The sequence below is a fragment of the Mesoplodon mirus genome (genome assembly GCF_964341445.2).
Source record: "Mesoplodon mirus genome assembly, chromosome: 1".
Taxonomy (NCBI): Eukaryota; Metazoa; Chordata; class Mammalia; order Artiodactyla; family Ziphiidae; genus Mesoplodon; species Mesoplodon mirus.
This window is the reverse complement of record NC_138976.1, coordinates 42220505-42364683: the sequence shown is the minus strand read 5'-3', so window position 1 is coordinate 42364683 and position 144179 is coordinate 42220505.

Here is a 144179-nt window from a genome sequence, read left to right as displayed (position 1 = left end):
TCTCAAACCAGAGTTCCCTCTGCCTAGCTTCAGTCTCTCTCTTTTTTCACATTGTACCTATCTCTACAAAGAATAGCAATATAGCTAATAAAAGGGATGACAGAATTTAAAAAAAAACTTTCTTGCTTTTTTTCATATTACAAAAGAGATGTAAACTAATTGTAACAAATTTAAACAGTACAAAAAAAAGAAATGTTTTTTCTTGCTCACTCCATTTCCAGTCTCAGCAATAAATACTTTTTAACAGCTTTGGGTGTATCATTCTAGAACTTTTTGGAGTGCTTATGCAAATATCCACAAACAAATTACATTTTTTTTTCAAAAAATTGAATTAGCTATTATATTGTTCAGCAATCTACTTTTTTCAGCTATTTGACATAGACATATTAACACATCTAGGATGACCTCATTAAATTTAATAGATCCTTAGTTTGAAATGTTAGAAAATTTATTTTACCATTCTACTATTGATTTATTTAGTCATTTGCTATAATTTTATTAGCAAATACAATTTTTAAATTATAATATTTAGTTCTTTGCTATAATTTGCTATGGTTTTGCTATAGTGTTGGCAGAGAATATATTTGTACATACATCTTTATGTGTACATGATAGAGATATTTCTGTAGTATATGCTCCTAAAAGTGGAATCATGGAATTTAAGGGAGTGCACACTTAAGATTTTGATGAATATTGAAAAATTACCCTTCAGGAAGGTCATACCAATACTATATGAGGGTGCCCACTTCTTTACACCAGCACTACCATTGAGTAAAGTCCACCTTAAAATTTTTTGCTACAGTGATAGACATTGTAGTTTGCATTTCTTTAATTATTAAACATCTTTTTGTATTTTAGCCATTTGCATTTGTTCTTCTCTGAATTGCCTATTTATAATCTCCTCTCCACTATTATGCTATGTATCTTTTAATATTGATTTGTAGGGATTCTTTATAACTTAAATCTTTTTTTGTATATAAAATCTTTTTTCTTTTTCTTTTTTTTTTAGTTTGCAAATATTTTTTTCTAGTTGGTCACTTCCCTTTAAAATTTTGTTTATATTTATGTCTCACACCATACAGAAGTTTTAAATTTTTATGTAGTCATTCCTGTCCATCTTTTTTCATTAAAAAAGCTCTTTATGATTTGGAAGTTTAATATCATGTTTCATGAAATCCATGGAAGGGGCTCTGGCACCAGTCATGGCTGGGGGATCTTTAATAACTAATCCATGTAGTCAAGCATCTGATAATCTATGACATGCCAAGCACCGTGATGAATGCTGAGCAGGAAACAATCCCTCCCCTCAAAAAGCTTACAGTCTATTGTGGAACATGGACACTTAAAGCCATTTATAATCTAGAAGGTTCAGTGCTACATTAAGAATAAGTGTAGAGTGCTGCTGAGGGAAGACTTAGCAGGGCATTTAGCAAAGCCCTCTCTGGGGTGACAGGGATGGAGTTAATGGGGAAGAATTCCTAAATGAGCTACATTTTCAGTGGGGCCCAGAGGGGTGAACTGGAGCTAGAGGGAAAGATGTTGATGGCCTATTAGAGCGACTACATCAGCTGGGTCTCAATTTATCACTTTAGGAGACCCCAAGGCATTTCTGAGCCTTGGAATCCAACTCCTGGTGTTTCAGGAAGCCCCAGGTGAAGCCACACTCAGCTCTGTATTGACTTAGAGCCTCCCCAGTTACAGACTTGCTTGTTATTTACCTCCTATAGTCCCTGTTTCCTAATCTGTAAAATAGGATTAGATATGAATACCTCCCTCACATATTTGGGACAATTCAACTATATAACAAATGGAAAGCTCCTTGCACAGTACCTGCTGTACAACAGGTAAAACTTAATTTATCAGCAATAAAATTTTATTTCTCTATCTTCCCCTGAACTTCACCTAAAGTAAATTTTCTTCTGTTCATTTAAAGAACTCTTTGATAGATAAAGAAATAAGCCAGTGAATTTGTTTAAAAAGTGATCTCTAGCCTGTCACTGACGGGTTATGTTAAAAGAGCTTGTGAATTTTAAAAATTAGGGTTTTATCTTCCACAAATATGAGATATAGCTGGTGTTAAGTATCCCCACAAAAAAGACAAAGAAATAAAAATTTTCTTCTTTACATGAAGTCAGCTGCTCCTCTTTTCTTTATTTATTACCTCTTAAGCAGGACTCTGTTTCTGTTATTTGAGAAATGTATGCAAGTTACTGCAGAGGCTTTGACAGATCTCTCTCTCTTCCCACACCTTCCTCCCCAACCCCATCTCTCATGCATGTGTACACACTCTTGTGTGCAGGTGTACATTTGGCAATTGTGGCAGGATGACATATTGAAAAATTGATGTGCCTTGTTCTGTGTTTTGCCTTCCCCAATTTAAAGAAAATGGTGGGCTTTCTCTCTCTCTCTCTCTCTCTCCTCAGTTTTAGAGATTTTACAGAACTCTAAATAAATGCTACTGCTTGTGAGCAATCTCTTTTTGTGTTTTATGAGAAGTAAGGCTCATTGAAGATGCTTTCTGAAGTGTCTCAGAGAGGGAGGCAGGAGAGCAAGTGCCTTGGGAGCAGAACAGCAGGAGCAACAACGAGGGACAGTTTCTAAATCAGAAACATGGTCAGAGGCCAGCGGCTTTCTTAAGTGATGGTACCTGGGCCTACACGGTGAAATGTCCCAGCAAGACCTCAGGTGGAAAAAGCCTTTGAGACACCATTGGGGAGGGCAAGGACCCTAGCTGCAGAATCTCTCTTTGTAGATGATCTCTGTTACCCCTTGGAAAAGTAAAGTCTACCCACCCATAGGGAGGCCTCAGGGATCAGAACAGTGAGAAGACTGGCAAGGACCAAGGGGTCAGGACGTTCTGAAAACCAGTGTCCTGCAACAGATTCTATTTTCTGAAGATGGTCTGGACAATATCTTCCATCCCACCTCCTCTTCTCCAATGTGGCCCTGTCACCCCCATTAAAAGGAGGGGTCTTATTTCTCTCTTCTTGAATCTAACTTGGCCTAGAGATTTGCATGTAACCTGAAGAAATCTTGCATCTTCTGTTCTGGTCTTTTGCAAAGCTGGTTCTCTAGACACTCCTTACAGGGAAGCTCTGTCTCAGAATCTAGCCCAGGTACCAGACTTGCAGGTGAAGAAGCCTCCAGAGGATTCCAGCCCCCAGCCATACAAGTCTTCCCATCAGAATTCACAATCATTGTGGGGCAGAGACATGCCACTCTCTGGGCCCTGATTTACTTCCCATCGACAGAATTCATAAGCATAACAAAGAGGTTGTTTTTTTATGTCACTAAGTGTTATTTTATGCCACCAATTTAAAAAATTGCTTTATTGAGGTATAATTTATATACCATAAAATCACCTATTTAAAGAAAACAATTCAATGGGTTTTAGTAAATATTAAAATTTGTCACCACAGTCAATTTTAGGACAAGTCCATCACACAGAAAGTTCCATTGTGCTTTTTGAAGTCAATTTTCACTCCTAATTCCAACCCCAGGCAACTTCAGATCTGTTTTCTGATTCTGAAGTTCCTCCTTTTCTAGAAATTTCATATAAATGGAATCATATGAGTCTTTTGTGTCTTACATCATTATGTTTTAGGATAGTTTGTTATGTAGCAATAGATGACTAGAAAAATTCCCCTCCCTTTTTACCAGGTATTACATGAACTCTTTGGACCATTGTGCCTGGAGAAGGGGAAGGGCACCCTGATAAAGACTGAGATTGAATCCCCCTTTAGGCTCATTTAATAGATTTAAAAGAAATTGGCATGTGATGGTTTCTCTGAGCTGGTAGACTAACATTCATTCATAATATGATAACATCAAGATGCTGACTCATTTCTAGAGCAGTATCTAAGAGTTCCATATATTTCCAGGAAAGACAAATAGCCACAGAATATGATTAGCAGAATAGCTGTCCCTTTCCCCACCCCATGAGCTGCCTATACATGTAGAAAATGCAACAATTCTTTAACCACCATCTTTCTTGTGCCACCACAGATCTGTTGCTTCATTTCTCTATTTCAGGGTTGTACATGGAAATGAAAGTCACTGTACCAAGTGGGAAGCTATTGTGCTTCCATATTTTCAATGAATTCTAGACTTAAAATTCCTTAGTGGCCTGAGAACTTTATATTTTTATTCTTTGCCAACCTAAATATCAAGACGCCTGAAAGAAAGTATTGGGTAGGCAAATGAACTGCTACTGAGATGTTCCTTATTTATAGGACAGTGATGATAAACGTCAGGGAGATAAAATCTATGGGAAAAGGAGTGAAGGAAAATAGAGGTGAACTCAGAAAAGTATCCAAGAAACCTAGAGGCAAAGATAGGAAAGATCAACAGAAGACACTTATTCTGTCCTCACCTCTAGTTGGCATGCGTGGACTCTAGCATACACAAGTAAATGCACAGGTAAATGGAATTCTTTCCAAAACTTCCAGAGAGTGCACTCATGTCTTCCCTTGGTAACTCAATGCTATCTAAAAACAATAAAGAAAGAATATTATTGACAGGGGCTATGTTCTTTGTTTAATGGAACCCTCATTTCTCAAACTGGTTTGAGTCTAGGTAATATTTTTGTTGGTCTCTGTCAGGTGCTTTAGTGTTGCCTCATTGAAATTACAATTATTGTTGTTGTTGTTTTGTTTTTCTTTCATTCTAGGTCTCTGCAGAAGATGCCATTTGTGGAGTGAATTGCTACTGGGGAAGAGGACACCTAGATTCAGTTACAGAATAATGTGGATTGGATTATGATACATCAAGGAGCCCAGGACAGCCCCATAGACAGTGAAGGCAATTATGATTTATTGTAATATTAAGTGAGTTTCCAGCGCAGTAGAGGATTATCTATGTATTCCTCTCTTTTTGAAAGAGTCAACCCAAAAGGAGATCACAGATATTTGGAGGGTCTCTTCCCTAACTCTTTTCTTTGTTGTTGTTAAACTTTATTGAGGTAAAATTGATATACTAAATTGACACATATTTAATGTATACATTTTGATGAATTTGGACATATGTATATATCCATGATACCATCACTATGATCAAGGTACTAAATATACCCATCACCTCCAAAAATTTCCTTGCCTTTTTTGTGTGTGTGTGTGGTAAGAACACTTAACCTGAGATCTATCCTCTGAATATATTTTAAAGTGCACAATACCGTATTGTTCACTACAGGTACTATGCTGTACAGACCTCCAGAACTTATTCATCTTTCATAACTGAAACTTTATACCCACTGAGTAACAACTCCCCATCTCTTCCTTCCCCCCAGATGGCAACCATCATCTGTTCTCTGTGTTTATGAGTTTGACTATTTTAGATATCTTATAAAGTGAAATCATGCAGTATTTGTCTTTCTGTAACTAGTTTATTTCACTTAACATAATGTTCTCCAGGTTCATCCATTTTGTCACAAATGGTAGGAGTTCCTTCTTTTTAAAGGCTGAATAATATTTCACTGTGTGTGTATATATATGTATACACACACACACTCTCTATATATAGTCTATCTGTCTATCTATCTATCTATCTATCTATCTATCTATACTAGGCTGTCTTTACACATTTATCTGTTGATGGAAATTTGGGTTGTTTCTATATCTTGACTACTGTGAATAATGCTGCAATGAATATGCGGGTGCAGAGATCTCTTTGAGATCCTGACTTAAATTCTTTCAGATGTATACCCAGAAGTGGGATTGCTGGATCATATGGTAGTTTTACTTTTAATTTTTTTGAGGAATCTCCATACTGTTTTCCATAATGGGCTCAACATTCTACATTCTTGCCAACAGTGTATAAAATGTTCCAATTTCTCCACATTCTCACCAACATTAATTAATTAATTTATTAATGCCATCCTAACAGGTGTGAGTCAATATCTCATTGTGGTTTTAATCTGCATTTCCCTGAATATTAGTGATACCTTTTTATATACGTGGTGGAAATTTGTATGTCTTCTTAGGAGAAATGTCTATTCAAGTCTTTCATCCAATTTTGAATCAGGTTATTTATTTTTTTGCTATTGAGTTGTAGGAGATTCTTATATATTTTGGATATTAATCCCTAATCAGATAGATGGCTTACAAATATTTTCTCCCTTTTGTATGTTATCTTTTCAGTCTATTGATTATTTCCTTTGCTGTGCAGAAACTTCTTAGTCTAATGTAGTTCCACTTGTGTATTTTGGGTTTTGTTGCCATGCTTTTCGTGTCAAATCCAAGAAGTCATTGCCAAGACCAATGTCAGGAAGCTATCTCCCTATACTTTCTTTGAGAAGTCTTACCATTCCATGTCTTACATTTGAGTCTTTAATCTATTTTGAGTTGATTTTTGTGTATGGAGTAAGATATGGGTCTAATTTCATTCTTTTGCATGTGGATATTGTTTTCCCAGCATCATTTGTTGAAGAGCCTATCCCTTCTGTATTGTGTGCTCTTGACACACTTGTTGAAGATCAGTTGACCATATATGCATGGGTTTATTTTTAGGATCTCTATTCTATCGTATTTGTCTATGTGTCTGTATTTATGGCAGTATGATACTGTTTTATTTACTGTAGCCTTGTAATATATTTTGAAATTGGGAAGTGTGATGTCGCCAACTCTGTTCTTTCTCAAGATCACTTTGGCTATTTAGGGCCTTTTGTGATTCCCTATGATTTTTTTTCTATTACTGTAAAAAGTGTTATTGGAATTTTTTTTTTTTTTTTTTTTTTTTTTTTTTTGCAGTACACGGGCCTCTCACTGTTGTGGCCTCTCCCATTGTGAAGCACAGGCTCTGGACACGCAGGCTCAGTGGCCATGGCTCATGGGCCCAGCCGCTCCACGGCATGTGGGATCTTCCCAGACTGGGGCATGAACCCGTGTCCCCTGCATCTGCAGGCAGACTCTCAACCACTGTGCCACCAGGTAAGCCCACCATTAGAATTTTGAGAGGAATTGCACTGACTCTCTAGTTTGCTTTAGGTAGTATTCAGAGTTTAACAATAATAATTCTTTCAGTTCATGAACATGGAATGTGCTATGATCTGAATGTGTCTCTCTTCCTTCCTGCCCACTCTATTCATATATTGAAATCCTAGCCCCAAGGTGATGGTATTAGGAGGGAGGGTCCTTGGGAGGTGATTAGGTCATGAGAGTGGAACTCTCATGAATGGGATTGGTGCCCTTATATTTTATTATTATTATTCTTTTTTGGCCACTCTGTGAAGCTTGTGGTAAATTAGTTCCCTCACTAGGGATTGAACCTGGGCCATTGGCAGTGAGAGCACAGAGTCCTAACCACTGGACCACCAGGGAATTCCCAAGTGTCCTTATAAAAGAGGCCCTGGAGAGCTAGCTTGCTCCTTCTACCTTGTGAAGACACAGTGAGAAGTTGGCATTCTGCAGCCCATAAGAGAACCTTTGCCAAAACCTAACCACACTGGCACCCTGATCTTGGACTTCTAGCCTCCAGAACTGTGAGAAATAAATTTACGTTGTTTGTATGCTATCCAGTTTGTGGTATTTTGTTATAGTGGCCTGAAAGTACTAACATAGGATGTCTTTCCATTTATATGTGTCTGCTTTAATTTCTTTTATCAGTGTTCTATAGTTTTCAGTGTACAAAACTTTCACCTCCTGGGTTAAGTTTATTTTTAAATAGAAAAAAAGAGAGAAGTCTCAAATAAATACTGGAAATAAAAGAGGAGACATTACAACTGATGCCACAGAAATACAAAAGATCATAAAATAAAGTTATGAACATTTATATGCTAACAAATTGGATAACCTAAAAAAATGGATAAATTCCTAGAAACATACAACTTACCAAGACTGAATCATGAAGAAATAGAAAATGTGAACAGACCAGAGATTGCAATAGTAATAGAAAAAACAAAACAAAACAAAACTTCCAAAAAGAAAAGCTCAGGACCAGTCTTCACTGGTAAATTCTACTAAACATTTATAGAAGAATTAATGGCAAGCCTTCTCAAAATCTCCCAAGAAGTTGAAGAGGAAGGAAAACTTCAAAATTCATTCTACAAGACCAGCATTACCCTGATTCCAAAACCAGAAAAAGGCAGTACAAAAAATATATATATACATATATGGGCCAATATCCCTGATGAACATTGATGGAAAAATCCTCAACAAAATTCTAGTAAATGAAATTCAACAGCATACTAACAGCATATTAAGAAGATCATATACCATGATCAAATGCAATTTATCCCTGGGATGCAAGGATGGTTTAACATACACAAATCAGTAAATGTGGTAGGCCACATTAACAAAATAAATGATAAAAATTATATAATTATCTCAGTAGATGAAGAAAATGCATTTCACACAATTCAACACCGTTTTATAATAAAATGGTCAATAAATTAGGTATAGAAGGTGTGATATGGTGATTTATAATAAAAATATGTACAGCATGGTGACTATAGTTAATAATACTGTATTATATGTTTGAAAGTTGCTCAGAGAGTAGATCTTAAAAGTTTCCATCACACAAAAAATTTTTGTAATTATATGTGGTGATAGATGTTAACTAGACTTCTTGTGGTGATCACTTCACAATACATACATAGATCAAATCATTATGTTGTATACATGTGAAACCAATATATTGTTCTATGTCAAAAATTTTTTTGAATGGATTCTTACAAAATGCAGATCAGTAACATTTTAAAATATGGTTCTGTTGTTCCCCCATTTTAAAGAAGAAAAAAAAGAAATACATATTTGGTCTTTGTCCCTGTTTCTGGCATAGAACTCCTAAAACACTTGGAATTTCCTGTGATGAGAACAATAAGGTGAGTTTTGTTATGTTAATCAGGTGGCTTTTGGAAGGCACCAAAGGATGAGAACTGGTTGTCAGTGGAGCCAACCATGCAATAAGAAGGTCTGAACTTTCAAACTACCCCCCAACCCCAACTACCTCCACCTCCAGGGAGGGGAGAGGGGCTAGAGATTGAATCCAATCAACAAAGACCAATGACTTAATCAATTATGCCTATGTAATGAAGCCTCCATAAAAACTCCAGTGGATGGCCTTTGGGATCTGATGCTATCTCCAGGTAGATAGTATCAGAACTGAGTTAAATCATAGGAAACCCAGCTGGCATCTGATAACTGCTTGTTGGTGTGGGGGAAAGCCCCACACATTGTAATTGAGTGCAGAATGTTAGAAGGAATGTAACTTAACATAATAAAGACTGTATATGAGAAACCCCCAGCTATTGCCATGCTTGGCAATGAAAAACTAAAAGCTTTTCTTCTAAGATCAAGAGCAAGACAAGGGTGCCCACTCTTACCACTCCTATTCAACATAGTACTGGAAGTCCTAGCTAGAGCAGTTAGACAAGAAAAAGAAATAAAAGGCATTCAAATCAGAAAGAAAGAAGTAAAATTGTCTCTGTTTTTTTAGGACATGATCTTATATTTAGAAAACCCTAAAGACCCCACCAAAAACCTCTTAGAGCTAATAAAAGAATTTAACAAATGTACAGGATACAAAATCAACATACAAAAATCAGTTGTGTTTCTGTGCCCTAACAGAAAACTATCTGAAAAGGAAATTAATAAAACAATCCCATTAACAATAGTATCAAAAATAATAAAATAGAATAATCTTAAGTCTTGACTTTATTAACATGTTTATAAAGCACTAGAATGAAGTCTGCTTGCCACTTTTACACATTACTCTCAGCTAGTGTGGATCACATCAGAAATGCCCAGGAAGCTCCAGCATGACCCACTGAAGTGGACTAAAGCTCAAAACTAGGGAGGCATTGCTCGTCATATACATGTGTGACTCCTGGCTGGTGTTCACTCCAGGACAGTGACATCTCCCCCAGGAGTGGCCAACATCATGTCTGTCTTGAGTCTGGTCATAATCCTGTCATCTGTGTTCTGATTCTGTATGCCTCTGCCATGCATTTCCTGTACCTCACCACTTGAGCCATATATAACTGACATCAGAGCTGTCAATAATATTGGAGATATCAGTCTCTGCCTCAAATTGCACAAAGTTTAGTGTTTCAAAACACAGATATTTTCTGCTTTTAGGACCCACTATTATGTAACTAACATCTAGTCTAACTATTTCTCTTCTTATTTGTTATTGTATGAATTTATGCAATTCTGTTTATTCATTTTTGAGCCACTCCTCCAAATGAGAATGTTTTCTGCTTAGATATGACCTTAAAAAAGCCCTGGGAGAGGATGAAACTCAATTACCTAGTGTCAGGTTGAAACAGGAATAATGTAAACTAAATACTCTTAGAAATTTTCTCGTTATTCAAAAACTCTTCCCCCCCCCCACTCAGGTCATTTTTTGTAATTAACTCTCCTATAATTCGAGGGCATTTTGGTTGAAAAAATGAAGTTTAAAGTGATGTGATGGTACAACATATCCACTTTGCATGTCACTCTTGATTTTTTCCTCTCTCTACATACAGGACTCACTTAGGTTGCTGAGGTTAATTAGCAAACAAGAAAAGAAATGAAAAGGAAAGAGGAAGGCAGCAGCTCTTCTGACAATCATGGTAGTTTGGATTCATGTGCCCCAATTGCTAAGATTGCTGGAGATGAGCTAGGACACACGTGGTGGTGTCAGGTTGGACACCCTGAACATTGTCAGTTAACCTTTACTTAGGTGGTCTTAGGTGCCTTTGCCTTTTATTCTTTGGAATCATCTGTGTTCTTTGCTGTTGGATGAAATATTGTTTTGCACCTGAGCCAAATCCCATCAAGACTTCTTTAAAAATAATAAGTTGCAGTCATTTTCTTAAAAAAGGAAAAAGAAAGGGCTGATCAGTAAAAATGATATGGAGGGGAAAATTGGCACACACATGTCAAGTGATTTAAGCCCCTTAGCAAATAAGGGCTTCCTCCTTCAGGCACAGACCTTGCATAGTATATTTAATTGGGAGTTTGGCAGGCAATCCAAGCCAGAAAGAGCCCTGTGGGAGAGGTGTGTGTGAGAAGAAGGTGTGAGGGGCAGGCTGAATCCCTGAGCAGTCTGGATCGCTAAGGTCTGCAAGCAAAGGCACCTCTGCTTTCAACAAGAACCAATTAGAGAGAATGACAAACCCCACATCACTGCTTCCCAACTCATCAATTCCTGCCACTGGAGAATGCAGGGTTTGTTTTCTGTATCTCAGGTCCCAGGCAACAGTGTGCTCGTAGCTTCTGGGGCCACTGCTGTGGGAGGTGGTACAATTGAGGTCTGGGTGAGGCATCCTTGTAATGAAAGGTGGTACAGCCATAATGTGTGGTGTAGAAGGGACCTCAGAGTCCATGCCAATCAACCCTCACATTTTGCATGGGAATAAAGTGATGCTCAGAAACTCTGACCTTTTTTGAGAATGGAACTCACAGTGACAAAGCCTAAAGGCAAAGCCCAACATGAACCACAAGCCTCCTCATTCCAAGGCCACGCTTTCCCTGGTCCTGTCTAAGCCTCCTGGGGTGTATATGAGTCTGCTTGGGCTGCCAAAACAAAATACTACAGGATACGTGTCTTAAACAAGACATTTTATTTCTCACAGTTCTGGAGGCTGGGAGTCCAAGGTCCAGGTGTCAGCAGGGTTGGTTTCTCCTGAGGCCTCTCTCCTTGGCTTGCTGATGGGCACCTTCTTGCTGTGTCCTCTCACGGTCTTTCCTCTGTGTGTGCACATCCATAGTATCAGTGTGTGCAATTTCCTTTTCATGTAAGCACAGCAGTCAGAATGGATTAGGGTTCACCCTTATGGCCCCGTTTTTGCTTAATCACCTCTTTAAAGGTCCTATCTCCAAAGACAGTCACATTGTGAGGTATTGGAGGTTAGGGCTTCAACATATGGATTTTGGGGGGACACAATTCAGCACATAACAGAATGTGACAAGGGCCATCAAGACCATGGGAAGGAGATCCCGGCCTGTCCTTCTGTTGCTTCCTTGCAGTCACTGACTCAACGTATAAGCAATCACTCTGTATCTCCAGCCTTATTTCATTGTCTTTCTTTTGCCCTGGAGATGAACTTGTTTCTCAGTCATAGACCATTTGAGGCTACCCAGATTCCACAAGGGGGATGATGTTGGCTCTCAGTGTTAGCTACTGATGGCAGAAATATCTGGTGGAGATCTAGCATGAGACTCTATAAGATGTGGTGGCCTTTAAAACTTGCTGGGATGCTCCAGAGAGAAATCCTAATTTCCAATCCTAATTTCTCTGTATTTTGTACATCCTTTTTTCTTTCCCTCAGGAATTCACTTCATATAAATTTGCTTTGAGTCATGTGACTTTTTTTTATAATGTTCTTTCCTTGTCATCTCGAGCACTATCATTTCCCTCTGTATTTACTGTACCATTCATACACCTCCAAGAAAAGCAGTAGTTACAAAGGCCAGTGAACTTCTGTCCACAAGGACAATTTAGGATTATAGCTGGGGTGGAATCTTAGATGTTAACATTCACATCTCGGTCATCACTGGTCAGAGGTCATGGCTGGACATATGTGCTCAAGGTACAGAGAGTGAAATAAGTTTTCTTCAAAGAAGACAAATGTTTGTAGAAGAAAAGGAGAAGCAGAAATACTTTTAGAGAAAACAATAGCACCTGGATGGATTAGGTGCCTCTGATAGTACAGATGCCTCTGGATTTCTGTCAGGAACCCTAATCTTTTCACTTTGCGAGTCTTAGGGTGCAGTTTTTTACCAGGATGAACTAGCTCTGACACTGACAGTGACAGAAACATGGGGATCAGGCTGCTTTGTCATAAATGGATACAAATCTCAGTCTCCAGGCCACTGCAGTGGCAGGGTTGACCAGCACCATGCTTCGGACACCCAAGGCCCTCTGCAAGCAGCCGCCAGACACTTTCCTGCCAAAAGGAGTGGCTGCCGCTCTTAATGGGTTCAGGGTAAGATGCCGTATCCTCTGAGGCTAACCAGATCCTCTTGAAGCCAACAGTGTTTGGTCAGAGTAAGGAAATCATTGCCTCTCTTAGTTTTCAAAACACATCTGTGTATTTGTGTATATGTGTTTGATTTTTATTTCAAGATACAGCCTCAGCTCTTCGACTTCACAGTTGTGGGTGGTTAGATCTGGTGTTAGGAGATACAGCTAGAGACACACAGAGGGCAGCAGATGGCCACGCTCTGCTCCTGCGGGCCTCCTGCACTTTTAGCTTACGGCCTGACATCCCTGCCGACCTGTGGCTCACCACCTCTGGGCTCTGGCCTCTTTCTCCCTCCTCTCCTAAGGCAGTGACTAGGAGGACGTAAGAATAGCTTCCACTTGCAGTGTGGATGTGGATGTGTGTGGATAGATACAAGGCACGAGGGCGACAGAGGAGGCACCTTCAGGGCCTCACCCTCCACTCTTGTTTCAGAGCCTCTGGGGAGGGGACTCGATTCTGCTGCTGTGTGTCCAGGTCCTGCTTTGCAGCTCGCTGGCTCCCCAGGACCTCATTCACCCAGCTGATTTCACTTTCCTCATCTGTGAAATGAGAGAGATCTCTGCCATGCCAGTCTCACAAGGTTGTTGTGAAGACTAAATGTATTTGTAATTCGGGAACTGTGTAATATATTTGTGTATGTGCATACGTATATATGTATGGATGCTTACATGCACAAATAATTAACGTATGAATATAATGTGTATGTATGATTTATTCTTACATTAATGAAAGACTAAGATAGGGGAGAAAAATTTGAGTTTATGATTTAAATTCCAGAAAGATCCAACGTCAGGGGGAGGAGCAGGGCACAGTAAATGTATGACGTGAGGACTCAGAGGGTGGAAAATGTGTGGCCTGTGAATTGTCCCTAGTGTTTTTCCAAAAATCACATTCATTGACATTTAGTATTTAAAAGATGACATGTTTCCCTGATGAAAGAACTATGGTTAACAGTTGGTTAGAAATATCAAAATATGCACTTAAGCGTGTGTCTCTGGTGTGCTTCCAGAGGCCTGTCATCCTCCTCTGCTTCTCACCCCTTAGAAAGACAGCAGCTAGTATTCCAGAACTATCCGAAGAAGTACTTATTTTTCCTAAATTAAGTTTATTTCTCCTCTCCATCCCCGCCTTTTAGAATTTAAATTTAATTTAAATTTTAGAATTTAATTTAATTTTTAGTTTTTAGAATTTAACTTTTGCTGGCTGGGTCGTGCAGGCTGTGCTTGTCTGCAGGGCTTGGGTGGCCTGTGAGCAGCTGGGGGTCAGGAACCACCAGGTGGCGCCCATGCTGGGGAGGGGCTGGTCGGACTCACCTTAACATGGTCTCTGTCCAGCCTTGACTGTGCTTCAGAATCCATCCAGACTCAACGGAAGGAGGACATGGCTGTTTGTGAATGAGGTCAGTGCCTGCAGTGAGACTTCTGGAAAGGATGCAGAGTGGATGTGGACTTCCTGGTGATGGAGGGTCACTGGGCAGCCCAACCTGGAGAGAGCCATCCAAGCTGAATGGGTGTCTCCAAAAAAGAAAAAGCTCACAGAAGTTTCTGTAAGCTCTACTTTGCTTTGTGGTTGTTGTTTTGTTTGTTTTTAATAATATCCACCTCAATGGGCATCTCTTTCTTTGCTTTTCCCCACTTGAATATGGCTTAATATTACATCTGATTTAATAATTTCCTCCTATGCCTAAAAAAGAACTGTGGTAGCTGACTGAGACATTAAAAGAGAATAAAGTGAGTAAATGGGAAGAGAACTGGTAGTGAATGGGAAGGAGAATGAAGATCAAGTTAAGACTCAACGTGCACTTTTTGGTAAACACTATTGCCCTGCGTTTGTGGTGCTTGCATTCGCTCGGGATTCCAGACAGCTTGATCTGGGGAGAGAAGAGGACCTTACCTAACTTCTTTGCAGTTAACACTTAATGCTTTGGGGTCCTTTATTTGGCAGGGAGAGTTCGTGAAGTGCATAATACACTCTTTTTTGAAGATAAGCCTGGACAGTTTGAAAAGGTTAAGTTTGGGCACAGTGTTTAATCCTGGAATTGTACCTTAAAAACCAGCAGAGTAATAAAATGTTCTATTGGCTGGGTGCCCATTGAAATTTATAAGGAATTCCAGAAGACACTTGAATGTGGGCAGGTCTGTTAAGATAGTTTAGTCTCTTCACCGGGGAGGCACAGAGAGCCTTTCAGGTTTCCCACGAGGTGAAAACTTCTCATAATGACACTAAGATATTACTTGGCCTTTTTTTTTTTAAACATTCTCAAGTCAGCCATGGATTTTTTCTAACAATGAGTGGAAAGCAGATGCCCATGAGAACCTAGGTGTCTTATTAAAGAGATCTATGTCAGTTTCTAATGTATTCATGAATTATAATAAAGATGACTATTTACATAAAAAAAAGACTCAATGTGCAGACTTACAGAGTCGGTACATTTGGCTTGGAATTGTCTTTGGTTCTCTGGGGAGGCACCAAGTGCCTTACCTTGGTCTTCCTGCTATATTGTACTATGCAGGGCCCAAGGTGTTCACAGGGCTGCTTGGTCCACAGAGGCCTCTGCTTCCTCCTCCACACCCTCTCTCTTCCCTGACTGCTGGTCAGATGCAGAGGATCCAGCAGAGGACTCTGAGGCCCTCGGGAATGGCAGAGCCACAAAAAAGGAAGAGCATAGGTCCCTGACTTACTGTGTTGAGGAGAGCTGCCCACTGACCAGGAACACCTGATGAAACTTTATACGAATGAGAAATAAACTTCTGTTGTGTTTGGCATTATTTATTGAAGCAGTTAGTCTATCAGATTATTACACTTTGCACTGTTCTCTGAGCAGGCTTGAGAACCTTCAGGAGCTTGAGAGACAATCAGAGTCATGTCCGTTGAGCCTGTGATTTTGGACAATCAGAGTCGTGTCCGTTGAGCTTGTGATTTTGGACAATCAGAGTCATGTCCGTTGAGCCTGTGATTTTGGACAATCAGAGTCATGCTGGTGAGCCTGTGATTTTGGACAATCAGAGTCATGTCCATTGAGCCTGTGATTTTGGACTTGCCCTTTTGAGTCCTTCTTTCCTTGGTGTCCCAGCTCGTGCCATGGGCCTCCTTAGGGCCGACTTCTGGTTCTGTCACTGAAGGTTCCCTTGGTCTCTGATTACTGTTTGGTCCCTGCTGCTGCTTACTTTCTGCCCAGCTAGAAGTGGAGAATGATTTTTTCCTCAGGTGACCAGAGCTTTTGCTCCAGCATTAGATATTTAGATTACCAGGGTGTTATAACTTTTTACAGAGAGGTTTTTCCTTCCCAGCACATTTCCCAGGATATTACTTCTCAAATGGTTCCATGGATTGCTAGTTTTGCACAAAATGTCGATAGATATGTGGGGATAAAAAAGGGTTTTGTGGTCAAAGATGCTTGGGGAAAAGATCGGATTAGATGAAAATCACTATTTCTTTAATTCAGGACTCGGCGGAGCTTTTAACATTCTGGTAGAGGGGTCAGCAAACATCAGTCCATAGGACAAATCTGACCTGCCACCTGCTTTTGTAAATAAAGTTTTATTGGAACGGGGCCACGCCCATTCATTCAAATATCCTCCATGGCTACTTTACCCTGAAACGGCATAGATGGGTAGCTAAGACAAAGGCCAGAAGGCCCACAAAGCAGAAAATATTTACTATTGGCCACTTAGAGATGAAAATGTGCCAACCCCTGCTCGTGTGTCTCCAATGAGAGAACACATGGGTTCACACTTACGTGACCACAAATCCCTGTTTTCCTTGGGCCACCTATTAACCTCTTGAGAGTTTTAAGTATTCTTGGAAAATGTCATCCAAGGGTCGGAAGGCCTCCATACACCCTTCATCTCTACCTCCAGTGCCAAACTCAGATCCATTTCTAGGTGCTCAGGAGCCAGCATCCCAACTTCTTTCACAGAGTTTCTTTTCCAAATCCTCAGGCCCAGGAGTTAGGGTTTGCTTCATTTTCCTCTTAATCCTGGTGTTCTGAGTGACTGTGGCATGGAAATTCTGTCCCACTTTTCTCTAAGGGCAGGCCTGCCCATGCCCTTGCCTCACAAGGGCAGGAGGGCACCGAGACCTGACAGAGGGAGCGCAGGCTGCCCACCGCCCACCAGCCCACCTGCTCCACCAGCTGGCAGGCCTTGTATGGCCACACAGGCCAGCCTCCGGCCTCCGGGAAGGCTCGTTCCCACCCCGGGGGCAACTCTAGGTGTGCAAATAGCTCAGGGAAGGATCATTTTAAATCGCCTTTTAAGCCTGATTTGTAAATAATCTAAGACCAAAGACAGAGCAAGTTAAATATTTATTTGAAGATTATGTCTCTAAGGAGGGATTGTTGAAAATTAGTGAGTGCTTTGCCATCCTCGCTTTCCCCTCTCCTGCTGGAGGGCATATTATTTTTACGGCTGTGTTTGACAGCCAGAACAAGCCTCTGTAGATTTAGTGGTTGTTTGTAGTGGCATTTATGTGTTTGAATGAGCTGGGCAAACAGGAGGGAGGGAGGTGGGGTAGTTAATTAACTCTGCGGATCTCTCCCCTCACACTTCCTCACTCCCGGGAAATGCCGGTAAAAGAACCATTCACAGGTTTTTACAAAAGAGATCCTTCCCTCAACATGGCAGGTTTGGAAAGCGCAGCAAATCGGCACTCTTACCATGACCGACAGGCTCTGCAGAGGGAAGGTCTTGCTTCTGGGCAGAAAATCTCTATGGTGGTAACTTCCCTAATGAGAAAACAAGCCGCCTGGCCACTTCCTGGGATAACACCACTCACTCATTCACCGGATATTTTCTCATTACCTGATAGTTCTAGGCCCTGTGTATATACATATATGTGTATATATATATACATATACATACACCTATATATGTCAACTGTTCTCTGAAGTATGCACAGAGAGGTACTGGAAAAATCAATACCCAAACTCCTGTTCCACCAAAACATTGGTTTACTCACCTACAGCCCTATCCTCTCCTGGGACACGATATCAGAAGGTGGGCTGGGCTGGGAGTGTAGGCCCCTGGGGTCTCATCCTACTTTCTGTGAACTCGTGGGAAGTGCCTCACCTCTCTGGGCCTCATCTTTGAAATGTTGATTAAATAAAATGTTGGATTAAACCACTGTTCCTACACTTGTAGGATCTTATCTTAAGAATCACCTTGAGGTTCTGATTCAGTAGATATGAATTAAGGCCTGAGAAGCTATGTCTTTTTCACAATGGTTTAGGTGCATTTTAATGATTTTCTTCTATTACTCTAATAAAGGCCTGGGTGATACTTAAGACCTGAACTGTTTGGAAAACACTGTATAAGATAATCTTTGGTGTCCCCCTGGATGACACTTTACAATCTTTATTTTTCCAGAAGCTCCTTAGCTTCCTTCAATGAATATCTCTGGAAAAGCTTTAATAAGAGCACTGATGATCAGTAGACTCTTTAAACAAGAAAAAGAGAGAAGTGTGAGAAAAAGGCCATACACAAATATTTCAAAATCATTGATGTGCTATAGCTCACTGACGATCTCACTGAATGGGGTAACAGTGACATCGGGGCGCAGATTCCTTCAGTAATAAATGGTACAGTGGCGAAATTAGGACAAGACCACCCTATTGTGTCAGGGCCCGAGGAAGGCAGAGAGCTCATGAAGTGGGGCCATCCACCCAGCTTTTGCGCCCTGGAGGCTGCTGGGCACTGCTTAGTGGAGGCCTGAAGTAGGAGGTGGGCCTGCAGGCACCTTTTCTCTCCCTGCCCTGCCATCTGCCCCCTTTTTCATTTCCCCCAGCCCTGGGATGCTACTGACTGTAGTACTTGCTCTTTTTCCGTCTCTTCTCAAGGCACCATCACACTTGCTCTTTCCTCCACCCCAAGATACCCATCTTCCCTCAGTAGCCCGCTCCTTGTCAGGCAAGAAGAATGCGGGAGCCTTCTTTGTCATGCACACGGTCTCTATGAAGCCTCCTTCTCTGCTGAACAGCCTTGTGTTCCGTGTCCAGCTCCCCAGAAGCTCCTGTGAGACGGCTCAAGCTTTTGGGTGCTGGTGACCCCTCCTTCACTCATTGTCCCTTCAGCCTCAGGGGAGGTATCAGCTTCCTGCTGTTCTAATTTCTGGGTTGCCTTCACATCTCCTGTTTGGCTTCTCAGTGCTTCCATCATCTCTGTGTTAATTCCCTGCATTACATTCCCTTTGTGTAGGAGACCTGGACACGTTTCTGTTTTCTATACTTGACCCTGATTAACCCAGCTCTCAAGATAGGTTCCTAGGCTTAATTTCTTTTGTGAGATTTGGAGCCATAAGTACAAAGGCAGGACCTGACAAATGACTGGCTGAAATGCTGTCATCTCCTACATAAGGGGTCCCGAGTTCAATATGTTGACCATCCCAATTCTCTTCCTCTGTCAGTGTTCGTGGTGCTCGGGCTCAGATTTCAACGTTCTCTACAATGGTTTCCTCTACCTCGCCCCTCATGTTCAGTACATTGACAGTCCTCTTGAGGACAATTTCCCTAGGTACCTGTATCCACACCCTTATATGAATTCCCACCATCCTGTTTCAGGCCACTGTCCATTCTCTTGCTGTAAAGGACTCTGCTGGCCCCTGGCTTTTGGTGTCTCCCCACCTCCAATCCACACATATACTCCTCCAGTGACATTAGTCAAACGATTCCATTCTACCCACCACAGACAAAATAAAGGTCCAACCCATCAAGACAAATGAGCTCTCCTGTCACCTAACCCACTGACACAGGCTCATTCTCACTCATCATTTCTCAGGCGTACCTTGCATTTCCTGCTTCCTGCCTCTCAGAATCCCCTTTCTTCTTATTTCTACCTATCTCCAAGTCTTGGTTTAATGCCAGCTCCAACCTAAAGCCTCTCCTAATCCTCCTATCTGGAACTAATCTCTCCTTCCTCAATGTGCCCCTGCGTTTCTTTGTTCAACTCCTTTGCCTCTTATTGCATTCTGCCTCATAGGGGAGCTACATTGCCTAAGTCACCCCAAAGGTAAGTTTTTTGGATAAGGTGCTTGTTCATATTTATACCTCCTATCAAATAGTTGATTCTCAGTGGAGACTTTGGGGAAGCCGTGTTATGGTCACTCAGTACCTAATATAGTACAAGTGTGAATTTGACTGTGAATTGTAGCAATGCATTCCTCTCTCTCTCTATGTGTATTAAAGCTATCTATTTTCTCTATCAGTTACATTGCTATTTTTCTTGGAAACAGTACTTGCTTCTCTTTTTAACCTGGTCTCCTAAACAGAATCAACAGACCTGAATGATCTATTAGAACAATTTTGCCATGTTTTACTTATTTATTGTCTGTCACAGGCAAGTGTGAAGTTACATACTTTATTTTAATTAATCCTCTTGAGGAGGGATTCTCTTTACTTTATAGGAAAACAAACAAACAGACAAACTAAGGCTCATAGAGATTAAGGAATTTTACCAGCATCACACATCTGGTAAGTATCAAGCCAGTACCTGAACCCAGGTCTAAATGACTCAAAACACTACATTATAAATGGGAGAGGTTCCTTACCTCCAGAGAATGATGCACCTGATGAGAAATGATACAATTTGCATCCATAGAGAAGATGGCAACTCCCACCTCTTGTTGGTTCATGGCCCAGGAACTCTGCCTTGGGTTTCCCTGGACATCAGTGAGATTGCCCACCCTATGTCCTTTCTACCCTTGCTCCCTCCATAGTAACTCCAATTACCTCTGACTTCTGGTCTAGTTCCCTCAACAGCTCCAGACACAATGGACCCTCTCCTTACCCCAACATGGGCACAGCCATCTTAATCCTCAGTAGCTCAACAGTTGAAAGATAGTTTGTCCTTATAAGAGATCCAGAGGATATGTCAATCTTAGTCTTCAGGAGATGATCCAACCATTAGGAACAGTGCCAGGCTCTGCACTGTCACAGGGTGTGGAATTCCTGACCTGCCTCCACCTAGGGTCTGGGCAGGCTGGAGCTGTTTGCAATTCTTTCCTGGGTCCCTCTTGCCTGCCAAATTAGATGACCTTTGGGGCCTGCTGAAAGGGTTAGCTTTTGGGTTAGCTATTTTTCAGGGCTTTTGGATTCTCTTCCTTTCTTTCCCCTTTGATTTTGCTTTTCAGAGAGACTCTTAGCATCTTCATTCATTGCAAGAGCCCAAAGACATTGAGGCCCGGGTGCCCAGAGGTGCCGGGCTCATTAACAGGCATCCTGTGAGTAAGGATAAAAATGTGAACACAGTAACAACGGTGAGGTGACTCCCTTTTCTACCTCGTTTTAGATAATCCTCACTGTCTTTTTTTCTGCCTCAAGTTTCTGTTGCCTTATTTCCCTGCCACCCTGAGCTTCTGTCTTTCCTATTGCTCTCTGCACGTCTCACTTCTCCCGTTGTCTTTTATCTTCTCTCTTTATAGGCAAAAAGGACATAGCTTCTCAGTGTCTGCCTGTCAGACTTCTTGGCCTCAGGCTGGAAAAGTTGTGGAGTTCTCAGGAACCCCTGCAAGGCTGGCTCCAAGGTCCCCTTCACCTCACCCCCCCGGACCACAGAGAGCCACAAGAATCCTTCCAGGCACAGATCAGGTTGGAGTGTATTCAGGAGTCTAATTAACACCAGAAAATTAAAGAAAGGTAATAATTGCTTTTAAATACTTAACAAAGGCCAATCTCACCTCGCAGGTTTGTAAATTTGTAGTGAGAACTGATTACAAGGGAACGCTTGTGCTGCCTGCTTTGTGTTTGATTTGCAAACTAGAATGCACACGCCCCATATGCATAATTGGGTCCTCACGGTCTCTGCATCAATGTGGTGATGCAGTAGAAGTTTATTTATCCAGTGCTCATTCAAAGAAAAGCTGAATGGAACAAGAAAACTCCCACTTTGCGATGGGATTAGATACCATGGAGTATTCCACCCCCGTACTCTTTCAAGGATTTTTTTTTTTTTAAGTTTCTAAATCTGCTTGGGAAGAAAAAGTAAATTGCCAGAAGTGAGATTAGTGGGGAATATTGTTCTTAGGACAATAGTGTCTTTATGGCTTGACTGGTATGAGCTCCCTGCTTCAAAAAAATACAAGGGCTGGAGGTGTGAGGGTTCTTAATTGCCTACATCTGATCAACTGGCAGCAAAAAAAGAAGAAGAAAGAAAGAAATCTCATTCAGCTCTGATTTGGCCTGGATCAAGTCCACTTGCTAATCAGAGTTTAATGAGGATGCCACTGGCCCTGTTGTATTTGCCAACGCTCCCACTAAGGTCCCTGGCCTCTGTTTGTGCAGAGAGCACTTTCGTCCTGCCGCCCCATGAAGCAGGATGCAGGCTGAGATGGAAGAGTCCTGGCCCGGAGAAGTTAATTAAGTTTAGGCCCTTGGCATTCCAAGTCACCGGAACCCATGGTGGGAAAGCTCACCCACCGCACAAAAGAGACCTACATGGGGCTCTGAATGACGGTCCGTGGCGGCAGTAGCTGGGCTTCTGTGTGCCCCGCTGCCAGCTCTTAACCCTTGGAACTGTGTCCCCTCCACTGCACAAACTGAATAGGCCTGCAGGACCACGGGCCGCCTCCGGTGCAGGAGGATCTTGGAAGCACATGGGCCATCATCCAATGTCACTAATAGACTTGCAGACGCCAGAGTCTGCAGAGAATCCATAGATCTGTGAAGGCTCAGATGGAGGACTGATTTTTTTTAAGTTGTTTCCTCTTTGGTTTAAAAAAAAAATTATTATAAGCAAAAAGTTGACCTTTAAGTGAGCAAGATACTGCCTTTTCTGTTTTTAATTGTGTGTCCAGTAATCTCCAAGAAGGGATTGCAGAGTCCGTGGTCTCCATGGGGATACTGGAACGTGCCAACACCCTGGAGACCCTAAACAACTCACAGGGTGCAGGGAGCCTCAGGGTAAAGGGCACACCCCCTCTTTGCTGTGTGTTTGTGTTGATGTCAAGTGAAGGTGTGAGAGCAGTGGAAATAACATGAGGTTTGGGGCTAATGGAGTTGGGTCTGAGTTGCAGGTCTGCGTGAATTCTCTGAGAATTTACCTTGCGGTAAGGATTGAGATGATGTTCTAGAGTTGCTTTGAGTGTCATCCTCAAAGTCACATGGTAAGTGTTCTTGTGTTCCCTCTAGACCTGTGGTTCTCAAAATTCGAATATCATCCGAGTGCCCTAAAGAGCTGGTGAGTGTGTCCCAGCCCCAGAAATTCTGATGCAGCAGGTCCCAGGTGGGGCCTGAGGATCTGCATTCCTAACAAGCTCCTGGTGATGCTGCTGAATTGTAGGCCACACTTTGAGACAAAGTCTTGGATCCCAGAGCACTCAGGCAATGACTTTTTTTTTTTATTACACCCGAAACCACCTGCATTTCCAATATTGTGGGTAGAATTTATTCTGCTAAGTCTGGTAACACCTTGCCAAGTGCTTTTTCTGTCTCTCTCTCACTTGAGCACCTACAATGTCCCAGGTATTGTGTGGAGCACATTACACACGTCATCCCTTGACTATTCTCTTTTTCTCATCTGAAATTCCAAACAGGTGTGTGGCCTCCTCACTCAGTTCCTAATAACCTTTGCTCAAAATGTCACCTTTCTCATGAGGACTTACCTGACCACTTTTCCCAAATCAAAGTCCCACCCCATTCCTTAGCACATTCTGTCTTCCTTTCTGCCCCACCCTTTTCTTTCCAAAAAGTGTTTATCACTATTGAATGTACTATGTATTTCATTTATCATCTGAATACTCCTAATAGTATGTAAATTCCATAAAGACAGGAACTTCTTTCATCCCTTCTTCTTCCTTCCCTCCCTCCCTCCCTCCCTAATTTGTAGTGTTTACTGCAGTTCCTCTAGTGGTTTCAACAGTGCCTGCCATTGTAGGTGCTCCATTAAAATGTATTAAACAAATGAAAGAACAACCCCAGGAAGTAAATTCTTCACTTTGTAGATGAAAATGTAAGGTTCAGAAGGATAGGTAACTTGGCCAAGATTACACAACCAAGAGATGGCAGGGAAAGAACAAGAACCCAGATACTTGCAGGTCCAAAGCTGGTACTCTTAACCCCTGTGACACCTTCTCCCTCTCCCAGCATGCTCTGGGCTGAGGCTAATTTGGCAAGTTCCCTTGGGAGCCCCGAAATCCTGGCTGCCAGCATCACACAGGGCTCTGAAGGGTCATTCTCTCCTGAGAGAACAAAGCTGAAGGTGCAAGGTCCAATTGGCCTCAGATGGAGAAAATGATCTTCTGAGAACTTTCTACTCAACCTTCCATTGTTTTTGAACATCTGGATGCATCTAGAAAGACTTATCAATACACTCTCTCTCATTTGTTGGAGAGCTGTTTGAAGTGTTTTCTGCCTCTCAATTTGAATTTACCCCCCAAGAAAATCCTTCCTCCAGCCCACAGGAAAGCTCCTGGATCTTGTTTTATAATCCCACTGTTGAAATGGCAGCTACAAACTCTGGAGACTCATTTGGCTTTAATACAATGAGAAGCTTGTAGTAGATGTTCAATAAATGTTTGAACAAATCAATGTACAAAACATTTTTAAATTAAACTTTTTATTTTGAGATAATTGTAGATTCACATATAGTTGTACTAAATAACACAGAGATATTCCTTGTACCCTTTGCCCAGTTCCTCCCAATGGTGACATCTTGCAAAACTACAGTACAATATGACAACTAGGATATTGACATTAATGCAGTCAAAATACAGAACATTTCCATCACCATGAGGATTCCTCATTTTGCCCTTTTACAGACACTCCTAATTCCCACCTCACCTCCCTCCCTGACCATATGCCCCTGGCAATCACTAATCTATTCTCCATTTCAATAATTTTGTCATTTCAAGAATGTTATATCCAAAACTGAACCAGGAAAAAATAGAAAATATGAACAGACCAATTACCAGTAATGAAATTGAATCAGTAATAAAACAACTTCCCCAAAATGAGAGTGCAGGACCAGATGGCTTCACAGGTGAATTCTACCAAACATTTAGAGAAGAGTTAACATCTGTCCTTCTCAAATTATCCCCCAAAGAAAGGAATGCTTCTGAAGGAATGCTTCTCATTCTATGAGGCTAGCATCACCCTGATACCAAAACCAGAAAAAGATATCACACAAAAAAGAAAATTATAGATCAATATCACTGATGGACATAGATGCAAAAATCCTCACCAAAATTAGCAAATCGAATTCAACAATACATTAAAAGGCTCATGCACCATGATCAAGTGGGTTTTATCCTAGACATGCAAGGATGGTTCAATATCTGAAAATCAATCAATGTGAAACACCACATTAACCAATTGAAGAATAAAAATCATACGGTTATCTCAATAGATGTGAAAATATCTTTTGACAAAATTCATCATCCATTTACAATAAAAACTCTCAACAAATTGGGTATAGAGGGGATACACCTCACCATAATAAAGGCTATATATGATAAGCCCACAGTTAACATCATATTCAGTGATGAAAAGCTGAAAGCATTTCTCTAAGATCAGGAAAAAGGCAAGGATGCTCACTGTCACCACCTTTATTCAAAATAGTGTTAGAAGTCCTAGCAACAGCAGTCAGAGGAAAAAAAAAAAAAGAAATAAAAGTAATCCAAATTGGAAAGGAAGAAGTAAAAGTGTCACTGTTTGCAGATGACATGATACTATACATAGAAAATCCTACAGATGCCACCAAAAAAGTACTAGAGCTCATCAATGAATTTGGTAAATTTTCAGGATAAAAAATTAATATACAGAAATGGGTTTCATTTCTATACTCTAACAATGAACTGTCAGAAGCAGAAATTAAAGAAACAATCCCATTTACAAACTCATAGAAGAATAAAATACCTGGGAATAAACCTACCTAAAAAGGTAAAAGACCTGTACTTGGAAAACTATAAGACGCTGATGAAAGAAATTGAAGACAATACAAACAGATGGAAAGATATACCATGTTCTTAGACTGGAGGAATTAATATTGTTAAAATGATCATACTACCCAAGGCAATCTACAGATTCAGTGCCATTTCTATCAAAACACCAAGGGAATTTTTCACAGAACTAGAGCAAATAATTTTTTTGTATGGAAACACAAAAGACCCTGAATAGCCAAAACAATCTTGAGAAAGGAGAACAAAGCTGGAGGTATCATGCTCCCCAATTGCAAACTATACTACAAAGCTACGGTCAACAAAATAGTATGGTACTGGCACAAAAACAGGCACAGAATATAGAGTCCAGAAATGAACCCACACTTACATGGGTAATTAATCTATGACAAAGAAGGCAAGAATATACAATAGAGAAAATACAGCTTCTTCAGTAAACGGTGCTGGGAAAACTGGACAGGTGCATGTAAAAGAATCAAACTGGACTACTGTCACACAACATGTACAAAAATAAATTCAAAATGCATTAAAGACTTAAGTATAAAACCTGAAACCATAAAACTTCTAGAAGAACACAAGACAATATGCTCTTTGACACTGGTCTTAGTAATATTTTTTTGGATATGTCTCCTCAACCAAGAGAAACAAGAAAAAATAAACAGATGAGACTATACTAAACTAAAAACTTTTGCACAGAGAAGGAAACTACCCAAAAAAATGATAAGGCCACTTACTGAATGGGAGAAGCTATTTGCAAATGATGTATCTGATAAATGGTCAATATCCAAAATATACAAAGAACTCATATGACTCAACATTTAAAAAAAAAAATCAAAAATGAGCAGAGGATCTGAATAGACATTCTTCCAAAAAAGGCATGCAGATGGCCAACAGGCACATGAAGACATCACTAATCGTCAGGGAAATGCAAATCAAAACCACAGTGAGATATCACCTCACACCTGTTAGAATGGCCATTATCAAAAAGACAACAAATAACAAGTGTTGGGGAGGATGTGGAGAAAAGGTAATTCTGTGCACTGTTGGTGGGAATGTAAATTGGTACAGCCACTATGGAAAACAGTATGGAGATTCCTCAAAAAATTAAAAATAAAACTACCATATGATCCAGCAATTCCACTCCTCAGTCTATATCTGGAAAAAAATGAAAACACTAATTCAAATAGATGTTCACAAAACTTATCATGGTAATCACCTTATGATGCATCCAAGTCAAATCATTATACTGTACATCTTAAACTTATACAGTGCTGTATATAAATTTTACCTCAATAAAGCTGGAAAAAATAAATTAAAAAAAGAATGTTAGATAAGTGGAATCACATGTATGTATCCTACCATAATTGACTACCCCTTAACACATTTCTCTGGAGACTCATGCAAGTTGTTGATGTATCAATTATTAATTCCTTTCCTGCTAAGTATTATTGTATGATATCAATACACTGCACTTTGTTTAATCATTTATGTGTTGAAGGACATTTGGGTTGTTTCCAGTTTTTTGCTATTAGGAATAAAGCTGCTATGAACATTCATGTACAGTTTTTGTATGACTATACATTTTCATTTTTCTGCAAAAAATGCCCAGGAGCATACGTGCTGGGCTATATGATAGTTTATGTTTAGTTTTTTTCAAAATTGCCAAACTCTTTTCCAGAGTGGCTGTACCATCTTACATTCCCACCAGCAATGTATCTGTCATCCAGTTTCTTGGCATCTTCCCCAGCATTTGTCTTTCTTGCTATATTTTATTTTAACCATTCAGATTATGTGTGTAGTGATATCTCACTGTGGTTTTAATTTGCCTTTCCCTAGTCGCTAATGATGCTGAACTTCTTTTCGTGTGCTTATTTGCCCCCTGTACATCCTCTTTGGTGAAATATCTGTACATGATGTTTGACCATTTTCTATTCAGATTTCTTTATTCTTAATGAGTTCTAGAATTCATTATATATTCTAGATGGTAGTCCTTTGTTTGATATGTGGTTTGCAACTATTTTCTCCCAGTCTGTAGCTTGTCTCTTTATTCTCTTAACAGATTCTTTCACAGAGCAAAAGTTTTTAATTTTGATAAAGTCCAATTTTCCAATTTTTTCTTTAATGAACCATACTTTTGGAGTCAAGCCTTGCCTAGCCCTAGATCCTGCAGATTTCTTCCTAAGTTTTCTTCCAAAAGTTTTATAGTTTTACATTTTATGTTTAAGTCCATGATGCATTTTGAGTTAAATTTTGTATAAGATATAAACTTAGATTGAGGACCATTTTTATGGTCTATGGATTTCCACTTGTTCCAACACCATTGGTCAAGAGAATTATCCTTCCTCCACTGAATTCCTTTTCACCTTTGTCAAAAAGTCGAGTATATGTGTATGTCTATTTCTGGGTTCTCTCTTCTGTTCCAATGAGTCTATCTTTCCACCAATACCACATAGACTTGATCCATGTAGCTATATAATGTCTTGAAACTGGGTCACTGTTTCTGTTTCAATCTTCATTTTCAATATTCTGAAACTATTCTAGTTCCTTTTGCATTTCCATATAAGCTTAAGAATAATCTTGTCTTAAATATAAAAACTCTTGCTAGTATTTTGATAGAAATCAAATTAAATCTTTTTATCAACTTTTATCTTTACTAGGTGGAGGGTTCCAATCCATGTGCATATGAGACATACCATATCTTTGATTTCTTTCACCAGTGTTGTGATGTTTTCAGCCATTGAGTCCTGTACCTGTTTTGTTAGATTTACCCCTAAGTATTTCATTTTTTTGAGTTATTATAAATTGTATTTTTAATTTCAGTTACCATGTGTTCACTATTAATATATAGGCATACAACTAACTTCTGTATGTTGATCTTGTATCCCGTGATCTTGCTGAATTCACTAATTAGTTCTAGGATTTTTTGGGGGGTGGATTTCTTGAAATTTTCTTTGTAGAAAATAAAATAATCTCAAAATTGAGGCAATTTTATTTCTTCCTTTCCCATCTGTAGACCTTTTACTTACTTTTTTTTGCCTTATCTTACTGTCTTTGTCTGGTTTTGGTATCAGGGTAACATTAACTTCATTAAAAATATTGAGAAGTGTACACTTCTCTTCTGGTTTCTGGAAGACATTGTGTAGAATTGGTGTTAATTCTTTAAACATTTGGGAAATTTTTCCAATGAAAACATCTAGACCTGGAGATCTTTTTTTGGGAATTTTACCAATCCAATTTCTTAATAGTTGTGGGGCTATTCAAGTTTTCCAATTATCTATTTCATACTGCATGAATTGTGATTATTTGTGCTTTTTGAGAAACTGGTTCATATCCTCTAAGTTGTCATATCTATGTGAATAGAGTTGTTGATAGTATTCCCTTATTATCTTTTTGATGTCTGTAGGATTTGTAGTACTATCCTCTGTTTCATTCCTGATACTGGTAATTTGTGCCTTCTCTCTCTCTCTCTTTTTTTTTTATCAGTCTTGCTAGAGGTTGATCAATTTTGTTGATTTTTCTTTTTGAAAAACCAGCTTCCATTTCATTGAAATTCTCTATGTTCTATGTCTTATTTTATTTCCTTTGAGGCATACTGTTTGATTCATGGATTTTTTTAAAAAAGATGTGTATCATTTAGTTTTCAAGTGTTTGGAGATTAAAAGAGTTTGTACAGGGTTCTAAAATTCTTCCATTAAAAAGTCTCATGTTATCTAACATTGCTAACATAACATGGCCATAATTGACCAACAGTGGCAGATTTCCTGGATATGGGAGGCTATGCTATGAGATTAGGCTAAAGGGGAATCTGATCAAGGCAAAATTTGGCCTTGGATTTCTTTTCTTCCTAGGGGGGTGTCTTGGATCTCTTTGTTCCAGACTTCCAGCAATGGCTGATAGGCCGCTGACAACCATGTTTTTGTGGAGCCTGGGAAGTTTCCTTCTTTTAGTGATGTTTTCATTAGAGATCATAGACAAAGTGAGAAGCAAACTTAAGTGAGAATAAGGTAGTCAAAATGAACGTTCTCTGGAACTTTAAATGCATATTAATAAGTGAAAGAAGCCAATCCGAAAAGTCTATACATTGTACCATTCCAACTATATGACATCTTCGAAAAAGCATAACTATGGACAATGGTTGCTGGGGTTAGAGGAAAATGAGGGATGAATAGGCAGAGTACAGAGGAATTTTAGGGCGGTGAAACTATTCTGTATGATACTATAATGGTGGACAAACATCATTGTACATTTGTTAAAATCCATAGAATTTACAACACCAACAGTGTACATTAAGGTAAGCTATGGACTCTGGGTGATTATGATGTGTCAACATAGGTTCATCAGTTGTAACGAATGCACCACTTGGGTTCAGAATGTTAACAGCATGGGAGGTTGTGCATGTGTGGAGGAAGTGAACATATGGGAACTCTCTGTACTTTCTGTTCAATTTTTATGTGAACCTAAAACTGCTTTAAAAGATAAAGTCTATTAAGTTAAAAAAAAAAAACCACAATGAGATACCACCTCATACCCATTAAGATGGCTACTATTGACAAATTAGAAAATAACAGTGTTGACAAGAATGTGGAGAAATTTAAACCCCCATGCACTGGTGGTTGGAATATAAAATGGTGAGGTCACTATGGAAAACATTGTGGTGGTTCCTTAAAAAATTAAGAATAGAACTATCATATGATCCAGCAATTCCACTTCTGGGTATGTACCCAAAAGAATTGGAAGCAAAGCCTCCAAGAGATATTGGTGCACCCATATTCATAGCAGCCACAGTAGCCAAGCAGTGGAAATAACCCAAGTGTCCCTCAGTGGATGAGTAGATATACAAAATGTGGCATATATATACAATGGAATATTATTTAGCCTTAAAAACGGTGGAAATTCTAATACATGCTACAACATGGATGAACCTTGAGGACATTATGCTAAGTGAAATAAGCCTGTCACAAAAAGACAAATACTGTAGGATTCCACCTATAGGAAGTATCCAGAGTTGTTAAATTTAGAGACAGAAAATAGAATGATGGCTACCAGGGACTGAGGGAAGAGGGGATGGGGAGTTATTTAATGGGTATAGAGTTTCAGTTTTGCAAGATGAAAAAAGTTCTGGAGACTGTTTACACAACAATGTGTACATACTTAACACCGCTGAGCTATATGCTTAAAAATAATTAGACGGTAATTTTTATTTGTATATTTTACCATAATTAAAACTTTTAGAAAATTTTAAAAAAAGAAACGAGGGCTTCCCTGGTGGCGCAGTGGTTGAGAGTCCGCCTGCCGATGCAGGGGACGCGGGTTCGTGCCCCGGTCCGGGAGGATCCCATATGCCGCGGAGCGGCTGGGCCCGTGAGCCATGGCTGCTGAGCCTGCGCGTCCGGAGCCTGTGCTCCGCAACGGGAGAGGCCACAGCGGTGAGAGGCCCACGTACCACAAAAAAAAAAAAAAAAAAAAAAAAAAAAAAAAAAAAAGAAACGAAAAAGAAAGCTCTCTGAAGCAGAAGAAAACTGACTGGCTTTGAAAGTTCGGAAGACTCCATTTAATTGAATCTGACCTCCATTTGAGTCTTAGCATTTTAACTTCTAGTGGTTCCGTAAAGGTTTTGGGTGGTGGGCACTCTAGTTACATTAGATTTCTCTCGTCAATTTTCCCAATAATGTAATAGTATTTTCACATGAGAGGTACTGAGAGTGTACTGAAAAGACAGGCAAACGCATATCTTGGCCTTGAGGGGATCATAAACTAATGCAGACAGATTCTTGCTTACAGAAAGTGATCCTGTTCAGATAAAATAAGATGCAATTTGAAATCTACACTCTAATTCAAGGTTTAAAAAAGATACTTGTCATGGTTTTATTTATAGCTTATTTCTCAGTTCCAGCACCCTTCCTATCCAAGTACAAATCAGTCCTTCCCACATCCAAAGTGTGTGGGGATGACGAATGACACTGAGTCATTGCCTAGTTCCCTGCGAGGTAAACACAGTAAAAGTACGTTACACTAACTTCTAGTCAATGATAGAAGCAAATCTCCAGCTTCATTTTTTTTTTATCGTGGTAAAATATACATTACATAAAATTTACCATTTATTTATTTAGATTTAAAAATTTTTTATTTTTGATGAACGAAAGTGTATATATTTGCGATATACAACATGATGTTTGGATATATGTGTACACTGTGAAATGATTACCATAATCAAACTAATTAACATATGTTACCTCCCATAGTTACCTTTTTGTCCTTTTGTACCATTATCATTTTATTTTTTTAACATCTTTATTGGAGTATAATTGCTTTACATTTTTGTGTTAGTTTCTGCTGTATAACAAAGTGAATCAGCTACATGTGTACATATATCCCCACATCCCCTCTCTCTTGCGCCTCCTTCCCACCCTCCCTATCCCACCCCTCTAGGTGGTAACAGAGTACCGAGCTGATCTCCCTGTGCTATGCAGCTGCTTCCCACTAGCTATCCATTTTACATTTGGTAGTGTATATATGTCCATGCCACTCTCTCACTTTGTCCCAGCTTACCCTTCCCCCCCACCGTGTCCTCAAGTCCATTCTCTACATCTGTGTCATAATTCCTATTCTGCCCCTAGGTTCATCAGAACTATTTTATTTTTTTAGATTGCATATATATGTGTTAGCATATGGTATTTGTTTGCCTCTTTCTGACTTACTTAACTCTGTGTGACCAACTCTAGGTTCATCCACCTCACTACAAATAACTCAATTTCATTTCTTTTTATGGCTGAGTAATATTTCATGGTATATATGTGCCACATCTTCTTTATCCATTCATCTCTCAGTGGACACTTAGATTGCTTCCATGCCCTGGCTATTGTAAATAGTGTTCCAATGAACACTGTGGTACATGTCTCTTTTTGAATTATGGTTTTCTCAGGGAATATACCCAGTAGTGGGATTGCTGGGTCATATGGTAGTTCTATTTTTAGTTCTTTAAGGAACCTCCATACTGTTCTCCACAGTGGCTGTATCAATTTACATTCCCACCAACAGTGCAAGAGAGTTCCCTTTTCTCCACACCCTCTCCAGCATTTACTGTTTGTAGATTTTTTGATGATGGCCATTCTGACTGGCGTGAGGTGATAGCTCACACATTTATTAAAAATAAATAAATAAATAAATAAATAAATATGTCACCAATGATGCAATGTTAAAATTTCAATCGTCTCATACTTTTATAGTTTTATATTTGAATTGATCCGATAAGATCTACACATTATTTGATATATCTTACAAGTATTTATAGGTTTCCCTTTCTGTCTTCTTTTTTCCTTGAAAGTTTTCTTTTTAAGAAACTGGATCATTAGTCTCACTGAATTTTCCACATTCTACATTTTGCCAGCTGTATCTCTGTGGTGTATCTGAACATGTTCTTCTATTCCTTGCATTTCCTATAAATCACAGAGACTCGATCAGATTCAAGTTCTATTCTTTGACAAGATTATGTCCTAGGTGGTGTTCTGCTCTCAAATCTGAGTCTTTTAGAATACCACTGTCCCAGAGAACTTTGTGTGATGATGGGAGTATTCTATATTTGTGTTGTTGAACTATGGAAGCTACTAGCCACATGTGGCTACTGAGCCCTTGAAATGTGGTTAGTGCAACTAAGGAACTAATTTAAGAATTGTATTTAATTATAATCAAAGTACAATTTAAAATTTAAATACCATTTGAATAAAATAAAATAACATTTTAAAGGGCTACATGTGGTTAGTGGCTCCTATATTGGACAGTGCAGCTCTAGAGTTTCCCAAGGCATCGTTGGTGAGCAAAATGTGGCCAGTGGGGCTGAAATTAGGCTTGTGATAGACTATCTTTAAAAAATGAACCAACCAGCAGCTGCCCTCTGTGTGTTATGCAGTCAGTGTAGTTGCATCCTGCAGTACCTGAAAGGGCCAGAGCCGAGATCCCACACCCATCCCATTCATACAGATGGGAACTGAGTCCTGTGTGCATCTCTTACAGGCTGGGATGTGGGCACTGGTTTCCTCTATTGCTTCATGTTTGGATGTTCTCAGTGGCCCTAAGCCCTCAAGAATCGTCAAGAAAATATACACTGATCATATAATTCTCATGGATGTCTTCTGCTTAGAACAAACTTTCTTCTAAAATTTGCTTTAAGTTTTTAAATGAGTGTCAACTTCCCTGAGAAGCATCTTCCACAGAGTGATATAAAGAAAGTTAAGATGTTAATCTGACTGAAGATGCCATCCAGAGATTAAACCAGTGATACCAAGCGATCTGGTTGCTTCTGGGCTGACATGAGCCTTTCTTTCAGGTGACTTTGATCCTGTGAATCACACTGAGGTAGTCATTAGCACTACACACTAATAACCACCTCTTTCCTTCCAGCCACACGGAAGGCTAAGTTTCCTGTCTCTCTCTCTGTGGTTGGGTGGAGCCATCTGACCTGCTCTGGCCAAAGAGTTGTGAATGAAGTGATGTGTTTCATGTTCATTCTTGGGGCTCACCTCAACCTTCCTTCTTTCCTCAGACATGAAGTCTCCCTCAGGTTGGGCTCTTGAGTGGGGATGATAAAAAGGAGAGCGTGTTCCATGTGAAGGATGTGTAACATAAATAAGAAATCAGCTTTTGTTGTTTTCAGCTTCTGATATTTTAGGAGTGTTTGTTACCACAGTATAATGTAACCTGTTCTAATTAGTGCACTTCTTCTAAACCTAGCGAAAGGACAGCTCAATGTAGTGTAAAGAGATGGCATACTTGGATTACAGCCTATTTAGGAAAAAAAGGAAGGACTTAAAACTGGTGACTGGGTTTCCTGAAGATTGAGTCTCTACCTTGGGATCTGCTCTTCTCTCCATAAGACTCCACTGTACTCCCAGAGTCTTGAATATCATGGATATTTGTTGCATAACATAAGGATTAGATGCAGTGGCAATTGTGCACAAGAGCTGAGAAGCCATATAAAGAGGTAAGGCACATTTTAAATTTGGTTAAAATCCAGTGTTATAGGTACACATATTTACTTTCGTAATTATTTAATAATGCTTACTCACTAAACTAGACTGTAAAATCCATGATGACAGGGATCAAATCAATTTATCACTGAATCCCTAAGTAAATAAGAATAAATGAATAAATATATGTAGATGTGTATCAATGGTCACTTCTTGAGTGTTTCAATGCGTGTAGAGCAGCTCTCTGTGCCAAAGGGCGTGGAGGGGAGAGGTGGGGAACGCGGGGGTGGAGGATGGCAGGAGATCCTGGTGTGGTTCACAAGCCCCAGCAAGCAGATTTCTTGACTCAAAACTCAGAAGAGAGAAACCTGTCCACTTAAAATCCACAGACAGGAGGGATGTTCGCAAATATACCACCATAAAGTCAAATACAAAAGTATGTTTCAGTGACAAAAAAATAAAATATATGCATTATATATTGGCCATAACTCAAGGCTAGATGCCAGCTAAAATGCAGCTGCCTGTCTTGTTTTAGCCTTGGCCTATATAGAATACATATGTATCTGTCTTCATTTTCAAAGATGTCAGTGCTAATTTAGCCACTCAACACACAGCAATGAGAGGTAAGTGATTATTTAAATATCATTTTAAGTAGCTTATAAGGCAACTATTGAATTATTCATTATGAAAAAATTCATTCACATTTATACATAAATGGAAAGAATTGCATTTCAGACCTAACATTGCTCTTAGTTCTTATTCATTTTAGAAGTCTTCAGTGTTGTGCTTGGGTTGTATCATCAGGCATCTTTAACTCTTGAGGTGGGCTGAACTTTAATCATGTTTGGAAACTTTTTTCAAGCCATACTGTGCACATAACTGACAGGTAAGTTGTTGAAAAAATATTGTTGGTACTGTAAGTAATTTTAATTACAAAGTATTTCTAAGATGATGGAATTTGGATAAGTGTGTATAGAATTCTTACTATATCTTTAGAGATAGAAAAGATAACTTCATGGAGCTATAATTAATGAGAGGAGACTAAAAGGGATGTGATATTTTTGACTATTTTGTATAATTCAATATTATATAATAAGGAACTATAGATATAGAAATATATAGGAGAGAGATGAGTAAGCTGAATTAATCAGAGAAGTCTTCATGTGGACCTTACAGCTTGAGTTGGATATGGTACCCTGAGGACAAGGGGGAGGGAAAACTAGACAGGGCATGTGACTAATTTCTCATTCATAGTAGTGTGGGAAGGAGTGTGTACCGTGTGTACCGTATTGTCCCATTAAGATTAGAGGGTGTGTGTGGTTGGGAGACCTGGGAATACGGTAGGATAGGTAGGGTAGGGCAAGACTACAGAGAACTAGAAAATCGCCCGTAAGAGACTTGTTGGAGGCAGTGGAAAGCCATGCCAGTAAGTGTATCAGCTGAGATGCTTTGAGCTGCAAATAATGGAAAACTTGACTTACATGGCTTTAACAGAGAGAAAAATATATTATGACTTCACACAGAAGTCTGCATGTAAAGCCTGGGTTGGCACTTTTCCCTATGTCATTCTCTGACAGGTTGTCCTGAGACTAACTCTCCTCATGGTCACAAGATAGCTGCTCCAGTTCCACACATCACATCCAAACACAACAATGTCTAGATGACAAAGATAGGGCATCCCACTCTGAATGGCTTTTTTTTTCTTTAATCAAAGATATAAACCTTTTTCTAAATCCGCCTTAGACCTTTGTCCTTTCTGTTGGTCAGAACTGTTTCACATGTGTATGCTTAAGGCAATTGCTGGCAGAAGGAATGCAACCCCATGAGATAGGGGCTGGAACCATCTTCCTTGAAACTGAGGGTTAAATAGAGGAAAGTGGGTCCCTGAAAAAAATTTGAGTTCTCTTAGGAGAGAGGAAGGGGTATTGACTACTGGCAAGGCAGATCCGATTTTATGTTGCTGGATGTTTATATGTTCTGGGCTCCCTCTTTAAGAAAAGGTATATAAAGTTATGAATGCAAAATTAGGAACAAAAATAAATAAATTAAACTAATAACATTTAAAATAACTGCTTGGCATGTCCCTATGAAACATTTTCTTTAAAACCCTCTTCACGTGACAATGATTTTATATAATTTTTACAGTGATGATAGAAAGATAATTCAGTCTTTTCCCAATGTGGTAGATCAAAATATTTTTAAAATTGGTAGTTTTAAAAAATGTCTTTCAGCTTGACAACTTGCTATTAGTAATGCCACTAAAGATTTAGGATTGTTGCTAAAATTGAAGACACTGCCACCCATTTCTTTCATAAATGAAATGTAAGGTCTCTGGGTATTTCAAGTTCTCTTATGTGTTGTCCTGTGCCTAGTGTGTTGACTAATCTTTTATTCATGACAATCATAAAGCAGTTAGTTGCCAATGTCCTCACTCTAATGTATGTTGTGAGTTTTGTGCTGAATTTGTTGGTGTCAGTATTTTGTGCCAAATGATTAAGAAATTAAAATTGTTTCCCACGTGTTCCCATGATATGAATTATTAATCAAATCATCAAATAATCCAAAAGGCTACTGGTAACCTTTATTCACAATTTATATTTTCTTTTTAATGTATTACGGCTTTAAAAAAAACTCTCTGGATGTAATCCGAATGGTTCCTAAACCTCACTATTTGCTTTAAGCTAATGTGGGTTTACCTTGCAGTGAACCACATAAACATAGTCTACTAAAACCAGACTGAATGTATCCCCGACTTCACTTCCCCTTATCAGTACACCATAAACTACCCACAGACACCCTGCCACCATTCAACAGGCGGGGAAGTGTGAGGGAGGGAAAGTGGGGTGGAAAATGACAGTGGTCACACCCAATTGTGGTGAAAATATCTTACACACATATGTAACTTTGAAAGTGAGATGCTTGCTTTTTCCTGGGCTTTGGAAGGGAGCCCAGCCCAGTGAGTGGCCTGGGAGTTTCAGCCAGGGGCTTCATGGTAATGGTAAGTCTACCTCAGGGCTCCTGGGTAGACAACCGTCAGGGTCTGCTCTCCTGATGCAAGGAGAGTCAGAAATCTTTAGGGGCAGTGAAGTGAGCAGAGCCTGGAATCTGTAGGAACCAAGGGATGTAGGAACCAAGCCAGAGCAGGGTTCCAGGAGGACCTAGACTTGGGTGTGTGGAATAGAGATGGGAGGCAGCAGACTCCAGAGGCAACTACTACAATGTCTGGGGAGCTAGCAGATGTGGCAGATGAGATCCATCAGTGATACATCTCCGATTGTCGAGACTGAGTAACAGGGAAGAAAAAATCCGACTCCATATTGGATTCATTTCTTTTACTTTAACCTTTGTATTCTAATGCCTTTGCTACAAGTTAATCTCTAAAGGGATGTTGCCTATAAACTTAAATTATACATAATGGGGAGAGGTGGGGCGGATAAATTAGGAGGTTGGAATTAACATATACACACTACTATACCTAAAATAGATGATCAACAAGGACCTACTGTATAGCACAGGGAACCCTACTCAATACTCTGTAATAACCTATATGGGAAAAGAATCTAAAAAAGAGTAGATATGTATATGTATAACTAATTCACACACACACAGATAATGGCCCACCTCTGGGAAATCTGCCTCCCATGTAATGAGCACTAAGCTAAAATGCCTTTGTTTAGCTCACAGGAAACCTCCTGACCAGGCCCACCTAGGAGTGGCTGCAGGAAAGAAGAAATTAATGCATCCCCTCTGGAGTCTGACCAGAACTAGGACTTTATCCTCTCCCCTTTTAGTATAAAAGAAGCCTGAATTCTAACTCAGGGAAGATGGTTCTTTAGGACATTAGTTCACCATCTTCTTGGTCTGCTGGCTTTCCGAATAAAGGCGCTATTCCTCGCCCCAACACCTCATCTCTCAATTGATTGGCTTGTTGAGCAATGAGCAGTATGAACTTGGACCCAGTTACAGCTGGATCAGCAGGAAGATGGGCATCACTGGTGGGCACAAACAGGCTGGAAGAGTGGGATTGTCACATCGTGTAACAGGGCACAAGTGGACTTAGTTAACCTGGTCAGGAGGGGTTGAGACCTGAAGCTAGCTGGGCCCCCTGCAGATGTTGGAGGGTAGTTTAGTGAAAAAAGTAACTTACTTCGGGGTTATTCCTTAGAGTGTGGCAAAGCTGGAAAGGAACCCAGTTTTTCTGACTCCAGTTCTTTTCTTTACCCCAGGCTGCTTCCCAAATAAAATCTTTGCCTCACGCTAAGCATTCCATGCTGGAAGAAAGCATTCATTCTTGCTAAGGAGAGCCTTCCTGGGAGGTGGCTCTTGGTGGGTGGCTCTTCTTACTGATGATTTTATCAGTTGCAGGGAATACGTGCTGGGCACTAAGAGCATCCATAAGACAGGGGAGGGACTGAGAAACCTGTTGTGTTACATCTTTCTCAGTTTTCTCCCCTCTGCCTCCCACGGACACCTGGTACTGGTGCCAAAATATGCATTCTAGTGCCTTGAAGCAAAAGTAGTTCTTCTGCCAGAACAGGACTCTGACACTAAACTTTGTTTCTCCCCCTCTAAAAACCCTTTATAAAATTTTCACCACACAAAAGTTGAAGCATTTTAGTCACTTGAAGCAGTTCAGTGATAATTTTGGCTGCAGTCTTTTAAAGGGAATATTCATTCGACAGATACTTATCAAATGCTGCAATGTGACAGACAGTACACCTGACACTAGTGCAAACACAGTCGCTGTTCCTGCCATCCTGGAGACTCTGGTCAAATAAATCACAAACAAATGTAAAAGTGCAGCAATCAGCTAAAGAAGAGGCACATACTTGGCTGATATCCAGCCACTATGCACTTGAACTGCTATATCAGTGTTAAGGTACTTAAGTGCATCCACATTGATTGTGGTAGGTATTTTCCTCAGATGGCCACCATCCTTTCCTTCCCTCTGTACACAAGTGCTGCTCCACCCACCAAGAGGTGAAGTCTTTCCTTGGTCTTGAATTAGGCTGGCCTTGGGACTTGCCTTGGCCAGGAGAAGGCTTTGAAGGGATGCTATGAGACTTCTGAGCTAAGACCTTAAGAGGACTGATGGTTTTTGCTTAAATTTACTCTTTTGGAAGCCATCTACCATAGACCCAGTCTCCTGAGACCATAGCGCTGTGAGGAAACCTAGCCATGGGGAGAGGCCACATGGAGAGAGTGATGCTCAGCCAGGTCCTGGATCTTCAGGCATCCCAGCTAAGACACCAAACTTGTGAGTGAAGAAGCCATCTCAGACATTCCTACCCCAACACTTAGAGCAGAAAAGCCACCCAGATGAAACCAACCCAGGTTGCAAAACTATGAGAAATAATAAATTATTGCTTTAAGTTATTATGTTTTGGGGTGGCTTGTTACACAGCAGTAGATAATTAAACCAGTGTACCTGCTGCCTTGGGCCCCTTGAGTGCCCCCTCCCCTGTGGCAGATGCCCCACAAGTCCTGTCTCCAGCACTCCCAGTACAGCTCCCCCATGAGTTAGCACTAGTCAGTTCCTGGCACAGAAGCAAGCCTCCGCAGTCGTCCCAGAGTCCGTTCTGATAAGGCCCACGTTCTGTTGGCCAGTGTTGGCACTGTACCAGTAGATGTTCTGAATACCATCATTGGGTACACAGTGACAGTGGGATCATATAGTGGTCGTTTTTGACCTATTCAGAGGCCAGGGAAGGATTCTCTGAGTAAGTGACAGGCTGAAAACTGAAGTATGTGAACATGTTAATTTGGTGATAAGGGAGAAGAGACATGACCTCAGAGAAGAGATGTAAGAGAGCTCTTCAGTGGGACAGAATATGGAAGAAAGAGGAACTGAACTAAACCCGGTGTGACTGGTGTCGACAGAGCGAGAGAGATGCGAGGGGGTCTGGACCTTGTAATGCTCCTCCCAGGGTACAGCTGATTGGACTAGAGTGAACCCTTCTCTAGGCTGGCCAATGACCAAGTAGAATACTGTACGCAAGGTGACTGGCTAGCCCAATCAGATCCTCTCTTTCAGAGAGTTCAAATCAAGTTGTACCAAGAGAGTCCACTGGTCAAGAGCAGCGTTGCTGCTGAGCCACTGTAATGGCCTGACACATCTGGGGCAAGGGATGCTACTTTCCAGTTGAGGACTGATCTCCAGAGTTTCCATAGAGCAGAGACAACAGATGGTGAACTGCAGGCCAGGTGGTGTGGCCAGCACACCTTTTTTTCTGTCTGTCCACACAGGCTTGCCAGAACAACGTTTTATTATTAAATTACTTGTGAACATTAAAATATCAAAAGCTTTCAAGTAGAAAACTCTCAAATAATTGGGAATTTCTTGAATATTTATGCCACATCCCTGATGTCAACAATGGGTGGAGGTGAGTAGCAGCAGCTTGCTTTTGATGGAGTATGAGCAGGGTCCACCAGTTTATAACACTTTCCACAGCTCCCTGGGGTGTTGTCCCAACATGTGAGACCAGTGTTAGTTGTCATACATCATCTTACACAAGTCCTACTGCACACACTTTCATTACCCACCAGCCTCTAGAGGCAGTGGACGGGTGAGATCTGTTTTGTTTAGACACTGCAGCTGCCATTTTAAACTGAAGACCCTTGATGTCCTCCTGGTTGTATGTGAGGTAAGGTTGCCAGATTTAGCAAACACATCAAAAAACCCAATAACAATGACAACACCAGCAAAACCAACTAAAACTGGGCACCCGGTTAAATATGAATTTCAGATAAGCAACAAATGATTTTTAGTATAAGGGTGTCCCCAATTTTCTCTGGCAATGCTAGGCATGAGGCAAAGACACATGGTACATTCCCCATAAGCATGTTTCCATCAACAGAGGCAACCTTGAGTGAGGCTCTGATTCTTGCAGCTGAAGTGCCACGCAGCACATGTGTCAATGAGCAGCCCATTCCATGAAGATTGATGCAGAGGGGTGATCAGACTCAGGGACTCAGAGGCTGGGGGAGGGAGGTCTGCTAACCAGAGGCTGTGGTGAGACTGAGGTTTGAAGTAACAAGGGTCTCCGCTGGAATGTGGAGGCTGTACAGGAAATCTGTTTCTCTATTCACAGCACTTCTGACAACAAGTGTGGAGGTTTTCCCCACTAAGCAATTTTCCACTTTTCTGTGGGCACCAACTGGGTGTCCTACAATTTAATTCAATTCTGACACTAACTACCCAGAGTTAGCACAGACCCTACAGTTTAAGGGCTTAGTTCCACGAGACTGTCCCTACTTTAGATACCAATCCAAAGTACTGGGTTCCCAGGTTACCCACACCTCTGATTTGGCAACAAATCAGTGTTCCCATGACCCCTCCTTAGGTTTGATAATTTACTAAAATGGTTCACAGAATTCAGGAAAATACGTAACTTGCTGTTTCCGGTTTATTATAAAGGATATTATAAAGGATACAAATGAACAGGCAGATGAAGAGGTACACAGGGTGAGGTTCAGTCGCATCTTTAGTGCAGGAGCTTCTGTCCCCAGATGCACCACCCTCCCAGCCTGCAGATGTGTTCACCAACCTTGAAGCTCGCCAAGTCCCTGCATTTAGGGATTTTATGGAAGGTCCATTAATGTGGGCATGATTAATTAAATCATTGGCCACTGGTGACTAACTCATTTCCCTGCACTTATCCCCTCCCCAGTGGTTGGGGATGGTGGGGTTGAAAGTTCCAACACTCTCATCTCATGGTTGGTTCCTCTGGCACCAGACCCTATTATCCAACTGGGGTTTTGCATAAACTCAGGTAAGGTTGAAAGGGGCTTATTATGAATAACAAAAGACGCTCTTCTCACCTTTATCATTCAGGAAATTCCAAGGGTTTTAAAAGCTCTGTGCCAGGAACCTGGGACAAAGACCAAACACACATTTCTTATTGTACCACAATATTACAGCTGGAATGGAGAGGATGTGACAAGGTGACCGGTTTTGAAAGAAGAATCAAGAGACTTTGGTGGCAGGTTGGATGGCAGGACAGGCTGGTGGACAGGAGGAGTCAGATATGTTGGTGACACTCCTGTGGTTGTTGAATTGTGGCACCACTGCCCTGGAGTTTTATTTCCAAGGAAGTTGGGAGGGGGAGCTGCTCGGAAGAGAAAAGCAGAACCTTTTCTAGATGTGCTGATTCTGAGGCACTGTCAAGCGAAAAAGTCCAGTAAGTGGTTGAAAAGTCCATTAAAAATGAAAGCAACTAGTACTTACTTTGTGCTTACTAAGTATTTCTTGTTTGAAGAACTTTATACGTATTAATTTGTTAAATCCTCATAAAGATTTTATGAGAGAGACACTATTATTTTTCTCACTGTATTGATTGGGAAACAGAGTAACAGAGAAGTTCCGTAACTGGTCTAAAGTCACACAGCTAGCAATGTGCCATCCCAGCTGCCCCTCAGTGCCTTTGTCATGCTTCCTCCCAACCTAGACCCAGGGGAGTCTAAGGTCCTCAGCTCTCCTTTAAGGTTATCAAATCAATCTAGAGCTGAGACTCTAGAGCTGTCAGTAGAATATTAATTAATTAAAAACTTGGAAAGGGAAATATACCATTAAAACCAGGCATCCAAAATTAAATTATATTTACATATACAAAGGATCAAAATGGGTACATGGCCACGTGGCACATTTATTTTGTGTCTTCTGATTAGGATGCTTTAATTTTACCATTGTCATCTCAGTGTTTAGGATTTAGTAAGGCCATAGGTGGAGACAGTAGCGAGATGAATCATGAATCATAATACCATGCCTTTAGCCTCTCAAACATGATTAAAATTATTGGCAATAATACGTTAATTAACAAATTAATACTAGCTTTGTAATGTGAATGCGTGGCAATATTATTTTACAGGTGACTGAAAATAAGCTACTAGCAGGTAGCTCCATTTCCTTCTTCTTTAAAAATAATGTTTATTCTGTGTATAATAGTAATGCACTTCATTAATCGGGTGTGTATTCTTGCTGGACTGAAAATTATTTTGTCTTTTTGGAAAGTATTGTTAAATCCATGTTCTGAGATTAATAGCTGGCATTGCTCCCTTGTTCTGGAAACAGTTTGAGAGAGAATGTTTCATCCCTGAAGTCAGAGGCTGGTTCCAGATTTCAGCCTTCATCCACAGATGATCTACTGGCAGAGAGAAATTGGAGAGATGGGAAATTGCATCCATGGAGATGTAATGGGGTCACAACTAGGGTAGCAGATTTAGGACACAGGTGGACAGCTGCCTCTCCTGACCAAGCCAGCAACTGTGCTTCCAACTTCATAACAGAAAAGGGAAATGTGGGAAAGAAAAACATATTTATTCTTGCACATGTTTTGGCCTATTGCTGACTCTGCCACAGGCCATTTGGGATATGAGAGTGACCTCAGTGTGTGTGCAGCCTGGCTCTTTTTAACACTGTGTACTTCTCTTGATCATAAGTAAACTTGGAAAAAGTGACAGCCTGGAGAAATCAATTCAGGACCACTGTATAGCGACACTAAGCAATGAGGCATCCCCAGATCTCCCCAGTAACTCACTGCTGACACTGTGGGAACAGATGTTTATTGACAACGAGGCTGGGGTGCTTTGGGTTGGATTGAAGGCAGAGGCTCTCAGTGCCCACCAAGAGGACACTGGGCCCAGGGCTCTGGGCTGTTGAGCCATTGTAGGGTAACTGACTCATGATTCTCATGGAGACATTGGCAAAATCTTTGTGAACTACATAGGCTTGAGGTAGATGAAACTGACTAATTAATATAATGTGGCCCAGCCTTAGAGCTGTGGAAATGAGAATGCCGGGAAGAAATCCTGTGGCAGTTTTGCAGAAGGAAGGGTGTATGTGGGTTTGTGTGTGTGTGTGTTGAAGAGCCCTTATCCCAAATTGCTAAGTGGCTTTGACTACTTATACTAGAATTCCTCTCCTTTTCTGTTCTAATGACATTTTCATCTCCTCACCACCCATTTTCTCTCATTCCTGAATGTCAATAGTGATTTCAGGTTTTGGTTCAAAGTGGAAAAGTAGGAGCTCCTGAACTCACCTCCAAGGAACACACTGAATCTACAGCTACAAAAGAACAATTCCCTCTGAAAGAAATGCAGAAACCAACTGAGCTCTGTCTACACATCAGGAGAACAAGAAAAAACCCACCTCACAATGGGTGGGAGAGACTGAGATACAGCCTCAGCACAAACCCCACCCTCGGTGCTGTGACACATGCCAGCGGGAACTCCTCACTCCCAGCTTCTCCCTGAGGAGCAAAGGGCTTGAACCTCACATCTAGCACCCCAGCTTTCAAGACTTCCACCTGATAGATGGGTCCCCAAAATATCCAGCTTTGAAAGCCAATAGGACTTGTGTCCACAAGACGCTCCACCCCCCAACAGTGATTTTTAACTTGATTCTTTTACCATTCTTGACACATGATTTTTTTTTAAACCTAGGAGAAAGGGGGAAACTCCTTGGAGACTGATGTGGACCCTTGACCAAAATGAATCCTATAACTAAAAATATTAATAGTTCATATTCTTTAAAGAGGTAGAAAACTGGCCCATTTTATGCACATTCTCCTATTGGCCACTTGGATAGGTCATCTGAATCCATTTTTTCTTGTAAGTAGGTTTAAGCAATAACAGATTGGACTTTTTCTTTCCCTGTTTCCTTGACATCACTATGTGATGTTGCTTGTCGGAAGGCCAGATACAAAATGAAGTGTGAGATTGCGTGTGTGTGTGTGTGTGTGTGCATATGGAACCAGTTTTTCTCTCAGTGACCCACACATGAGTAGAGCCCATGCATCCTTCCTGGTTGTGCCGCTCCAAGTACACAGGCAATGACGTGAGCTCAAAGCTGTGCTGCTTGGCCTAGAATGGAAATTCTGCAGACTCCTCCAGCTTCTCTTCTGGTGATGGCTTAAGAATGAAGATGAAGACAGGAAGTGAGGCTCTTCAGAAATGAAAGGTCTAAGTCAAGCTTCTTATTTAGGAAAACTTATGTAGACTTGATTACTTCCTCAATGGTTCACACCACAGGGGGTTCTGCTGACTGTGTGTTGTACTCTCAGCAGCCATGAATGCAATGAAGGTGAGGATTTTAATTCAAACACAAATAGTTTGCTTTTATTTTTCCCATATGGGAATGAGGACAGGGTTGAGGCAGAATAAATCTATTTGCAAGTTCTTCCAATGAAAGTTATTAAGCAATTGATGATTTATTTTATATTCAGCCTCCTGAGTATTTAAAAAAATCCAAGCCATTTATGTTTATTTTATTTAGGAATAGTCTAAGAAAATAGTGTGAGTGATACATTTCACTCTGTCCTGTCTAACAGTTTTATAAGCAAATTTTGTTAAATGATAGAGAATGCATGTAAGGGAAAACATTAAAAAGTGCTAGTGAAAAAGAGAAAAAATGTATATATTCTTAGTAAAAACTGCTAAACTAGTTTTATAAATATAAGCTGTAATCACTAAATGGCAAATAGTACGTTTATTTTTGCTTGGTAGCACATGTAGGACCATAATAATTACTGCCCCAAAGTACTAGGATGTATCTGTTATATGACATTCTTCAGTGGAGTAATGCTAGGGGCTTTCTGCAGCCCTTCTCAGTAAACAGAGCCTTGCTGGATAAATGATCACTTGACTCATCTGTTCTAAGTTATATGTGCCTCAGTAACTTCTTGGTGTTTGGTTGTTTTGTGGGGGAATGAATATTTTCACTTTTTATTTTTCCTCAAAGACAGAGGGAGAGATGGGGATGTTGGGTGAGCACATCCCAGACACCTGTGGTGCTTTCTAAACTCCATTCTCTCCCTGACAGATTGTAATATTGTAGAGCCTGTCATCCCTTTAAGGGGTACCCTATTCTCTCTCAACCCCAGACCTCACCCAGAGTCAGCTGCTTGACTGAGAGAGTGTATCTTATCCCTCAGGTGTTTTAGACAGGAAAAAGTGTTTGAGAAAAATTAGTATTTCTGAGAGGATTTTTATTTCCAGAAATAGGGGTGTATCCCATCACCAAATATCATATGCTAGTCAATCAAGATAGTGTTATGCATCTTTATTCAGTTGTGGCTTCCAAATAATTCATATTTGAATATTTAGGTGAGCAGGCAAGGTCTTTGCAGAGTTTGTTTTGAGCACGGACTGGATGACTTTGCTTAAAGGTCACCACGAGAACGGTGGTCAGGCAAGGAAGCTTCAAGGCTCTACTCCTGGACCATGGTAGAAAGAGGAGGCTGTAAGGGCAATTTCTCTTTTTTTTTTTTTGTGCGTTACGCGGGCCTCTCACTGTTGTGGCCTCTCCCGCTGCGGAGCACAGGCTCCGGACGCGCAGGCTCAGCGGCCATAGCTCACCGGCCCAGCCACTCCGCGGCATGTGGGATCTTCCCGGACCGGGGCACGAACCCGTGTCCCCTGCATCGGCAGGCGGACTTTAAACCACTGCGCCACCAGGGAAGCCCAGGAAATTTCTCTTTTGAACCCACTTTTGAACATTTTGTTTTCATCTAAAAGGTTGTTTGTGATGACACCAAATCCCAGCAATCATGAGAGAGCTTATGTCCTACTGTCAGATCCACCACTTTGAATAATGATCTATCAGCTTTGGAGATTTGCACTTCTGAGATGAGAGCCAGCTGTGGGCAGAAGGAACCTCCTCCACCCCATGTTGCAACATTCCCACAGAAATTAATATGCTTTTAGTTGAGCCAGCTCAGACACAGAGGAGTCAACACTGGAGCATTTATCTGAAAAGGAAACCCTCCCCAAATCCTGATGCGTCTTGAAAAAGCCTCTAAAAATCTAGACATGGTTGCTGTGTAAAGGCCTGCACACGAAATGCGAGTGGAAGGTTGATGGTCCAGACTTGAAGAGCCTAAATCCATTTGTGGTTTTTGCTGAACTTTGATCTGGCTCCCTGACATATGGCATCATTCCTGGTCCCATATAGGAGACAGACTCCATCTGTGGGAGAAAGCAGGCAGGGCTGGCTTCTTGGAGGAGGTGGCAGTTCCTGGATGCAATTCAGTATCTCCAGAACATAAGACACATTAAGGGGCAGGAAAGCACTTCTAGACACTTCCTTTTTGGGCTTTTGTTCCTTAAATCTCTTAAGTTTGATTCACCTCCACTTATAAAACTTACAAAGAAGGATAATTTAGATTCAGTGAAGATATTTTTTTCCCATCACTTTTCTCCTTCAAATGGGAAATAAAGTAGCTTTGGGAGACATTTGAAGCAGGCTATCAGGACTTGTCCCCCACCTACTGCGTCCCACTTGTGTCCTACACCTATGGAGTGCTATGTGGAAAAGGCCTTCTATTTTCTATGTAACTGAAACAAAAGGAAAGGAAAGGAAAACAACCCAACTGCCAATTCCATTTCAGTCAACAGAACTTGAGAAGTCAAGGTTTGAGTAATACTTGGCTGAGTAAATCCGTGCCCACACACCAAGCTGGAGGACGGTGGGGAGATGGAGTAAAAGTGAGGCATGAACCTCAAAATCCAGTCAGTATTCCCGCTTTGCACCTGCCCTTTGGTCAAGGACAGTCTCTCTCCTGGGCCTTTCTTTCCGCCTGCCCTACTGAGGCCAGCTTCTGGCTCTGCCTGTGACTAGGTGGCTGGAGTGTTACTCACCTAGCCTCAGCATCTTCATCTATGAAGAAATGACTTCACGGGGCTGCTGTGGGAAATAAAGAGGACAGTGAGTGTGACAGTCTCAGCACAGTGACTGCACTAAATAAAGGCTCAACAAAACATCAGTGCCTACATCCTTAGGAACATTCGCTGGTAAAGGAGACTGTAAACCTGGGGTACCAGAACACATTATACATAGCAGCAACGATAATTGATCTCGTGAACATTTTAATATACAGACACAGACAAATTCTGTGATGACTAAGGGATGGGCTGGAAGATTAGAAGTGGAGATTGTTTGTATTTTCAAACAAAAAGGTAGATCCTGAAAAAGTAAATCCTGGGCAAGAATGCAATGGATCATTACACGGATGGGCTGTGAGCATCTAGACGAGGAAGCAGCGTTACGGGAATCTGCAAGTGCTGGTTAAGGTCACGTGTATCTAGTATGCAGTCCCTCATGGTTTTTTTAAAAGCCAAAATGGGCAGAATGGAAAAATGATTATTTCAAAGGTTAGAAATGTTTTATTTGACCAGAGGGGGAGACTTGAATTCAAGCCTTTGAGACCAGCATGCTTTTTAAATTTTTTTTTTGGAGTGTAGTTGATTTACAATGCTGTGTTAGTTTCAGGTGTACAGCAAAGTGAATCTGTTATATGTAAACATATAGCCACTCTTTTTTAGAGTCTTTTCCCATATAGACCATTACAGGCTTTCTTTTTTTTTTTTATGTATGTATACATGTATGTGTGTATTTAATTCTGGGAAAGGATTATAATGGGTTATTAATTTTTTTTTTTTTTTTGGTGGTACACGGGCCTCTCACTGCTGTGTCCTCTCCCGTTGCGGAGCACAGGCTCTGGCCGCGCAGGCCCAGTGGCCATGGCTCATGGGCCCCACCACTCCGCGGCATGTGGGATCCTCCCGGACCGGGACACAAACCCGCGTCCCCTGCATCGGCAGGCGGACTCCCAACCACTGCGCCACCAGGGAAGCCCTGGGTTATTAATTTTAAACTCCATGAAGACAGGCAGTGTTCCTCGTTCCTAGAACAGTACCTGCGACAAATGACTATTTGTTGAATGAATGAATGAATGAATTAATTAATGTGTAATGAATCAGTAAGCAAATACCCACCCAACCACTGCTGGGAAAAACTGGGGAGTAAACAGAATGAGGTTTTATTTTTATTTGTTAGGTTTGTTTTTGGCAACACATATTGCATGCTTTAGCTGGGTTTCTTTGGGAGAATTTGTGTGTGTGCACTGCAAACGGCTGTCTGTTCTATGAAATTGTGTGTGTTCTTTGTGGAGTGACTGTGTTTCCGGGAGACTCAGACCTGAGATGCTGAGGACTTTGGGAAGTTTATGGAGTATGTCCTTCACTTTGTGGGGAAGAATCTCTACCAACAAGCTGGTCTACACTTGGGCATATGTAAAAATGACCAACCCCTAACATACTGAAGTTAGACTAGTATTATTAGCAATCACTAGGTGTCCTTGGGCCTCGAGGGAACAGTAAGGCAATGGAGACCCTCACTGTCAACCCTACTGAAAGAAAGTGCTCTTTGTCTTGGGATGGAGAGCTGGGCCATAGAAGGAGGCCTCTCTCGGCCTCTCTCTGTCTCTGTCTCTCTCTCTGTCTTCCTTTTTCTCAGGGACCTTGAGGTAAAAGTCTGCACTCCAGAAAGAAGGGAGGAGAGCTGGATTTTGTGACATGGTGGCAAGCCAGGAGACAGGAAAGGGGACCGAGTAGGAACTTGTGGGCTCGACTATTAAGCAAATTTAACTATTAAACAAGGTCATTATAAAGTACTTCCCGTAAAGTATTTCCATGACTAGTCAGGCTTTTGGAAAATGAATCCAGCAGATCGTGATAATCTCAGTCACTCAGCTGGGTGATTGGGTTGTGAAAAAGTATTGAATGTTTTTCGAAGTAAAAGGTCCTATGCCGGGCTTTCCTGGTGGCACAGTGGTTGGGAGTCCGCCTGCCGATGCGGGGGATGCGAGTTCGTGTCCCGGTCCGGGAGGATCCCACGTGCCGCAGAGCGGCTGGGCCCGTGAGCCATGGCCACTGAGCCTGCGCGTCCGGAGCCTGTGCTCCGAAGTGGGAGAGGCCGCAGCAGTGAGAGGCCCGCAAAAGTCCTATGCCACTTGAATTTCCTTTCTCACCATAAATCTCTCCTTTGCTGTCAGTGACTCTCAGGTTAAAGAGCCTTGATTTTCGTCATCTTTTATCGTGTCTACGTTGCCCCCCTTGTTAAGAGAACAGAATTATGTCTCCCAGGTCTTCCTTAACTTGCCCCAATAAGTGGACAATTCTGTTGTAGATAATATGGAAAAGGAAAGCAATAGGATCTGATACATCTTAATAAAGGACCGATTGTCTGTGCCAGGCACTTTGCGTATCTTATTGTATTCGTTCTTCTTGGCAATTGTGCCACATGAATGTCATTAACTCCATTTTACAGAGGTGAAAATCAAGGCACAGAAAGGCTAAGTTGCTTGCCTAGCCTCACCTAGGGAATGAAAAACAACCCAGGCATTGAACCTAGAATTACCTGGCTCCAGAATTCCTGCTCTTTCTTTCATGACCCCTCCCTGTGCTAGACTTCTGGGCACTTTTCCACGTTCTCTGGATAGATCTACAGATGTGCAGGTGGCATCAGTGTTACCAAATCAGGTTTGTTTGCCCGATGCACAGCAAACCCAAAATCTGAGATACTGAGGTTTGCGGTAAAGAGAGGGTTTATTCACAAGGCAGCCAAGCAAGCACATGAGAGAACAAGTCTCAGATCTGCTTCCCCAAAGGTGAGGGGCTTGAGACATTTATGGGATAAAGAAGCAGGATGGTCTTAGTGGTGGGGAAAAGTGATGGGGGTAGGGAAAAGGTGAAGTTAATCGGTGTTCTGTGCAGCCTTATCTGAGTTACAGGCTTCTTCATGGGATGTAGGTTAAAAAATGGAGGCACTTAGCATGATATGAGGGTGGAGTTTTGGGCCCTCTGACATCAAAAGGTCATTCTCTGGATACCTGAGCAGGCCCAGTTTTAGGGTCTCAAAAAGTCTTAGTCAGCTCAGGCTGGAACTAGACACAGCCAACTCTAAGTTCCTGGGAAACAACTCTGGCAAACATCTTATTGTTTAGGCTATGTGAAGCTTGGAGGGTGTGCAATTTGTAACAAAATAATTAACGCAAGTAATTAACGGGAGCTTGCTCAGTGAAGGCAGGATACAAGCAGAGGGATTTTTTTTTAACATCTTTATTGGAGTATAATTGCTTTACAATGGTGTGTTAGTTTCTGCTGTATAACAAAGTGAATCAGCTATACATATACATATGTCCCCATATCTCCTCCCTCTTGCGTCTCCCTCCCACCCTCCCTATCCCACCCCTCTAGGTGGTCACAAAGCACCGAGCTGATCTCCCTGTGCTATGCGGCTGCTTCCCACTAGCTACCTATTTTACATTTGGTAGTATATATATGTCCATGCCACTCTCTCACTTCATCCCAGTTTACCCTTCCCCCTCCCCGTGTCAAGCAGAGGGATTTTTAACAAACTTTAAAATAAGCTCAAGAATTTCTGTTAGTCACCAGTTTCTGTTAACCCTATGAGCACGGTTTCATCAGGAGCAGGACAGATGTGTAGACCTGTAGGTAGCATGTGGGATTGGGGTGCAATCTTGGTGAATAATCTCTTGCCCTTTTTCTGATTCTGCCTGCCCCCAGCTTCCCCAGCCCCGTCAACAATCTCTTGATGCTGAAAGAAGTCACAACAAGGGATCTGTCACTTGAGATCAAACCAGTGATCCATCCAGCTCAGTTTCCTGCCTCTTGAGTTTGGCTGAGTCATGACACTTGAGCAGGAGGCAGATCGCTGGGCAGCCCCCAAGGCGAGCAAACAATATTGCTGGTGTAAGTGGGATGAAAACATCCTAGCCGACCCCAGACCCGTGTGTGCCCCAAAGCAGCAGATTTAATGAACCAAGTGGCCAGGTGAGGTCACAGACCAAATTCCAGGCATGTTTTGCCTACCCCGGCTTGAAGGGCCTCCTTGCATCTCTGTCAGATTTATAGACACATCTGAATCTCATTTTTAAAATTCCAGACTCTGGGCTTTGATATATTTCTTTCTAATACTTTTCTGCTGTGGCCTGAACACTTGCATCTCCCTTGCAATTAAGATTAACAGAAGAGGAAAATTTAAAATGATCTTTAAAATTATTTTAATAACATTTATAAAGTTGGTGTCTTAGGGTACACCAAGAGAAGTGGTAATTTGTTTTGAAATGTTTTCTTACTTCACATGGAGTTGGTTTATATCCACTACCCTGACTTTCATATTATCTTTAAATTATTTCCCTAGCTCTTAAGCATGCTGACTGCTTCTACAAGCCATGGAGATTATATGTGCTAACCCGGGCCTTGTTCACCAACAAGGCAAATCAAAGTACCCTTTCAGTGGCTGGGCTGGCAGATTCTAGGTCAGATGTTGGAAGGGCCCTGAGTCCCAGGAGGCTCTCAGCTCTGGTTCTGAGAATGATGCCCTGGCAAGTGGAACTGGAAGTCTTGAGCCAAGTGCCAAGTCAGACGTGGGGGCTTGTGTGGCTATGGAAGGGCCAGACTCCAAAGCCCCAAGGCTGTGGGGATGAAAGGTTCATGCCTCAGGTCTCTAAGGTAACCAGGCAGCGGTTGCCCCCTTGTGTCTGCAGTGGTTCCCCCATGATGGACACCAGGCTGAGCTGTATACACACCAGAGACTCTTGCAATGCGTGTGTCTCACGAGGCCAGAAAACTTGATACCGATGTTGCCATGGTGGGATCACGTCTTTTTTTCCCCTGACTTTCCCCTTACTTCTTTCTTGTCTAGTATGTGAATTTGGGTTTATTTATTTCACATCTTTTTTCGCTCATTTTTTCCTTTTCTTTGTGTGGCTGAATTAAGTCTGGCCACAAGAGTTATGCAGAATTAGCCAAAAAAAGAGCAATACCCCCCTTTCCTCTTTTTCCTTCTTGCCTTTTCCAGGAACATAAAAGATGCATCATGACTAGAACTTTTCTTAGATGACCAGAGTCCCAGTACAACGGCCGAACTTCCGAGGGATCCTCGGAATGATTCCATGTTCCGGCACTTCTTGGAGAGTCGATACCATGCTCCCAGACTATCATGGCCTGTGTATCTGGAATGTGAGCCCAGTGGTAGCCCAGCTGGTTGAGGAGAAGAAGATTCGTGTTAGGAGTGGTTGTCAAGAGTTCAAGTTGATTACATTGGCACTTTTCTTCGGAAAGTTGCAAAGCACTGACATTAAAATATCCTCCCTGTTAATTAAGGGTTTTCACAGAACAGGGTTAAAGAACATTAATGAGCATCACGGCACCCTGGCTGCTGAATTAATGACTGAGTGAAGGAGTCCCACAGCCTGGGCTTATTGGCCATTAGGCATCTCTGAGCTGGCAGGAGGGGCAAACTGACAAAAATCACTGTGGAAATGATTGAGTTTCTCAAACAGCCTGTGTTATTTTAATTAGATCGGGATATGGAGAACATGGTGCATTGATAAACTGGAGAAATAATGAAGGTTGTTTCTTCTCCCCTCAGCTCTCTCCACCCCCTTCAAATGAAGCAATTATTTCCCTGACCTCAGGAACTGCATTTCAAAGAGGTCTGAAGACAGGCTTAGGCCTGCTGCTCTGGTGAATTCTGTGGTACCCAATTACTGACCTCTGGAGTCAGCATTCCGAAGATTAGAGTCATTGGGAGTTTGCTTCACAGACTTACTTCTAATAATATACCTTCCGTGCAGACACCATTAACCTGCCTTTTCCAGTTAGCCAGTAAGGTTTGTCTAGGGGTGAAATTGTTATCAGCTCTCAGGAGGTCAGGCCCCCAGCTCTAATGAGAAACAGAGGCATCTGCAAGGGAAAGTAATAAAAGCGCCCAGCGAGTAAATGCTGCCAGGGAGGAAGGCAAGGTGAGAAGTCGTTCGAAGTCTAGGGACCTACAGGCCCAGTACCCCTTTGGTGCTGAAAGAATCCCAGATCATTCAGTCTCCCCAGCATCTGAAAGCTAGCCCTGATTTTCCCTGCCAGTTCTGTTCCTATAAGCTGGGCAGGTGATATTGTTGATACAGAGCTGATGGAAAAGTTCCTGAGAACACAGTGAATCTAACCCCCGGTCCCTATGCAACGTGCCACCCTTGGGAGGATTGAGAGGATAGACACCTGTTTTCTGTAGGGCTTAAATCCCTCAGGGAACATCCACTGACCAAGGCTGACCTCAGACATAACTGCTGTTCTCTCCCTGGCGCCAGACTAGCCAAGAAGGCAGGCAGGTAGCCCGGCAAAAGCACAGGGTGTGAGAACATCTGGGAGAGTGGAGTGTGAGCTGTGGAAGCACAGGGGAGGGTCAGGGATGGGGTGATGGTGGGAGAAAGCCTCTGGAAGCACCCATCTGAAGGAAGAGCAGAGCTGGTCACAAGGGGAGAAAGAAGTGTCCAGGCAGGGGGCAGAGTGTGACGGCAGGAGTGAAGGGAGACAGAGGGGGCTCTTCCAGGGTGGACACGGTGACTCCTTGGTATTTAACACATAGTATATTTACATGACACATAGTAGGTGCTCAATAAATGCTGGCTGGATGAATTATTGAAGAAAGGGGGCAGGGGCTGTGCCTGGAGAGGGGCCTCAGTGGCCACCTTTCACAATCTGGGCTTTACCCTAAGACACTTGGAAGCTGCTGAAAGGTCGTGAAGCTGATTCTGTTGCTCCTTGGACATCCCAAAGTTTCCTTCTTCCTCTGGGCTCTCTGTGTCCCTCCCCCTTCCCTTTCTCTCTATCCCTCAGCTTTTTCTACTTCTCTGTCCTTCCCCAGGCCCCCGCCCCACCTGGAGGGGAAGTGTCAGACCCCCAGGTCCTGTGGTTTGGGGGAATGCCCCAGGTTGTTTACATTCTCCAGCCAAGCCCCTCGAAGACAATCCTCTTTCCTATAGTGTTGCTTTAATATGTTCTGACGCTCAGGACCTTTATTCAACATTATATGATTTTTACACCTGTTCTCTTTCCATTTACCACTTGTCCAAATATCCCAAGTCGTTCAGGGTGGTGTATTAGGGCAGTAGGATTAGTGAGAACATTTCTCAAAGCTGTCACTAATGTGGGTAGGTCAGTTTTACTTCACCTACTCATTTTATAATGAAAGCAATGTTTCAAACTTGTTTTTTTGTTGTTGTTGTTGTTGTCAAAGTTGTTTTTGACTTCATTGCAGGGCTTTGTTCTCTTTCCAGTGATCAAGAGTCTATTCTTGTCACCTTTACAGCATTCACACCACATTTCTTCCATCTCTTAGGCTCCAAAAATCCCTAAGACTTAGAGGATGATTTTCCAACTGTGCCCCCAAACACGGGAGTTGGTCTGAGAGGATGAGGTGGGGCTGAGGAAGGCAGGCTACAGGCCCTCGTGCCCTGCTTCAACCACAGTGACTGGGCATCACTCAGGTGTTGCCCTCAGCATGAGATCCCACTGGAATCGAGGGTTCCACAGTTGAGCAAAACTTGAGACCCCCTGCTCAAGAGAGTAGCTGGAGCCTGACTGCCTGGAAATGCGCAAGGAGCCACTACAAGTCAGTGCCACCAAGAGTGCATGGCCTGCAGCCATTGATCTGGAGGAAAAGTACTCACGAGGCTGGGAGCCTTGGAGTCACTGTGGCTGCTCTTGAAGGACCTGGAATCATTTGTCACTTTTCTTTTGGGAATCCTTAAGACAAACTACCTAAGAGAGTTAAGAGATGAATCAAACAGAGGGAGGCATCCAGCATTTATTGATATCATCTAATTATCAGGCCCTGTGCTTTCTGTGAGTTACCTCACTTCCCTCTTTTAGAAACTGTAGGAAGAAGGTTTGGGGAAGATGAGAAACATTGATTCTAAGTCCAAGTAGTCCCTAATGGAGCTCAGATGAGCCAGAAACAAAGTGACCCTATATTCCTTAATTTGCAGTGACTGAATTGGAACAGTCAAGTGAGAAGCAATGTCTCCAAATGCTCTAACTTGTCCTTAGTAGGATCATTCATAGTAGTCACCATGAAACTATGTCATGCACATACTAGAATTGCGGGTCTCAGACTTTCACCCATAAATATCACCTGGTAGCCTGATAAAAATAAACTTTCAGTTGCCACCTGCAGAGATATTGATTCAGTAGTTTTGGACCGGGGTCCAAGAATCGACATTTTATTATGCAAGTGAGAATCACTTTTAGACTATACTGCTAGGAAGGCAAAGTAACCATCCTTAAATCTGGGACCTGGCTTTCCAAGTTCATTTGCATCAGGAAAAGGTATGGCTGCTAATTAATTTGAAAACTGAGGTCACTGGATTGATCCACTTTTGGTTATTCTGCATTAAGCGTGGCTGGACTTCTTCAAGATGACCCAGTATCATCTGCATTTATATTAGTGTAAAAGAAATGTTCTTCTTTCTTTTTTCTTGTAGTTTTCTTATAGCTGCAATCTCTGCTGATAAGTAGCTAAACATTCCTTTATAGCTGATTGTTTTGTGAAGTTATCTGTGTCCATACAACTAAATCAGTCTTGTAAACACAGTTCCCAAATCAATAAGCCTGGAGACCCTCTGGGCAGACTCTTTCTTCACCATAACCAGAGCACTCCCACCCTTGTGCCTTTGTTCATTTCTTTGGCAGACGATGCCTTATTCACCCTGTCAAATCCTATAGATGCTCAAAGGGTTATTGCAAATGTCACATCCTCCTAAAGAATTTCTTGATTTGCTGCTTCTACTTCCCTTTTCTTGCAATGTCAAATGTGATTTCTACCATTTTTGAATCCACAAAACTTGTGATTACAATTCTTTAGTGGGACATATTTTTTCTTCCTTTTTATCTTCTGTTTTCATTGCTCTGTTAAATTACTAAAAATGCTTTTTGCAATACTTACTGCAATACTGTTGAGATATACACAGTCAAGAGTGAAGCCTCAGATTAACAGGTACACACTACTATATATAAAATAGATAAACCATAGGGACCTACTGTATCACTTTGCTGTACACCAGAAACGAACACAACGTTACAAATCAACTATACTTCAATTAAAAAAAAAGAGTGAAGTGTCAGGCTTCTGCATCTGTCCCACTCATTACTACAAACCTTTGAAAATATATCTGTAATATACATCTCTCTACATACTCAGCCCTTCCTCTTAAACACACAGACACACTGCACTTTTTCTGGAAGGTTTAATCTATATTAAAGTAGGCTTCTGTCTGCTGCTCTAGCACATTCCAGTAGAATTCCAAAGAATGTTCAGTCCATCCTTTAATTTGGATTTAAACAATGTGATGCCACCTATGGGTGCATTCATGAGTGGATTTCCTAGCCTCTCCATCTTGTCCTGATCTCTTTTTTTTTTATTTTTATTTTTGCGGTTCGCAGGCCTCTCACTGCTGTGGCCTCTCCCGTTGCGGAGCACAGGCTCTGGACGCGCAGGCCCAGTGGCCATGGCTCACGGGCCCAGCCGCTCCATGGCATGTGGGATCTTCCCGGACCAGGGCACGAACCCGCGTCCCCAGCATCGGCAGGTGGACTGTCAACCACTGCGCCACCAGGGAAGCCCGTCCTGATTTCTTTGAGGGCACAAGGCATTCATTCTAGGCTCCCCCAGTGTCCCCACATACATATTCTCATAGATGGAGGTGGCAGTGCCACCTGGACTCTCTCCTCTCCTCCTCAGTCCTTTGACTCATTACCCCTCTCACCCAGGCATAGGCAAACCTTTCTGTGAAGGGCCAGACAGTAAATATTAGGCTTTGTGGGTCATACAGACTCGTTGGAACTAGTCAACGGGAAAGCAGCCCTAGGTAGTATATAAACGAAAGGGCCTGTCTGAGTCCCAGTCAAACTGATTTATGGACACTGAAATTAGAATTTCATTCTTTTATTTTTTTCCCCAACCATTCAAAAATGTGAAAACTTTTCTCAGCTTGTGTGCCATACGAAAACAGGAAGCAGACCCATCTGGCCTAAGGATCATAGGAACCGACCCCTGCCCTCCCTCAAACTTCACTTACTTTTGTAGGTAGCTCTTGATGAAGTTGCTAGTGACTTTCTATCCCCTTTAAGGGTTGGGTAGGGATATGGATCTTCCGATTCTGAGGCCAGAGGAGGGAAGGCAGAAGGATCCTCAAGTTATTCTGACCTTCAAGTAAACATCTGAAATGTAAAAATAAAACCAAAAACAAGACTCTCTTTCTTCTTATAGCGCTAAAAGAGTATATCCTTCCTAATCTTGAATTAAAGCATCATCATTTACTGTATATATTTTATTCTACTTTCTTCCCATTTGACTAGTTCCCTGCAAATAAGGGCTTTAAAACTCTATTTTATTGCCTCTGCATCATCCATGGAATGCCTCGTACAAATTCAGTAGTCAAACCTTTTGAAATGATTTGCTCTCAAGAATTTCTATCAACCCTGACTTTCTCAACCAACTCCCTTTATCCTCATTCTACCTATTTCTACGCCTTTCAGCTACTCCTCATATAAACCAGCAAATAGAAAACAACCAGAATAGGACTTCAAAAAATTTTTTCCAAAAGTGGACTATCTTGGAAATCAAACAAAAATAGGGTAGATTTAAGGGAAGACATATTTATCTATCTGGACACAGTTTTACTTTTTAAATCACAAGGCCCCTCTCCCTGGGGATAGAGGATACACACCTTTTTCACGTGCTATCCTTTGATAAATCTAAATGTAGTGGGTTTGTGCAGGCTTTCTACAAAGTTCAATACTCTTGGCCACTCACATGAAGATGGAAATAAGATTCTGCCTGTGCTTGGGTTGAATGTATCTTACCTCTGTGGCCAAGTCTAAAGTTGCTCTGACCCCCATCTCCACCCCATTCCTGCCTTCCCTGCTTTTCTTGAAAGCAAATGTAGAATTTGTAGTAGACACTGTGTCTTTTACATATTATTAATGTCTGAGTTTTAGAGATCACAGAGAAACATACGTTGGTCAAAATGGCAGCTGGGAGCAGAATGGTCAGAGAGAAACTTCTTCCAAAGAGCTCAAACATATCTTTAACTCTGGAACCTAAGCTCACACATCGAGGTCTTCAATTTACAAATTTTTCCCTGGTCAAAAGAAAAAAAATGTCTAACAAACCTAAAGCATACTCAGTAGCCATATTAAAGTTCTCATAACTCATTTATAGGAAGCAAAGTAAACATGCCTATCTCTTTGTATTTTAGTTCCTTAGCAGAGAGCTCTAATTCAGCTGGCCTCACATCAGCATGGGTGTTTTCCCCAAACACTCAAGATCCTCCTGCTCGTGTGATCTTTTGTTTCATTTTTTTTGAAATGGATACACGATTCTCTCTCCTCTGTACAGCTACATATGGGGCCTACACTGACATTTTCAAAACGTGCTCTGCTATCACTGGCAGCATGATGACCTGCTGCTCATAAGCCAGAGAGTAAACGCATGCTATATTTACCTAGGAAGAGCCTTTCAAGGGTACATTTTCAAGGACTCATGGACCCATTTTAAAAGATCAGTTTCAGTTCTTCTGACACAATATCATACGGTTAAGAGCAGGAGTTGGCAGACTTCAGCAGTGCTTGCTTGGCTCATGAGCTAAGAATGGTTTTTAACATTTTAAAATTATTTGAAGAAATCAAAAGGAGAATAGTATTTAGTGATCTCTGAAAATTATATAAAATTCACATTTCAGTGTCCATAAATAAAGTTTTATTGGATCACAGACATGTTTATTTATTCTGTATTATATATAGTTGCTTTTGCCTACATCGGCAGAGCTGAATCCTTGAGCAGATGGCTGCTGTTTGACCTGCAAAGCCCTTCGCCGGAAGTTTGCTGAACCGTGGTTTAGAGCGTGGGCTTTGGATCAGACTTTCTTGGTTTGAGTTCTGGCTCTGCCTCTTACAGTTTGAAACCTATAAGTTTTCTTGTCTATAAAATGCCATCTGCTTCATCGTTTTCTCGTGAGAATGAAATGGATTTCCTGAGATTCTCCACTCCCTCTGTTTTATGTATTTATGTATTTATTTATTTAAATCTCCAATCCCCCTAGACGTCACTGTTCCAGTTGGAAGAATTCTACTCTTTCCTGATCAAGGCCCAAGTTTTCAAATAAGAGACTTTGCAAGGTTGTGTATTTTGCTGGTGTTTGGATTCAGCAAACAACAGTATCAATCTTTTGGGTTGCTTTTCCATCAGTTCACTCTAAGATGGTAAGAAGCACTTTTACCATTCACAGAAAAGCCATGCATTTTCTTCCATTCCAGGAGGTGAGAATTCTAGGTTTGAGCATGTGTTTTGTAGCTTTAATTCATCCTGAGCATTCAGAAGCAAACTTGTAAGCCTGTGGTCTTGACATTCCTCCCCTGGGGCAGCGACTTCCCAGTTCCTGAGGCTTCACCTGCTGTAGGTGTGCTGTCTGGGTGACCACAGGCACTGGTTTGATCAGGTTCTTGAGTGCTTGTCTGAGCTGATTCCCAGCCCTGCCCCAACACAGATGGGGGCCTCACCGCCTTGTGCCCATCTCAGTGTGATAACCATGCTTCTTTCATCATGTTCTTTGGTACTAAGTTATCAGTTGTTGCTTGCTTGAACACAGTAGAAATTCAGTCTGATAAAGAAAGAAGCACTTGGAAGGATGCTGGGTGGAAAATTACATTGTTGGAAGAAATAAAGAGCTGCCTTATCAGACCTCGAGAAGGAGCCAGTGAAGTTGTGTGGATTTGAGAGCACAGAACTCTTTTTAAGATGCTGTTGTTAGGTGACTCACCCCAATTACTGTCTCCCCTATGACTTGGCATGACATTCAGGGATCTGGGAAAGCGAACTTAATGGGCCACTCATGTGGTCAAGAGGGAGGGTCTTGTTGTTGAAATCCCTCCAGAATCACACTGACTGGATAGGAATGTCTCACTCCCACCTTTAATGTTTTTGGTGGTGATGGTGGATGGGATGGGTGGGTGGAGGGAGGTAGATATTAAATTTTCTCTAAACCTAAGTTTCCCAAACTATAAAATCCTGATAATTATACTCATTTTGCCCTGTGGTAAAGATTAATGAAATAATATATAGAAAGTGTTCTATACCACGCTTGGCACAGTGAGCATGCAATGACTGGTGATGATTATCTTAATTATTGTTCTCTGTGTCAATTCCCTTTATACAACGTTTTCCCATCAAAAGCTGTGCTCTCAGAACCCATGACTCATAATCTAGAGCCCCATTCCTGTTTCCAGTCACAAGCCACATTAGAAATTGCACTCAAGGATAAAGGGATTAGATCCATGAAATAATTTATTACTCTTTAAAACAAAGTGTTTAGGTCACTGATAAGGCTGTCTGTAGACCAGGTCAATAGCTGTTTTCTGACCTATTTCTGTTAGATCAAAATCTCTCTTAGGACAAGGCTGGGTCTTACTCAGCTTTTTAAGTTTAATTTAACTGATAATTACTGAGCATCTACCATAGGCAAAGCTCTATGGGAGTGGGGAGAGAGTGGTATTAAGGGAATTCTGTAAGAGTGAAGACATTGCCCCTTTTTTACAAAACAATCTCAATGTGAGAAGAGGAGAGTTAACCTAAGGCAACTGGAAGGCAGCTGAATCTGGGAGGTGTTACTGTGCTGCAGAGACTGGTTAAAGATTTCAGTAAAGTCTGTAGTTCTCTCTGAATACAATATTATTGAGAGGATGCTACTGTGCTGTGTCTGTTGATGTAAATCAGTCTAAGTGTATTTTACTAATGTAGCTTGAGTGTATTTACCAGCCAAACTGTGGGTGAACAAATGACACCTGATTAGTTGCCTATCCATGCATTTTACAATATAGAGATTTCGCATGTCTGAGGAGTCATGACTCAGCCTCCATCCTATGAATCACTTTAGAGAACAGGAATAAGTTAAGAGGTAAACATACATGCGGGAGAGATTCATCTCTAGTCTTTTCCCCCATGTTCATTCCCAAGGATATTTATTGGCTCTAAAAAATGTGAAATATGAGAGCATTTGGTTTATCTTTGTACTCTAAAAACGAAGCTTGCTCTGCACAAGTCTAGTATTTCCCAACAATATTATATGGTTTAGATTAAATTTATTCATCCCTTCATACACACACACACACACACACACACACACACACACACACACACATAATCTCTGGGGAATTACTGAAGACCTCCCTTTTGTGGCACCAGTTAAAATATCACTTTAAAAATAATTAAAATAATTTTTTTACCAATGAAATGATTATGGATATTTATTGTAATGTTTTTTTGAGGGAGTTCATGCACTTCTAGTATAAAATAATAGTAGGTATCATTTTTTGAACATCTTATAAAAGGTATTTTGGTTATCTATTACTGTGTAAAAAACTGCGCCAAAAGTTACTAGTTTAAAGTAATAATTTGTTTTGCTTATGGTTTTGGGGGTCCAGACTCTGGGAAAGTCTTGGCTGGGTGGTTTGTGTCTGTTCCACATGGTGCCAGCTGGGGCAGCTGAGGCTGTGCGTCCCACTTCCAAGATGGCTTCTTCACTCACGTATCTGAGACTTCAAGTGCTCCTTGAATTCTCTCTCTCCACATGGCATTTCATCCTTCAGGGCCTTTCCAGGTGAGTTGGGCTTCTCTCAGCATGGTGGTTTCAGAGTATTGTACTTCTTACTTGGTAGCTGACTTCTACGAGGCAGAAGTGAATATTACCAGGCCACTTAAGGGCTATGACCAGACAGGTACAACATCACTTTCTCCATATCCTCTTGGTCAAAGCAGATCCAGGGTCTGCCTGGACTCAAGGGAGTGGGGAAATACACTCCATCTCCTGATGGAGGAGGGCAAATTCACATTGCAGAGGAGTACATGAGATGGGAGCCATCTTTGGAAAATATGATTTGCCACACTAGGACATATTTAAAATCCTTTCCATGGATTGCATTCATTTGAGCCTTTCAACAACCCCATTATGAAATAGTGACTATTATCACTGCCATTTTGCAGATGACCAAACTCTGTCCCATGGTGCTAAGTAACCAGCCCAAACAGTACACAGCTGATGAGTGGTATATCTTGTTTAAACAACGAGTAATCTGATTCCTGGTCTCTTTACCACTATATTTTCTTGCTGATCACATAAGAAACATCAAATCTGGGCCCATACATATTCTTCTATGAACAAGATTTAGCAGTTGTTTTAAAGCCTCTTCTTTGTGCGTAAGACAAAAAGTGTGCACAGAGAGTACTGTAGTACATATCCTTGTAAATGTGTTGTTGACTCATTTTATGTATTGAGTACAAAATGACCTGTTGGGTTAAAAGATAAACATATATTTGCAAATTTGATAAATTCTGCCAAATACCATTCTGTAGACTCTTGTCAATGTATAATCTTCCATCAATGTATGAGAGGTTTGTTTTCCATCTCTTTGCCAACACTGCAATTTAAACCTCTTTGATCTTTGCCAAAAAAGCCAGTGAAATATGGTATATCACAGTAATTTAATTAGCATTTCTCTTATCATGGGTGATGCTGTTCACCCATTTCCTTTTCTGTGAACCACCCATCTCTTCTTTTTTTTTTTTTGGTTTTTTGAATTTCATTTTATTTTATTTTTGTACAGCAAGTTCTTATTAGTTATCTATTTTATACACATTAGTGTATATATGTCAATCCCAAACTCCCAAATGAGCCCACCACCCTCCCACCCCCTGCCTTTCCCCCCTTGTTGTTTGCTGTTTGTTCTCTACATCTGTGTCTCTATTTCTGCCTTGCAAACTGGTTCATCTGCACCAGTTTTCTAGATCCCACATATATGCATTAATATACGGTATATGTTTTACTCTTTCTGACATGCTTCACTCTGTATGACAGTCTCTAGGTCCATCCACGCCTCTACAAATGTCCCAGTTTTGTTCCTTTTTATGGCTGAGTAATATTCCATTTTATATATGTACTGCATCTTCTCCATCCATTCATCCGTCAGTGGGGATTTAGGTTGCTTCCATGTCCTGGCTATTGTAAATAGTGCTGCAATGAACATTGGGGTGCATGTGTCTTTTTGAATTATGGTTTCCGCTGGGTATATGCTCAGTAGTGGGATTGCTGGGTCATACGGTAATTTTATTTTTAGTTTTTTAAGGACCCTCCATACTGTTTTCCATAGTGGCTGTATCAATTTACATTCCCACCGAGAGTGCAAGAGGCTTCTCTTTTCTCCACACCCTCTCCAGCATTTATTGTTTGTAGATTTTTTTATGATGGCCATTCTGACCAGTGTGAGGTGATACCTCATTGTGGTTTTGATTTGCATTTCTCTAATGATTAGTGATGTTGAGCATCCTTTCATGTGCTTGTTGGCAATCTGTATATCTTCTTTGGAGAAATGTCTATTTAGGTCTTCTGCCCATTTTTGGATTGGGTTGTTTGCTTTTTTAATATTGAGCTGCATGAAATGTTTATATATTTTGGAGATTAATCGTTTGTCCATTGATTCATTTGCAAATATTTTCTCCATTCTGAGGGTTGTCTTTTCATCTTGGTTATGGTTTCTTTTGCTGTGCAAAAACTTTTGAGTTTCATTAGGTCCCAATTGTTTATTTTTGTTTTTATTTCCATTACTCTAGGAGGTGGGTCAAAGAATATCTTGCTGTGATTTATGTCAAAGAGTGTTTTTCCTCTGTTTTCCTCTAAGAGTTTTATAGTGTCCGGTCTTACATTTAGGTCTCTAATCCATTTTGAGGTTATTTTTGTGTATGGTATTAGGGAGTGTTCTAATTTCATTCTTTTACATGTAGCTGTCAGTTTTCCCTGCACCACTTATTGAAGAGACTGTCTTTTCTTCATTCTATATCCTTGCCTCATTTGTCATAGATTATTTGACCATAGGTACATGGGTTTATCTCTGGGCTTTCTATCCCATTCCACTGATCTATATTTCAGTTTTTGTGCCAGTACAATATTGTCTTGATTACTGTAGCTTTGTAGGATAGTCTCGAGTCAGGGAGTCTGATTCCTCCAGCTCCGTTTTTTTCCCTCAAGACTGCCTTGGCTATTTAGGGTCTTTTATGTCTCCATACAAATATTAAGATTTTTTGTTCTAGTTCTTTAAAAAATGCCATTGGTAATTTGATAGGGATTGCATTGAATCTGTACATTGCTTTGGGTAGTATAGTTATGTTCACAATATTGATTTTTCCAATCCAAAAACATGGTATATCTCTCCATCTGTTTTTGTCCTCTTTGATTTCTTTCATCAGTGTCTTATAGTTTTCTGAGTACAGGTCTTTAACCTCCTTAGGTAGGTTTATTCCTAGGTACTTTATTCTTTTTGTTGCAGTGGTGAATGTGATTGTTTCCTTAATTTCTCTTTCTGATCTTTTGTTGTTAGTGTATAGGAATGCAAGAGATTTCTGTACATTATTTTTGTATCTGGCAACTTTACCAAATTCATTGAGTAGCTCTAGTAGTTTTCTGGTGGCATCTTTAGGGTTCTCTATGTATAGTATCATGTCATCTGCAAACACTGACAGTTTTACTTGTTCTTTTCCAATTTGTATTCCTTTTATTTCTTTTTCTTTTCTGATTGCCGTGGCTAGGTCTTCCAAAACTATGTTGAATAAGAGTGGCGAGAGTGGACCTCCTTGTCTTGTTCCTGATTTTAGAGGAAATCCTTTCAGTTTTTCACCATTGAGAATGATGTTTGCTGTAGGTTTGTCATATATGGCCTTTATTATGTTGAGGTAGTTTCCCTCTATGCCCACTTTCTGGAGAGTTTTAAATCATAAATAGGTGTTGAATTTTGTCAAAAGCTTTTCTGCATCTATTGAGATGATCATATGGTTTTTATTCTTTAATTTGTTAATAAGGTGTATCACATTGATTGATTTGCATATACTGAAGAATCCTTGCATCCCTGGGATAAATCCCACTTGATCCTATTGTGTGACCCTTTTAATGTGTTGTTAGATTCTGTTTGCCAGTATTTTGTTGAGGATTTTTGCATCCATATTCATCAGTGATATTGGTCTGTAATTTTCTTTTTTTGTAATATCTTTGTCTGGTTTTGATATCAGGGTGATGGTGGCCTTGTAGAATGAGTTTGGGAGTGTGCCTTCCTCTGCAATTTTTTGGAAGAGTTTGAGAAGGATAGGTGTTAGCTCTTCTCTAAATGTTTGATAGAATTCACCCTGAAGCCATCTGGTCGTGGACTTTTGTTTGTTGGGAGATTTTAAATCACAGTTTCAATTTCATTACTTGTGATTGGTCTATTTATATTTTCTATTTCTTCCTGGTTCAATCTCGGAAGGTTATACCTTTCTAAGAACTTGTCCATTTCTTCCAGCTTGTCCATTTATTGGCATAGAGTTGCTTGTAGTAGTCTTTTATGATGCTTTGTATTTCTGTGGTGTCCACTGTAACTTTTCCTTTTTCCTTTTTAATTTTATTGATTTGAGTCCTCTCCCTCTTTTTCTTGATGAATCTGCCTAAAGATTTATCAATTTTGTGTATCTTCTCAAAGAGCCAGCTATTAGTTTTATTGATCTTTGCTATTGTTTTCTTCATTTCTATTTTATTTATTTCTGTTCTGATCTTTATGATTTCTTTCCTTCTACTGACTTTGGGTTTTGTTTGTTCTTCTTTCTCTAGTTCCTTTGGGTGTAAGTTTTTATTGTTTATTTGAGATGTTTCTTGTTTCTTGAGGTAAGCTTGTATTGCTATAAACTTCCCTTTAAAATGGCTTTTGCTGCAGCCCATAGGTTTTGGATTGTTGTGTTTTCATTGTCATTTGTCTCTAGGTTTGCTTTTGTTTTTGTTTTTGATTTCCTCTTTGACTTCTTCAGTGAATGCATGGTTATTTAGTAACATATTGTTTAGTCTCCATGTGTTTGTGTTTTTTTTACATTTTTCCCCGAATTTATTTCTAATCTCATAGTGTTCTGACTGGAAGAGATGCTTGATTGGATTTCAGGTTTCTTAAGTTTACCAAGGCTTGATTTGTGATCCAAGATGTGATCTATCCTGGAGAATGTTCTGTGTGCACTTGAGAAGAAAATGTAATCTGCTGCTTTCAGATGGAATGTTCTATAAAAATCAATTAAATCTATCTGGTCTATTGTGTCATTTAAAGCTTGTGTTTCCTTATTAATTTTCTGTCTGGATGTTTTGTCCATTGGTGTAAGTGAGGTGTAAGTCCTCCACTATTACTGTGTTACTTTTGACTTCCTCTTTTATAGGTGTTAGCATTTGCCTTATGTATTGATGTGTTCCTATGTTGGGTGCATATATATTTATAATTGTTATATCTTCTTCTTGGCTTGATCCCTTGATCATTATGCAGTGTCCTTCCTTGTCTCTTGTAACATTCTTTATTTTAGTCTATTTTATCTGATATGAGTATTGCTACTACAGCTTTCTTTTGATTTCCATTTGCATGGAATATCTTTTTCTATCCCCTCACTTTCATTCTGTATGTGTCCCTAGGTCTGAGTGGGTCTCTTGTAGCCAACATATATATGGGTCTTGTTTTTGTACCCATTCAGTTACCCTGTGTCTTTTGGTTGGATCATTTAATCCATTCACATTTAACGTAATTATCGATATTTATGTTTCTGTTACCATTTTCTGAATTGCTTTGTGTTTGTTTTTGTAGGTCCTTTCCTTCTCTTGTGTTTCCCACTTATAGAAGTTCCTTTAGCATTTGTTGTAGAGCTGGTTTGGGGATGTTGAATTCTCTTAACTTTTGCTTGTCTGTAAAGCTTTTCATTTATTCATTGTTTCTGAATGAGATCCTTGTGGGTATAGTAATCTTGGTTGTAGCTTCTTCCCTTTCATCACTTTAAATATATAATGCCACTCTCTTCTGGCTTTTAGAGTTTCTGCTGAGAAATCAGCTGTTAACCTTATGGGAGTTCCCTTGTATGTTATTTTTCATTTTTCCTTTGTTGCTTTTAATAATTTTTCTTTGTCTTTAATTTTTGTCAGTTTGATTACTGTGTGGCTTGGTGTGTTTCTTTCTGGGTTTATCCTGTCTGGGACTCTCTGCTCCTCCTGGACTTGGGTGGCTATTTCCTTTCCCATGTTAGGGAAGTTTTCTACTATAATCTCTTCAAATATTTTCTCGGGTCCTTTCTCTCTCTCTTCTCCTTCTGGGACCCTATAATGCGAATATTGGTGTGTTAAATGTTGTCCCAGAGGTCTCATAGGCTGTCTTCATTTTTTTTCATTCTTTCCTCTTCATTCCTTTCCATGGCAATGAATCCCACCATTCTGTTTTCCCGGTCACTTATCCGATCGTCTGCCTCAGTTATTCTGCTATTGATTCCTTCTAGTGTATTTTTCATTTCAGTTATTGTATTGCTCATCTCTGTTTGTTCTTTAATTCTTCTCGGTGTTTGTTAAACATTTCTTGCATCTTCTCGACCTGTGCCTCCTTTCTTTTTTCAAGGTCCTAAATCATCTTCACTATCATTATTCTGAATTCTTTTTCTGGAATGTTGCCTATCTCCACTGCATTTTGTTGTTTTTCTGGGGTTTTATCTTGTTCCTTTATCTGGTACATAGTCCTCTGCCTTTTCATTTTGCTTATCTTTCTGTGAACATGGTTTCTGTTCCACAGACTGCAGGATTCTAGTTCTTCTTACTTCTGCTGTCTGCCCTCCTTTGGATGAGGCTATCTAAGAGTCTTGTGCAAGCTTCCTGATGGGAGGGACTGGTGGTGGGTAGAGCTGGGTGTTGCTCTGGTGGGCAGAGCTCAGTAAAACTTTAATCCACTTGTATGCTGATGGGTGGGACTAAGTTCCCTCCCTGATGGTTGTTTGGCCTGAGGCGACCCAGCACTGGAGGCTACAGGCTCTTTGGTAGGGCTAATAGTGGATTCCAGGAGGGCTCATGCCAAGGAGTGTTTCCCAAAACTTCTGCTGCCAGTGTCCTTGTCCCCATCGTGAGCCACAGCCACCCCCTGCCTCTGCAGGAGACCCTGAATCTGTAGCCAGTAGGTCTGGGTTCAGTCTCCTATGGGGTCACTGCTCCTTCCCCCTGTGTCCTGATGCACACACTATTTTGTGTGTGCCCTCCAAGAGTGCAGTCTCTGTTTTCCCCAGTCCTGTCAATGTCCTGCTAGCCTTCAAAGTCTGATTCTCTGATCCTCCTTCTGTTGCTGGACCCCCAGGTTGGGAAGCCTGACATGGGGCTCAGAACCTTCACTCCAGTGGGTGGACTTCTGTGGTATAATTGTTCTCCAGTTTGTGAGTCACCCACCCAGCAGTTATGGGATTTGATTTTATTATGATTGTACCCCTCCTTCCATCTCATTGCAGATTCTCCTTTGTCTTTGGATGTGGGGTATCTTTTTTGGTGAGTTCCAGTGCCTTCCTGTAGATGATTGTTCAGCAGTTAGTTGTGATTCTGGTGTTCTCACAAGAGGGAGTGAGCGCATGTCCTTCTACTCCTTCATCTTGAACCAGTCTCCATCCATTTTTTCTTAGTGTTACCAATATTTTTTTATTGGAATATATATATATATTTATATTTATATCACTTCCAATAACACTTTATATATTAAGAAAATTAGCATTTTGTCTGCAAATATTTGCTAGCTTTTGCATGTGACTTTGCTTTGTTTATGGTGTTTTGTTATGCAGAATTAAAAAAAATATGTAGCCCAATTATGTATTCAGTATATATATGTTCTTATCTTCTGAGTTTTCTGTCAACTTAGAAAGCTTTTTCTCCACTCCAAAATTATGAAAATCATCTCTTCTGTTCTGTTTTATAACTTTTTTTTTTTTTTTTGCGGTACGTGGGTCTCTCACCGTTGTGGCCTCTCCTGTTGTGGAGCACAGGCTCCAGACGCGCACGCTCAGCAGCCATGGCTCATGGGCCCAGCCACTCTGTGGCATGTGGGATCTTCCCGGACCGGGGCGCAAACCCGTGTCCCCTGCATCGGCAGGCGGACTCTCAACCACTGCGCCACCAGGGAAGCCCTGTTTTATAACTTTTTAATCACACAAATTTCCCCACTCCACCTGACTGAGACAAACTTTTAAAACTAGGAGAATGCACATAAAACCTGGATTCTTGGTTCAGGAGATCTGCAGCACTGACCTGTACTCCCACATGGAAACACTTGGCTGGAGGTGAGTGGCACCCCCACCCTTTTGGACAGGTCCTGTCTTCTTGCTTTGCCATGGTCCCTGCCTTGCCCTTTATGCTCAGTGATGTTCCAAACAGTACCTCTTAGGTGATTAAGCTCACTACTCCTGAATTAGAGCTGTATGGTAAGGTTAGAGTTGAAACATCTGAGTTGTGAAAGAGCTCTCTATTCAGAGTAATCTTTTTTTTTGTGAGTTGTCACATATGTCTCCGTTTTAACTTGGTAATGCAGAGCTTTCAAAAATAGGGTACACACCCATATCCCGGAAGTAGGCAATGCCATAATGCAAATGCAGTACACCTTTCTGATGGACACCTGGCTCTGAAATTGGTGGTGATGATGGTGGTATATAATTTACTGGTAAATAATTTAAAATATTTCTGCTAAAAAGAAGCATCAAGTTAAATGATTAAAATCAATATTTTAATGAGTTTTTTAAGATTAAAAAAACTGTAGCTTCAGGCCCCATTTATGTATTCACTCATCTCTTATGAAAGGGTCACTTAGGTGTAAAAGTTTGATACCATTGGGTAATGAATTCCACAACAAGCTTAAATATAGATAAATTGCACTGCCAAGTCAAGCCTTCCTACACTTTATATAATCATCTCATTTCAAACAACTGATATTGGGCTCATTCCTGATAATTGAGTTTTCCGGTAAAAAATGTGGTTACTTGATTCAGAGGGTTATTGTGAATTAACATGTTATAAATAAAGACTATCTGCTAATCAAAAAGAAATATTACTGTGAGTGAGTAAAAGAGGGAAGCCAAGAGAGGGAAATTATGTTCTTCCTGTAAGTCTTTTCAGAATCTTATTCAAATAATAGAGAACAGATTTATTTCAAACAACAAACATTTATTAAATGCTAAATGTGTAACAGGAACATCTAGTTAAACAGAGCACAGTAGCTTTATTTACAGTATTTACAATCTGAAGGGGGAAAGAAGAATGTTAGCCAAAAATGCCACAGACTGTCTCTCTCTCTCTCTTCTCTAGGTGTAGAATGCTTAAAATGCTGGATAATATATTTTAAAATAAAACATTTAAAAAGCCCAAATGAGTGGACAGTAAAGAAAATAACCCAAGGCAAGGAGTGATGAGAAAACGCCTTTTCTCCCCTTGTGTGCATCTGTCAGTGTATCCTTCTGTACAAACCTGGTTTCAATGGTTTACAGCATGGAAGTCAAAAGATATAGCCTAAAGCCCAGTGAGGGCAAGAAGTCTGATTGGCAAACCCTGTTTAAAAACAGGACCCTAAAGGATGACACTCACAATGGGCAGACTAGAAAGTCCAACCCCACAAAAGGTCTTGACTATCTTGGACTTTGCTCTGAATGTTATTTAAAAAAAAAAAAAAAAAAAAAAAAAAAGAAGAAGAAAGAAAAGAAAAGAAAAGAAAAAAAATCCAAAAACATCATGTGAGAATTTCTAACCATAAATCTGAGTTCACTTTTCTTTAGAGGCCATAATTCATCCTACCTGAGTAGTCTAAAAATATTCTCAGACAAAAATTTGGTCAAAGTGGCCCGTGTTGATAAGCACCTGCAGGCAACTGGGGGAAGGAAACAGAGGCTTTTTTGAGGAATATGATTTAAGCACATATTTCAGAGAATGTCCATAGATAAAGTCAGAGGAACATGAATTCATAATAAAACATTTTTTTTTAATATACAAGAATATTGGATACCATGAGAGAGGGTCAGCAAAAAAACAAAGTAGAATCAGACTTGCCAGAACTGCATAAACATCAGATATAGACTATAAAATAAATATGTTTCATACATTTAAATAAATAAATGAGGATATTGAAAAGATGGTAAAAGAACAAGAAACTGTCAAGATTGATGAAGCAGATTTGTATAGCAAAACCAAATAAAATTTCCATAAATAAACAATATAATAATTAAAATAAAAAACCTGAGTATGTAAATAGCAAATTGAAAGCAGCCAACAGGAAAATTAATGAGCTGGAAGACAGATATGAATAAATTACCCAGAAAGTAGAATACAGAGATAAAAATATAGAAAATATGAAACACAAGTTAGGAGGCATGGAGGATATAGTAGGAAAGTCCAACAAGTGTCTAACTGAAAACTCAGAAAGATAAAATAGAGAAAATTGAGGAGAGATAACAATCAAAGAGATAACAGCTGAGAAGTTTCCTTAATTGATGAATAACTACAATCCTTAGATTAAGGATGTTCAAGGGATCTCAACTGGAATTAAAATAAAAACCCATCTGAAACCATCGTAATGAAACTGCAGACCAGCAAAGACAAAGAGATGATTTTGAAAGCAATCAGTAAAGAAAAAGCAACCAGAGAGAAAAGAAAGATATCTACAAAGGTACGTTAACTAGATTGACAGCTAACTTCTCAATAGCAGAAGTGGAAACCAGAAGAAAATATAATATTCTTCAATGTACCAAAGAGAAAATAATTGTTGATATAGACAATTAAATATAAAATTGAATATCCAGTGAAAATATCTTTTTAAAAATGAGGCCAAAATGAAGACATTTTAAGACAAAACAAACAAGCAAAACCCCCCCAAAACCAAAAACCAAAACCCTGAAGGAGTTTACTACCATTAATTCTTCATTAATAAAAGTCTAAAGAATGTATTTTAGAAGGAAGAAAAATGAGCCCAGAGGAGCACCTGAGATGCAAGAAGGAATGGTGAATAAATAATATGGTATACATGGGGGTAAATGTAAACAATGACTACATAAAACAATTAAAAATCTAATTTATGGGCATATAAAATCAATATAGAAACAAAATCCTCAAATACATAGCATGTAACTCAGAAAACATGATCAATATTTAAGTGCTGTAAGATTCATCTGTTTTTCAAAATGAAGATAAAAATATTGATTAACATTTATTTTTTAAAGTTAAATATGTTAAAAATGCTTAGTGATCATTTCTAGGATACCAATAACAGAATAGACGTACAAAATAAGATTTTCATATCAGAAGAGGAAAAGAATGAAATGAGGGGGAAAAACAACACTATCAAGCCAAAAGAAGGTGAGACAAGTGGAAAAATTCAAAAGTTGGACAAAGAGAAAATACAAAACAAGATGGTAAAAATTAATCCAAATATATCATTAATCAAAACAAATATTGGGAGACTAAAATTTATAGTTAAAAGACAAATACTTTCTGATTGAGTGAACAAACCAACAAATAAACACCAGCATAGCAAATTCAGATATGCACAAGTCCACATGAAAAGATACAGAAGGTGGAAAGTAAATGGATGGAAAAACTTATGCCAGACAAATAGGACTCAGGACAACTGGTATAGCCAGATTAATACTAGATAAAACTTATTTTAAGGCAAAAGACATTTTGGAAAATGTCTGGAGAATATCACACTTACTGAAAGAGTTTCAAAATTTGACAAAATTACAGTAATAGACAAACAAACCAACCATCATAGTGGGAGGTTTTCAGACTATACCCTCAGATATTTCTAGGCAAGGCAGATAAGCACTAAGTAAGTGTATAGATTAACCAGATGTAATAGACATATATGGAATACTTCTCCCAACCAGTAGAGAACATACAGAAGATTTATGAAAACTAACCTTGTTTTTACACATAAGGCAATTCTCAACAAAAACTAAGAATGTCATTTAGACCTCATTATGTAAAAGAATACAATTAAGTTAGAAATCGATAATAGAAAGATAACTTTAGGGACAGTATAGGTTGAGAAATTTAGAAATACACTCCTAAATCTCTCAGGAATCAAAGAAACCAAAATGGAAGTTAGAAAATTATATGAAACTGACAATGAAATTGCTTTTTATGGAAACTTGTAGACAGTTGATGTTCAATTCCAGTTGGTTATGCCACGTGGAAATGGGGCCCAAATATGCCAAAACTTCTGTTTTTTCAAAGGATTCTGGGGAACCTGGGAGTTTTAATGGGAAATTTTCTGTTCTTTACAACATTGTGTGTGTTCTCCTGAACTCCCTGCTAAGACATTGGCAGGCCTGTAAGTCACCTGTAAGTCACCTGTTTGCAGTTCCCAGTGTGGGAAGTGGGAAATCATTGAAAGTTTATTGAAGGAGTGACATGATCACACTGACCTGATTCAAAGTTCTCAAGGGCTAATAAGATTTCATGTATATAAATATATATATTTATTTTATTTAAACTATGTACATATTAAATATTATATATATATATATATATTTATTTAAAATAAAAATGAGGGCTTCCCTGGTGGCGCAGTGGTTGAGAATCCACCTGCCGATGCAGGGGACACGGGTTCGTGCCCCGATTTGGGAAGATTCCACATGCCGCGGAGCAGCTGGGCCCGTGAGCCATGGCCGCTGAGCCTGAGCGTCCGGAGGCTGTGCTCTGCAACAGGAGAGGCCACAACAGTGAGAGGCCCGCGTACCACCCACACACAAAAAAATACAAAATAAAAAAATAAAAAAATAAAAATGAATCTGGCTCAATCCCTCACTGCCACAGTTTAGGTAAAGAATTTATCAGTCGATTTTGGTATTTTGTCACTTTCCCTTGGGTGCATAGATTCCCTGCAAGTTTTTATAGCCCAGGAAAATGAAGACCCTTGGTCCTAAGTCTCTGGTGATTGCTGTGGCCATTGATTTTTTGCTTTGATCTATCAGATTTTGGATATGTGGTAAACACCTAATAAATTTTGGTTGCTGTGGTGGTTATTATTTCTGAACTCCATCAGTAACATAGATTTAATAATACCAACATTGCAGGATGGTCTGTGGTGGTCCAACACTTAGGATAGAGGTGGTGAACAAAGGCTAAAACCTTTTTTGAGTCTTGGCTGAATGAATCAAGAAGCTAAGAAGATGCCCAAGCGGCTAGGAAGGCTACTTAAATGTAGGTGCCCTAGATCTACAGTAAGGGAAGCAAAGACGGGAAAAGGAGCAGAGTAAAGGTGGGGAGGTCACACTAAGAGGGGGCATTAGTCTTCCTGAGCCTTCCTGTCCTTGATATTTCAGTTTATAATGTCATCTCAGAAAGAACTTTCTGATCACCCACTTACTTCTATCATTAGCCTTATTCTAATGATTTAGAAAGGCTTTGTAATAACTGACATCTTCTTGTTTATTGATTTGCTTCCTGTTGTTCTTGCTCTGCTAGAGTAAAAGATAAATATCTGTCTTGTTCACTGCTGAGTCTCCTGAACCTACAGCGTGCTCTGTACACACAGACACTCCATAAATACTAGTTGGCTGAGTGCGTGCATACTTTGTAAATTTGCCTGAGCCCAGCTTTGCTTTTATTTATGTACTCTAGGAAAAGGAGAGCCCATCAATATCTGTGTTCTGGCAAGATAGGAAACACTAGTGGGGTGGATTAGCAACTGCATTTACAATCCCCATCTCTTCTCTAAATTCATCTAAGCCCTGAGGCCCTGGACTATACTCCAAACCTCCTTTTGAAAAAGATTAAGATGGAGGGATTCTTCTTGGAAGTTCCCTGTTTGACTGAGGCCATTGTTTCCCTAGAGAACAGTGCTCATTTGAGAACGCAGAGAGATTTCTAGATAAAGTGAGGCAGTGCTGGGAACAAACCAAATTCAACACAATTGGGAGATGTACAAATCCTTAAACCATCTTTTCTTGGGGCTCAAATCAGAGAAGAACTGGTGACAGTCTCCTTTCTCCTATTTGGTTTTGTAGCTCAAACAAAACTTTCACCCTTGCCAAAATGCTTAAGTGCAGAAACGTGGTGTTAAAGCAGTTTTAACAAAATAAGCTAAATGTCCTCATTTCATGAGGAAACTACCGATGTTGTTATGAATAGTGCATTCTACTGTTCATATAAGCCTTGCTTTCATATACATTTAACATTCCAGTGTTTTTTCCTTTTTGTTTCACTTTATCTTTGCAACATTCTTAGATGTAAGTTATCAGGCCCATTTTAAAGGATATGAAAGCTATAACCCAAAATGATTACATACTTTGCCCAGGGGCACTTAGTTACTCATCAGAAGACCTGAATTTTAGTCTTGGCTTGGCTGCTAAATAATGTGCTATGCTCCTATCTCCACCTGTGCTATCAGTCTCAAAGGTAACTCTTCTTAGGAAATTGGAAGCATCCACAAATCAGAGCAATTCAAATATGCATTTGGGGAATGAGAGAAAATACTCTTGGATTACTTGTTCCAAAAAGGCTACATTTTACAGTTATCCAGGTATATACTGCTTATCACTGACACCACATGCAATAATTAACAAATTATATTTTATATGGGGCATTATAGATCATAGTTATAAGGGGATAATAATGATGCCTTATGCTTGTATTGTGTTTTCATCTTTGAAAAGAACTTTAAAATCTATTATTTCATTTTTATCCTTACGGCACGCGGGCCTCTCACTGCTGTGGCCTCTCCTATTGCGGAGCACAGGCTCTGGACGTGCAGGCTCAGTGGCCATGGCTCACGGGCCCAGCTTCTCTGCGGCATGTGGGATCCTCCCGGACCGGGGCACGAACCCATGTCCCCTGCATCAGCAGGCAGACTCTCAACCACTGCGCCATCAGGGAAGCCCTAGAGTCAGGTTATTCTTAATAGTAATTACAAATTATAGTAGAAGGCTCATGCTGTTGCCTAGGGTAAAGAGGAAATCGAGTTGCACTAAAAAATACCTGGCAGCAAATTAAAGGTAGGGAAAGAAAAATCCCATATATATAAACGCTCATCTATCTAATTCCCTTGGGATTTCAGATTCTGTTCATAATAGTGAATGTTTTGGCATCAACTAAAACTGCAAATTGTATTCATTATAGTATAGAGTGAAATGTCAGTGAGAGTTCTTGCTTTCAGTTGTTGCTGGGATTAAGACCACGCTAGTAATTAGCTAGAACTCATTTGCCTCATCAATTACCCAGGTAATGAAGCATACAGCACAGTTGGCCCATGCTGCCTTTTGGGTACCGGCCCCTTGGGTGAGACGTCATCCCAGGCATGAGGATAAGGGTTTTCAGCAGGGTCAGTGGGTCTGGTAGACAACATGTGAAAATAATTTACTAGAGACAACTATAAAGGCATTGCACACACAGGGAAAGCTTCATTATTTCTTTTTAAGTGAAAGAACAGAAACAATTTTTGGCTTGTTTCTTTTTTGAAAAGAATGTGCTGGAAAACAACATGGCAGGCTTTCCTGGGAGTGTTCAGTGAAGACTCAGTCTAGAATAGAAACCACGTGTCTGTTTTGGGTGAAAACTACAAGGGAGAAGGGAGTGTGATTGAGTCAAGAAGTCCTTGGGATGGAAACTGTGGAGTCTCAGCCTACAGCCCTTTCAGAAGCAGACATAAACTCAAGCATCACATTACCTTTTTTGGTGCAGAACCCTAAAAGTGGCTTCCAAACCAAGTTCTCCCTAGCAGGGTGGTAGGTGGAAACAATGTGTTGCCAGTAATTGTGTCACACGGGGACACATTCATTTCAAGGCTTTAGTCTTTTTTATTTTATTTTTTAAATATGAGAATGAATTACTCCTGAACTGTTTTTCATACCTTAGATTTATATTCTGTCATAGTGGTTAAGAGGTTTTGGAGCGATGTAAAACTGTGTTTCAATCCTGGCTCTACTATACACCAGCTGGGCAGATTATTTAGTTTTGCTGAGCCCCATTTTCCTTCTCTATAAATGGAAGAGGAAAGCAGCAGAAAAGAGTCAGAGATGAAGATGTGGCAATGGAACGGTCAGAGTGATGTGATATGAGAAGGAGTCCCACTTTTGCTGACTCTGAAGGAAGAAGGTTCCATGACCCAAGGAATATGAGTAGTCTCTAGAAACTGGAAAAGGTAAGGAAACTGATTCTCCTCTAGAGCTTTCAGAAGTGAACACAGCTCTGAGTTTTGCCCAGTGAGACTATGTTGGACTTCTAACCTGCAAAACTGTAAGATAAATAAATTTTTGTTGTTTTAACCCACGAAGTTTGTGGTTATTTGTCACAGAAGCCATAGAAAATTAATACAAGCAATATCAAGTTTTCTTTGCATGTATCAGAATTGAAGATCAAATGCTTAGTATGCATAGTAAGGGAAGATGGTGAAAAAATGCTGTAAGCTGTTTTAAGTTATGTTGAATCCAAGTACAGCTTGCCCCACTTCCAACCTTTGATAAAGTCTCCTATGAACAGCAGCATGCTAACTGAGCTTTTCATAAAGAGCACTTAGATACTAGGTCTTCAGCAATATTTACAGAGATTCTTTTATTCAGATACTTTTAGGGATTTAATTGATCATACAAAGCTACCATTTCTTGAGAGCTTTCTATGTGCTGGGAACTATGCTGAGTATTAAGATCTTTTAAATTCTTATAATGAACTTGTGAGGTAGGCACCATTATCCCCATTTTGCGGATGAGAAAAATAAGGTTCAGAATCCAAAGTTCCATAGCTAAGGTATGGCAGAGCTGGGAATTTGATCATTTGATTCTAGAGCCTGAGCTGTAAGGCTCTTAATTATACTGACATCCACAAAACAAGGCCCTCTCCATGCAGAACTGGCTTCTCTACAATGGAGTTGTGCACTGAAGAAGAACTTGGGCTTTAGAGTCAGTCACACTCAGTTTTACTGATTCTAATTCTACCTTTCACTGGTTTTGACACTAGAACTTTACATGCCTGAGCTAGGCTTTCTTCATTTTCAAAGTTCAAATGACATCTCTCCGCCACCCTCCCCAGCCCAGATTATTGTGTGAATTGAAGATCATTTGTAAAGTGCCAACTTGGTTGATAGTCACAGTTTTTATTACTCTCTTGAGCTCAAACTGTTATTAAATCTGTATGATTATTTAACAATCTGTATAATTGTAACAATCTACCAATATCTCTGATGAATATAGATGCAAAAATCCTCAACAAAATATTAACAAACTGAATTCAATAATAGATAAAAAGGAACATACACCATGATTAGTAGGCTTTATTCCAGGGATGCAAGAATGGTTCAATAGCTGCAAATTAATTAATGTGATACACCACATTAACAAAAGGAAGGATAAAAATCACAGGATAATCTCAGTAGATAAAGAAAAATACTTGACAAAAATGACCATCTGTTCATGATAAAAACTGCCATCAAAGTTGGTATAGAGGAAACATATCTCAACATAACAAAGTCCATTGATGACAAACCCACAGCTAACATCATACTCAATGGTGAAAAACTTTTCCTCTAAAATCAGAAACAAGACAACGATGCCCATTCTCACCACTTTTATTTAACATAGTATTGGAAGTCCTAGCTACAGCAGTCAGACAAGTAAAAGAAACAAAAAGGAAGGGTTAACTGTTATTCTTTGCAGATGACATGATACTATATATAGAAAATCCTAAAGTCTCCATCAAAAAACTATTAGAACTAATGAATGAATTCAGTGAAGTTGCACTGATACAAGATTAATATACAGAAATCTGTTGCTTTTCTAAACACTAATAATGAACTATCAGAAAGAGAAAACAAGAAGACAATCCCATTTAAAATCACATCAAAATGAATGAAGTACCTGGGAATAAACTTAACCAAGGAGGTGAAAGTGTTATACTCTGAAAACTATAAAACACTGATGAAGGAAATTGAAGATGATACAGTGAAATAGAAAGACATCCGGTGTTCATGGATTGCAAGAATTAATATTGTTAAAATGACCATACTATCCAAAGCATTCTCTAGATTTAATGCAATCCATATCAAAATATTCATGACTTTCTTTCATGGATCTAGAACAAATACTCTTAAAATTCATATGGAACCACAAAAGACCCCAATTTGCCAAAGCAATCTTGAGGAAAAAAAAAAAAAGCTGGAAGTATCACCCTCCTTAAATTCAGGTTATACTACAAAGCTACAGTAATCAAAACAACATGGCTCTGGCACAAAAACAGACAGATAGATCAGTGGAACAGAATGTAGAGCCCAGAAGTAAAACCATGCACCTATGGTCAATTAATCTACAAAAAAGGAGACAAGATTATACAATAGAGAAAATCAGTTTTTCACTAAGTGATGCTAGGAAAACTGGATGGTTACATGTAAAAGAATAAGAACATTTCCTCACAACATATACAAAAGTAAACTCCAAATGGATTAAAGACATAACTAAATGTAAGACCAGAAACCATAAGACTCCTAGAAGAAAATAGGCAGAACAGTTTTTAACATAAATCATAGCAATAAACTTGGGGATCTGTCTCCTAAGGCAAATGAAACAAAAACAAAAATAAACAAATGTGACCTGATTAAACTTAAAAGCCTTTGCACAACCAAGAAAACAATTGACAAAAGGACAATCTACTGAATGAGAGAAAATATTTGCGAATGATATGACCAATAAGGGGATAATATCCAAAATATATAAACAGCTTACACAACTCAATATCCAAAAAAAAAAAAACCTGATTAAAAAATGGGCAGAAGACCCAAAAAATAGACATTTTTCCAAAGAAGACATACAGATGGCCAGCAGGCACATGAAAAGAGGTTCAACATTGCTAAGCATCAGGGAAATGCAAATCAAAGCCACAATGAGATATCACCTCACACCTGTCAGGATGACTATCATCAAAAAAGTCTGCAAATAATAAATGCTGGAGAGGATGTGGAGAAAAAGGAACTCTCCTACACTGTTGGTGGGAAAGTAAATTGGTACAGCCGCTATGGAAAATTTTATGGCAGTTCCTCAAAAAACTAAAAATAGAGACTTCCGGGTAAGATGGCGGAAGAGTAAGACGCGGAGATCACCTTCCTCCCCACGGATACACCAGAAATACAGCTACACGTGGAACAACTCCTACAGAACACCTACTGAACGCTGGCAGAAGACCCCAGACCTCCCAAAAGGCAAGAAACTTCCCACATACCTGGGTAGGGCAAAGCAGAGAGATCCCCACACAGAGGATCGGTGCCGAGCGGCACTCACCAGCCCGAGAGGCTTGTCTGCTCGCCCGCCAGGGCGTGCGGCACTGGAAGCTGAGGCTCGGGCTTTGGTCAGAGCGCAGGGAGAGGACTAGGGCTGGCGGCGAGAACTCAGCCTGAAGGAGGCTAATGTGCCACAGCTAGCCGGGAGGGAGTCCGGGAAAACTCTGGAGCTGCCGAAGAGGCAAGAGACTTTTTCTTCCCTCTTGGTTTCCTGGTGCGCGAGGAGAGGGGATTAAGAGCGCTGCTTAAAGGGGCTCCACAGACGGGCGCGAGTCGCGACTGAAAGCGCGGAGGCCAGTGACGGGCGTGGGACACTGGGGCTGCTGCTGCCGCCGCCAAGAAGCCAGTGTGCAAGCGCAGGTCACTGCCCACACCGCCCTTCCGGGAGCCTGTGCAGCCCGCCACTGCCAGGGTCCCGGGATCCAGGGGCGGCTTCCCTGGGAGAACGCGCGGCGCGCCTCGGGCTGGTGCAACGTCACGCCGACCTCTGCCGCTGCAGGCTCGCCCCGCACTCCGTGCCCCTCCCTTCCGCCCGGCCTGAGTGAGCCAGAGTCCCCGAAGAGGCTGCTCCTTTAACCCTGTCCTGTCTGAGCGAAGAACAGACGCCCTCCGGCGACCTACACGCAGAGGCGGGGCCAAATCCAAAGCTGAGACCCAGGAGCTGTGAGAACAAAGAAGAGAAAGGGAAACCTCTCCCAGCAGCCTCAAAAGCAGCGGATTAAAGCTCCACAATCAACTTGATGTACCCTGCATCTGTGGAATACATGAATAGACAACACATCATCCCAAATTGAGGAGCCCGGAGTCAGTGCTGTGCCTCTGAGGTGGGAGAGCCAACTTCAGGACACTGGTCCACAAGAGACCTCCCAGCTCCACATAATATCAAACGGCGAAAATCTTCCAGAGATCTCCACCTCAACACCAGCACCCAGCTTCACTCAACGACCAGCAAGCTACAGTGCTGGACACCCTATGCCAAACAACTAGCAAGACAGGAACACAACGCCACCCATTAGCAGAGAGGTGGCCTAAAATCATAAAAAGTCTGCAGACACCCCAAAACACACCACCAGACGTGGACCTGCCCACCAGAAAGACAAGATCCAGCCTCATCCACCAGAACACAGGCACTAGTCCCCTCCACCAGGAAGCCTACACAACCCACTAAACCAACCTTAGCCACTGGGGACAGACACCAAAAACAACGGGAACTACGAACCTGCAGCCTGCAAAAAGGAGACCCCAAACACAGTAACATAAGCAAAATGAGAAGACAGAAAAACACACAGCAGGAGAAGGAGCAAGATAAAAACCCACCAGACCTAACAAATGAAGAGGTAATAGGCAGTCTACCTGAAAAAGAATTCAGAATAATGATGGTAAAGATGATCCAAGATTCTATTTCCCAGATCCAAAATCTTGGAAACAGAATAGACAAAATGAAAGAAACAGTTAACAAGGACCTAGAAGAACTAAAGATGAATCAAGCATCGATTAAAAACACAATACATGAAATAAAAAATACTCTAGATGGGATCAATAGCAGAATAACTGAGGCAGAAGAACGGATAAGTGAGGTGGAAGATAAAATAGTGGAAATAACTGCTGCAGAGCAAAATAAAGAAAAAAGAATGAAAAGAACAGAGGACAGTCTCAGAGACCTCTGGGACAACATTAAACGCACCAACATTCGAATTATAGGGGTTCCAGAAGAAGAAGAGAAAAAGAAAGGGACTGAGAAAATATTTGAAGAGATTATAGTTGAAAACTTCCCTAATATGGGAAAGGAAATAGTTAATCAAGTCCAGGAGGCACAGAGAGTCCCATACAGAATAAATCCAAGGAGAAATACACCAAGACACATATTAATCAAACTGTCAAAAATTAAACACAAAGAAATCATATTAAAAGCAGCAAGGGAAAAACAACAAATAACACACAAGGGGATCCCCATCAGGTTAACAGCTGATCTCTCAGCAGAAACTCTACAAGCCAGAAGGGAGTGGCAGGACATAATTAAAGTGATGAAGGAGAAAAACCTGCAACCAAGATTACTCTACCCAGCAAGGATCTCATTCAGATTTGATGGAGAAATTAAAACCTTCACAGACAAGCAAAAACTGAGAGAGTTCAGCACCACCAAGCCAGCTTTACAACAAATGCTAAAGGAACTTCTCTAGGCAAGAAACACAACAGAAGGAAAAGACCTACAATAACGAACCCAAAACAATTAAGAAAATGGGAATAGGAACATACATATCGATAATTACCTTAAATGTAAATGGACTAAATGCTCCCACCAAAAGACACAGATTGGCTGAATGGATACAAAAACAAGACCCATATATATGCTGTCTACAAGAGACCCACTTCAGACCTAGAGACACATACAGACTGAAAGTAAGGGGATGGAAAAAGATATTCCATGCAAATGGAAACCAAAAGAAAGCTGGAGTAGCAATTCTCATATCAGACAAAATAGACTTTAAAATAAAGACTACTAGAAGAGACAAAGAAGGACACTACATAATGATCAAGGGATCGATCCAAGAAGAAGATATAACAATTGTAAATATTTATGCACCCAACATAGGAGCACCTCAATACATAAGGCAAATACTAACAGCCATAAAAGGAGAAATCGACAGTAACACACTCATAGTAGGGGACTTTAACACCCTACTTTCACCAGTGGACAGATCATCCAAAATGAAAATAAATAAGGAAACACAAGCTTTAAATGATACATTAAACAAGATGGACTTAATTGATATTTATAGGACATTCCATCCAAAAACAACAGAATACACATTTTTCTCAAGTGCTCATGGAACATTCTCCAGGATAGATCATATCTTGGGTCACAAATCAAGCCTTGGTAAATTTAAGAAAATTGAAATTGTATCAAGTATCTTTTCCGACCACAATGCTATGAGACTAGATATCAATTACAGGAAAAGAGCTGTAAAAAATACAAACACATGGAGGCTAAACAATACACTACTTAATAACGAAGTGATCACTGAAGAAATCAAAGAGGAAATTAAAAAATACCTAGAAACAAATGACAATGGAGACACGATGACCCAAAACCTATGGGATGCAGCAAAAGCAGTTCTAAGAGGGAAGTTTATAGCAATACAATCCCACCTTAAGAAACAGGAAACATCTCGAATAAACAACCTAACCTTGCACTCAAAGCAATTAGAGAAAGAAGAACAAAAACATCCCAAAGTTAGCAGAAGGAAAGAAATCATAAAAATCAGATCAGAAATAAATGAAAAAGAAATGAAGGAAACAATAGCAAAGATCAATAAAACTAAAAGCTGGTTCTTTGAGAAGATAAACAAAATTGATAAACCATTAGCCAGACTCATCAAGAAAAAAAGGGAGAAGACTCAAATCAATAGAATTAGAAATGAAAAAGGAGAAGTAACAACTGACACTGCAGAAATACAAAAGATCATGAGAGATTACTATAAGCAACTCTATGCCAATAAAATGGACAACCTGGAAGAAATGGACAAATTCTTAGAAAAGCACAACCTTCTGAGACTGAACCAGGAAGAAATAGAAAATATGAACAGACCAATCACAAGCACTGAAATTGAAACTGTGATAAAAAATCTTCCAACAAACAAAAGCCCAGGACCAGATGGCTTCACAGGCGAATTCTATCAAGCATTTAGAGAAGAGCTAACACCTATCCTTCTGAAACTCTTCCAAAATATAGCAGAGGGAGGAACACTCCCAAACTCATTCTACAAGGCCACCATCACCTTGATACCAAAACCAGACAAGGATGTCACAAAGAAAGAAAACTACAGGCCAATATCACTGATGAACATAGATGCAAAAATCCTCAACAAAATACTAGCAAACAGAATCCAACAGCACATTAAAAGGATCATACACCATGATCAAGTGGGGTTTATTCCAGGAATGCAAGGATTCTTCAATATACGCAAATCAATCAACGTGATACACCATATTAACAAATTGAAAGAGAAAAACCATATGATCATCTCAATAGATGCAGAGAAAGCTTTCGACAAAATTCAACACCCATTTATGATAAAAACCCTGCAGAAAGTAGGCATAGAGGGAACTTTCCTCAACATAATAAAGGCCATATATGACAAACCCACAGCCAGCATCGTCCTCAATGGTGAAAAACTGAAAGCATTTCCACTAAGATCAGGAACAAGACAAGGTTGCCCACTATCACCACTCTTATTCAACCTAGTTTTGGAAGTTTTAGCCACAGCAATCAGAGAAGAAAAGGAAATAAAAGGAATCCAAATTGGAAAAGAGGAAGTAAACCTGTCACTGTTTGCAGATGACATGATACTATACATAGAGAATCCTAAAGATGCTACCAGAAAACTACTAGAGCTAATCAATGAATTTGGTAAAGTTGCAGGATACAAAATTAATGCACAGAAATCTCTGGCATTCCTATATACTAATGATGAAAAATCTGAAAGTGAAATCAAGGAAACACTCCCATTTACCATTGCAACAAAAAGAATAAAATATCTAGGAATAAACCTACCTAAGGAGACAAAAGACCTGTATGCAGAAAATTATAAGACACTGATGAAAGAAATTAAAGATGATACAAATAGATGGAGAGATGTACCATGTTCTTGGATTGGAAGAATCAACATTGTGAAAATGACTCTACTACCCAAAGCAATCTACAGATTCAATGCAATCCCTATGAAACTACCACTGGCATTTTTCACAGAACTAGAACAAAAAATTTCACAATTTGTATGGAAACACAAAAGACCCCGAATAGCCAAAGCAATCTTGAGAACGAAAAATGGAGCTGGAGGAATCAGGCTCCCTGACTTCAGACTATACTACAAAGCTACAGTAATCAAGACAGTATGGTACTGGCACAAAAACAGAAAGATAGATCAATGGAACAGGATAGAAAGCCCAGAGATAAACCCACGGACATATGGTCACCTTATCTTTGATAAAGGAGGCAGGAATGTACAGTGGAGAAAGGACAGTCTCTTCAATAGGTGGTGCTGGGAAAACTGGATAGGGACATGTAAAAGTATGAGATTAGATCACTCCCTAACACCATACACAAAAATAAGCTCAAAATGGATTAAAGACCTAAATGTAAGGCCAGACATTATCAAACTCTTAGAGGACAACATAGGCAGAACACTCTATGACATAAATCACAGCAAGATCCTTTTTGACCCACCTCCTAGAGAAATGGAAATAAAGACAAAAATAAACATATGGGACCTAATGAAACTTAAAAGCTTTTGCACAGCAAAGGAAACCATAAACAAGACCAAAAGACAACCCTCAGAATGGGAGAAAATATTTACAAATGAAGCAACTGACAAAGGATTAATCTCCAAAATTTATAAGCAGCTCATGCAGCTCAATAACAAAAAAACAAACAACCCAATCCAAAAATGGGCAGAAGACCTAAATAGACATTTCTCCACAGAAGATATACAGACTGCCAACAAACACATGAAAGGATGCTCAACATCTTTACTCATTAGAGAAATGCAAATCAAAACTACAATAAGATATCATCTCACACCAGTCAGAATGGCCATCATCAAAAAATCTAGAAACAATAAATGCTGGAGAGGGTGTGGAAAAAAGGGAACACTCTTGCACTGCTGGTGGGAATGTGAATTGGTACAGCCGCTATGGAGAACGGTATGGAGGTTCCTTAAAAAACTACAAATAGAACTACCATATGACCCAGCAATCCCACTACTGGGCATATACCCTGAGAAAACCATAATTCAAAAAGAGACATGTACCAAAATGTTCATAGCAGCCCTATTTACAATAGCCCGGAGATGGAAACAACCTAAGTGTCCATCATCAGATGAATGGATAAAGAAGATGTGGCACATATATACAATGGAATATTACTCAGCCATAAAAAGAAATGAAATTGAGCTATTTGTAATGAGGTGGATAGACCTAGAGTTTGTCATACAGAGTGAAGTAAGTCAGAAAGAGAAAGACAAATACTGTATGCTAACACATATATATGGAATTTAAGAAAAAAAAATGTCATGAAGAGCATAGGGGTAAGACAGGAATAAGGACACAGACCTACTAGAGAATGGACTTGAGGATATGGGGAGGGGGAAGGGTAGGCTGTGACGAAGTGGGGGAGCGGCATGGACATATGTACACTACCAAACGTAAGGTAGATAGCTAGTGGGAGGCAGCCGCATAGCGCAGGGAGATCAGCTCGGTGCTTTGGTGCTTTGTGACCGCCTGGAGGGGTGCGATGGGGAGGGTGGGAGGGAGATGCAAAAGGGAGGGGATATGGAAGCATATGTATATGTATAACTGATTAAATTTGTTATAAAGCAAAAAACAAACAAACAAAAAAACTAAAAATAGAACTACTACATGATCAAGCAATTTCACTCCTATATATTTGAAGAAAGCAAAAACATTAATTCAAAAAGATACATACACCCAAAATTCATAGCATCATTGTTTATGACAGCCAAGATATGGAATCAACCTAAGTGGGCACCAACAGATGAATAGATAAAGAAGATGTGGTATTGTATACAATGGACTATTACTCAGCCATAAAGAAGAATGAAATTTGCAACAACATGGATGGACCTAGAGAGTATTTTGCTTAGTGAAATAAGTCAGACAGAGAAAGACAAATACCGTATGTTATCACTTATGTGTGGAATCTAAAAAATAAAATGTATGAATATAACACAAGATAAATAGACTCACAGATATAGAGAAAAAACTAGTGATTCCCAGTGGGGAGAAGGAAGGAGAGAGGGGCAAGATAGGTGTAGGAGATTAAAAGTTACAAATTAATATGTATAAAATAAATGAGCAACAAGGATATATTGTACATCACAGAGAAATATATCCATTATTTTGTAATAACTTTCCATGGAGTATAATCTATAAAAATAATTGAATCACTATGTTGTACACCTGAAACTAATATAGTATTGTAAATCAACTATGCTTCAATAAAATAAATAAATAAATAATTTAAAACCACAAAATACCTTTCTCCTTTATAGGAGATTTTTGGTAAACATTTCATTTTTCAACAATCTTAGACTTATAGAAAAGTTGAAAATATTGTTCAGAGGGTTCACATATTCTCTTTACTCGGTTTCCCTAATGTTGAAAGCTTTTGTAACCAGAGTACTGTTATCAAAACAGGAGATGAACATTTGTGCAATATTGTTAAGTGAACTACAGACTTTATTCAAATTTAACCAAATTTTCCTCTAATGCTCCTTTCCTATTCCTGGGCCCACTCCCACTGCATTCAGTCGCTGTGTCACCTTAGTCTCCCCGAGTCATGACAGTTCTGCATTCTTTTCTTGTCTTTCATGACCTTCACACTTCTGTGGAGTACTGGTCACTTTTTTTGTAGAATGTCTCTCAATATGTGTTTTCTCATGATTATATTGAGATTGTGCATTTTTGGCAAGAATACCACAGAAGTGATGTTGTGTCCTTCCTAGTGCATCATATCAGGATGTTCATGATGGTAAATGTTTCATTGCTTATGATATTAATCTCAATCACTTGATTAAAGTGTCTGTTGGGTTTCCTCATTGTAATGTTAGTATTTTCCCCTATATAATTGATAAATATCTTAGGTGAAATACATTGCAACTATGCTAATATCTTGTTTTTCCTCAAATTTTGCCCAATGATTTTAGCATACTTTGGTACATCTTGCCTGCAACAATTATTACTGTGGTATTTGCCTAATGGTGATTTTTAAATTTCCCTCTTTTCTTCTACATTAATTAATTGGGATTCTTCTGTAAAGAAGAGCTGTCTGCCCCCCACAATTCATTTATCGATCCAATTATTCAGTTATGCCATTATGCATTCATTGATAATTATTTTATTCTATGGGGTATAATAAGTACTATAATTATTATTTTATTTATTTATTTATTTTATTTATTTATTTTGTGGTACGCGGGCCTCTCACTGTTGTGGCCTCTCCCGTTGCGGAGCACAGGCTCCAGACGCGCAGGCTCCGGACGCACAGGCTCAACGGCCATGGCTCACGGGCCCAGCCGCTCCGCGGCATGTGGGATCCTCCTGGACCGGGGCACGAACCCGTGTCCCCTGCAGTGGCAGGCGGACTCTCAACCACTGCGCCACCATGGAAGCCTCTATAATTATTTTTTGATCAAACTGTTGCAGCTTTGACATGGGGAGCCCCTCTAGATTGGGTTTTTGTTCTTTGGCATGCTTTTATCTTTTCTCAAACACTTCCTTATTTTCTGGCATCACAAGATCTTCCAGGCTCATCTTGTATTTTTCCTGGCCCAATGGTGGAATCAACCTCTTTCCCAAGGAGCTCTGATTCTTTTAATTGGAAACTGTTATTTAGAAACCAAGATCTGGGTGCTGGGTGTGCTCAAATTGCTATGAGATTGTCATTGCTCCTAGGGTCCCTCAGCAGACAGAACTAGGAAACATATGTACACACAAATACATTTATATTTCTATATTTATCTATCTGCATATATATGAGTTCACATTGAATTCATGAGTTCATACCTTTGGTTCCAATCCAACACATGAGTTCATTCTAGTCTCTCCCTTTCCTTAGCTTTAATTCTTTCTACAATAATGAGGAATCTGCCTCTTGTTATCTACAATGTATTTACTTATCAAAGTATAAAATAAATAGTTGCAGATTTACATTAAATAATACACCAAAAACCTTTGTAGTAAAAGCTTTCATATTACTCTCTACATGGTGGGATTTCTCGGCCTCTGTTTCTCACACATATTTCACATGCAAGCAGCCTACAAATTTCTCATCTTTCCCACTGATCCTCCCACTTGGTAGCCTCATTGCTTTCAGCATGTTGAAGGCTGTAGTGTAGTCTAAATCTTAGCACTACTGCCTGGTATACCAAGATGCCAATAGCTGATTTTAAATTAAATAAGATCTTGAAAGTTTGATTCTACACTTAACTGGCTTTTTGAAACCTGAATAATAGATAAAAAAATAATTGGAATCTGCCTGGTATTTCATCGAGGGCAGAGAAGAAAGATTTGGCAAAATTTGATTGACATTTATTTGTAAATGATAATGAGTTATATGCCCTATTTTCTTATTCTAAGACACTTTCTCTTTCCCTCAAATATGTATATATTTATTTATTTATATATATTTTAATGAATTTGGGATGCATCTTAACACCAGTGAGCACATTTACAGAGGTGATATCTTCCTTCCTTCTTTCCTGCCTCCCTCCCTCCCTTCCTTCCTTCCTTCCTTAGAACCGAGGAATTACTACAAGTTCTCCTATTTAACCCAGTATTCTTGAGTTGTGTATAAAATTTTCCCAATGGAAGATTGCTTTTTAAAATTAGTGGTTACCAGAGGTGAAGGGGTGGGGAAGAATATATGGTGAAGCATAAAAGGATTCCCTGATTTCTTTTTTGTTATCAAGCTAAAAATCTCATACCAAGCTAAGAAACAGAAAGCTTTATTTCCACATCTTTAGCTATCTTTGGACTTATCTAAAAACAGATTTTATATTTTAGGTAAAACACTTTGCTGAAGTGTATTTTCCTTTTTCAGTGTGGTCCCAGAAAGAGCACATCATTTCTTTAGGAAAACTTGGGACCAAACTGACAATCTGTCTACTAACTTTGTCTTTTTTGGATGCCTTCCTCCTTTTCCTTCTTTTTTTTTTTTTTTTTTTGGTACTGTAAATGGCAAAACCAGATTGAGCTTCTCCAAATCTGAAAAACAATAACAACAACCACAAAACAGCCTCATTTTGGACAAGCTACATACAAGTTTCTAATTTGTGTGGTTAAAAAAAAGAGAGATTTAGAGAGTCCTGAAAAGATGGAGTGTCTAATGGAAAGGCTGACAGACCCTTAACTACAAGCATGTTGCCAGGCGCCACCATAATAAAAGGTGGCAAGCATCCAGGAGTGCTTGCAGCTGCATGCCTGAACTTTATTAAATATCTAACTATAGTTTGCAGGCCCTGGCCAGCTTGTAACTCATTTCTGGCTGACACATTCCAGCTCATAATTAGTGTAGTCCTTATATGGTCCTCGCCTTTTAATTCTTTTCCTGTAAAGCAGGACTGTTCCAAGAGACAAAGATGCACTTCACTTGGCAATAGGGAAAACCCATGAGGTTGGGTTCTCCGAGCACTTATGCATGACTGGGATCTACAAAGAAGGGAATTAAGTTCAGCTTTCTTCTGTCTTCCCTGAAAGCAGCATACAGATCCACAGATTTTATTTCAGCCTCTGTTATCAGTCTCTTCTCTTATAAAATTTTGTTTTTCTCTTTTATTATAAAATTTTGTTTTCCTTTTGACTTGTGAAGGCAGAGAAAATTGACCACTTCTCTCTTTTGATGTTACTCTTCATGGACCAGTGTAGAAAGATGCAGCCTGTAGAATGAAATGAGCACGATGTGCACAGATCAAACATTTTGATAATGGGTTTGCAACTAGCACAGTTGATGTTTGCTATTATTTCCTGGAATTGCTGTTGTGGATTTATAATGTTGTGTGTGCATGCTTAGCTGAGGTGGAACTACATTTCCCAGAAATCTCTGCCTGCAGTGTTCCAGGTTGACAAGAGCCACAAGATGTTGGAGGCGGAAGTGACATGTAGCAGTGTTCTCATTAACCCCAGAAGCATGAGGCCGAGCTCTGGTGCTGTTGCAGTTCTCACATGTGGCTGCTCCTGTATCTTGATGGTAGCTTCCCCAGGTCCACTGGATTATCCTTCAGCTTCTTCAACTTCTGGGCCAAGTGTGTATTTCGCTCAGTGATGAAAGGCGCTAGAGTCACATGATTTAATTTGAATTTTTGAAGAGACCAGTGTGGATTTCTGTCTGTCCTTGTGGGTTCCAGCTCATTGTCAGGGGTCCCACTTTGTCCTTGCTCTCTCCACTTCAACTCCATCTCTATCTTTCAACTTCTTTCCCAACCGCCTGCGCTGATGACTTTAGAGCCAGTGCCAGTCATAACAACGGCGCTAATCCTTCCCCATCATTGTGAAAGGTCATATTCTTGTAATAAATCCCTTATTTTATATCACTCCTAGTGATTCTGTTCTTTTTATCACCTTTGCCTGATATGGTTGCATAGCTCTCAACAATGCCTAGAAAGTATTCAATCAGCTTTTGTTACTGAGCCAAATAGAACAGGCCTTGTTATTCTCCTTTTATAGCTGAGGAAACTGGGGGCAGAGTGATTCAGTGACTTGACACAGCCAAGAGATACCAGAGACAGGATTTGAACTCAGACCGTTGAGACCATGTCCAGTAAGCTTTGAGTGGGCACCATATGTAAACTGGAATTGTAAAAAGAGGTAATGTGAAAAAGTGCTCAATGTCACCTATAATCAGGGTCACACAATGAGATGTTTCTTTCCATCCAGTCTGGTGGCAATTTTTTTTTAAACGCTTTATTGGAGTATAATTGCTTTACAGTGTTGTGTTAATTTCTGCTGTATAAAAAAGTGAATCAGCTATATGTATACATATATCCCCATATCCCTTCCCTCCTGCATCTCCCTCCCACCCTCCCTATCCTACTCCTCTAGGTGGTCACAAAGCACCGAGCTGATCTCCCTGTGCTATGCAGCTGCTTGCCACTAGCTATCTATTTTACATTTGATAGTGTATATATGTCAATGTTACTCTCGCACTTTGTCCCAGGTTACCCTTTCCCCTCAAGTCCATTCTCTATGTCTGCATCTTTATTTCTGCCCTGCCCCTAGGTTCATCAGAAGCTTTTTTTTTAAGATATTTTATATATATATATATATGTGTTAGCATACAGTTTTTGTCTTTCTCTTTCTGACTTACTTCACTCTGTATGACAGACTCTATGTCCATCCACCTCACTACAAATAACTCAATTTCATTTCTTTTTATGGCTGAATAATATTCCTTTGTATATATGTTTTAAAGTTTGATGTGAGCAGGAGTCTCCTCCATGAGAAGAGTGAAGTCTCATGAACTGCTGGTATCAAACGGTATAGCTACTTTGGAGGATAATTTGGTTGATAGTAAAATTTAAAGGATTCAAATCCATGACTCAGAAAATTCATTTTGCACTACTGACTCTAGCATTTCCATGTACACAAAAGAAGGCATTTTCAAAGATATTCAGTAAAACAAATGTTCATTAAGATGGGTATGACTGGGAGCATGAATGTACATGCATAGTATGAAATTAGGTGGATCTAAATGTACTGATGTGGGAAGATCTTTATGAATGTTGTGGAACAAATGAGAATCAAATCACAGAATGGCATATTTAATAGAATACACTTCATGTGAAAACACACAAATAAAACAGGGTTCTATATTTTCCATGAGCAAATATATGTAAGCAAAAGCATTTAAAAAATTTACAGGTAATCATGGTGATTAGAAGAGAAGGGTGGGGGTATCGGGATCAGGAATGATAAAGTTGACTTTAATTTATAATGTTTTATTTCTTTTATAAAGAAATATTTTCATGTATTACCTGTGTAATTTTTTGCTTTAAAAAATAAAGGCAATATGTCTGAAAGAAGAGTTATAGACCTCACTGAGTATTAAAAGAGGAATGGTATATTTAAATAATTTAGTTAAAACTTCATTTTATAGATGAGCAAATAGGGTCTCAGAGACATGAAATGATTGGTTGAAGGCAGACTCCAATAAAAATCTGAAACATCAGATTGTCCCAGAAAAGTTGGTAACAGAGTTTCTGGAAGTTTTTGTTAGTAATTCATGAAATATTTTGATGAAACCAGAGTTTATTTAGGGCCTCCATTATGGGGACCTCCTGAACAGATCCAGTTTTGACATTCATGATTTGGTCTTTTAACCATGTTGCCCAAGGACCCTGTTAAGATCATGCCAACACAATACTATTATCTTTGAGTCTTAACAGTCTACTACTAATTCTGTCTTTCTAAAATCTTCAAATTTTCATTGCTTCAGTCAATTCATTTTCTCTGTAGCATGTTTAATAATCCTTTGATTGTTTCCTTCTTCAAGATGGTCCACATTTGTAATAATTCCCTGAAGTACAGAAAACTCAGAGATGGTTCCCTACAAAATTATTCTTTAAATCAACAGAAATATGTTGGTGGTAAATTCTGAGTTCATTTGTTCTGTTGATGAGGAAAGAGAGAATTGAGTTCTGCCTCTACAAATTTAATTGCATCTAGCCTTCTCAAGGTTGGGAATAACCACAGAACATCCCAAAATGTATAATTCCCTTTGGCCAACAGCCTAATTCCCATCGGCTTTTAGGAATCTGCTTGATAGAATCTAATAGTGTCCTAACTTTAACTCATCATTTAAGTCCTATGGTTTATTTCACTTAGCATAACTTTAGTTTCATCCATGTTGTCACAAATGTGGCAGGATTTCCTTCTTTTAAAAGGCTAGATAATATTCCATGATCTTTTTTTTTTGTCAAGTGTTTTATTGCTTAATTCTTGGACACATTTATTGAAAAATATGGCTGCTCTTCTCTTACCTATCCACCTTGGTCTTCTGAGGTTTGATTTACAATATTTACAAGAAAGAGAAATCCCACCAATGATATTAATGGATATGATTTTCTGCAGGGAGATGATGGCGAAAGAAGAAGATAAGTTGACATTTGATCATAAGTAGCTTAGTCTAGAACTAACGAAATCAATTAAGAATGTACTAGCATCTCTGGTGTGTCAGGTACTTTGGGAATAAAAACTATGAATAAAAGATGGTTCTATCCCCAGTGTGTGTGTGGGGTTTACGTGCGTTTGATGAAAATCAATACAGTAAGTCCCCTACATATGAACCTTCAAGTTGAGAACTTTCAAAGATGGAAACGTGTGTTACTAATGAAGACCTGATTGAATTGGAGGCCCAGAGAAAGAATAAAGAGAGACAAGAGGCAGAAGTAACTGAAGAAATGAAAAGATTCATGATACAGGAAATGGCAAGGGGATTTTCTTTATCTGAGGAGGCACTCTTAGTTTTTGAGGCACAGAACCTGAATACAGAATGTAATCCAGTGCTACTGTGTCATCTATAACAAGAAAAAAGAGCTACTACCCAGACATCACTGGATCATTATTTTAAGAGGGTACATAGAATTGAATCCAGCAAGGAACCAGAACCTGTGCCATCAACGTCAGGTGTGAGTGAAACTGCAGCTTGCCCTCCGTCTCCTGTTGCTGACGATCCTTCAGCTCTACTACCTCCCACCTCCTTTCCCTCCTCCAGTCAGTAACTTCTTGCCTGTTCACTCAATGCCAGCTCCTGTATGCCAGATTTTGTACTGTACTACTGTGCTTTTCAAGGTACTGTATTGTAAGATTAAAAATGTTTTATTTTTTGTGTTTGCTTGTTTTTTATGTATTATTTGTGTGAAAAGTATTATAAACCTATTACAGTACAGTACTTTATTGCCAATTGTGTTAGTTGGGTACTTTAGGCTAACTTTATTGGACTTATGAACAAATTGGACTTACGAATGTGCTCTCGGAACGGAACTCGTTCGTATGTAGGGGACTTACTGTAGTCATTAAGTTCTCCTACTGCATTGTTGGGCTCTGTACTGCTGGTGGAGTTAGGGAAGTCTGCTGTGTTCTATTCTTTCTGTCTCTATGAAACCCTCTCCTCCTGACCCCAGCCCAAAATTCTCAGGGAGAGCTGTCAGGATAAGCAATCTCTGTGTTGTTCTCACATGCTCATGCCAAAACTCAAGATCCCACCACCACTCTTAAGATGATTGTTTGGGCTCACCACACATCTAACCCCACAGCTCCTTGTCTCTTAAACTGAGGGTGTAAATGTGGGTCCAGACCAGCCAGATCAGTATCACCTGAGAACTTGTTAAAAAAGTCAGTTCTCAGGTCTGACCTTAGACCTCCTGAATCAGAAACCCTGGGGATGGCACCCAGTGATCTGTATTTCAACAAGTCCTTCAGGTGGTCCTCACACCCTCTAAAGTTTGAGAACCACTGTCTTCAGCCCTTTCCTGGGTAGATGCACTCCTGCCCTGAGTACACCAAGCACAGGACTTTTGACAATTCTTGCTTATATTATTATAGAAACCTTACAACTGGTCACCCTCCCTCTAATCTCTTACTGAGTCTGTGCACTCTCCAGACCACCACAAATTATCTTTTTAAAATACAGGACAGAATTTCCAGAGGGTCTTCACAGACTGATACAAAGACCAGGGTTAGTTAGAGACTATTCATGGCTCCTGCTGCAGAGGCTGGTATCCAGCACAGTGGACTGGAGAGTCTATTGATGGAGGGTGGTGACAATGAGTGCCTGTTGTCCCTGATACCACTGGGCATGTCCTAAAGAGACAGTTCCTGTGGCTGGGTCTTTGTTGCTCTTTGCCTTCCCAGAGTCCCTCCACATCTTGTTCTCCAGCCTTCTCGTAGATTCCCTGAGGTACCCGCACCCATTCAATGAGTTCCTTTTCTGCTTAAGTTAATCAATGTCCATTTCTGTTGCTTGCCACCAAGAACCCAGACTAGTGCAAACATTTTGCATATGACTTGCACCTCGAAATATTTTTAGATGAGTATACTGAATGCTCAAAATTATCAATGATGATCTTTCTTATCACTTGGGTAGTATCAGCTTGACCAACATTATCTCATGTTTTCCTTCTATCCTCATGTTTTACCTTCTGTAGATTTAGGGCTAAAGTACATTTTTTATTTGGCTGTAAGAGTTTATTTTTTATTTAATTCTAGGAAAGGTTAGAATGTTCAGATATTATTAACTCTGAAGATACTCTAATTCCTGCTACTGTAGTTTACTCTAAGAAATGTGTCTGGAGAATATTTAACCTGTTTTCTTGAATGGAACAAGACTGCTTCTAGACATAGCATTGCAGCGAAAGTCCCAAAGTTATTAGCAGATATTCATCATCTCCTAATTTCTTTATAAGTTCCTCATTTTGGCAGGCCTGGACCACATGCCATCACAGATGTTGAAGGGAGTGTCTATGGGCAACATATAGCTCAAAACTCTTGAGTTTAGATTTTTAGTTAAGTGATTCCTATAGCAAGAGTTTTTTAAATGTGCTCTGCAGAGCCCAGGGGGTTTCATGGAGCCTCCTTGGGGATCCCATGGAGGAAGGGGGAGTTCATGAGAGAAGTGACAAGGGCCAAAGTCCCTATACGAGGAACAGCATCTTTTTCTTTTATTTAAGCATTAGGTTTTCACACAAACCAGTGAACCCCTTTGAGAACCTAATGAAAACTTTGACCCCTAATCCCCAGAAAAATGCACATACACACATAGAGAAATTTTTTTCATGTAATTATAGGGTGTTCACAGATTCTCTGATGATCCTTTTGGACCTTCATTCCACAGACTCCCAGATTAAGAACCTTTGAGGAAAGCCTTCCTAGCTGAAGGCTGCTTTTATTTAAGAAAGAGAAAGAGAAGGAAAGCCACTGATCTATCTATATTTATACATGTCTGTGTTTTCCCAGTATCTTGATGTCTGGTCCATTCCAAAGAGCTGCATTTTTAAGGCTCTTTGAAATACATGAATATATATGTTATATGTAATTCATGTGTAACTTAATTATACATTTTCAAAAATTGTATGTGTGTGTGTGTGTGTATATATATATATATATATATATATATATATATATATATACAGTTTAAAATTGTGATTTGTGCTTTAGAAGGAATTTTAAAAATTCTATGAGGAAGAATAACTGAGGAAACTTACCTTATATTGGGAGGGGTGAGGAAATGGAGGTGACATTTCATCTAAAACTCAATAAGTGAGAGGGAGTCAGATGCCCCCATAAATGGGGAGGGATCCGGGCAGAGGGATTGTAATATATATGTAATATATCTATTCCTGAAATGTAATTACTTTCTTATAAGTAATGAAATGAATAACATAAAAGACACCAGCATTATACTTTTGTAGTTTGAGTTGAATTTTCTTGATCAGTTAAAGGGAATATAATCCTCTAGTCTTGCCTGAATTGTTTGAATATTCTAGAGAGTGATCTAACTTTCATTTCACCTAATACTCTGTAGATGTGGCATTAGAAAACTATACATATATAGTTTGCTATATATAGTTTATCTATCTATCTATCTATCATCTAGATATATTGTCTGCAATAAAGAGCCTAAGAATGTTTGGCTTTTAAAGGACCCTGAGCTCAAGGAATCAGAAACTTGGCTCTAAGTCCAGGCCTGCCACTTACTAAGCAGATGACTGTGGACAAGTGACTGAGTGACTAGCGTCTGTGATGAAGAAGGAAGTTTGGTTTAGATGCCCTCCAAGCTCCCATTATAAGATCTTATGATATTCTCTATGAAAAACTGCCCCCAAATAGGCTTCCTCTCCTGTAATTTAAAGGACAGGGAAACTGACTAGTGAATGTAAATAATTTTCATTCTCCAATTTCCCTACCCCATGAGTCAGCATCATGGAAATAGGAGAATGACCCCTATTTGGGAGTCATCAAACACCAGGGAAGGCTAAGAACTGTTCAACAAGGGTTTTCACCCATCCTCATAAAACATATAGGGAGAGGAGAAGGAGTTTATGTGTGTTTGTTGAGTAAATCAAGATTATAGGCAACTTGTCTAAATCCTAGATTCCATATTCAACCTACGGTCAAAGAATGCTACAGAGTTGAAACCAAGTGCTCCACCTAACAGAGAATTTCACAATGAAACCCCTCTCATGCTCAAGTGAAGTCATATATAACATTGTTGCAAAATTTAATGATGTGGAGTTTGAAGCCAAATTTATATGAAGAACAGATGGGCTCACAGCTAAGAGAAAGGGGAAAACTTCCCCCAAATAGGCTTGTTAAATATTATTATCTCTGAATATAAACAGGGAGAAAATGCATTCTGTTTGGAACAAGCTGAAAATATCTTAGGATATTTTTAGTTCACAGTCATTCCTTCTTTACATAGATAAAAGGGCTATAAATAATGGGATACCTTTCAATCTGATGAGTACACCAAATATGATTTTCATTAGCAAATTCAACTCTTCCTTATAAAAATTCTATCCAAACACGTTGTCTCTGAGAGATATCTTTAGAACCTATGGACAGAAGAGAAAATGTGAACCAAGATTGGCTTTTCTAATCTGTTGGATGGGTCAGTGACAAGTGGTTTAGAAACCAGGATTTTCCACCCTGTTCCTCCCAAATATTTTCTGCCCTGTCAGTTCACAGATTCTTGAAATTTCTTTCCCAATGATTTCCTCTCATTTTACAATTAAAAAATGAGATAGGAGAGATAAGTACTTCTACACGTGTAGCACCTTGACTAAAGTTCTTACTTACGAGTAATTGACTGATAGAAAAAATTTGTTCTCAAATAATGAGTTTCAACAAGACAGCTAGGGACAGTCATGTAAAGAGGGCACAGGCTAGCCAAGAGAGTGGAGGGAGTGCAAGAAAGAGCAAGGCTTGGGCTGGGCTGGAGAAAGACAAATGCTACTTAATTTGCTTTGCTGCATAAAGCTTAGTTTAAGCTAATCTAGGAGATACAGATTATTTTCAGACTTTTGTCAAAAGTTGGGTCTTCAGCACTGACCCTTAAGGAAAGATCTGATCTGTAAGATGTGATAATATCACAGTGTAATATTAGGGACACTGAAAAAAAGTAGTGATCCTAGATATGCGTTTCAGCCCATCAGTTAGTATCTGAAATTATTCATTCAGTGTGACCTCTTTGGTGAGTGTTTTTTTGATGATTGCTGAAAGGCAAATATCTCTGGGAGGTTATTACTTTTAAAGAATGATCCCCTTTTCACATATATATTCACATGTATAGAGGGAAGGATTGGAAATTAGGGCTGATAGCAAGGACGATAGAGAAAAGCTGCAACTGGGTGCCTGAGAAAGATGAAAACTAGTAAGAACTTTAAAAAATGTGCAGAAACGGGAGACTGGGACAATAAAAACTAGTATTGATTATAGCACTACTACGACTAATAAAATATAACATGTTGAGTGGTTTCAATATGCCAGGCACCTTTTCGAGTATTTTACATATCATATATTTACATATATTACATCGCATTTTACATAAAATAGTTACTCATCCAAAGAAGTTTGTCAGTATCATCATATAAATATCTATTCTTAAATTAATTCTTCACTCAACAGATCTTCACTGATAGTCCACCATGTGCCATACACTCTTCTAAGGGCTGGAGTTACAGAGGTTAACAGAATAGCCAAGGGTTCTGAGAAAACACCCAGAGAATAAATGAGTAAATAGACAAATAACATAATTCTAGGGAAAGATAAGCTTGATCTGTTTTCAGGATGGAGTGATAGAGAGGAACAGGGGTGTGGGGGTGATAGAGTGTAAGTGACAGGAATCACTTACAACTAGCAGGCTCTGAAAGGTATGTAACATGTAGCTTCTTTCTGATAGGTTCACCAGCTGGCTTCATTCTAGAGCCCACTAGTTTGGCCCTTAACCAGACCAAACATTTGCTGTGTTTCTGAGAAAGGAGCAATACCCAAGGATGAGAATGGTCAAGAGAATCTTTGTGAAGGAAGTTAGGTTTGGGCTGTTCACGCAGAAATGTGAGTTCGGAAAAGGAGGCCACAAGTCAGAGGCTGGCTGCCCTCAGCTCTCTTTAGTTTTTCTAATCAGCAGGACTCACTTTTTTAATGTTTCCTTACCTTTTCTTGAATATACTTAATTTATCAGGAACTCCCATGCACACTTCCATGAGTGTGTGTGCATGCACATATTTGAGTATGTGTGTGTATGTGTGTGTGCACACACCCTACACTCTTTGGAACCAAAAGAGATTTGTTGGTAAGCTTATTAATTTTTTCAGCTCCACCATTTGAGTGTGGCCTTGTAGCACAGAGTAAGCTCTTTGGGGGCAAAAATTTTCATTTAATCTTAAATGAATGCCATGTTGGTCCAGTAGACAGAGGTCTCTAGAATCTTTGTAGTGGTGATAAATGCTCAGCTCAGTTCATCAAACATTTGCTGAGGACCTACTCCATGCCAAATGCTGGGTAAGGCACAGTCTCAACAAAGATGGGTAATTTACATGCCTTGCCTTCAAAGAATACATCTGCAACCAAAATAAAATTTCACGTGTCAGCTTATTCTGCATTTTCAAAACTGGGCATATGCTTTATTTCAGGTCCTTTGACTTCCTAAAAGTCCATTTGCACATTAGCTCACTCCCATGCAATCCAGACTCACTACCTAATCCAGAGAAGCTCCATGTTGCTCTCAATTAACTGCATCAAAAGGAGGGCATGGGGCTTCCCTGGTGGCGCAGTGGTTGAGAGTCCGCCTGCCGATGCAGGGGACATGGTTCGTGCCCCGGTCCGGGAAGATCCCACATGCTGCGGAGCGGCTGGGCCCGTGAGCCATGGCCGCTGAGCCTGCGCGTCCGGAGCCTGTGCTCCGCAACGGGAGAGGCCACAACAGTGAGAGGCCCGCGTACCACAAAAAAAAAAAAAAAAAAAAGGAGGGCATGCAGAAGTCGGAGGTGCCAGAGTCAAGGGCTGGGTTTTATTATAATTCTCAAGTGGTCATGGATAGCTGGAACCTTTGAAATGAACACACAGGTTATTTATGGATAGAAAGCATTCAGAGGATAAAGTCTCAGGAATGAAAATCCAAGAGGATAAATAAATGGGGAATGCATCCCGGGAAGACGAATCATATTTACTAGAGTATGTTGTTTTCAAGACAGATCCTGTTTTACTGCTTGTAGTGGTAATCTTCGTGAGAAATTTTAGGCTTGAAGAAAGGATTTGCAGAGTAAGTCTGGTTTGTGAAATGCTACATCCTTGGCATCTGCGTACTGGGTGAGGGGGCTGGGTGACTTCTCTGGGGCATGTGATTTTATTTGCCTGAGATATGGTTGCTTTCCTCCTCCAGTTCCCCTAAAAGCTTTCCCTTTAGCAAATATTTTCTTAAGCACCAATCATGTACCTGGAACTATGCTAAGCAAGATAAGCATAGACAAACATGAAGAAAATGATTACCAAGTAAGTCACTGATTTTACTTGTAATTCATATTATGAGTGTTATGAAGAAGAAACATGCAGCAGTAGATATTCTGGCCACCTCAGTATGAAGATGGAAACCTTCCTGCTTGTGTGCTGCTTTCCAGACCTGGGTTTGTCTTTATTGACCATGAGCAGGATGCAGCCAGGTTGGCCTGGGACAAGGAGAACTCCATTCCCTGCTGCTCCTCTGGGTCTGTGTTTTTCTCCCTCTCCATCTTTCTCAGTCACTCCCCCTTTTATCCTCTTAGTTCTGCACAGACTGTGACCTCCTTTAGGTCAAGCATCATGATCTTAGCTCTGAGGACCAATGCTCTGCACAGTACATAGCAAATGCCACATAAATGTTGGTTCAATTGAGCTGCAGACCTTCCTACTGCTTCTCTACTTTCAAGAATGGGCAGAGGGGCTGTGGGACCTACCTGAGTGTTATTCTTCAATGAGACCCTTCATTGAGCATCCCTCACCTTGGGGTCTGGCTAAGAGGCATAGACAGGTGCTGAAAGGTAAAGATGGCTGCTTGAATGAGGGAGGAGGCCTCTGTTCCTGATCCTCCATAGGGTGATGCAGGTTTGGTGTGGATTCTTTCTACCAAGATTTCTAGGGTTGTGAAAAGTTTGGATGTCAACTTTATTCCTGAGGGGTTTCAGAATCATACTGATGGTTACACCTTGGCCAGTGCCTTCCAGATTCTCTCTGATGGGCCTCCAACATGTCCACATGGAAGACATCAGTGTTTCATGGAAAACATAATGTAATACAATCTTAACTCTGCATTCCTCCAGACAAAAAATAGTTTTTCCTTGCATTCTTTAGGTCACTACCATCCACCCCCAAACACTACTGCTACCCTAGAATCCAACTTTCTTTCCACTACTACTTGCTTTCCCTCCATGCTCATACACCCTACTGCATCTCCTCCTAAATCTGTTATGCATTTCCCTTTCCTCTCAATCTCTGTTACAGATTATCTAGAACAGACAACTGGTCACCCTGCCTTTAGCTCATGCTCTCAGAGATATCTTTCCAAAATACAAATTTATAATGACTGCCCTTGAGGGCATGCTGTCACCTACAGTGTAAAATGCAGAGTCCTAAAGAGGGCATAAAAAGCCCTCGCAATCTTATCCCAGACCACCTGACTGTCCTTGTCCTCCAGTCTCTCTTCCTCAGATATTCTCTGCTCCTGTTACACCAAACTATGTGGGGCTCTGAACCACGCCATGCTCTTCAGGCCCCTGTGACATGATGTACCATCCCCTTGGATACCCTTCGGGGCCCTTGCTGCTCTTTTGCCATATCAGCCTTGTCAGTATCTACTCATCATTCAAGGTCCAGCTCAAGTTTCCTCGCTTCTGAGCAGTTCCCTCAGCCTTCCCATACATGTACCCTACCCAGTTAATCATGCCTTCTTCTGGAACACCATGGTTTCTGCATGACTCTGTTTTGGGATTTATCACATGGTGTTGAAATTTTCACTGTCCATCCTTTTGTTCCTTGCAGTTGCCTTATTCAGATTTAGGTTCCCAGAGATTCATACTCTATTCCTTTTAACTAAGGGACCGTGGACACATATAACCACTGTCAAGTTATTTTTCAGTTCAAAGGGGTTAATAAGATGCACTTTATAGATTGCTATGAGGGGTAAACGAGATGAGGTATATAGCAGAGTGCCTGGAACATCTTAACAAATAAATGGGATTATCTGTTAATATTGTCTATCAGCATAATATCAATGTAGACAGGAATTGTCTTCAGGAGGTACCTGGGACTGGGTATGTGATCAGAAGGACGGGTTTCTTTTGTGTTTTTGGCTTAAAGTAACAGATTTAGAGGAGTGGGTGCAAATCCCACTGTTACCATCAGCTGTTCCACTAAAGGACTAGTGGTCATCCTGGAGAAAAGACTGATGTGAGCTTTGATGGACACTAGCTTGGAGCTGCTCCCGGGGAGGATATGCATGGAAAATGAACAGGCTCCTATTTTTGTTGTGCCACCAAAGGACTTTCAAACCAAGATGAACACAAACCAGACAGAATCAGTAAAAAAATATTATATGGATATATTTTATGGATTTGAGTTAACCTAATGAATGGCCTCTATGAATCTAGCATGAAAGAAGTTCAAGGTATTGTTTTGGCCTTAGGTTATTCAACCCCACACCCCTCCCCCTTTCCCCCAAGGAGGACAGAAAGCTACTTTTATTTTGGCACCAGTATGTAATACCAGACACACATAATCCAGTCTGCTGTGATACAGACTCAGTCCTCTTGGAGTTCAGTTAAAAAGTGAGGTCAGCATGCATGGAGACCTCGGGAAAACAAACTGATTTAAGGTACTAAGCTGGGAAATACTGTTCCATTTCCTTCTGAATGGAGTCCACAGTGCTGCTGGAAAACCATCTGTAGAACTGTAGCCCCAGGAGTAATAGCATGCTGTAATGCATTTGATTAAAAAGAGGAAGGAAAAAACCATGGTGTGTGTTATCCTCGTGCTAGGATTGGGGAGCAGGCAGCCTGTGAGTCGTGGTCCATGGAGATTTTGCAGGGATTACTTTAAAAGCACTTTTGCAGAGCCAGGCAAATGAAAGTCATGTGTTTATTCATCAAGGATACCTTCTCTTAAGGGATATTTTATTTACAGTTCTATAATAAGAGAAAACCTCCACGTTTTTAATCTTATGTGTGAGAACTTCTAAGCACTGGAAAAGCAGTGACAGGAAGAATGAGTTTGGATCACTCAGAAATCTTGATAGAATGTGGGAACTTGTCCAGGCCCTTTGAACTTTCCAGCTGTGCCATATTGGATTCTGTGTCTGTGATAGCAAATTCACTGGCAGTGCGTGCACTTCTCAGACTATTTTGGTGTTTTCATCAAGGGCTCTGCCAAGCCCCAGAGGAGCAAAGGTAACACTGAGACACTCAGCTGTGAGTGTGGGGATGCCTGGATATCCCTAAATTTCTTCAGTAGGAGTTTGGGAGATGTGCTGGGGTCATTTATTTCATGTGGGGGAAATTTTCTACTGATCAAGAATGGCTTTGAGGGATTTCAGTGGTCATTTCCCAAGCCACTCAGTCAAGTGGTGTCAGCCCTGTACAAAGGGTCTTGCCATGACATCACAGCACGTGTGGAATAAGACTTTCCACTTCATTGTTTGGAGATTTCGGAAGGTTGTAGCTCCAACTCAAGAAGCCAACACTGAGAGGAGACCTTCAAGATGGCGGAAGAGTAAGACGTGGAGATCACCTTCCTCCCACAGATACATCAGAAATACATCTACACGTGGAACAACTCCTACAGAACACCTACTGAACGCTGGCAGAAGACCTCAGACCTCTCAAAAGGCAAGAAAGTCCCCACGTACCTGGGTAGGGCAAAAGAAAAAAGAATAAACAAAGACAAAAGGATAGGGATGGGACCTGCACCAGTGGGAGGGAGCTGTGAAGGAGGAAAGATTTCCACACACTAGAAGCCCCTTTGCAGGCGGAGACTGCCGGGGGCGGAAGGGGGTAGTTTCGGAGCCGCGGAGGAGAGCGCAGCAACAGGGGTGCAGAGGGCAAAGCGGAGAGATTCCCGCACAGAGGATCGGTGCCGACCGGCACTCACCAGCCCGAGAAGCTTGTCGGCTCACCCGCCGGGGCGGGCGGGGCCAGGAGCTGAGGCTCGGGCTTCGGTGGGAGCGCAGGGAGAGGACTGGGGTTGGTGGCGTGAACACAGCCTGAAGGGGGCTAGTGAGCCATGGCTAGACGGGAGGGAGTCCGGGAAAAAGTCTGGAGCTGCCAAAGAGGCAAGAGACCATTGTTTCCTGGTCTGCGAGGAGAGGGGATTCAGAGCACCGCCTAAACGAGCTCCAGAGATGGGCACGAGCCGCGGCTATCAGCGCGGACCCCAGAGACGGGCATGAGACGCTAAGGCTGTTGCCGCCGCCACCAAGAAGCCTGTGTGCAAGCGCAGGTCACTATCCAAAGCCCCCTTCCGGGGAGCATGTGCAGCCCGCCACTGCCAGGGTCCCGTGATCCAGGGACAAGTTCCCAGAGAGAACACACGGCGCGCCTCAGGCTGGTGCAACGACCCGCCAGCCTCTGCCGCCGCAGGCTCGCCCCGCACTCCGTACCCCTCCCTCCCCCCGGCCTGAGTGAGCCAGAGCCCCCTAATCAGCTGCTACATTAACCCCGTCCTGAGTGAAGAACAGACGCCCTCAGGCAACCTACACGCAGAGGCGGGTCCAAATCCAAAGCTGAACCCCGGGAGCTGTGTGAACAAAGAAGAGAAAGGGAAATCTCTCCTAGCAGCCCCAGGAGCAGCGGATTAAATCTCCACAATCAACTTGATGTACCCTGCATCTGTGGAATGCCTTAATAGACAATGAATCATCCCAAAATTGAGGCAGTGGATTTGGGAGCAATGATATATATTATATATATGTATTTTTCCTTTTTCCCTTTTTGTGAGTGGTATGTGTATACTTCTTTGTGTGATTTTGTCTGTATAGCTTTGCTTTTACCCTAGGGTTATGTCTGTCCATGATTTTTTGGTGTTTTTTAATTACTTTAAAAATTTTTAATTTTTAATAATTATTTTTTTATTTTAATAACTTTCTTTCTTTCCCTTCCTTCCTTCCTTCCTTCCTTCCTTCCTTCTTTCCTCTTTTTCTGTTTTCTCCCTTTTCTTCTGAGCCATGTGGCTGACAGGGTCTTTGTGCTCCAGCTGGGTGTCAGGCCTGAGCCCCTGAGGTGGGAGAGCTGAGTTCAGGACACTGGTCAACCAGAGACCTCCTGGCTCCATGTAATAGCAAGTGGTGAAAGCACTGCCAGAGATCTCGATCTCAATGTTAAGACCCAGCTCCACTCAATGACCAGCAAGCTCCAGTGCTGGGCACCCTATGGGGTCCTGCCCACCAGAAAGATAAGATCCAGCCTCATCCACCAGAACACAGGCACCAGTCCCCTCCACCAGGAATCCTACACAACCCACTGAACCAACCTTAGCCACTGGGGGCAGACACCAAAAACAACAAGAACTACGAACCTATAGCCTGCAAAAAGGAGACCTCAAACAAAGTAAGTTAAGCCATTTTGCTTAACTCATTTTAGAAGACAGAGAAACACACAGCAGATGAAGGAGCAAGGTAAAAACCCAACAGACCAAACAAATGAAGAGGAAATAGGCAGTCTACCTGAAAAAGAATTCAGAGTAATGATAGTAAAGATGATCCAAAATCTTGGAAATAGAATGGAGAAAATACAAGAAACGTTTAACAAGGACCTAGAAGAGCTAAAGAGCAAGCAAACAAAGATGAACAGCACAATAAATGAAATTAAAAATTCTCTAGAAGGAATCAATAGAAGAATAACTGAGGCAGAAGAACAGATAGGTGACCTGGATGGTAAAATAGTGGAAGTAAGTACTGCAGTGCAGAATAAAGAAAAAAGAATGAAAAGGACTGAGGACAGACTCAGAGACCTCTGGGACAACATTAAACACACCAACATACGAATTTTAAGGGTCTCAGAAGAAGAAGAGAAAAAGAAAGGGACTGAGAAAATGTTTGAAGAGATTATAGTTGAAAACTTCCCTAATATGGGAAAGGAAACAGTCAATCAAGTCCAGGAAGTGTATAGAGTCCCACAGAGGATAAATCCAGGAAGAAACACACCAAGACGCATATTAATCAAACTACCAGAAATTAAATACAAAGAAAAAATCTTAAAAGCAGCAAGAGAAAACCAACAAATAACACATAAGGGGATCCCCATAAGGTTAACAGCTGATATTTTAGCAGAAACTCTGCAAGCGAGAATGGAGTGACAGGACATATTTAAAGTGATGAAAGGGAAAAACCTACAAGCAAGGTTACTCTACCCAGCAAGGATCTCATTCAGGTTTGACAGAGAAATTAAAACCTTCACAGACAAGCAAAACCTAAGAGAATTCAGTGCCACCAAACCAGCTTTACAACAAATGTTAAAGGAACTTCTCTAGGCAGGAAACACAAGAGAAGGAAAAGACCTACAATAACAAACTCAATACAATTAAGAAAATGGTAATAGGAACATACATATCGATAATTACCTTAAACATAAATGGATTAAATGCTCCAACCAAAAGAAACAGCCTCGCTGAATGGATACAAAAACAAGACCCATATATATGCTGTCTACAAGAGACCCACTTCAGACCCAGGGACACATCCAGACTGAAAGTGAGGGAATGGAAAAAGATATTCCATGCAAATGGAAATTAAAAGAAAGCTGGAGTAGCAATTCTCATATGAGACAAAAATAAACCTTAAAATAAAGACTACTACAAGAGACAAAGAAGGACACTACATAATGATCAAGGGATCAATCCAAGAAGAAGATATAACAATTGTAAATATTTATGCAACCAACATAGGAGCACCTCAATACATAAGGCAAATACTAACAGCCATAAAAGGGGAAATTGTCAGTAATACAACCATAGTAGAGGACTTTAACACCCCACTTTCACCAATGGACAGATCATCCAAAATGAAAATAAATAAGGAAACACAAGCTTTAAATGATACATTAAACAAGACGGACTTAATATGTATAGGACATTCCATCTAAAAACAACAGAATACACTTTCTTCTCAAGTGCTCATGGAACATTCTCCAGGATAGATCATATCTTGGGTCACAAATCAAGCCTTGGTAAATTTAAGAAAATTGAGATTGTATCAAGTATCTTTTCCAACCATGACACTATGAGACTAGATATCAATTACAGGAAAAAATCTGTAAAAACTACAAACACATGGAGGCTAAATAACACAGTACTTAATAACCAAGAGGTCACTGAAGAAATCAAAGAAGAAATCAAAAAATCCCTCGAAACAAAAGACAATGAAAACACGATGACCCAAAACTTATGGGCTGCAGCAAAAGCAGTTCTAAGAGGAAAGTTTATAGCAATACAATCCTACCTAAAGAAACAAGAAACATCTCAAATAAACAAGCTAACATTACACCTAAAGGAATTAGAGAAAGAAGAGCAAAACACCTCTAAAGTTAGCAGAAGGAAAGAAATCATAAAGATCAGGTCAGAAATAAATGAAAAAGAAATGAAGGAAATGATAGCAAGGATCAATAAAACTAAAAGCTGATTCTTTGAGAAGACAAACAAAATTGACAAACCATTAGCCACACTCGTCAAGAAAAATAGGAGAAGACTCAAGTCAGTAGAATTAGAAGTGAAAAAGGAGAAGTAACAACTGACACTGCAGAAATACAAAGGATCATGAGAGATTACTACAAGAAACTATATGCCAATAAAATGGACAACCTGGAAGGCATGGACAAATTCTTAGAAAAGCACAACCTTCTGAGACTGAACCAGGAACAAATAGAAAATATAAACAGGCCAATCACAAGCACTGAAATTGAGACTGTGATTAAAACTTTTCCAACAAACAAAAGCCTAGAGCCAGATGGCTTCACAGGCAAATTCTATCAAACATTTAGAGAAGAGCTAACACCTATCCTTCTCAAATTCTTCCAAAATATAGCAGAGGGAGGAACACTCCCAAACTCCTTCTATGAGGCCACCATCACCCTGATACCAAAACCAGAAAAAATGTCACAAAGAAAGAAAACTACAGGCCAATATCACTGATGAACATAGATGCAAAAATACTCAACATAATACTAGCAAACAGAATCCAACAGCACATTAAAGGATCATACACATGATCAAGTGGGGTTTATCCCAGGAATGCAAGGATTCTTCAATATATGCAAATCAATCAATGTGATAAAACCATATTAACAAATTGAAGGATAAAAATCTCATCTCAATAGATGCAGAAAAATCTTTCAGCAAAATTCAACACCCATTTATGATAAAAACCCTCCAGCAAGTAGGCATAGAGGGAACTTACCTCACAATAATAAAGGCCGTATATGACAAACCCACAGCCGACATCGTTCTCAATGGTGAAAAACTGAAACCATTTCTTCTAAGATCAGGAACAGGACAAAGTTGCCCACTCTCACCACTATTATTCAACATAGTTTTGGAAGTTTTAGCCACAGCAATCAGAGAAGAAAAAGAAATAAAAGGAATCCAAATCAGAAAAGAAGTAAAACTGTCACTGTTTGTGGATGACATGATACTATACATAGAGAATCCTAAAGATGCTACCAGAAAACTACTAGAGGTAATCAATGAATTTGGTCAAGTAGCAAGATACAAAATTAACACACAGAAATCTCTTGCATTCTTATACACTAATGATGAAAAATCTGAAAGAAAAATTAAGGAAACACTCCCATTTACCATTGCAACAACAACAAAAAATTAAACATCTAGGAATAAATCTACCTAAGGAGAAAAAAGACCTGTATGCAGAAAACTATAAGACATTGATGAAAGAAATTAAAGATGACACAAACAGATGGATAGATATACCATGTTCCTGGATTGGAAGAATCAACATTGTGAAAATGTCTATACAACCAAAAGCAATCTACAGATTCAATGCAATCCCTATCAAACTACCAGTGGCATTCTTCACAGAACTAGAACAAAAAATTGCACAATTTGTGTGGAAACGCAAAAGACCCAAAACAGCCAAAGCAATTCTGAGAAAGAAAAACGGAGCTGGATGAACCAGACTCACAGACTTCAGCCTATACTACAATGCTACAGTAATCAAGACAGTATGGCACTGGTACAAAAACAGAAATATAGATCAATGGAACAGGATAGAAAGCCCAGAGATAAACCCACACACATATAGTCACCTTAACTTTGATAAAGGAGGCAAAAATATACAATGGAGAAAAGACAGCCTCTTCAATAAATGGGGCTGGGAAAATTGGACAGCTACATGTAAAAGAATGAAATTAGAGCACTTCCTAACATCATACACAAAAATAAACTCAAAATGGATTAAAGACCTAAATGTAAGACCAGGCACTGTCAAACTCTTAGAGGAAAACATAGGCAGAACACTGTGACATCAATCACAGCAAGATCCTTTTTGACCCACCTCCTAGAGAAATGGAAATAAAAACAAAAAGAAACAAATGGGTCCTAATGAAATGTAAAAGCTTCTGCACAGCAAAGGAAACCATAAACAAGATGAAAAGACAACACTCAAAATGGGAGAAAATATTTGTAAACGAAGCAACTGAGAAAGGATTAATCTTCCAAAATATACAAGGAGCTTGTGCAGCTCAATATCTGAAAAACAAACAACCCAATCCAAAAATGGGCAGAAGACCTAAATAGACATTTCTCCAAAGAAGATATACAGATTGCCAACAAACACCTGGAAGAATGCTCAACATCATTAATCATTAGAGAAATGCAAATCAAAACTACAATGAGATATCATCTCACACCAGTCAGAATGGCCATCATCAAAAAATCTAGAAACAAGAAATGCTGGAGAGGGTGTGGAGAAAAGGGAACACTCTTGCACTGTTGGTGGGAATGTAAATTGATACAGCCACTATGGAGAACAGTATGGAGGTTCCTTAAAAAACTAAAAATAGAACTACCATACAACCCAGCAATCCCACTACTGGGCATATACCCTGAGAAAACCATAATTCAAAAAGAGTCATGTACCAAAATGTTCATTGCAGCTCTATTTACAATAGCCAGGACATGGAAGCAACTTAGGTGTCCATCAACATGGACAAGAAGATGGAAAGAAGATGTGGCACATATATACAATGGAATATTAGTCATAAAAAGAAATGAAACTGGGTTATTTGTAGTGAGGTGGATGGACCTAGAGTCTGTCATACAGAATGAAGTAAGTCAGAAAGAGAAAAACAAATACCGTATGCTGGCCCATATATATGGAATCTAAGGGGAAAAAAAAGGTCATGAAGGACCTACGGGTAAGACAAGAATAAAGACACAGACCTACTAGAGCATGGACTTGAGGATATGGGGAGGCGAAGGGTAAGCTGTGACAAAGTGAGAGAGTGGCATGGACATGTATACACTACCAAACATAAAATAGATAGCTAGTGGGAAGTAGCCGCATAGCACAGGGAGATCAGCTAGGTGGTTTGTGACCACCTAGATGGGTGGGATAGGGAGGGTGGGAGGGAGGGAGACGCCAAAGGGAAGAGATATGGGAACATATGTATATGTATAACTGATTCACTTTGTTATAAAGCAGAAACTAACACACTATTGTAAAGCAATTATACTCCAATAAAGATGTTAAAAAAAAAAAAGCAATGATGTATCACCTCACACTGGTCAAAATGGCCATCATAAAAAATCTGCAAAAAATAAATTCTGGAGAAGGTGTGGAGAAGAGAACCCTCTTACTACACTCTTGGTGGGAATGTAAATTGGTACAGCCACTATGGAGAACAGTATGGAGGTCCCTTAAAAAACTAAAAATAGAACTACCATATGACCCAGCAATCCCACTACAGCACTATTTACAATAGCCAGGACATGGAAGCAACCTAAATGTCCATTGACAGATGAATGAATAAAGAAGATGTGGCACATATATACAATGGAATATTACTCAGTCATAAAAAGAAACGATATTGAGTTATTTGTAGTGAGGTGGATGGACATAGAGTCTGTAATACATAGTGAAGCAAGTCAGAAAGAGAAAAACAAATACCATAAGTTAACACATATATATGGAATCTAAAAAAAAAAAAATTGGTTCTGAAGAACCTAGGGGCAGGACAGGAATAAAGATACAGATGTAGGACATGGGGTGGGGGAAGGGGAAGCTGGGACGAAGTGAGAGAGAGGCATGGACATATATACACTACCAAATGTAAAATAGATAGCTAGTGGGAAGCAGCCGCATAGCACAGGGAGATCAGCTCAGTGCTTTTTGATCACCGAGAAAGGTGGGATAGCAAGGGTGGGAGGGATACACAAGAGGGAGAGGATATGGGGTTATACATATATGTATAACTGATTCACTTTGTTATACAGCAGCAGTTAACACAACAGTATAAAGCAGTTATACTCCAATAAAGATGTTAAAATAAAAAAAAAAAGAATCGGCAGGCTGCAGGTTCGTAGTTCCTGTTGCTTTTCATGTCTGCCCCCAGTAGGTAAGGTTTGTTCAGTGGGTTGTGTAGGCTTCCTGGTGGAGGGGACTGCTGCCTGTGTTCTGGTGGATGGGGTTGGAACTTGTCTTTCTGGTGGGCAGGCCCATGTCCAGTGGTGTGTTTTGGGGTGTCTGTGAAATTAGTGTGATTTTAGGTAGCCTCTCTGCTAATGGGTGGGGTTGTATTGCTGTCTTGCTAGTTGTTTGGCATGGGGCATCCATCACTGGAGTTTGCTGGCCGTTGGCTGGAAGTGGGTCTTAGCATTGAGACGGAGATCTCTGGGAGAGTTCTCGCTGATTGATATTACGTGGGGCCAGGAGGTCTCTGGAGGACCAGTGTCCTGAACTTGGCTCTCCCACCTCAGAGGCTCAGGCCTGACACCTGGGCGGAGCACGAAGGCCCTGTCAGCCACACAGCAGTCTCTTTTTGACCCTCATCTTCTTGTCCTCAAGCCACCACACGGCAGCCACTTCTGCACCCTCGGTTTCCGAGTGGCCAGGACTCACACTTTAAAATCTACTCAATCTAGACAAAAGGGTTCATCTCTCCTCCATTAGAGGGACAATTTTCTTGCATGATTCATTGCACTGTTTGTGTGTCAGCCTTTCTCTTCAGGTTGCTGTACCTTGAGATAACATTTATCATGCCCTCTTACAAAGAATGGTATAGAGCCAATCATAAAATGTACACACACGCACACCAATCTGTCATTTAGTGTGTCATTTGTTACATTGCCATCATCTGAAAACAATCATCCTGTGGATGGTGATGCGATTGGATATGAAAAGGGATGGAAAATGTCGGAGTGAGTCATTTGATGGCAGATGGTTTTTACTGTTTCAAAATAATGCTTTGCCCGAAAGCCAGGGGAACTTTTGGTACAACAGTAAGGCCAAGCAGTTGGGTGGTATGGTGTAGCTGCCCAATGGAGCCATCAGATTTCAGTCCCCAAGCTCAGAACAGTCTTAGGGTGGCCCAATCAGTACAACTTAAAAAAAACAAAAACAAAAAACAACAAGAATGAAAAAAAACTATGCCCCTTGTCTCCCAAGAACCATTTAATTGAATTGGATTTGAGCTGTTCCTGGTGAGGTTACTCAAGCAGTCTTATGTACACATGATAATTTCAAGGTTTCTGGAATTTAAGGTAAATTTGGCAAAGCCTCCATTAATTTGAGGAGTAGGGAAAGTAACTTTGTAACAGTGATGCAAATGTGGGAAGAACAAAGAACAGAGACCATTATCTTCCTGCCCTGGGAAGGCTCTGCTTCCCTCCTTTTCACCTCCTATTAGTCAAAGGCAGGGTGGATGGGGAAGGTTCCAGTTTTCCTTGGAATGAATTGTCAAAACGTTCCCCTTCAGGCTTGAAACTTGTTCCCCTCCAAGTGGCTCAGCACGTCAAACCAGTCTTTACTTGAAAGGCATATGGCATCAACGTGAAAGATGTCATATTATAAGTAGCCCCCAACCCCGCCCTCGGGCCCCCACCGCCACTTTCTGAAAGATTTTTGAAAGATGTCACATCCTGCATCTGGGGCCCCAGAGTGGAGGCTGCAGGGAGCAGGGAGTCCTGCAGGGGAAGCGGCCAGGGAGCCGGAGATCCCATCCGGAGAAGGTCCTTGGCTGGTTTCTGTAGCGCAAATGAAGGAGAAAAACTATTGACAAGGGAGTTGGGGTGGAGAAGACAAAGCAGGGGAAACGTCGGTTTTATGGAGCTTGCAAACCTGAACTCAAATATTAAAAATGCTTTCATCAGTCTCCTTAATCCAGAGAAATTCTTTTTGGCTTAGATGGGAGGAAAAATCAGTCCCTTAAGGGGAAATCAAGAGGAGAAGGAGGTAATAAGGATATGAGTCAGACACAGGGAATTGCTGGCAAATGGATTTTTTTTTAGGAGGCAGAAGAGGGCTGTTCTCAGCTGATCTAATGTTGCAGACCCCTGATAACGCCTGCCTGCTTCTCATTGATTTCTCCCTTTACTTATGACAAAATTTTGACTCCATTAATTGGGGGGAAGGTGAGAAAAAAAGAACCGTTTCTTTCTTGTTCACTTCTTCTCTGGGGAATAAGCAGCACTCGGGCTCCGAAGCTGTGTTTTTCTTTGGGTTTTGCCTTTTAATAGGGGTTTCAGAAAGTGGTTATAGACATTTGAGGGGAAATAAAGCCTGTGGTTTATTAACAGGGCTGGTTTTAATCAGCAGTGATTTGACGAGGGTAACATTAGAGCTACGACACTGATAACTGATACTATGATTTTCTATGCTTTTAACCCCAAACTGAAGTCTTGTGGATTCATGGACAGAAATGCATTTGTTTCCCTGGCCAGGCTGTGGGGAGTGAGTGTTTCATGAGGACAGCAGCAGAGGAGAGCAGGAGAGGCTGGGGGCTGGAGCAGCTGCCACAGGGAGTCTTCTCAGCTGGAATTCCAGCTGCTAAGAAGCGAGTCTTGCAGACCCGAAGGCTTCTTAGTAAGGCCAGTGGAAGTGCGGGGAAAGGGGGAAGGCAGGTCCCAGCTCCCACCTTGATGGGCAGGTATCCTGAGCGCCTCTTCGCAGACCTGAGGTGATGTCTCAGGTTGTGACACCCTACATTTCCCAGAGGTAATAAGTAATGTTGTTCCTTCTTTCTCTAATAGGAACGTTGAAAACGTCTAGGCCAGCTTCCAGGAATAAGGCTGCTTTTTAGGGTAACCCAATCCTGTCTTATCCAGAACAGAATCTTCTGGATCTCTCCCACCCAGTCCATTAGTTAGCATGGCCTCTGCCAAAATCACTGCCAACATCCCAACGAATTTACAGTTTGACCTTGAAAACCAAGGTCAAACTCCTGCATTAGTCAGCAACTGTAGTTTGCCATATTTGCAGCTGGTAGGAGTAATGGGGTTTCTGAGAACGTTCTCCACGAGAGTAAGGCACTTGGTTTTTCAGAGTATTTTTTTAAAAGGAGAAGCGGAGGCCCAACATTTCCCTTTCTCCAACTGACTGCTTAGAAGACAAATGAGGTGATGCACAAGACCCCTCAAGAGACCTGGGGGTGAGGGCGTTGAGTCTCCTGATGTTTCTGATGTGTTCTGTGTTCTTGTGTTTACATGTATGTATACAAGCTACTCTTCCCAGGATAGAGAATGGGTGTGTAGAGTTGGATGTGAAGAGTTTCTTTCTTGTTCTTTTGCCACAGGGGCACTGGCCAGCCCCAAGTCTCTCCCTTGGTGTTCGTGGTGAAAGGGGGCACATAGCCAGGAGATGGCCACCCAAGGGGATGGTGGCCCGGGAGGAATGTGAGAGTCTGCTCTGCTGCAGGTCAGAGTTAGCTCAGCTCCTCCAACTGTCCTATCCTTCTCTGGCCACCTTGCCCTCGTGTCCCTCGTCAGTGGGCATCTCCTGGGGAAGCTGCCCAGTTCACAGCACCACCTCCTTCTTGGGACCCATCCTGATTCAGAGAGGTTCCTGAGGAAGCCATGTCTTACCACCCTTGGCTGAGAAGTGGACACCCAGCTCTGGAGCAATAGAGTCTCTCTTGGAAGCATGAAGTCAGACTGCAGAATCACAGAGACTAGGATTTGTGACAGCTGAGTCTCTTTAATGACAGTGCTCCAGAGCAGTAGTCACCGAGCAATTTTTCATTACGCAGGGTTTAAAAAGAAGTGGGGCATGTATTCCTAACATATTTATATTTATGTATTTATAGATTATATACACCTACTACTATTACTAGCTAGTATCTCAAGGTACACTACATACTTAGGGTTATTTTTAAGTGAAAAGTAAATATGGCCCCAGTAGCAACAAGTGCACCTAATGCCTGGATCTCAGATTCTAAAATCATTTTCCAATAAAAAGAAGCAGGGACTCTTTGGATAAATGGTTGACTGTAGGACTGGTGCAGGACATATATACGATTAGCCTGGGGCATCTTGTAATGTCAGAAAGTAAGGAAGTGCTCAAACAAGGCAAAACAAACAAAAAAAAAAACAAAATAAGAGGAGTCTGTCAAAGGAACATGGGAGCCAAATAAAGGAGCTCCCAATGGCCAAAGCTGGAAAAATTTAAGCAACAAAATAAACAAAATACTATAGGGTTATAATCCAAAGCATAAAATAAATACCCATGTGTCCATACTGATATAAATCAATGACTGAGTAAACAAATAAATGAGGAAGAAGAGCAAATATCGTCTCCAGAATCATTCCAAACAATTTATGTACCTCATAGACTGCACACTACCATTGTTAGAATGTTATTATTGTTGTCGTTATTATTATAATCTTTGTATCCTTTGTTAACCCAGTGCTCCAAAACTTGTTACTTAAATAAAAAACTATTTTAACTAAGGTATAAATTACCTTTAACAAATTAGTATTGATATGTTACTCTGTTGACACATTTGCATTTCAACAGGAGCTTTCTGGAGAAACACAATACTGAACGTAGAAGATTTGAAAGTGACCATTTAAAGAATGAAGCCAGGGTAGTCGCATTAATTAGGGGCAGGCTTCATTTCTGACTCCTGTCCCATCCTGTGGTGGAGGCTTAATCTACATTTGCCTGAGACTTTCTTTGCCTTTATTCTTTTTTTTTTTTTTTTCGCGGTACGTGGAGCACAGGCTCCGGACGCTCAGGCTCAGTGGCCATGGCTCACGGGCCCAGCCGCTCTGCGGCATGTGGGATCTTCCCGGACCGGGGCACGAACCCGTGTCCCCTGCATCGGCAGGCGGACTCTCAACCACTGTGCCACCAGGGAAGCCCCTGCCTTTATTCTTAATACATGGAGATCAAGGTTGAGGAATTAGATTCCTATGGAAAATGCTCCTTTCAAACAATGTTTCTGTTAGCCTTTTATGTGTAACAGGACACCTCCAAACTTAGTGGTTTAAAATGACAATGAAATATTATTTTTCAGGAGACTGTGGTTGACAAGGCAGTTCCTCTGCTGGTTCTCCCTAGGTCCACTCACTTAGCTACATTCATCTAGGGGATCAGCTAGGCCAGATTCCAAGATGACTTCACTCACATTACTGGCTGGTGATGCTGGCTTTTGGCTTGGGTACCTGGGGTCTCCTCCATATGGCCTCTCATCCTCCAGGAGGCTAGACCAGCTTCCTTACATGGCAGCCTCAAGGTAGCCCAAGATGGCAAGAGTAGAAGCTATTCGCTCTCCTTAGACCAGAGCTCCAGAATTCATACAATGTCATTTTAACAACATTCTATTGGTCAAAGCAAGTCACAAGGCCAGCCCATGATGAAAAGATGTGAAACAGACTCTACCTCTCAATGATAGGAGCTGCAAAGACTTTGTGTCCTATGAAATCTACCACAGACAGCTATGCAGCATCTCCATGATTCAGATCCCAGTAACTGAGATTACCACTCAGTGCTTTGCAGAAGCCCTCTACTTATTGTGCTGTCAAAGGGCTAGAGGAAGGAGTACCAATGGTATGATATTCTTGAAAACTTCTCTCTTTGCCCAGAGATAGAAGATTTCAAGCTGTCTCAAAAATTTGTGGAGAAGAACCCTACTTTGGCTGACTACCTTGTATTTTAGGAAAACTAAATAACTTCTAAGTGATGGCAGGATACTGCTCACATTGCCCAACCATTTCTTGAAGGTGGTGGTATCTTCCTAAAGATTGAATTTCTAAGCCCAAGAGTATGAAGTAACTGGAAGAGCATTATCATAAAACTATATTTCTAAAATGCTCTGCTTGCCTGAGAGGAATGCAGAGTGGCAGAGAAAAGATCCTACCACCCATATAAAGTTGTACAGCTCCCCCAAATATAGTCTTTTCTCTACGCTGACAGTTTGTAAAATGAATGAGCAAGATGAAGTGAATTCCCTGGTCTTGCCTCTCCACTTAAACACAAGGAGCAATTCATCCCTTTGCACAGTGGGGGAAGGGGAAATGCGTGGTGAATTCACCCAGCACCTCATTCAACCCTCACAACTACTTTCAGGGGAAAATTAACATTACATAGCTGAGGAAATGGTTTCTGAGAGGTTAAGAAATCGTTCAATGTCTCACAGCTAGTAAGAGCTGAAAGTGGCATTTAAACGTTTAGTTCTAGGTCTATATGAAACTAAGACCTGCCACCACTGCCCTGTCTCCCAGGAGGATGTACAGAAAAGACCTGTCAGGTCATGCCTTGGATAAAGGAATAAAAGAAACGAAGGATTTGGAAGAAAAAAAATCCCAGAGAGTTAAGTGTTGGAGAAAATTTTTGAGGTAGCCTAGAAGCACAATGTTACTCCATCCTTATCAAAGGAGTATTAAAGTAAAGGGGTATAGGGCCTCCCTGGTGGCGCAGTGGTTGAGAGTCTGCCTGCCGATGCAGGGGACATGGGTTCGTGCCCTGGTCCGGGAAGATCCCACATGCCGCGGAGCGGCGGGGCCCGTGAGCCTGCACGTCCGGAGCCTGTGCTCCGCAACGGGAGAGGCCACAACAGTGAGAGGCCTGCGTACCGCAAAAAAATAAAATAAAATAAAATAAAGGGGTATAGAGAGAGAGTGGGGGGGAGGGGAAGAAGAGGAGGAAGAAGAAGGAGGAAGAGGAGGGGGGAAGAAGGAGCAAAAGAGGAAGAGGAAGTTGAAGAAGAAGATGGGAAAAGAGAGATGAGGAAAGAGGGAAGAGGGAAAGGGTGGCTGCAAATTGAAGCTATATACTCCAGCCTTCAGCGAGGTCTTGGTGACCAAGAGGCATTTTCCATTAGCTAAAGGGAAGTTCCAGGCACTCTCTGTGTGTTGCCCAGGCCATTTTGGGCTTTCCAGCCAAGCACGTGATATGACCAGGATAATTTAGGGTGACTCTGGGAAAAGCTATTAGTTAGTTTCATTCAGTTCAATCTAGCATTGTGTAGGAAAATCTTTTGTCTTCTCAACTAAGACCCTGCTTTGCAAGGTACTGTTATTCTGTACCACATATACATAAATACACATAGCTCTGGGGACAAGCTATTGAGGTATTAACTTTTGCCTTGTTTTCACATATAATTTTTTTTTTTTTTTTTTTTTTTTTTTTTTTTTTGCGGTATGCGGGCCTCTCACTGTTGTGGCCTCTCCCGTTGCGGAGCACAGGCTCCGGATGCGCAGGCCCAGCGGCCATGGCTCACGGGCCCAGCCGCTCCGCGACATATGGGATCCTCCCAGACCGGGGCACGAACCCGTATCCCCTGCATCGGCAGGCGGACTCTCAACCACTGCGCCACCAGGGAGGCCCCACATATAATTTTATGTCTTGTTTCACTTTGACTGGGCACGTCAAAGACCCATACCAACACCTCATGACCCAAGAGGGAGCAGGACCTTGGAGGGAGCGGGTAAGGGAGAGTACCTTATTGCCCACCCTGGGCCTGGGCTCCATGTCTATCTCGCATATGCTGGTGACTGCCTCGCGATGAAGGTGGGCCCTTGACGAACAGCAGGCTGAGAAGCAGAAGGGGTGAGAGGGACCGGTCTCTCACAGACTAAGGGCTGGGATAACCAGGGATTCTTCTTTAATGTGATGGAGGAGGGAAGGGGGCCCACAAAGACTGACATCAGATGTTCTGCTAGTCACATAGGTAGGAACCTGGAACCAGATTTTTCTGCTCTGGAAGAATAAGAAAGTGGTACATCCCTTGTACTCAAGTGTGTGGGGAAAATTCATAGTCATTTCATGTATATTTATATACAATATATTCTGGTATTTTTTATTTATTTCATTTTCTTCAGTCTTACTTCTCCTGCTAAGTGCTTGGAGAGGCTGAGATCACTTCTTATAGTCGCATATTCCTTGGTTCTAGGCTGAGAGTAGTTGCCTTAGAGGACGTGTTGCTTTTGATGCTTGTAGCATATTGAAAGCTTATCGAAGATTGTTAAAAGATTCTTAAATTTTCTGAATATTTTAAGAAGAGCCAACCTAGTAGCACATCTGACAGACACCCTGCTAGTCCCAGCAGCTGACACAGTGGTCCAGCCCCTACCCTGAACTTAGGATGGCAGGTGTCTTGGTGTTCATTCTGGGAGAAGCCAGCGGACTCCTCCAGAGACACCTGGCTGCCCTGCCTCTGTGCCATTCTTGATCCTGTGGAGAGAGTTGTCCAGTATTTCCCCTCAGAAAATACACTGCCCCATTAGTAATATTCTCCTCACTCCTTCTTTCACTGCAGCTACATCCAATGGCCTAAATCCTCTAGATACAAACCAGCACGAATTGCCTTGCAGTCTAGGATTTCAAGTAGAACTGCTTTTTCTATGTAAGGGTTTATGAGCTAGATTACGTTTAGAGTTAGACTGACATATCCTCAGTGTTTCAGCAAGGCTGACTGGGCTCTGCTGCTCATTTCATTTATATGAAAGGGAAGACAGGTGATCAGGTGGGAGTGGGCAGATCAGGACTCCTCTGGCCCCCAGAGGTCATATTTCCACAGTGGGCATTGGGTAGTCATAGCTGTCAAGCCAAGTCACTCAGGGATCCTTGCATTTTCCACATTCTCCTGTGTGTGTGTGTGTGTGTGTGTGTGTGTGTGTGTGTGTGTGTGTGTGTGTGTAGGGGAGCTCAGAGTCCATTCCTCCCCCTACTCTGAAAGTACTTGGTAAGTGGAGATAAAGAATTTTGATGAGAAAGAGGTCATTAACAAGTTCACATAGGCTGAATGTCTCTTTGGTGTAGCTGATGCTATAGGATTTGGAAACCGGGCTTCTTCTATTTGAGAAATAAAGAAGTAGGGTGATTTACTTATAGACTGTGTCCTGAAAAAAATTATCACTCTGTTTTCTAAGTAGATAAGTAATATATTTTTATTGCAGAAAGTTTGGAAGAACCAAAAAAATACAAAGACAAAATTTAAATCACCCATAATTCCGCTATTACTTGTGTGTAAGATTAAAATAAATACTACATGTATATAGTAGGCATGGTATATAATGTGATGCAATGTGTAACTTATTAGAAAATATTATATTTCATTATATTACTATTTTTTCCTACAAAATTGGGAAACTTACATATACTATGTTGCAACTTAAATGGTATGTAATTTCAGACTCACTTAAATGTGAACAATATAAGTAAGAATTTGATGGAAGAACAACTGAATGAACTCAGGCATTAATGAACAAATGCATGAACAAGTTCATTTTCCACTTGACAGTGGAAGACTTACAACCTTTCTGAAGGTTTTAAACTAGAGGAAATTTGAGAGATTTAGACTAACCTCCTCATAATGGAATGATACTTCACTTCGTTCTGACCCCACCCCATCCCCAACAAACACACACACACACACACACACACACACACACATCATTTAAGTACTAGCTCTAATTTAGCTCACTGCGAACTTGCCTCGAACAGGAAGTCTTATTCTATAGACTTGACTCTCAAAAATACAGACAGCAAACCTCTCTCTTTCTCTCCTTATCTCTTTGTTACACACCCATACCCACACACACCACCACCACCACCTTTTCTGAAGCATAAAGAAATAACTAATGTGAGATGCCCTTATGTAATTCCAGAGATTTCAACATTGCTTATGTTGGGCTGAGTATGAGGTTTTATCTTTTTTTCTTTTTGACATCATCATCTTTCTGTGCAGAGATAAACTATGATTTAACACATAAAGCTTCAAATAAAAACGTGCCAGGTTGTTCTGAGGCCAATTGTGTCTGACTCAACAAATGGTAAATTGCTTTGAGATTTCAGTTGTTCTTTTCTACCTTCCAAACATTGTAGAAAGATGAAAATGGGAAAACAAACATACAGCAAAAAATATAGGACAAGAGTAAATCAAACCTCATTTCCCTCCCCTCCAACTTTGTTTTGAGAACAGGCATCTGGTGTCAGAGAGACCTCACTGGAATCCTAACTTTGCCAGACTTAGCAATGTGACCATGGACATTTACCTTGACCTCTTAAAGTTCTACTAGTTTCCTCATGAATAAAATGGGGATAATGGTAGTCCTATTTTATAAGACTGTTGTGAGGTTTAAACGAGAGAGTAGATGTACAGTACTTGGAACAGAAACTTTTAATTATGAAGTGCTAAATACTAAGCACTTTTTACAATGATAATTTATTATCATTATTAGTCTTTTCTTAATGTTAATATTGTTGGGCTAACATTAACTTGAAAGTAAAGAATTGTGGAAGGAGCCACAGAGTTCACCATAAATTTCCTCCTCAAACACTGATTTAATTTTGTTTTGGATCTTTAAAATGAATACAAACATGGATAACATCTATGAGGGGCTGATGGGAAGTATTCAGACATTTTCCTGCTTATAAAAGGAATCTAATACGGTAAAAACAAATGAATCCCCAATGAGACCTTCCTAAAATTTCGAACTACAGCTTGTCATGATCCATAATGCTATGTTGTCTCTTGGTTTCAGTACAATATCTAGATTATAAATTAATGGCTTTGATTGGCAAATTACCCAGTGTAGTCAATATTACTTCATGAGAGTGATTGTAAGAAGAACCTAATTCTGTAAAAGATTCAGTTACAAAGGAACATGTCAAAGCCAATGAAGTATGATGCTATCATGGGATTGGGGTTTAGCACCATGAAACTGATCATCCATGAGTCATATTTTGGCTCAAACACAGGGAGACTCCAGGGAACACTAAGAGGATTTGCAAGTGTTCTGGCGGCCATCTCAGTGCTGTGTGTTCTGCCCAAACTGCACAAACCATGAGACCAGGGCAAGACAGCACACGAGGGATAGTGTTTCATGGCTTCATTGTTTCTGGTATGTGCAGAGCATCAGAGCTTGGGAGAATGCTGTGTTGATCAGTGTTTGGTGTTGAATGAGTTGAGGGTGAGAAGACAGGATGGCACGTGTGGTTTCTCCCTTCCTGCTTCTATGAAGATGTCCGGCTGGGCCCAGAGCTTATAGCAGTTCATGAGAGAGGTGCAGGGTCAGGACTGGGGGGGAAATAGGAATCCTCCCAGGTCTCCTCAGTGTTGACTGGGGATATGAAATAGACAAGGGAGCCAAGGAAGGAAGAGACTGGGGCCAGTCCCTGAGGTGTGTTCATCACCAGCGCACATTCTATGGCTCCTCCTGAAGGTCTGTGACAACCCCCTGAGCAAATGAACTACAGGATTTCCCTACAGACTGAGCTGAAGTTGAACCGACTGTGACAGCACATTTTCTTCATTCATTTTTCTCCTTCATAAATATGTCTGTTGTCCTCCTGGACATCTTGGGCTGCTCTCCCCAGCCTGCCAGAAATAGCATTCTTTATCACAGGGACTCTCAAGGTACCTTTGTCAGTGTGACTATTCCCATAATAAGCATGACAGAATCCCCTGGGTACTGTTCCTTGTATAACATATTTGTGTTAATCACGGATGGAATGAGTTCATTGCTTGAAGGGGAAGACTCTTTCTTCATGGGCATACATATATCGATTAGTGCTCTTGCAGCTGTATTTATTGTCAACCAGAAAATATCAAATGGTTTATGCATTGAAGAGGGATTGCCAACTATTCAGATAGATATCCTGAGAGACTGGAATGAAATCCACTGATTTCCACCATGATTTTCCAATATGCCTTCACAGGTAAGCCACTTCACTTCCCTGGATCTCAGTTTCTGGAAGGAGTTGATCTTTGTCTCAATTGTACCTTTAAGCTCAAATTTTAATTGCGGATTTTTTGATATGATATGTATATATTACATATATCAAGAAGAGTGTATATCTATCAATATCTATCTATCCATCTATCTATCTGTAATTCTTGAATGTCTTGAGGATTAAAGAGATACAGATGTAAAGTCCTCCAAGCACAATGCCTGGTGCATAGGAGTCCCTCAATAAATACGTGGTGAGTCAGTTACTATTTCTATGCACATAGGCACACATATACCTAAGCCACCTCTGACTTATAAACCCTCAGTTGAACTCATAATTGAAAGCTGAAGCGGTTGAGCTGCTTTCCTTGTCCATGCATGATTGCTCCCTGCAGTGCTGGACACCTTGCTGCCCTCCCCTCGGATTCCATGGATCTGTTGGAATCTTGGGACTGGAGGGTGAGGCTGTTCACTCACATTTACTCAACACAGGAGGGTGAGAGTCCCCCTTGCTGCTGGGCACCACTGGAAGTGGGTGATCTCCCAGCAATCTGCCTTGCTCTGTGGAATGAGTTTCCCATAGGACACTGTGTTACAGGGTACTAGGTTTCTTGGAGCAGTCCACAAAGAAATCTTGTATGAGTCAGGGAGGAAACACATAACACTCAAATTAGGTAACTTAGGAGAGTTTAAGGGCATTGTTTACCAAGATGTGAGCAGGATGTAGAGAGATCACAGGGGATACTGCAGTAACTTGGAGAATGGCAACAGGGAACATTAGGTGCCACGTCTAGTCCTGAAGAGACAATGCGAGAAGAACTTGCTATAACTTGGAGACAGAGACCTTGTGGGAAGGGCCACCAGCCAGGTCCCTTTGCTAGAGAAACACAACAGGCTAGTGTTAAGTTGGCAGGGAGCCAGGGGAGTCAACATCTCTACCTTCACCTCCCTCTCCCCATTGGATGAACCCATCCAGAAGCCAAAGAACAAAGGGGGCCATACAAGGGAGTACAGGCCATTCAGACCAGCCTTTTGGGGCAGAGCAGGGTGGAAGAGAGCAGAGTGGGAATCCCCGCTTATAAAAGGTCTTTGGAACCCAACCACCATTGTCCCTAAGGGATGATGGGTTCCAAGTCCAAACAACACACTTGCTTAGCTTTTAGAACACAGCCTCTTTTTGATGTGTAGAGTGTCTCTTTCTCACGAACATACATGGTTTGTGAGTAAATATATATCTAAAAGTGTCCACACATGGATTAATATAATTAGGATAACTAATTTTGAGAGCAAAGGGGGTGTTTGCTATTTATAAATACACTGGTACACAGGAAAACTGGCACAATTCTGGGCAAAATGGAGCTTCTGAGGCTCTAACTAAAATGCAGTGAGCTGAATTCTATAAGTCTCAAATGACTCTTAATCTCATTACTTTACAATTACTTATATATATTGCATATATGTTATACACATGTGGCAGGCATTCCTCTCAGTTAGTAGGTGTACCTGTGTGGTACAATTTGAGAAAATATCAGTTAAAGAGGGAGGTCCCTTATCTTGAATATTCCTTATACCTGCTATGTTCTATGCTCCAAATTTCCCCACTAACGCAAGTATTTCTTTGTGTAGAGGTATTTTTTCCCACATAAATATAAATCCCCGCAGAAAAATTTTATGTTAGGCTCCTTTGGCTGTTGGTAACTTACTGGCAACAAGTTTTTCAAGTTCTGACTATCCTGAGATGGTTTCCTGTGTGAAGAAGATACATAGAAAGGGCTTTTTGATGAGGGGAGGTGGCTAAAATGTCCTGAGTTGCTGGCTGGCTAGGAAACCATCTTCAGGTAAAGGTGTTACAACTCTACACTAACTCTTCCCTCATTCATCCCCTGATGCAGCCTCAGCCCCACTTCTATCTCCATACGATTTATGATCACAGATCCTACTTTTAAAGACAACCAAAGCTGGGTTTAATGGATTATCTGCTAATTCCCCTAAGTGTGGGCTGCACCCCACTGTGATACTCAAGATGATTTCAAGTCGAGTTCAGATGTGTTAAATAACACTGAATCCTACACGAAAAGAGTTATTCCCTATAGCTGCTGCTGCTCCTTGGCTGGTGAACCCCAACTTTTTTAGGTAATCGCCCATCAGAGAAGGTGACCCTATGTCCAGCTCAGGGGTAAATCCAGATTGCTCTAAAAAATCATGATAATTCCAATACTCTTATATTGGCTTACAAGAGGGCATGAGACCAGTTCTAGCCAATGAGACATGAGAGGGAGTGCCTCAAGGGCTTCTGAAAAGGGTTCATAACTTCTTGAAACTGCTTCTTTTTTGATTGAGTGAAGATGATGCTTTTGCCGCAACCAAATTATCTCCTGATGCCGTCTCTGAGGCATGAGACTACTTTTACATCTTTTATGTATACTGTGTCCTTTTACATCTACTGTGTAGTACACTGAAGTACACTGAAGTGTACTTTTACGTCCACTGATGGCGTGCTTTTGGTTTCTTTTTCCCAGACCTCACTCTGTTAATTTTTCTTTCTCTCTCTAATCAATCTTCTCCTGATCACAAACTTCTTACACTCGGTCTACAAACGTAAGCAAGTCTGTACCATCATAAGACAAACCCTTGACCCTGCCTTCTCCTCAAGCTGCTAGCTTTATCCTTCCCAACTCTGCCCATCCTCTTGCTGGAGCTGGCTGAATTCTGTGTTTTCTCGATTCCCATTTGTTCTTCTGCTGTCTGTGTTCTGACATCTGCATTTGTGTCCCACTGAAACCGCTCTCATGTAATTTGATGAACCACCTCCTAATCAAAAGTCAATCACTTTTATTCAAGCCTCCCATTATTATCTTCCAAGCTACTGTACCCTACTCTGTGCCAGGTACCAATCTAAAGAGTTGGGTCCTAGCAGGAAACAAAGCAAACTAATGTCCCTGCCCTTGGGGTGCTTACATTTTAGAATAACAATCAAGTAAACTGCATAATAGTTAGAAGATGCTAGTAAAGATGATGAAGTAGAGCTGGAAGAGAATGGGGGTACAAGGATTGGATGGGCAAGATATATTTCATAAAGACAACACTGAGCAAAATTTAAAGGAAGCTGGGGATCAGTAATTAAAATTCTGCTGAAATATAGTCTCATTTGGGTAATGCCAAAGATCTGTCAAGTAGCTATCTGAGGGAAGAGCATTCCAGGTAGAGAGAAGAGCGGGCAGAGTGTGCCTGGCGTGTACATGGCGTGTACAGAGAACATAGTGGAAGCTGAGTGGCTGGTGTGGAGAGAGTGGGTAAAAGGGTTTGAGGTAGGAGGGGAGTCAGAGAGGACATGGGCACATGTGACCCTGGGCAGGTCCCATCTGTAAAATCCAAGTGATCTCAGGGACATCATTTGAAGATTAAATGACCTTTTTAACAGTAAAAAGAAAAAACCAACAACAGGCAAATACTGTAGCTATCTGTTAAATATTAGTCCCACTGCAGTAAGTCTAGCTATGTTTTATAATAAATGCTAGAGAAGAAAGATTATCTCATCTGCTTTGTACTACATTGAGTGCAGCAAGATACATACAGATGATTTATAAACTCCTGATGCCTTGATAAAGGGAAAAAATTAAAACATTTTTAGCTCTGACATGAAAAACATGTTAAATGAAATGATAATATGAAAAGCACGCAGTACACCATTTAACCTGGTCCTGTCCAAAGGAAATATCATGCAAGGCACAGATGAGATTTTAAATTTTCTAGTAATGACATTAAAAAATGTTTAAAAAAAGGTGAAATTATATATAAAATAGATAAACAACAAGGAACTACTGTGTAGCACAAGGAACTATATTCAATATCTTGAAGTAACCTGTAATGGAAAAGAATCTGAAAAAGCATATATATACACACACACATATATGTGTGTGTGTATTTATATATCTGAATCACTTTGTTGTATAGCTGAAACTAGCACAGCTTGTAAATCAACTATACTTCAATAAAAATTTTTAAAAAACAATAAAAAAGTGAAATAAATTTGAATAATATTTTATTTAACTTTGCATGTCCAAAATATTGTCATTTACCATATAATCAATATAAAAATTATTAAGAGGCATTTTACATTTTTTTTAACACTATCTTCAGAATGTGGTGTGTGTTTTATGCTTACAGCACATCTCAATCCAACCTGTCACATGGTAAGTGCTGAAGAGGCCCGTGTAGCCACCACATTGGACAAGGCAGGTCTAGTATATTTTAAATACTTAATAAATGTCAATTATTATTATTATTAAAACCAACAGGAATTGGGAAATATACTTAGCCCTGGTTTTGAGGAAGAAGGAAATGGAAACTTTGGAGGCTTGTATCAAATAAAGTCCTGATGATTCCGTCTGCTAGTTTTCCTCTCATGCCTCCCATGGCTGTCTCATCTAGGATGGCAGAGTTCTCAGCTCAAGTGACTGAGAGATGGCTTTATGCAGGAAAGCCCTGAGACCAGCCTGTGGGTGACTCGAAGAGCCAGGAATGTGAGTTCCCATCTCCCGGGGCCCGTCTGTCACCAGTGTCCCCACTCCCACTGCACTCACGTCTCACCATGCTGTGGATCAGTTCATCCAGGTCTCTGCTTGGCCTGGGTCACACCCAGAATTACTACCCGAGGGGTGTCTCCACAGAAGCGTCTGGTTTCAAATAACATTTCAGCACCTTTGAGAGTGCCATCATGGCAAGAGTGACGCTATTAGTCACTCCAGTGTTGGTAACAGAGGATGGCAGGAGCTCAGAGAAAGGCGTCAGGGAAGGCCCCAGCTTGTAGCTATGTTTTTCCCGTGAGGATTTAATTAGACCGCTGCTGTGTCAATACTCTTAGCACACTGCCAGCTTCTTCCCTTAGATGGAAACAGGCCAGTCTCCATGCAAGGATTCAGAGGGTAACTGGGACCCCTGCAAGGGAAACTGGCTTTGAGAGGCCATGTGGAATTTTTCCAAGTTTGGGAGGCCACGTTGTGTGGGGCTTTGGTTGCTATGTGGTTGCTGGCACTGCAGTGTGACGGTCCCAGGATCCATCCACAGCTGCACCCCAGACCAAGAATAAGGGCCTCAAGCCTTGCTTCAAAGACCTCCATCAGAGTGACCTCACTTCCTTTTTCTCCTCTACCAGCTTCTCTCTTCCTCTCAGGAAGAAATGTCCCGTGGACCAGCTGGGGCTGCCATCCTGGCTCCTCAGAAGCCCAATTCTTAGCCCTTCTTCCGTTTATAACAACTTGAATGTTACATCTGACACTTCCCATCCTCTACAGGGCTCCAAGGGGGCGGCACCACTATCTTCATGTTAAATGTCTGAGTACGTGGAGGAATTGAGAGATTAAGTAACTTCCTCAAGGTCGCTAAGTCTCAGACTTGGGATTTGACTACCCTGCTTTTCAAAATAATAGTAATAACAGTAAAAATAATAGCAGCAATAGGTAGTAACCACCCAATAAAAGGAAGTGATTATTATTACACAAATTAAATAAATGCATAATTGACATGTTGGCCTCTCTCTCTTCTTGCTACTGGGCCAGAAATGCTATCATTGCACAGACTTGCTTTGCATTTTAATGAGTAAAAGCAGATTCCCATGGAAGCACTATCTCCTTCAGGGGCTATTAGTTCTTGAGTGGTGCAGAGCCAGGTCCTGAGGAAAGGAGACAGGGTAGGAGCTTGAGTTAGCAGAAAAAAGGTGGAAGGGAAAGAGGCATGGGTTGCCAGGTTGGAAGGGTCCAAAGGTGGATTTCCTTCCTTGAATTTTGCATATGGTCCACTGTGGCAGAAAGTGGATGGCTCACTGAACAGTCCACTCACCCCTCTGCATTTTCCAGACTCTCTTGCAATTAGATTGGGTCATGTGACTTGTTCTAATCAGTTGATGTCAGGATATTGTCTATTCCTTCCTGGCCAAGAGGCTGTATATTTCCTCCATTCCTCCCTCCCCTACCTTGGCAATCTTGGAGATCACATGGTCCAGAGGGCTACAAGGCAGAGGATGGCACCCAAATCCCCTCGGACTTCGATATGATCAAGAAAGAAGGTTTTATTGTATTATGCTACTGAGATTCCAGGGCTTATGTGTTACTGCATCATAGCCTGGCCTATCCTGACAGATACACCTGATTATCAAACCTCTCCACAGTCAGCAGTTTTCAGTGGCCTATCTATGAGCCAGCTTCTGGGCTGTTGTAAATAGATCTGCTATTTAGAAGCCCTCCCTCAACCTGAAATGCAACCATCCTCAAAGTCTTTTCCCAGCAGCACTAAAGTGTTGCGCACAGAACAGAGCTGGTCATTCCTCCGAGGAGGACAGAGACCCTTGGAGATAAACACTTGCCCATCTCAGGGTCCTCTGGGCATTTATGCTTTCATATTTGCCTGGTTTTATTTCTATCTCATTGGGAGATCCTCAATTTCCTGCTGAATCTTTCTTCCCTCTCCTTGTCTCAACTTTGGGGCATCCCTAGAGCTACATCCTGGAATCCCTTCTCTCTGGGGCTCTAGGTGATCCCCTCTGGTCCCATGCTTCAAATACCATTTGTATGCTGATATTTCTCATGTTTACATCTCTATTCCTGACTTGGAACCCAGAGGACTCATTTATCCAGATGCTTCACTAACACTTCTACTCTAAAAGTCACTGAAAATAGCATGCCCATAAGGAGATATGGATTTGCTCACCCTCTCCCTTTGCTGAATCTCCATAAATGACACCACTGTCTTACCCAACTGAGGGGATCCAATCTAGAACTCCTCTGTGATTCCTCTCTTTACCTTACCTTCCACATCCAATCCATCACTGAGTCCTTTCAAGTCTAGCTCCAAAATGTATATCCTGAATGTGTCCATGTCTTTCTACCTTCACAGCTATTGACCTCGTCCCAGACACCACTTTCTCTCACCTGGACTGAGCCTCTTGTTTGGTGCACCTGCTTCCAGCCACTGTTTCCTCTCTTTCTGCCTTACATAGCAGCATAGGATATTATTTAACAATGTAAGTCAGATCCTATTTCATCCTTCTTAGGAAATCTAGTGGCTTTTCATGACACTTTGAACAACAATCTAAATACCATAAAAATATATTTTAAGTATATTATATGTTTATATTTTAAGTCATATATAATATAAATTATGTAATATAATATATTAACATAGTATAAATTTAATATAAAGAATATTACATTATTATTATTATTTATATTATTATAAATATGTATATAATATAATATTATTTATTAACATAAAGTTTTTCTCATTTGTGCAGTGGTCCTCCAGATACGTATATATCCATTCACATAATTTCGTAGAAGTCCAAGAAGTAGAATTGCTGAACATGAAATTTTATGTTTTGATACACAATGTCAAATTGTCTTCTCCAAACATTACAGTGTACATATCCAGAAACATACTGGAAAGTGCGTGTTTTCTGCATTCTCTGTGCTGTGGAGATTGTTAATCATTTTTTATTTCTGTTGTGCTACATATAAAGAACATCAGCATTATGTTTATGTGCTGATCTCTGACTACGATACGATTGATATCCTTCTCATTCATTTATTGTATTTTGCCTTCTATGAGTTTTCTCTTCATAATCTTCGCAAATGTTTCTATTAGGGTGTGTATCAGTTGAAGTTCTGAGCTGCAAACAATAGAAACCAATTTAAGCAGATGGGAAATTGATTTTTTAAGGTATGGAGTGGCTCTTGGAATTGATGGGAAGGGTAAAAAATGAGGCTCAGAAAATGACTAAGAACAAAGGCAGGACTGGGTACAGAAAACACAGCCAAGGTTGTTGGGGAAGGTGGGGGTGGATTAAGCTGCCACGAATGGACACGTTTCCTCCCATCACTCACCTGCTCTCAATGGTCACTGTGCTCTCAAACTGCCCAGTCTAGAAAATGGCAAATGTCCACCATGGGGCTTGTCTTCTCCTCATTGTTTTGTAGCAGCTTTTTATACATTGGGATATTGGTCCTTTGTGTGTCTTCTATGTTGGAAATTTTTTTTCTTCAGTTCATATTTGCCTTTTAACTTTAAGAGTGCTTTTAGCCAATTGAAATTTTAAATTTTCTTCAGATAATTATAAAATATTTTCAGGGGCTGATGTTCTCATGATAGGCACCTAAGTTATTCTTTTTTAACCCCAGATTCTTCCATAGCATCAGATAGCTCCTATCTGTGGTAGATGGTGGCAGTAATGACCCCCAATTATTCATGTCTCATTGTATCCATACCCTTGGCTGGTCCCTTCCCAGATTAATCAGCTCTTGCTGGTATGACTTGCTTTGGCCAAGGAGCAAATGCGGATCAAGCAGAGGCTTGAAAAGTATACATACATAGAGGTTTGCTCTCTTGGAGCCCCACAATCCCTATAGCAAAAAACGAACCTGCACTAGTTGGCAGGGTGATATGAAACCCATCCAGCTGATGGCAGAGATCATCCAAGCCAGCCCAAACCAGAACTGCTCAGCTGACCCATGGAATTGTAAGAAATTATAAAGGTTGATACATTAAGCCACTAAGTTTTGAGGCAGCTTGTTACACAGCAAGTACAAACTTATACACCAACCATACATACCCTATCTCTTTAAAAAGTCTATTAATAACAGCCCCCTATTTTTTTCCTGACTATAGCTTCCCAAACTATATAACCTTCAGAAGAGAGTAACTTGGGACCTAGAAGAACCCATATGTAGTTCAATGTCCTCTACAAAAAAACATTCATTTTGTGGAAGCTCTTTATAAAGGAATGCCACTGAGAGATGTTCCCTCCCATTGCCTTGAGAAGTGTTTTCTTTAGGTGATCCAAAGGATGAGATAGTCCATCTTGCTTCTATTTTCACAAAAGCAGAATAAGAAATGTCCACTTTCATTCACTGAAGAGCTGATGGTGTGCTCAAGTCTCTCTGGTTGGAAAGAGAATTTCCTGGCTCTCCTAATCTTTATATGGTTATTTTCTCACCCCCAAAGCACACTTAAATTTAACCTCTAGGTTGACAAATATCCATCACTGGTCCTTCTTATCATTTAAAGGTTTCTTTGCTATGATCTGAGGGTTCTATCCACAGGAAGATCAGGCCCAGCATTTACTCAGCACAGCATTTTGTCTGCAGAAACATGGGGAAGATGATGTGGGTGTCATCCTAGCTGACCTATTTAATGAAAGTCTTGAATTCACCCAACATTCCTTTGATTGCAGGGTTGGGAAATGCCTTTTGATAAAATCATAGAGCAGTAAACACTAAGAGACTTTGGGTCCACATAATCCAGTCTCTTTCCTCAAGGACACAGACTTCTTGGTAACAGAGCTAGGGCTAAAAGACTTAAAGCTATTTCCTCTACTGACTACACATCAGCTACTTAATATGGACATTGTGGCAGCTCCTAATGCTCAGTTCTCACCCCTCTTCTCACTCTGTGTTCTCACACTCACTCATTCCCAGATATGTAAATACTGCCTTGTGCCTCTGGCTTCCAAATTTATATTTGTAAACTCCAGATTCATGTATCTAATTGCCTGCTCACTATCTCTCTTTGGATGTTTTGCAGATATATCTAAGTTGACATATTCAAGACAAAACTTTTAAAGTCCAACTGGTCTACCACTCTCCACCTGCATGTCACTGCCTTCACTAAGGCTACTAGTATCACTTATGTAGACTATTCCAACAGTTCCTGTAGATGATTTTAACAGTTCCTAAATCATTTTCTTTCTTTTTTTTTAAAATAGATCTTTATTGGAGTATAATTGCTTCACAAAACTGTGTTTGTTCTGTTGCACAACAAAGCGAATCAGCTATATGCATACACATGTCCCCATATCCCCTCCCTCTTGAGCTTCCCTCTCATCCTCCCTATCCCACCCCTCTAGGTCATCGCAAAGCACTGAACCGATCTCCCTGTGCTATGTTGCTGCTTCTCACCAGCCAACTATTTTACATTCGGTAGTGTACATATGTCGATGCTACTCTCACTTCACCCCAGCTTCGCCTTCCCACCCTGTGTCCTCAAGTCCATTCTCTATGTCTACCTCTTTATTCCTGCCCTGCAACTAGGTTTATCAGTACCATTTTTTTTTTCAGATTTCATATATATGCGTTAGCATATGGTATTTGTTTTCCTCTTTCTGACTTACTTCACTCTGTATGACAGGCTCTATGTCCACCCACCTCACTACAAATAACTCAATTTCATTTCTTTTTTATGGCTGAGTAATATTCCATTGTATGTATGTGATCCAGAATAATCTCTTGATTGTGTAAGCCAGATCAAATCATAATTACTGGTTTTGACCCCTTCCCATTGCACATCGAATAAAATCCAAAATCCTCACTGTGGTTGGGAAGTCCTCATGATCTGGCCACTGCTTACCTCTCACTGCTCTTCATCTCACTCTTCCCCTTGGTCTCTCAGGTTGAGCCACACCACATGGGCTTCTTTCAGTTTCTGAAACGTGCACAACTATTCCCTGCCTCTCCAGCTATGCAAGCCTTCTGCTTGGAAGCACGCTTCCCTCTCCTCCTCACACTCTAGGCCTCAGCTTAAATATAACATGCTCTGATGGCCTTTTTCTTATGACTTGCTCTTCTCTAAGTCATCCATTTGTTTGTTCTTTTCATAATACTTATTGCAATTTGTAATTCTTTTATTAATATGTCCTTTTGCTCAAACCCATTTATTGTCACTACACTGTAAGTACTCCAAGTCTGCCAAATCTGCTTTGCTTCCTATAGCATACTTGTTAAATAAAAATCTGAAATCATTGTGTATCTCCAGCACTTTATTATTATAGGTTGGCTTCTCATACCTCCTCAGCCCGAGGCTTTTCTCCTCTAATTAGATCTTTATAGACAAAATTATTCTTTTTCTTTTTACTTGGAATTCTGCTTTTTTTTTTTCATTTTAAATACAGTAATTTAAGGGCTTATTTGGCTGGAGCTAGGCTTTTGGTTTATTTACTTTACTTTAGAAAGCATGCAGATACTTAGCACACTGCAAAGGCCCATAGACACATTTCCATGTCTTTAAAAAATATCCATTCATTCTTTTTTTTTTTTACAACTTCATTGGAGTATAATTGCTTCACAATGGTGTGTTAGTTTCTGCTTTATAACAAAGTGAATCAGTTATACATATACATCTGTTCCCATATCCCTTCCCTCTTGCGTCCCCCTCCCTCCAATCCTTCTCTACCCTCATTGCTTTGGAGAATCTCAATTCGAGCAGATAAGTTAGAGTCATTCTTTCCAACACTCTGAGCCTCATGTCTTTAATGAATGACCCCAACACTTTATTCTCATAGATGTGATCCATATAAATAAATCAGAATGGAACATTGCTGCAGGAGGAAGAAGAGTTTAAAGAATCCACAGAGAAGAGTCCATTTGCTGGTCAGCAATAAGTAACTTAGGTCATGTGGTTTGTCCATAGCCCAGTGGGTGATACCATGGAGGCGGTGGGGGGTGGGCGGTGGTTGCAGAAGAGTCTGACTCCTTCCTGACCTGGTCGTCTGCTTGGATAAATTCCAAACAGGACATTATTTCCTTCATTACGTATATTTCAGATTAGTCCTTCTGGAGTTGATGTGATCCAGAGAGGTCCAAATACATGAGTTGTTCAAATTGCCATCATTTTAATAAAACAAAATCCCTGAGTTTCTAAAAGCAGAGTTCTCCAGTGTACTCCTGATAATAGGAGCACAGCCTGAAGATTCCTTGAAGAATTTCCTGGGCATGTGACTATTTGTGAAACTGAAAGGAAGGAAAGAATTGGAGAGCAGTGTCTGTAATGGAGATGGCCAGTACATCACCATGAAAGCTCTCCAAGGTGAGAGGGACCATCCATCCCAAATTCACCATCTAAGATTTTCTTGAACTTTTCAAATTTGCAGGATACACTCATGTCCATTTCATCTGTGCCAAATAATAAAGTCCCACTTGCCTGTGTCTGTGAAGACTTTCTTTTACGAAGGGTGCCTATGGCCATGCATTATCAGGCACTTATTAAATACTTGTCACTGACACACCTTTAAAAGTAGGAAAAAACTTTTTGAAAGCCCAAATAAGTGTCTTCTTAGCTCAGAAAATAGATGACCTAAATCTGGCCCTGCCTGCTGCCTTGTATGAGAAACTCAACCACATTTTCCATATTTTAATACAAAATGCAGTTTCAAACACAAGTTGCTGCTGGCAGAGGAGAGCAAAATAATTGTCCCACAACCCAATTCCATCTTCGCCTTTGCTGAAGTTGGCCCAGGTTCAGCGTCTACACAGATGCTGCACACCTGCAGCCTGGGCTCCTGTTCCTCTCTCAGTTCCCTGGGCTGGAGGCACCGAGAACAAACACCACATTTCCAGGCAAGCTTCTCCTGCCCTGCCCCAAGGTCAGGCTTCCCCCTGCTTTGTCACCCAGTCTGGAGCCTCTGGAGGACCGCCCATCTTCCCTCAACAGGGAGTGGTATTTTGGGGTCCAGAGGACATCGTGGCTCCTGGTTTGAATCTGTCTCCCAGAGGAGGATTTACAGAGCCCAGTTTTGAGATTATTTGGAGCTGGTGATCAGTGAGGTGTCTTTAGGATGGTAGCGCCAACTGTGCTGGCTTAGTCAGTGAGCCTGGATAAATGCCATCCTGGGTTTCCTTCTGTTCACTTAAGGAGAACTCAAGGAACACTGTCAGAGTGCAGGATGGGCCCCCAGCAGGAGAGTTGACACCGCAGAGAAGGTTCCTCAGCAGATGCTTGGCTGAACCTCAGCTGTTCTCTCCAGTGACATCGGTGTGACAGGGAGATATTTGTTCAGGTGATGGGGCTTGAGTAGGCCTCGGACCAGACCCCCATCCCCAAGGACCAGCCTTCCAGCCCTGAAAGGCAATAATCTCCACACTGGCTTAATGCTGCATCCTCTTAACCTGAAAAGTCTGACCAACTTCCGTCAATTACACCTTGAGGTTCTGGCAGCTCAAGTGACATCCCTCAGAGACATTAGAGGCCAGCTACACACCACATGCTGGGTAGTGGGTGGAAAAGCTGTGCTTGAAGTTCTCCACCATGTGTGGGTCTTCTTACCTTTGTCAGTATGGCCTGTCACCCTGCTGGGGAGGAGTTTGGTCATGACTCTGTGGTGGTCTCAGGTTAGAGCTGCTGGTCTCCAGAGGGCTAACACCCACATACATTTGCAACTGATTTTGTAGACTCACTCACTGGATTATGTATCCCTGATAAGTCCTCTCAGAGCTTCAGGGACTTTTGAGGTTTTGAATATGCAATGTTTGAAGTCCCCAGTATTTAAAAAAGCAAGAAACACAAATAGGTCTTAAAAAAACATATGATATGTTTTAAACATTCAGTCTACATGGTGTATTTCCAGAATTGTATGATGTCCCTCATTAGAAATGACAACAAAGACAACATTGTGAATGTGGAGACTGGGCCCAACAGTTACTCCATCCTCAGCATCTCCCTACAGGCTGCAATCTGCCCTGCCCCGTAGGCTGTGGCTCCTGCTCTAGACTCTTTATGGCACTTTGGTATCACCAACTGAGAGGTACATCAGTGACCTTGAAGATCAAAGAGGCCTCTTAGCTGGGAGTTCAAGTTTTACTGTTAGAGGTTGATGACTTCCCTGGTAAGTTTTTAACCCATGGTGACTGCCATTTCCTCTTTGGTTTTGGACTTCATATTTGCTAGGGGATCAGGGATGCCAGTGGGAGCCCCATCTCAGGTAATCTGTTACCCATGTCCTGCTACCCACCACTGCAGGGTCTCTTAAGAAGAAAGGAAGAGCATCTTCTCTTTGAGGACTACACCTCATTAGAGCAATGCATTTACCACCATGGTGGTCCTGGAATTTTCTTGCAGAGAGTGGTTCTGGAAAGGATGATGGTGTTCCCTACATATTCCCTCCACTCTCCATAAGTTCCAGTTCCCATGTAGTTAAGCAAGTCATGTGACTAGTTCTGACCATAAGTTCCAGTTCCTGGGTAGTTAAAACAAGTCACGTGACTAGTTCTGACCAATGGGCCATGGATGGGTGTGGTTTGTGTCATTTCTGGGCTAAAGTGTAGAAGAGTTGGAGTGTGACCCTTCTCAGCTGTATCTTCATAGGAACCGGAGTGGTGGCCTGAACATACAGCAGAGTGAGAAATGAACTTCTGGTGTGCAAAGCCATTGAGATTTCAGAGCTCACTTATTGTCACTGCATGGCTTAACCTGGCCTAACTAACACAATATATACTTAAAGTAAATTTTTTTAAACAATTAAATCTTAAAATATTTGAAATTCCCTTATGTATGCATATTATTGTATATGTAAAAATATATACAATTAAAAGGTTTTGGTTAATAAAATTCTTCCTGTGTCACAAACACAATGAAATAAAAATTATCATCTCTTTATTTTTGCATGTATTTTGCATGCTTAAGCTCATGATGCTAAGATTGTTACCTAATATGGGCAGTGGGATTAGGAGTCTGTAAATCAAGTTTCCTCTGCAGGGAATAAAACCTCAAACAGTTTATGGTCCAAGGAAGCTTAGAAGAGTGGGAAAAAGTCTGGAATAAGAATCAGAAGATTTAGAGGCCGTGGGATATTTAGGATCACTGTCTGAATCGAGGCTTAATTCATCCTCCAGGGTCCTTCCTCATTTATTCCATCTCACTGTGGTCTGTCCCCTTCTGAGCTGCTAGAGCAGTGGTTATCTTTACCTTAGTTATATTCTGTCTCATGTTGTTCATCCATTTGTTCCAAAAATATTTGCCAAGGCTGGGACAGGGCCCCATGTTAGATGACAGGAATTCAGAGATCTAAACCAGTGCTTAAAGACCTCACAGTCTAGTGAGAAGTTCACTTACAGTCTGCCCAGGGTTTCAGAGTTGTTAAGATTGTTCTCTCCTTGTGGGGAAGAATTTCGTTCCCCATTCATCTTCCACATGTCCTGGCATAATGTGCGGGACCTGTTTCATAGATAGTTGACATGGGGCTCTGCTGGGCACACTTATCAGCCAGTGAGTCTCTCCTGATCTTTATTAAAATCCATTCCCAAAATAAAATGGTTCTCCTGGTTTTAGTTCAGATCCATTTTCCCAACCTGGATGACTACAGTCTGCTTTGGATTGCTTCACACTATGTAATTCTGGCAAAGTCATCTCCATTTTCCATCCCTAAAACTTAAGGACGTCCAGGGTTTGTAGCTGATAACAAGCAACTGTGTAAACTTGTACATTTGCGGGGGTAAAGGCTGTGAGGTGGAAAAACACCCAGCTGAAATCTGACCTGCTCAGGAATATGCTCTCTTAAAGTGTCATTAACATGAAATGCAGCATTTCATGGGAAGACCATCCCAAACATCCCCCTTTTCTCCATCGCTGACATTCAACTTGAAACGTACTCTTTCCGTGTACAAGTCAAAGCAAGACTTTTCCAAGCGTCAGCATCACAAGCTCCAGCTAGCTCTTGGCAGTGAACTGGGTTTCCTTTTGCCCCTGGCAGAGTATTAGTAACCAAAGCACAGCTAGCTGAGCAGAGCTATACCAGTGGACCCCTCCCACCCCTGCCCAGGTGTGAAAGAGCACAGGGGTCCCAGCCTGCTCAGTCCTCTAAAGACACCAGCCCCTATCCCGAAGGGTTTGCAGAGTGCAGTCAGGATGACATAGCTATATACTTAAAAACAAACAAACAAACAAAAAGAACTTTTGCAGACCAAAGGGCTAGCATGAGCTGCAGCTAGATGAGCTGAAATGGCTGCAGGCAAACAACCAGTGTTTCTCAGCAAGCTGTACCAACATGATGCAAAAGAGAGAGCTCAAGCAGAGAAGGACAGCTCATGAACTTATGATGCCAAGCCCTGTCAAGTAAGCCTTTGCAAACTCAATGGTAATCAGTGCCACCCAAGGGCACCAGATGTACCAATAAAAACCTCTTGCACCTTTGGCTGAATGTGGCTTGAGACTAGCATTGGGTGAGAGGGTCTGTTGTTTCTAGGCACTCTGGACTGCCGAATACAAAAGTGACTCTTTTGATATTGATAAATGATGTGACACATGATTCCCACCATAGAAATTGTGCAAATCCTTAATTATGAGGGCACTTTCTCAGGGGCGCATTAGAATATTATGATCCATTGAGTTGCTATCTTCACCTTTGCCAAGGCTTTTGTAACACTGAACAGTAAGCTGTCCTTAGAAGCTTTTGCTTTTGTTTGTAAATCATCAGTTCAACTTGCATTAAGGGTTCCAGGAATTAAAAAGAAAAAAAAAAAAGTCCAGAAAAATTACATACAGTGAAATTCCTAGAGTAGGGTTTTTTTCCCCTGTTGGTGAATGGGTCACAAGCTTGCAATTCTAAACAATCTCACAATTAATTCTTGAGTTATGCAGTCCAATTAGAACAAATGAGTCCTTTCTGGTTTAATTAGAGATGAGTATGTGCCTGTGAGCTTATTTGTATAAAATACGTGCTCATTAAACAAGGTTTGGATCCGGTTCAGCTTGTTAGAAATGCCATGAAAAGGGAGCTTTCTCTCTCTGTCTCTGGCCCCTTTAACCCCTTAAATGCCCAGAATGATCTCAGATGTGAAGAATATAAAGAGTATCTTTGCAGAAAGCTGGTGAGCTTGAGAGAGGTGATGCATTTGTTGGAACTGTTGGTAAACAAGGCCATCCTCTCATCTCAGCATCTTTCTGTCTTTTCCCCAGACCGCTAGAGGAGGGAAATCCAGCCCGGGGGGGCTGATGAAGGCCACTCAAAGTGTAGAAAGAGCAGGCTTCTGTATGATGTGTGTTGCTTCAAGCCTCCCTACTCAGGACCTGAGTTGTGGGCCAGCAGCTACCTGCAGCATCACCTGGGATCTCGTTAGAGCACAGGATCTCAGTCCTCCACCCCAGACCTATGAGAATCTGCCTTTTATCAAAACCCCCAGGTGATTTGTGTGCACATGGCAATTTGAGGGTCACTTGTCTAAAGGCAGGGAATGATGGAGATTTTATTTTAGAAGATGAAGGGCCTTTGGGAGCCCCTGAGGATGTCACTTCACTTGAAGTGAAATCGGCCTCTGGTCCCCTGTCTACAGTTGGGGAATTATCACTTTGACCTCCCCTCCCCAGACCCCCTACCAAACTCTATGCTAAAGTCTCAAATGTGTCCCATCCTGCCTCATCCTTTAGTAAGCTGTCAGGACTAAAAGGACCCAGGTCAAGGGGCAGCCCCTCACCATATCTGAGTCTTGGGTCTCTTACTCACCTCTTTAGCACATAACCAAAGCTCTGCTGGCTCTCTGGCTACAGGTAGAAAGGATTTCTGCCCTTGAGGGACTCCCACTCTCATGGGATGGAGAGGGATGGGTGGGAAAAGTCATGGGACACCCTCCCTCAGGCCTAAGATGCTACCAGCGACAGACTGATCAGTAGAGCCGAGGTTGGAAAGGCCACACGTCTCCAGGGAGGAGGGAGCCTTGTCTTGGTGGGAAGGCTCCATTGTGTAGTATCCTGACTTGTGCCAAGAGACAACTTCCAAGGCTGTCAGTACATTAAAGAGAACTTAACTTGCCAAGCGGGTTAAGTGCCAGCTTGATTTATTATTCTGCTCAACAAGAGTTTGTCCATTTTTTTCTCATTTATTTTGTCACAAAGTAAAACTTGGATATAACAAAATGTCAGCCTCAAGACAGTTACTAAGTGGCCTGAGAATCTCTACGTTGTTCAGCACTGGCGCTTTCTTTTAAGAGCCCGGTGGAGAGAAGATGGTATGCTCCTTCTTCACCAAGTGGTGCCTGGAACAGGGTTGAGCAAGCAGTAACAGGTTTAAAATTTCTGTCTTTCCATCCCAGACTCTGAGACTAATGTCATTGTTCATTAGGGAACATTGAAGGAGCCCAGACCAGCAGGTACGTTGTCATCAATGAGCCTTGTAGCTGGCCCTGGTCTGACTTGGTACCCTGTTTATTGCCACTGCCCTGGTGATGGACCCAGCCCTGCAGCCCTCATTGTCTCGAAGCTGGGGCAGGACCACAGGTGTCTCTGCACAGCCTTGGCTGCTCTTCCCTGACCCTCAGCTCCAGCACGTGCGATGCCCTGACTCCCCCATTCCTGCTCCCTCTTAGATTTCGTTGGTGAAAGAAGAACCTAGAGAAAGAACAGGAAGGGGAATGGGGAAGGAAGCATTGCTCCCTCTCCTTAAGTATGATTTCCTTAAGACCGTGATGATGATGTCATACATCAGCTCATCTAATGGGGATGGAGTACTGGAAGGTGATGTGGGAGAGGCAGGCTCAGCTGGGGCAAGTCTAACTATGGAAGGGACAAGAATAGGGAGCTGGGATCATGTAACCATGTAGCTTGCTGGAACACTTGAGCATTTTGAAAAGTTCATTTGGAGTTCTGGTATAAGTGTTTAAATATAAGTTTGCTATTTAAAAAAATCACATAAGCAAAATATGCTCTGGGCTTCCCTGGTGGCACAGTGGTTGGGAGTCCGCCTGCCGATGCAGGGGACACGAGTTCATGCCCCGATCCGGAAGATCCCACATGCCACGGAGCGGCTGGGCCCGTGAGCCATGGCCGCTGAGCCTGCGCGTCCGGAGCCTGTGCTCCGCAACGGGAGAGGCCACAACAGTGAGAGGCTCGTGTACTGCAAAAAAAAAAAAAAAAAAAAAAAAAACAAGCTCAATGTTGAAACATAAGAAAATAAAAATTTAAATGATCAAACATCACTCAATCCACCACTCTTAACACTTTGGTATGTCCTTACATATTTTATATAGAGAGAGATATTTGTAGATCTAGATGTAGTATAAAGTAGAATCAGTGCACATACTCATTTGCATTGTTTTTTAGTTAATCTGGTATCATGAACATCTACAGTCTCATCATAAACGCCTGCATAGTTT